Here is a 144,179-nt window from a genome sequence, read left to right as displayed (position 1 = left end):
GCCATAGAGACTTATAAAGTGACTACAATCCGCTTCACATAGAGCAAGATTCCAGTTATGGCCAATTGAAGCACCTGTAAAATATGTTTTTCCTTTAACAAATGAACCACTCTACGTGGTTGATTGGTTGGTTTGTTGTTTAACGCCGCACTCAGCAATATTCCAGCTATATGACGGCGGTCTGTAAATAATCGAGTCTGGACCAGACAACTCAGTTATTAATATCATGAGCATCGATCCACACAATTGGGATCGATGACATGCAACAACCAAGTCAGCGAGCCTGACCACCCGATCTCGTTAGTCGTCTCTTTACAGCAAGCATAGACGCCTTTTGCTGCAAGCATGGGTTACTGAAGACCTACAACGCAGTTGACATGTGCAAGTATACCGCCAGGCCTCTGACATCACTTGGTTATAACATACCGGTACATAACTAACTGTGAGTACGTGCACTTGAGACCCGTAACGAGCCGGGATTGAATTGGTCTTCAGCAACCCATGGTAGTATGATTCATCTATATCGAGTGGTCAGGCTCGCTAATGCATGTCCTCGTATCCAAAGGGCATGGGTCGATGTTCACTGGATTGCCTGGTCCAGACAGACGTCACATAGCTGGCATATTGCTGAGTGCGGCGTTAAACAACAAACAAACCGTGCACTTGCTATTTCTATGTATCTCAGATCCAATATCAATAACAAGGCGTTACATTCATCATCCAAGCATCCATGAAAAATAATATTTACACGTCAACATGGGAACTGCGACACGAGTGAGTGACCGGGTATGGTTTTACGCCGCTTTTAGCAATATTCCAGCAATATCACGGCGGGGGACACCAGAAATGGGCTTCACACATTGTACCCATGTCGGGAATCGAACCCGGGTCTTCGGCGTGACGAGCGAACGCTTTAACCACTAGGCTACCCGACCGCCCCAACTGCGACACGAAACACAACAGATCATATATTGTGTTGCGCCTGGTCACTGTCGTCCGGTGTCGAGCACTGGCTCATTAGTGGGGGAGTTTCGTGAAAATTTGTGCACTTTGTGATAAAAGCATGAAACATGGCACAGTTGTAGGTGATAGCATTCTAAATATTTTCAGATATGGGGCCACACAACATAAATCCAATATGGCCGTCAAATCCAATATGGCCACCATGGAGGAATTGACCCTATATCTGTCACGAAATGGCTCCACTAATTAGGCCGGGACATCGAATATCAGTACGGCGTTAAGGAAAATCACCAGCTGTGGTTGAGTGAACCTAATCAGTCGACTGTCCCATATGGCTTGGAGCCAGACTTCCTCCGCCTTGCCCACTGGAACCATGACAAGCATCTTCTCGGATGTTTGCGTTATTGGTAAAGTTGACCTGGAGAGTTGAAGTCACCCCCTAGTCTCGTGGAAAGATTGTGTCACTCTGAATCTTTATGCATATATATTGATATGAAACGGATGAGGCGGTCTCACAGGTCTCGTTTATTTCTAGTTCAGGTGGGTGGATCAGTGGAAGGGAATTGTCTACTTGGCTTTTATTCAGCGATAACAGATCATCAGTATTCCTGAAGCTTAAGCCAAATTCTCTTGTTTTTATTTTACCAATCCGAGAAGAAATTCTAACTCTTATGCATAAAGACACAGATGAGCCATCTTCCCGAGGCAAGAGAGTTAACTGACTTTGAAAGTCCAGTTACCACCCTAGCCGAACTAGGCTGGAATTACTGTGCTCGATCGTAGCGCCACCAGTGGCTATTACCAGTTATGTCCCTTCAAAGCCTCTCCTATGGACCAATCAGATTCCACCTCGCGTATCACTTGCTTCACACAAAATGGTGATCTGATCTGATCGATAATCAAGATCTATATTGTGATAAAACGGGTCTTACGTCGCGAAATGCATCAAATCATGTGAGCACCTTTATTAAAAACATGAAAAAAATTGGAAAATATCTGCTGACAACGAGTTGGCGGTGCACATGCTTTGCAAATCCTGAAATCGATCGAAATCTGCACGACAGTTTACGAACCGGATTTCGATTTCGGTGCGCAATTTTGTTTGGACTATGCATAGACTCGTTAGTCCAGCCATAATGCAACTCCATAATACCAGATTAGAGTGGAAACTGGATTTTTATAGTCAGTTAATTCTCTTGTCTCGGGAAGATGCAGATGAGCATCAAATATGCATCTGTCCACAAGTTTATCTCTTTAACTGTATGTGAAGTGCGCTTTCAATTTGTGTGTATATTGCCACATGTTTGTATCTAAAGGATGGTCACTTTATTGATCGTTTCATTGTCATATACTAAACATACATTCCTATCAACAATGTCTAGAACATGACATTAGAAGTGAAGCTTTAAAGTAAAATCCAATTACTGAAATTACATGTGATCATTTTCGCGCCAGGCTCTTCTACGAAGAATCCATTATTTAAATGTAACAAATCTTTAATATAGTTCACTTATTAATTAATACTCAATACAAAGTTTGGCCTGTTGGAAAACATTGTGTACTTAAATATCCCCTTATTGTATCATTTTTAATAATGGTTGTCATAAATAATGTACGAACACCACACAAACTTGAATATACAGCTGGATGCCGCTTGGCTCCTGAGAGTTTCTGGGGCTTGCTCCACACTGAAGCACATGTACCACATGTGGCGTCTCCTTGGGTAAGTGACTTTGTTCAAAATGTGCCTCTGTTCACCCAACAGTGATGAGATGAGATGTTAACCTTCCAGCGCATAACAGGCAGCTTGGGTTGTATACTCCTCAGGGAGCTGAGAATGATTATTGAGTGTACACTGATCCAGTGACCGTGGTAAAAATAGCGCTTTGAGCATGCCCGAGTGCTATGGAAATATGCATGCGCAATATGAATAGCCTAGCCTACTATAAATTGCCTACTACAGTATGTCTCAGTCACAAGGCCGTTTATTGTGACAACATTTGTCACGCACTGAACATTTGGCTTTCAGTACAACTCTTTTACAACATTCAACATATTCCGTTACAGAATGATTTGTTTTGAGAGCTTCCCTGCTCTAATGACAAGCAGAACGAAAATACCATTTAGTTGTATTGTCATTTTTTTCAAATCCTTGCTGGCTGTATGTCACCAAATTACCATGTATTTTAAGCATATCTGTGATGTGATATGCGAAAATCTGTACTCCTGTAATCCTGTACTCCCAATCCTTCAACGAAAAACTGCTAACAGATGACCCCCCTTCACTGAAGTACATAGCTTATCATCTGGTATTGTGAACCCAAAATCGTTAAGAGTTCTCCTTCTCCCAAAGGGGCGGTCGGGTAGCCTTGTGGTTAAAGCGTTCGCTCGTCACGCCGAAGACCCGGGTTCGATTCCCGACATGGGTACAATGTGTGAAGCCCATTTCTGGTGTCCCCCGCCGTGATATTGCTGCAATATTGCTAAAAGCGGCGTAAAACCATACTCACTCACTCCTTCTCCCAAACTGTGTTCATTCAACCTGTAAGTTTCACACGAATAAGTTTTGTTTGTAAATGTTGGTGGTGTCATGTTTCATTCCTAGAATTTACACAGCTAATGAGTCTTTCTTTCAAAGACTGCTGAACCCCAAAGCTTGTGTATGGTATGTCATGAATTAAAACATTTTCGTTGCATTTCTTGATTTTTTTAAGAACCCTGTGTGATCTTTGTAGAGTAGGTATTATTTTCAGATACCTTCTGAAGCTGTCACATAAACCGCTTTGTTCGACTCCACATCAGGAGGAACGGTTTCTTTGACCATGTTCTCCTTCATAGATATCTTGATTTGCCTTCCTTCATTTTCCAGAGCTTGTACTGAAGTAGGTTCAAGCTTATATCTGTCCAAAAATGCTAACGGTTGTTTACAGTATCTTAGAATCATGTTTCCTTTTATACTGTTGGGACCTGGACACCTCCCCACAAGGAAAATGCAATGTTAACAATACTGATGATCCAATGTTAACGGGGGCGGTCGGGTAGCCTAGTGGTTAAAGCGTTCGCTCGTCGTGCCGAAGACACGGGTTCGATTCCCGACATGGGCACAATGTGTGAAGCCCATTTCTGGTGTCCCTCGCCGTGATATTGCTGGAATATTGCTTAAAGCGGCATAAAACCATACTCACTCACTCCAATGTTAACGTTACAAATTTTGAAACGGGCTATATTTGTTGTGAATAATTTTGAGAGTTAGAAAAGGGTTTGAGAATAACGTTAGGTTTACCATAGGCATGTCACGATTACCCTGTCTTTGCCTTCGTCAAGCTCCTCACAGCGATATCCGTTTCGCGGAGCTCTCTATACTGTCGCTGCCACCAGGCAAAACCCCCAAGTGTGATAGGTCACCACAACCATGCTTCGAGTTTGAACTCGCAACCAAATGACCAGTGATGACTGGCGTGACGCCAAATACCCCACCTTAATTAGTTTCTTTGTTTGTTAATTTATATTTTCATTTTTCCAACTATCATGTAATTGGTATAGTTTGAATTTAACGGAAAAGTTAAATGATTTTCCGTTAGCCTGCAATCTCGAACTAATGTGATTATACAAACAAAAATAGTAAATTCAGCTGGAAAACATAGTCACTCGTAAACCTTTTCAAAATGAACTATGATGGCATTCCCTCCGCCATAAACAAAAGTATAAACGTCACTACATTTTGGGTACGAGTGCAAATTTCAAGATTCTTGTCATGGCCACGCCCACACTGTTGGCACCGAGATTAAGCGACAAAACCATTTCCATAGCCAACAAAAATCTCTGCATAAAGCAGAGTCGATTTCACGATTCCGACTATATCATGAACATGTGTTTATGAATCACAGCAAATAGTAATGGTGCCAGGTGTTCGCGAAAATGTGAACGTATCCTGCCCCAGTGGTGGCACCCGTCACAAACACATGCAAAGGCAAGTCAACTGTTCACCTAAAAAACACGGGAACATATGGAACAAGTCAAAGTAGGGATTTTTTGTCACTGCCTTGAACGTATATTGTGTGAAGTCCTTCTTTGTTACATTTATCATACCGTAGACTTGTTTGTCAGTTCGGTACTACACCTTATCTGAACTAATATGTTTCCCTCTATCTCTCTCAAGTGTAAGGAACTTGTATACATTTCCTGATACTGTGGCTCCTAAATATCGTATTAAGTGAGTGAGTGAGTGGGTACGGTTTTACGCCGCTTTTAGCAATATTCCAGCAATATCACGACGGGGGACAATAGAAATGGGCTTCACACATTGTACCCATGTCGGGAATGGAACCCGGGTCTTCGGCGTGACGAGCGAACGCTTTAACCACTAGGCTACCCGACCGTCCCTCGTATTAAGTGGCCATGCTACTACATTCTCCATAACGGGTGCTATGGCTAGGTACATAATACAACACGCATTATGGGGGCAGTGTTATTTTCTAAGATGAAAATGGGGATTAGATGTTTTATGAAGACATTATTATTATAACGAATTCGCATGTGCATATTTCCATCACGTACAATCGACTCTGCTTTATGCATATATTTCTATTGGATATGGAAAGGGTTTTGTCCCTCTGTATACCTACAATTGTGATGTTATATAAATCAGAATATACCGACAGATGTGCATGAGTTGGCGTTCTCTATTTGCGATAAAAAATGACAAATGTATATTTATCTTCATGGGAAACATGACAGTTGTTAAACTGGTCAACAAACAGCTTTTTAAATGTCCAAATTGCTTTAATCTTATCAAAATATGACGGTCATGACTTGCTATTTCATGGTGTCAAAAGTTGTAACAGGTCTATCGGGGGTATAGCAAGACGTATTGGCATCTCCAGGTGCCAGACTTAAAAGTTTCAGGCAACAAGTATTTTGGGGGCATTTCTATGTATATAAAAGGAATATAACCCTCAACATATTCATAAGAGTGAGTGAGTGAGTTTAAAACTAGCATACAACCATAATGAGATACCACTACATGGAACAATTTGCTTGTCGTAAGAGACGACTAACGGGATCGGGTGGTCAGGCTCGCTGACTTGGTTGATGCGTGTCATCGATTCCAATGCATTGGTCGATGCTCATGATATCACTCTCTGGATTGTCTGGTCCAGACTCGATTATTTACAGACTACCGTCATGTAGCTGGTATCTTGAGATTGTATCTCAAAAGTTGTGAAATGTAAAGATTAAGGGCTGGAGCAGCTGGACTATTGCTTTACATGAAGGGGAAGTTGACTTTGGGAAGTCGATGTCATCCCTCTTGTCATACAGTCTTGTGGAGAGTGTTTTGTCACTCTGAATCTCTATGCATAGATCTAAATATGAAACAGATTAGGCGGACTCACTGGTCTGAAACTTAAGTTAAACTTCACGGCCAAACTTCTTGAGAAGATATTCAATATTAGTCCAGATTAACTACAAAATTAATGAATATGGCCTTGACCTCCGATCTTGAAAATGTTTATTGACATGTATGAATGACACTGAGTACAGGACAGCATGAACACTCGCAAACAGCCTTGAAGAGCAATATTTAATTAGAGAATTTGCATGGTATAATGCATTTCTGTGTAACCATGGAAACGCCTGAAATGCCATGAATCCTTATATTTACCGTCCTGTATTTATTTTTCAGAAAGTAGATACACATGGTGCAGATCTAATAATATATAAAACTAACTGGTCATTACAGTGCTGTACTAACTTATCCATACATACAGTACTATACGAAATTAATCGCTCAATGCAGTGCTGTACCAAAGTAACCTCTCAATAAAGTGCTGTACGAATTAACCTGACACATATTAAAGGATTCTTTTGCACTGAGGCTTCTTTGTATCGCGTGTAACAACTAAGTACCTTGTGGCTTGACGTATTCCTGTGAATTGTCCCCACGGCCAATTGACATGAGAGGTACATGTATTTTCGCAAGCTCGCGTTTCAGTAGTATCGTATCAAAAGTAGACAACAGCAGAAAATATATCTTCCAGATTATACTTCATTCCCGTTGTTGTATTCACGATTCAAGTAATAATTATATATTTTATATAATAATTATAATATATTATTTAAAATCAACATTCACACACTTATCGCCCTTCAGGTTAATTTTAAAACGTGACGCACCGTCGGTGTAGTCTATCACTCTAAGTGTTGTCATGTAGTTTTGTCTTCAAATTGTCGCGTCCTCTCCGCATACCCTCCCATATCTTCTGTACGGGAGGCCGAGGCCAACATAGCATTGGGCGACGTATTTCTCCGCCACTTTCTGTTTTGTCTTCAAATTGTCGCGTCCTCTCCGCATACCCTCCCACCATATCTTCTGTACGGGAGGCCGAGGCCAACATAGCATTGGGCGACGTATTTCTCCGCCACTTTCTGTTTTGTCTTCAAATTGTCGCGTCCTCTCCGCATACCCTCCCATATCTTCTGTACGGGAGGCTGAGGCCAACATAGCATTGGGCGAGGTATTTCTCCGCCACTTTCTGCCCCAAACACATCATTTGTATCATAATCAATTACGTTGTGATAAAATTTGACCCTCGTCTTCTTAATTCTCCCCTGCCACCTCCCGGATGGTTGTTTCTTCGTGGACTTGTTTGGGTCCGGCCTCCATCAACCCAGGAAGGTTTGACGCGAATCGGTGAACGCTGGCCCCGGCACATCTGCAAGTGTCACCACACTTCTTCAAGTGGCATGTCGCTGACAGCTCTCAAGGTTCTTCTGCTATCTTTAGTAGTGCATCTCCAATAAAACCAGCTATTTTCTCATGCCGCTTCTAGACCGCCTCTGTGGTCTAGTGGAAGAGCGTCCGCCCGGAGAGCGGAAGGTCTGGGGTTCGATCCCCGACCGCGTCATACCAAAAGACGTTAAAAGAAGGTACCTGTTGTTACCCTATCTGGCGCTCGGCATTAAGGGGCTAAAACAAGGACTGGTCGGCTCGGAGTCAGTATACTGTTTCTGAGTGGGGTATTCATGTTAAACTGCGGCATGGTATCTCAGTGAGCTAGCACTTTAAATCGGCATCAGTCCGGACTAGTACAAGCAGCCACACAAACACACACACGTACATGCACGTCGCTATATAAGTGCAATAATCTTGGACGCGACGTTAAACCCCATTTCACCTCACCTCACCTCATGCCGATTCTGTACATGAAACCACCAACTATAGCTTTGTCTTCCTGCAAATACCAAGCACTGAGAAGCCACCCTCATGCAAAGACCCCTTATAAAGAGGCAATCCGCCATCATACAACCTTATCTTTCGTCGGGTTCGTCTGCTTATCTTTTAAAACATATTTTTAAAAACAACAAGACCGTCAAACAGCAACTCCTTGAAGAATGAAATAATGTAAAGGGACCAGAGTTTAGCTTGGAGAAGGAGAAGATGTCATTGGTGGATTGACTCGATGAAACATTGCACCACAAGGTAATGTAATCCAACAATGTACTGTTATCTTTAAAGGGGCACTGATCTAACGCCATTCCCCGGACTGGTTGTTGCCTTTGTTATTGTTTTTTCCCCCGTGAGTACCCGGATGATACGCAACGCAACTGAGCGTGACCAGAGACTGGGCTACCGTCTGCAAGGACAGCTAAATACACTTGGAGGCTGGAGGCAATATTTGTTTTACGCATTTTTGAATAAACACTGATTGGTTAAATGTGATCTATAAAGATTCGACAAAGGGCGCATGTTAATTAATTTCTTCAGCCTAAACAAACAGACAAAAAGAACGGCGGAGCTCATCGGAAGTCGTCATTTGGAAATACCCCAGATGGTTATAGTTTAATACTAAAAAAAAGTATCCATGCAGTGAAAGCATTTTCGGTTTTCGGATTGCGTCGATAATACGATTACTACTCCCTTGTTGTCATCCACGTTTTCTCGTATAACCCTACACTTGTGTATTTGTCGTCATTCACTTGATGCTCAGTTAATGAATTTATTACAGGTACAATTAGTGTTAGCACCACTTAGATTACCTGACAAAGGTTCTCATTTGGCATTTATTGTGTCTGGGGTAATTATTCAATCTAAATGCAGGTTTAAAGTGAGGTGAAATGTGCGTTATGTAATATGCACGTGGCAGCCCAGCAAGAGATGAATGATCAGTTGATTTACTTTTTTTGGTAAATCAACGGATCGTTCCTAGTCATCAAAGGATTAACAGAAAATACGTTGATTGATTAATCACTGTTATCTTGCACAGTGGATATGTCAAAAGTGAGTGTTTACATGTCTAGGTTTACTAAAACAAAGGGAATACACTCATATCATGGCGTGAAGTGCCGATGTAAAAACAACATACTTTGTTCAAAGGGTTAACTGATAATACGTTGATTGGTTGCTCATTGTTATCAAACTCCGTGGATTTTTTAGGAACCGTGGACGTAATGAAAATAGTTGTCACGTGGCCTTTCTCAGCCAACCCTTGAGACTTGACACCTATGTGAAACACCTGAAACAATCCAAGTGATCAGTTGAGAAACGAACACTGGTTATAATATCCCGAAACGATATATATCTTTTAGAATATTTGATAGTTACAGAAACACGTGACATCGAATAAGTTATTTTGTATAGCTGCAGATGAGTGGGATATTATTCCTTTGAGTGGATATTCACGGATACATTACTCGAACAAGGAAGCTGCCTATTTATACACATAAATTTGGTAAGTTGTAATTATGGTATTTGCATTTTGTTTTCCTTCATTTGAACCGATTCGTTCTTGTTTCTCTACGTCTTGGTTGGGAAATTCTTCAATGCGCGATAGACGTTGTTTTCACAGGTCATTTCCTTTGTAAGCGTGTATAGATTACCGTCAATTTGTAAAATGTGATTCTCTCAGGCAATTTATAAAATGTGTAAAATGTAAAATGTCATTTTGACTAAAAAATCTGTCCAGATTGATTAAGACGATCAAAAGGGCCTACAAACATCACAACAGATTATTATGTAGGATTAGAAGCCAAACAACATAGAAATGTACTTTTCAATGTTACATTTTCAGTCTCTCGGTGATGACATTAAACATCAAAATGTTTGGAATTCGTTATCATAATAATACAGATGGAAATGTTGTTCAGTCACTTTGTGAAATAACTGAATATTTAGACGTTTAATAAATATGTTACACATTCTGACAGTAAAAAAATATACACACTATAAAAAAAGCAATGCTCAGATGAAATATTTACTTTGTGTTGCAAGTCAAAATAGTGTAAACGAAAATCGCAAAATTACCAAGCAAGTGACTTATCAAAACTTCGTCACCATTACCGATGCTACCCACAAAGATACCTACATTTCCTTATTATCTCGAAAACTGTATTCCATTTTGCTGATCAATGTGACCATACGCTCTTATTACTACCGGTATCCATAAAAGTGACTAATGCGCTTACGAATGGCGCAACAGAGGTCGCGAGCTAGTCTAGATTTCTGCTCTACATCCGGGGACTCACTGGGAAAAAACAATAACAAAGGCAACAACCAGTCCCGGGGAATTGCGTTAGATCAGTGCCCCTTTAAGGATCGCCGTTGCTACTGTACTGGGCATTTTCACTGAAAGGATTAACAGTGTTAAAGGTTGCCAGGTACAAATACGTCTTGAAACGTCATATTGTGTAAACCAGGGTACCACGGTGAGGCCCCCGGCTTAATTACATAGAGCTTGGGGAACTTTATTATAGCAAATAGCGTCACTGTTTCCACATGTGACTTTGAACCAGTATGCCGAGATGTGTCACCTTTATAATACAAACAGCGGCACACGCATGTATCGCCTTTTGATTTCGTGATTATTGTATGTTAGTAGGTAAAGACGACATACAAAGCAGCATGGCATGAGCAATGTTCGCGTTAATTTTTATTTTTTTGTAAAAATTGTTTGTTGAGTATAAAGTGTCATGTCAACAATATGACAACGTACATCCAGATATGAAGGAATTGATACCACTTTATAAATGTTGAAAAACAAAATTGTCATTTACAAAAAGAAAAGAGTATCATTTTGTCGAAAACCAACATACAGGATAAATAGGGACAAATTCGCGTTAATTTCATTTTTTGTAAAAGTTGTTTGTTGAGTATAAAGTGTCATGTCAACAATGTGACAACGTACATCCAGATATAACGGAATTGATGCAACTCAATAAATGGTCAGGAATATGACAACGTACATCCAGATATGAAGGAATTGATACTACTCAATAAATGGTGAAAAACAATATTGTCATTTATAGAATAAAAAGAATAAAATTTTGTCGAAAACCCGTTCTCTCCAGATTACGACTGGTGATACCTCTTTAACAAAGTCTCAGATCTTGCAGGTCCTAGTGTATTCGTTCGAAAAATGTTTTCCTACCAATATTCAACAGTCAAAATAATAACTGTATTCGAAAGTAGAGGTCGAACATATTTTTTTCGGGTGGTATTCCGATCATGTCCTTCTGAAAATATACCAACTGAACATACATGGTCTGTGTTTGTATTCGAATGATTTCGGCAAATATAGGAAAACGATTGGTGAATTACAGCTCTCGCACCTTCGTTACATAGGTGGTTATGGTCTGAAACAAGGTGACTGCAAGGCACAGATGGAACGTTGTCGTACTACATCATGTCAGACCCGTGAATATCCGGAGTAGAATAGGTCTTCAGCAACCCATGCTTGCCGTTAAAGGCGACTATGCTTGCCTTAAGAGGCGACTAACGGGATCGGTGGGCAGACTCGCTGACTTGGTTGATGCATGTCATCGATCCCAATTGCGTGGATCGATGCTCATGATGTCAATGACTGGAATGTTTGGTCCAGACTCGATTATTTACAGACCGCGGTGACATAGCTGGAATATTGCTGAGTGCGGCGTTAAACAACAAACAAACAAAACAAAAAAACGTCATGTCACGCTTGTGCCACACGCTTGCACCGCTTGTCTCCCGTGTGCTCAAAACCCAGGAAACCTTATATGAAAGCGTTGAGGCATGACGGTGTGTTTATCCTCCCCATGAGGGCCCCTGGAATTTTGCTTGTACGATCTGTGGCAGTGTGATTACCTTGGTATGCTCGTCACAAAGAAGACCCGGGTAAAGGCCCCTACAGCATGCTTATCTGATGATTTTTTACTTGAAGGTATGTTTGGATTTAATACGAAAGAAGTTGAAAATACTTATCTGTATGGGAAATATGACGGTTGTTTATCAACTAGACGTAACAGGCGTTCACTATCGGTACTCCGAAGGTATATATATCTATCCATGTGGGTGTATACACGCCATCAGTCGCAGTTCCAGACTTTAGGTAAGAATAATTCTCTTCGTTACAATGTGTTACTGCCTGGAACCCACTGTGGAATCTATCAATTCCCGTTCACGACCGATTCTTACATATACATTCTTACGTTTATAAGACTTTCCGGTTACTTTGTTTGTTTGTTTTTGACGCCGCACTCCGCAATATTCTAGTTATATGACGGCGGTCTGTAAATAATCGAGTCTGGAACATATAATCCAGTGATTGATATCATGAGCATCGATTTACTCAATTGGGATACGATGAAGTCCCCGGAACATATACATCTCGAAAATCTCTTTTGTCCGGTGAGTCTATTTGAGTTAGAGTTAGCGAGTCAGTGAGTGAGTTGGGTTTTACGCCGCTTTTAACAGTATTCCAGTTATATCATGGCGTGTCAGCTTAATGTGGGAGGAAAGCCCGAGTGATGTAGGTGTCAGACGTTTACCACTTCGGTGAAACCCACGAGCACGGGTATGGCGCTGACAAACCTAGAAACATAATCGGGGCGAACCAGGTTTCGAACACACAATCATAGGTTTCTGGTGTGCCGAAGGGACGCAACTCTGCACAGCAAATCGCGGCGCCTTAGACGACTGGGCCACCCGTGCCCCTTATTTGAGTTAGAAGGCACTGTTGGTTCGATGTTACTCTCAGTTTCAATACATAAGTATGTGACTTGGGTTTCAGTGATCCATTCATATAATTTCGTCACTATTTTTCCTTTAGCACTAATGAAAACTGTTTCGGCAGATAATCGAGTCTGATTGTTCTCTGGTGATGACGTTTAATACATTGTATTTAACATAAGAGAGAAAATGTATGGATGTCAACTTATTTATTTATTTATTTATTTATTTATTTATTTATTTATGAGTGAGTGAGTGAGGTTTTACACCGCTTTTAGCAATATTCCGGGAATATCACGGCCGGGGACACCAGAAATGGGCTTCAAACATTGTATCCATGTGGGAATCGAACCCGGGTCTTCGGCGTGACGAGCGAATGCTTTAACCGCTAGACTATGCTACCGCCCCTTATTTATTATGAGGAACACAATGTTTCGGAGTATATGATGAATGAATGCTAGGAGACAGAGAGGAAACATATGTACATGTAAAACAACAAAAGTCATACAAGATAATAAAGTAGGAACTTAACAAGGGAAGCCAACAGTTAATTTGTTCTGGTCTGTCGTTAGCAATGGACAAATGGAAGTAAGGAGTAAGCATGTACTCCCAAACGTTGCGTTCCCCATCATTAAGATGTTTACACCCATAAACTCTCTCATATGTGAGGACCGCCTTCGTGGTCTAGTGGTAGAGCGTCCGCCCGGAGAGCTGAAGGTCCGGGGTTCGATCCCCGGCCGCGTCATACCAAAAGACGTTAAAAGATGGTACTTGTGGTTACCATGTCTCGCGCTCGGCATTAAGGGGCTGAAACAAGGACTGGTCGGCTCGGAGTCAGTAAACTGTGTCTGAGTGGGGTATTCATGTTAAACTGTTGCAGGGTTTCTGCATGGCATCTGCATGGTTTCATGGTATGGCTAGCACTATAAATCGGCATCAGTCCGGACTAGTACCAGCAGCCACACACACACGTACATGTGCGTCGCTATATAAGTGCAATAATCTTGGACGCGACGTTAAACCCAATTTTCACCTCAACTCTCTTATGTGATCCACTTCTGAAGGTTATTCAAACACTTGATTGTATTTAAAGCCGCTTTTAACAATATTTCAGTTATAACCAGGCGTCTGGGGTTAATCTGGATGTACGCTTTTGGGGAAAGGCCTGTGAAATGATATGTTGCTGACGAGAAATAATCAGTATAGATTTGTATTCGAATCGTAGATCAGCGGCTCCTGGAAACGCTACTCTTGGAAGCATCTACACAAAGTGAATCCCGGCGACTTCGGGTACTCTTCCAGATTGTTTAGGTAAGAGATACGGATATGTGGCCGAAACTATATTTATTATATGCGTATGTGTGAAAGACTGAGTTAAGTAATATTTTCATTGCTTTGAATTATGTTTCTAGGTTTGTCAGCACCATACCCGTGCTCGTGGGTTTCACCGAAGTGGTAAACGTCTGAGACCTGCATCACTTCGGGCTTTCCTCCCACATTAAGCTGACACGCCGCGATATGACTGGAAATACTGTTAAAAGCGACATTAAACCCAACTCACTCACTCACTCATTGCAGTGAACACGAGACTTCATATTTCACTGCTGTGAACATAACGCTTGATATGTCACTGCTGTGAACATAACGCTTGATATGTCACTGCTGTAAACATAACGCTTGATATGTCACTGCTGTGAACATAACGCTAGATATGTCACTGCTGTGAACATAACGCTTGATATGTCACTGCTGTGAACATAACGCTTGATATGTCACTGCTGTGAACATAACGCTAGATATGTCACTGCTGTGAACATAACGCTTGATATGTCACTGCTGTGAACATAACGCTTGATATGTCACTGCTGTGAACATAACGCTAGATATGTCACTGCTGTGAACATAACGCTTGATATGTCACTGCTGTGAACATAACGCTAGATATGTCACTGCTGTGAACATAACGCTTGATATGTCACTGCTGTGAACATAACACGTTGACGGAGCTGTTGTCATACAAGAGTTACCTCTCCTCAAATTGTCTCGGGCGGTCGGGTAACCTAGTGGTTAAAGCGTTCGCTCGTCACGCTCAAGACCCGGGTTCAATTTCCGAAATGGGTACAGTAAGCGAAGACCATTTCTGGTGTCCTCTGCCGTGATATTGCTGGAGTATTGCTACAAACGGCGTAAAACCATACTCACTCACTCACTTACTCAAGTTGTCTCCCTTTATCGTAAATGTGTTGCCCGTACACAAACTGTTAACTTTTTACGTTAATTGCACACTGACAAGGTAAAATAATGACAGATAGTCATTTATGGAGTTAATATCGCGTCATGCCGTTTAATAATATCTTGAAAATGTTTCGTTATGAACTCGTCAATCGAGATTGCTCGTTTCGAAAAGTGCCATTTTTTTCACTTGACCAGCGTGTATTCCTTTGCTTCCAACATCAGTCTCATAGTTTTCAAGAATTTTTGTGTGTTAAAGTTGATTTTGTTTATAATCATATCTATATGTATGAATCAGAACTTTCGTGAACCTAAATATTTTTTGTTACTTTGTTTATATGTTTTAAGATTTTTCAAACACTTTTGGAAAAAAATTGGAAACTATGTTTTTTGTTGCAAATACAAGGGATGGTGAACCGTTCCTGTGCTTTGCGTTAGGTAGAGAGAATTTACGTTTCAAGGTTTTACATTTGCAATGAAATGATTTAACTTTCCGGTAGACAACAACACCAAAGGTATATTATAAATAGGATATTCCATGTGGCTACGTCACTAGCGAAAATATCTCCTCCCCCCCCGTCAAGAGATGAGAGAAAAATGATATTTCACTCGACACATGAAATATCCACTCTATACCAGTTTAGAATTTTTGTCAAAGGAGATTCAAAGTACATGTACACGTAGAAAGAGCTACTCAAAATTATAAATTATTGTACAGTCAAAGTCGGTGAACACGATTTTAAACGTGCATATTTGTTTTACTGTTCAAATTTCCACACGCCGTCTGTTCCAAATGAATCGGGAGATAAAAGACTGTTTTCAATGTAGATCTACGTTACTAGTATAATTGAGGGCTTTATATACAGACTGTTTTCAATGTAGATCAACGTTACCCGTACAATTGAGGGCTTTATATACTGCCTGTTTTGAGTGTAGAGCTACGTTCCTGGTACAATTGAGGGCGTTATATACTGCCTGTTTTCAGTGTAGATCTACGTTACTAGTATAGTTGAGGGCTTTATATACAGACTGTTTTCAATGTAGATCTACGTTACTGGTATAGTTGAGGGCGTTATATACACACTGTTTTCAATGTAGAGCTACGTTACTAGTAGGGATAAGGATAATTACCATACATTCATTTTATTGCCGGAAGTAAATAGAAACGCACATTTCCCCCCCACAGGTATGGAACTGAGAACTCTTCTGTTCCTTCTGTGTTGGTCAACGTTCATCACTGGTAGTCTCTCGAAGAAAACAAAACATGGATTCAAAAGTACGTTGCATGACAACATGAAAGGATATTTCAAGAGTTACACGGTTGGAAATTTCAAAGGAGTCCATGAAAAGCAGTTTGACAGACTAAAGATTAGCAAATGGCTACGGGAAGATGTTTCAAAGCGAGCACAGTCGTTGACACAGGATCGGTTAAATAATGAAAAAACAACAGTACCTCAGGTTCTGGCAAACTTCAAAAACCAGGAAACCGAGCGCCCATTACTGGCTGCAAAGCGAGAACAGGAATTGGCACAGGAATGGTTAAATAATGAAAAACAAGTTACTGTGCCTCAGGTTCTTGCAAACTCTAAATACGAGGAAACCGAACGCCCATTACTGGCAGCGAAGCGAGAAGATGTGTTGCCACAGGAATGGTTAAATAATGAAAAACAAGTTACGGTGCCTCAGGTTCTTGCAAACATTAAATACGAGGAAACCGAGCGCCCATTACTGGCAGCAAAGCGAGAAGAAGTGTTGCCACAGGAATGGTTAAATAATGAAAAACAAGTTACTGTACCTCAGGTTCTTGCAAACTTTAAATACGAGGAAACCGAACGCCCATTACTGGCAGCGAAGCGAGAAGATGTATTGCCACAGGAATGGTTAAATAATGAAAAACAAGTTACGGTGCCTCAGGTTCTTGCAAACTCTAAATACGAGGAAACCGAACGCCCATTACTAGCAGCAAAGCGAGAAGAAGTGTTGCCACAGGAATGGTTAAATAATGAAAAACAAGTTACGGTGCCTCAGGTTCTTGCAAACTTTAAATACAAGGAAACCGAACGCCCATTACTGGCTGCAAAGCGAGAAGATGTGTTGCCACAGGAATGGTTAAATAATGAAAAGCAAGTTACTGTACCTCAGGTTCTTGCAAACTTTAAATACGAGGAAACCGAACGCCCATTACTGGCTGCAAAGCGAGAAGATGTGTTGCCACAGGAATGGTTAAATAATGAAAAACAAGTTACGGTGCCTCAGGTTCTTGCAAACTTTAAATACGAGGAAACCGAACGCCCATTACTGGCTGCAAAGCGTGAAGATGTGTTGCCACAGGAATGGTTAAATAATGAAAAACAAGTTACGGTGCCTCAGGTTCTTGCAAACTTTAAATATGAGGAAACTGAACGCCCATTACTGGCTGCAAAGCGAGAAGATGTGTTGCCACAGGAATGGTTAAATAATGAAAAACAAGTTACAGTGCCTCAGGTTCTTGCAAACTTTAAATACGAGGAAACCGAACGCCCATTACTGGCTGCAAAGCGAGAAGATGTGTTGCCACAGGAATGGTTAAATAATGAAAAACAAGTTACGGTGCCTCAGGTTCTTGCAAACTTTAAATATGAGGAAACCGAACGCCCATTACTGGCTGCAAAGCGAGAAGATGTGTTGCCACAGGAATGGTTAAATAATGAAAAACAAGTTACGGTGCCTCAGGTTCTTGCAAACTTTAAATACGAGGAAACCGAACGCCCATTACTTGCAGCGAAGCGAGAAGAAGTGTTGCCACAGGAATGGTTAAATAATGAAAAACAAGTTACCGTGCCTCAGGTTCTTGCAAACTTTAAATACGAGGAAACCGAACGCCCATTACTTGCAGCGAAGCGAGAAGATGTGTTGCCACAGGAATGGTTAAATAATGAAAAACAAGTTACGGTGCCTCAGGTTCTTGCAAACTTTAAATACGAGGAAACCGAACGCCCATTACTTGCAGCGAAGCGAGAAGATGTGTTGCCACAGGAATGGTTAAATAATGAAAAACAAGTTACGGTGCCTCAGGTTCTTGCAAACTTTAAATACGAGGAAACCGAACGCCCATTACTGGCTGCAAAGCGAGAAGTGGTGTCGGTACAGGAATGGTTAAATAATGAAAAACAAGTGACTGTACCTCAGGTTCTTGCAAACTTTAAATACGAAGACAACGAACGCCCATTACTGGCTGCAAAGCGAGAAGATGTGTTGTCCCAGGAATGGTTAAATAATGAAAAACAAGTTACGGTGCCTCAGGTTCTTGCAAACTTTAAGTACGAGGAAACCGAACGTCCATTACTGGCAGCGAAGCGAGAAGTGGTGTCGGTACAGGAATGGTTAAATAATGAAAAACCAGTTACGGTACCTCATGTTCTTGCAAATTTCAAATACGAGGGAACTGATCGCCCATTACTGGCAGCGAAGCAAGAAGTGGTGTTGCCACATCGCCCATTAGTGGGATCCAGTGCTGGCAAAATTGAAAATCCAAATGACATTCTGGCATGGTTTCATAAAGCTTCAGGTCTTCGAAAAAAGGTCAGTGACGACATTGATTCTTACTTCAACTCGTGGAGCGATGTTTTAAACATCTTACCTGGCAGCTGTGGCGAACTATCCAAGGTACCGATGCCAACTCACGCTTCTTTGATCGGGCTGACCCCCGTTTTCATGAATCTGTTCTGGCCCTTCCGGTTTGATGTGAATATAATGAATCAACGTCTGGCTGCCTATGGTTTGACAAACGAAATTATCACTGGAAACGAAACTTTAAAAGAAGAATTTTTCAAGGAAATTCAAGATTTGCAAGGCACCCCTCTACCTGTAAAAGGGAACCAGATAATGTTTAGCTTTGGAGAGGAAGATGTCATTGACGGACTGAACCGATTAAACATTGTACCAGATTCAAAGTCCTACACGAAAGCAGGCAAACACCTCTTCACTAAGGATGAGCGAGAAAGGATAGTTCTGCTTGCGAACAGCGCACTGGACTTGATCAACACGACTCACGCTGAGCTGTACAGCGCAATAGTTCAAATGGTTTCTTCCATTGCCTTCTTCAAAGACGAATCGGACATGTTTACAAGTGGGACGGTCCAGTCTGCTGTAGGGCTTATATGGCTGGATCCCCGGAAAGACTGGACGGTACCGTTGATGGCAGAACAAATTGTTCATGAGTTCATCCACACCACTTTGTTCTATGCTGAACTCGTCCACGGTGGCTACAAGGATCGTTCCCGTCTACCAGAAGCCCTAGTCGTCTCTGCTATCAGGCAGGAGCCCCGCATCTACGACAGGTCTCTACATGCTGCCTATGTCTCAACTGGTCTCATCACCTTCCACACCCGGGCCGGCTTCCTCGACAGAGCAGCAAAACTTGCCGAGACGTTGCCAGAAGCGGTTCAGGAACTAAACAGGGTCAATGCTGAGACTGACGTCCTCGATGAGGCTGGGAGAGCGATGCTTGATTTCCTCACTAACTATGTCTGTCTCACTCGCATGTAATCCTGTAGAGTACAGAATTTGCATTGCCAATAAATGTCATGATGTTTGTGCCCGTGTGTTTGCCTGATGGATACATCCAAGAAGAGTGGAAGTAGTTTGGATAAAGGTCGCTTAACAGTATTTCAGTATCTTAACGTGTCATCTTATGTTAAAGACAAACAAAGAATCATAATCCGGGTGAGTCGACTGAGAGCCTCAACTTCTGTTACTAAATTCAATGGTGTGTGCATAACATTATGTGATGCAAAAAAAATATATTATGATGGACAACCATATATTACAGTATCGTATACCATTCACTTTGGTTAGTCAGTCTATTCTATTTGACATGTTGGGTAATAACGTAAATGATCTTCTTGATAACATTCACATGAACAAGGTGGATATTTCTTTCATCAAAATATCCATCATTGTTTCTGCATCATATATCACATCAGCTTAGTGGAATCGGGTGTTCAAGGGAAGGGTATTCGACGAGGTAAGTAATGTCTGTAAACAAACGTTTGCCAGAAACCCATAAGCATGGTTCGAATCCCAGATTCGACCTGAGTATGATTCTTGGTTTGTTTGTACCAGTCCCGCATTCGTGTTTCGTTGCATCACCAAAGTGAAAAACGCCCCATGCCTCCATCACTTGGGGTTTCCTCACACACTGACATGGCGGATATAACTGGAAAACTGCGTTAAACCTCGAGTTATTTTAAACCATGGGCATATATTGGGCTTCATACTTTAACAATAATGTATGCTGGTTAATGCACGCGAACAAAAGAGTTGCACAAAAAAACCTTCAAAACCGGTGTGCAGAATGTGCAAACCCGTAAAGAAAATGTGCACATCGAGTTTTATGTTTACACATGCATAAAACAAACGATATCGATGTCCATTCTTATAAGTGCCTAGACTTACTGATCACGGGGTCAAGTGGATAAAGTGGATAATACGTCAGATCAGTGAGTGGAAGGTCGGCGGTTCGAACCCCGGGCGCGTCATACAAAAGTATGTTTAAAGACGTTAAAGGACGACACTTGCTTCTATGCCTAGTGTTCAGCATTAAGGGGCAAAAACAAGGGCTGGGCGGCTCGGGGAAAGTACACTGTGTCTGAGTAGGGTATCCATGTTACACCGCGACATTGTATCTAAGTGGGCTAGCACTGTGTTAGCAACATAATACACGGGAAATGACAGAATGACCTAGAAAGAACCGTTACGAACGAAAGTTGTATGACGTTTTGGACATTGTTCCAGTTATAGCGTGCGAGTAGGGTTCTACGCCGCTTTTTGCAATATTCTTGCAATATCATGACTTGGGACAGTTGAAATTGGCTTCACGAAGTGGCTACCCCACCGCCCCTCCCGTTATATCACGGCGTGTCCGTATTTGAGTTATAACACGGCGTGTCCGTATTTCAGTTATATCACATCGTGTCAGTATTTCAGTTATATCACATCGTGTCAGTATTTCAGTAATATCATGGCGTGTCAGTATTTCAGTTTTATGACGGCTTGTCCTTATTTCAGTTATGTCACGGTGTGCAAGTATTTCAGTTATAGTGTGTCCGTATGTCAGTTATATCATGTCGTGTCCGTATGTCAGTTATATCATGTCGTGTCCGTATTTCAGTTATATCACGGAGTGTCAGTATTTCAGTTATATTATGGCGTGTCAGTATTTCAGTTATATCACTAGGTGTCAGCATTTCAGTTATATCCCGGAGTGTCAGTATTTCTGTAATATTATGTTGCAGAAGTGAGGTCGGAATCGGGAGAAATATCTTCGCGGCTACCGTCAGGAATGTTAGGCTTTAGTCGCCGAAGCTGGTAACGTATATTCTGCTCAGGTATGCATACATCGGCATGGTTTTGTCCTAAAGCTACTTGGTTGTATTTCTGGCCATCTTGCACACACAGGAAGTGTGGACTTTGGTTGGTACGTCCATGGACGGGCTCTGCGCCTCCCCATGGAGCAAGTCCTATCTCCCCCTGGGGCAAGTCCCATCTCCCCCTGGGGCAAGTCCTCCCCCTCCCCCCTCTCTGGGGCAAGTCCCATCTCCACTTTGCTTGGTTTGTATACCGGAAGGATGCTGACTGGGCTGCCGAGTTGGAAGACGATTTTCTTCATTGCGTTCTGTAACCCAGTGTTAACCAGTTTCGGGGGTTAGCCCTAACTGGGTAACGTACGTTTGGTTCAGGGGTTAAATCCTCCCTATCTAGGCTCACCACGGAGAGGCGTACATTATCAGGCGCTGTTATTATTTACAGACTAAAATAAAAAAATTCAGCAAAGAGAGTTTGGGCGATCCTGGCAAAGACAGGCTGGTTAGGCTCATCATCAGCTCAGGGCCCTTGTCCCCTCTACACGCAGCCAAAAAATGGGTCTATTCCAAAGGATTTTGTATTTATCATTTTCCATGACGCCCTCAACATATTCCGGGTCGTACCATGGATGGACCTCTGTGTCAAAATCACAAGCATGGCGAAGACGGTAATAAAATGATCGAGCCACTCCACCATGTTGCTTAAGATACTGTGTCTGTGCCAAAGCTGGGCACCCACTGACAAATTCATTACATAATCTACATTTCATATTATTATTATTATTATTATTATTATTATTATTTATAGAATAGATGGAACATTGCAGCAAAGAGGATTTGGATGATCCTGACAGTCAGGCTGGTTAGGCTCATCATCAGCTCTGGGCCCTTACCCCCTCTACACGCTGTACAGACAGCAAATGGGACTTCTCCCAGGGAGCACAACCAAGTCGAATCCACCGAGAACTTTTCGGAGGATGTGAAGACTCCCCAACACTGCATCCTTCTGCATAAGCAGGTTGTCAGAAAGGCTGTATTCCTGGTGGCAAAACTAGGTACATTCAACATATGTATTACAAAATTAACTAGGTTTACAAATCAACACAAATTACTGCACAGCAATTACAATGACAGTACACAATAGAGGGGTAGTACACTATTCCATGACAGTATATAATATGATGGCGGTGGTCAGTATCAAATACAAAAATCAGTGGTGATAGGAAAAGTCAGTGAAAATAGTATATTCACCAGCGGCGACAGTGGTCAAGCTTCCGAGAAAGGCCTAGACATTGAATCCGGAGTGATGAGTGATCTTCACATGAAAGTTGGTCTTGATGTAATGAAATGACTGAGAGATACGACAGGCACGCTCTTGTCCCCTTATCTACAGTCTAACAAGCTATTCGAAATTTCCACACAGTTCCATCACTACATAGAATATTCTACATGTTTCTATAACACTCTATCACAGTCCACGGTATTCCGGAAGTTTACACATGACACTAGCATCTCAATATAGTAACTTCCTCAAAACTGCTTACATTAAACAGTACTACATTCCTCACAACTAATCGTTGTCCAAACACAATGCAATGAGCTTCTTTCGAATCTCAACAGAAACAATGTAATACAGTTACAATCATTGTTTAACAAGACAATGCAATGCCATGTAACACTATACATCGTTGTTTAAACACACAAAAACAAACTGTTTCATATCTCCACAATCGTGGGTCGTCACGATATGGCTGAAATAATGCCGATGTGACGTTAAATTTAGACTCACTCACTCACCCACAATCTTGGGCAAATGAAACTTGGGCTAGCCGGTTTGAAACAACATTTTATACCCAATTTAGACCATCGTGGTCATCATATGATTTAAGCATGGTGTAAGAAGCATAGGATACCTTTCTGGGTGCATTCGAATTGTTCTACACCAATAGCGCGTACATTCAGTAAAATAGTGCGCACATTGCTATGACCTGCCCATTTCTTCCAGAACAATATTTGGTCTTTCACGAAATAAGCCGTGAGGTAAATATAATTCCTAAATAATTATAATGTAAAGTAACTATTTTCTCCTTTTCATCATAAAACCATTTCTCAACTTTCTTTAATTACCCGTCAATTCGGAAAGCAACAATATTTGACTTGTCCATATTGACTTTCATGCCTCATTTGTCACAAAATGATCTTAGCAGCACATCCAGTTTTATTTGTAAATCTACCCCAAAGTCTGCACCTTTACAACATCATCTGTAAATAATAGAAGCTGAATTGCTACAATAATTTCATATACAAATATTCGCTCAATGTCTGTTTAATTGACTTACGAAGAGAATAAACAGTAACTGGCTTGACATACGACCGACTGAACGCCGCTAGAAGTTGTTTCAACTTGCACACTTACACGAATATTTTCATACTTGTTTTGAAATAAATAAAACATTTTTCCATGAAGGTCTTTTTGTAGCAGGATCTATGAGTTTCTTTTTCTAAGCATACATTGTCAAAACTTGTATAGGGTAACTCTTCATTAATGACTCAAACAACATAAACATTTTTAAATCAGTTCTTTGTCAAAATAAAAGATTCGAATTGTAGTTGGCATAATATATATATATATATATATATATATATATATATATATATATAAAATGTTGAGATTGTGATACAACATTCCTTTAGCTCGGACACGGTAGTGACATAGCTTCGTGGCTACAAAACATATTTTTCACAGTACATTGTGACTAATGTTACGCATGAACCAGATAACGTCAACATGTGCATTACTTGTCACTCGTATACCTGAAACCCCGGGAAACATGTACAATCTTGTGAACATAGCGGCATGACGGAGTGTTTATCTTTGTCACAACGCTATAAAGGCTATATGACCCACACACCATGCCTCTTGCAAGAGCCGTGCCTAGATATGACAGCGTATGCTATTCTCAACATGTAGAGTACAGAGTTTGCACTGACAATAAATGTCAATGTCATGATGATTGTGTTTGTGTGTTTGTCTGATTGATAAATTGAAGAAGTGTGTTTAATGCATTAAGGTTGAATTATCTGTTTTAATGTACTAATGTTTCGAATGAAGTGCCTGTTTTGATACATGAAAGTAGTGACCACTGCGTGCCATCTTATGTTGATCATATTGGTGAAAAGCTCTATCACGTGTGCTGAAAAACAAAGAATCATAATCCGGGCGAGTCTTGGACGATCGATGGCCTCTACTTGATTGTGTTACTAAATACTTGTGTGTGCAGCGATGCAAAAGATACAATTATGATGTGCAATGATCAGGCTATATTACAGTGTCGTATATGATTCATGCTGTGGCCTTAAGTCTGTAATTTTAAGTCTTTGAAAGGAATTTAGAGGTCATAAACACAAGGAAGAGAATTTATGGATGTCAGCTTCTTTATTATAAGGAACACGCCTCTTTTCCTAATGTTAAAGAAGTTGACATCCATAAATTTTCTTCCTTAAGTGTAATTTTAGTAAAATGGGCGGCTAATTTAAGACAGTGGGGTTTAACAAAACGCCCTATTGTAAAGGATGTAAAATGGCTTCAGAACATCCAATGAACAATTTTTTTTTCCAGTTGTGTACATATACAACGGAACATCCGCGATTACATCTCAGTCATGTAATCTTAAATACTCTGGGCCCTCCTTAGATTCGTTAAGGAAGTCACGTTACCTGCTCCATCTCCCTTATCACTAGCCCAGCACCAACTATCTCTCGCTCATGAACTTGTTTATCAACAACCAATCACAATGACAAAAATAGAATGTCCTTGGACATTCTTGAAAATAATAAATAATAATTTGCTTCAGACTGTTGATAAGAGAAAGGAATTGCCTGCCACAAAAACTACATTGTTCCAAGGTGTACAGGTTCATAGTTCTTAATAACTATCTGGTTTTGTAGCTGGAAAATATCTCATCTCGATACAACATCCCCTCTCCCTTCCAGATATAAAGTGTAATTTGATTGGACGCTATTGTTGGTGTGTCACATTCGAACCGGATTCAAAACGAAGCTACGACAGCAAATGGGCCCAGGGTATTTATCATGACAGAATGGAGATGTTGTTTAACTGGATAATCAGCGAACGAAAAATATAGGTGCCCCTACAGATACAACGGTATTAAAGCACCTGTGAAGATCCGGGATAGAGTAGGTCTTCAGGAACCCACCCTTGCCGTAAAAGGCGACTATGCCTGTCGCCAGAGGCGATTAACGGGATCGGGTGATCTGGCTCGCTGTCTTGGTTAATGCATGCCAATTGCGTGGATCGATGCTCACGATGTCAATCACGGGATTGTCTGGTCCAGACTTGATAATTTACAGTCCGCCGTCATATAGCTGGAATATTGCTGAGTGCGGCTTTAAACAACAAACAAACAACAACTAGAGTATTAAAGTAAACTGAATCAAATTGGTTTTACTTCATAAGAAAATGACACAGCTTAAATAAATAGTAAAATATACAAACAAAACCCCAAAACACAAGACACCACTGGAAACAAAAAGCAAACAAAACGTCCATCTTAAGAATACACTTAGCTCTCCAGTAATTAAATAGGAACAAACGGGCTGAGATATATGAATCTTCAGTAAATGATTACAAAAAGTGTACAGAGATATTGTCTCACGTTCATATTGACACTAGTAAAGTACCAGATCTAGACAATCGCTGATATATTGATCTACGCCATAAAATGTAAGACTACAGAGACTTGAATCATTCTTGCACCCGAGTGTGGTGCCCCTTTAAGGTAAAGATACTTTTTTTGCTCTCTATGAGAAATACTTGAGAACAAGACGTCAGAGCGTATCCAGCAAGTAGCAAACTTGACAAGAGGACATAAAATTACTGCATGTAAAGTGTGAATGATACCAGTACACCCATATAGTCCCAAACATGGACTGGTTTGTCTTGGGCCGATATAGATTGCCCCCTCGTTTAGCGATTGCTTTGTTAGTCTTGTGCCGATAAAGGCTTCCACCTCGTTTGTCTTTAAGTTGCCCTTTCGTTCACCACGGTCGATAAAAATGGCAGCGTTATATTTTCCAATAAGTAACATGCAAATATAACATACATGGATGGATGACCGCCAAGGAAACGTCACCACGATGCAAAGTGCCACAGTGTTTAATTTCAAAAGACAATGAACACAAATTAAGAAGTTGGATAAAGAAACTTTACAGTTATGATCACCACATGTCAAAGAATGATGTCAAACGATCTCCAAAACAAAATCATCAGAACAGATAAGAACACGAAACCTCAAAGTCAGTATCTTGTGTGACCACCACGGGCATTGATTACAGCATACATCTTCTGTACATGGCGTGAATTAGTCGGTTGATAAGGCCTTTGGAAGTTGGGCCCCATTCTGAGAAACACCTGACTGATTTCATCCGCAGTTGTCGTCCTTGGTCGCACGTCATTCAGTCTTCTATGAATCTCGTCCCACATGTGGTCAATGGGGTTTTAATCTGGACTGAGTGCAGGCCACTGCATGGGTCGGATGCCATGTTGTTATAGGAAGCCCCTTGTTGCTCGGGCAGTGTTGCACGGGCGTTTTAGTGACGGAAGACATGGTTACCGTGACGTCAAAATGTGGCACGACGTGGGGTCTGATGACTTGACGATGTAGCGGGCAAAATTGACCTGGACCATTATGCTCGAAAACCCCAGGACCAACTTTCTGATTGAAAGCAATAGTACCCCATACCATGATGCTTGGACCACCCCAGGAGTCTCTTTCCATCACACACTCCTCTGAAGAGTGTCCACACGTCTACGCTAAACTATCCTTCTACCATCGGCCGTGGAAACACAGTCTTGGATTTCGCCAGAGAAAAGAAGGCTTCTCCACTGCCGATAACGCCAATTTTAACTGCGTGACCCAACTGTAGTCGGTCATGGCGGTGACGAAGTGTGACAATGGGGCAATGATACGGTGTTTGACAGCAGACATTCCTGCTGGCCAAACGTCGAGGCACTGTTTCAGCACTGGTGCGTCACTATTTGGTACCAGCTGATTGTCGTGCAGTTTCAGAAGCTCCGGTGAAACTTTCCTGCAAGTGCTGACGCACAATCTGTCGATCCTGTCGCGGCGATGTTACCCTCGGTCTGCCACTGCGCGGGCCGTCATTGGGGCTGTTGATGGCCTGGTATCTGTACTGTGACCTGTAGATTCTCACGTGGACATCAAAAGCATTGACAACCATTCGTGCAGCCTGGCCAATATGAAGTCTTCATAAAGCCTAAAGTCTTGGCATGACGCTAGTATCGATACAAGAATGTTGGATATACGTTTTGGGGTGCCTTTTATCAGAAAAGGCAGAAGGAGACGCACGTGCATTTTCACGGAAAGCATACGGGACTTTGAACCATGGCCGTTTGTTAAGCTGCGTTTTGGCGATCCATTCGATCCACATTATTTTTGTTACTTCTTGTCTGAGATTAAACTTGCATACAGACTCTTGTCAAAAACGGGGCGGTCGGGTAGTCTGGTGGTTAAAGCGTTCACTCGTCACGCTGAAAACCCGGGTTCGATTCCCGACATGGGTACAATGTGTGAAGCCCATTTCTGGTGTCCCCCGCCATGATATTACTGGAATATTGCTAAAAGCGGCGTAAAATCAAACTCACTCACTCACTCTTGTCAAAAACGAGAAAATGCATTGCCATATCAATAAGAAACTGTCAAACTTATTTTCATGAAGAGACGTTTCTTTTGCAGTTATATATTATAACTAAATATATAAGTATATATTATAACTAAAATCTAAACCGAAAACACACAAACCTCACGTTATGCCATTATAGTAAATAAATGCGCAGGGTTTCTATGCAAACAGCTATCTCACTCGCTCCGCTTTATGTTCTATGTTTGATGTAATGCTGTTACTTTCTGTAGCTTTGAAACATTCCTGTGGGCGTCACGGGAGCTGAGAATGCAATGTTAATGTAGACGAATCTGTTGCCCAGGGAACTACAGGGACAGACAAGCAGTACAATGTAGATTGAAGAACATCGAGTTTCAAATGCACACATTTTGCATGTCTTGTTTTCAGAAAAAAAGACTCATACAGTTGAATACAAACGGTTAAACGCCGCTTTTAACAGTATTCCGGTTATATCGCGGCGTATCAGATTAATGTCGGAGCAAAGCACGAAGTGATGCAGGTCTCAGACGTTTACCACTTCAGTGAAACCCACGAGCACGGGTATGGTGCTGACAAACCTACAAACATAATAGGGGCGAACCGGGATTCGAACCCACAATCATAGGTTTCTGTTGTGCTTAAGGGACGCAACTCTGCACAGCGAATCGCGGCGCCTAAGACGACTGGGACACCCGTGACCCCTTTGAAGTTAGAAGAAGAGGGAATATCTATGATAAAATAGTTACATCAATCAGTGTATAAGAGAAAATTAACCATGACATAATGCCACGGGAGACTAGCCAATAATGTTAGTAAACTGCATTCCAGGCAATTAAATATCAACTGTCCACATTACACAAGATTAAACACAGATAAAGTCACAGCATGTTCAGATAACGTCGTATCAAGTAGCTTGTTGTGCAAGCCGTTGGGTCCTATGTGCAATTATAAGATCATCGAGTTATGTCCCTTGTTATGTACAGTACAAGATCCTTCCCAGCGCGTGACAACTCCGTTACCCTCCATGTATCATCGCTGTCACTAGTGTGCAAGCGGCCATTACACGCAGGATGAACTTTGCCCTCTTATCCCAAATATAGTGACATGTAGTGAATTTTGAAAATGTTCAGGACTGACTTACTATTTCACAGATGAATTCACGTTTTGATTTTTTAATCAGATTGGTTCGAGATTGCAGAGATGCATCCACTTTTCAAGCTTACATTCTCACTGAAACAATTACATATTGGTTGAAATGAAATAGAAATTAAAATTGACAAAAAAAATAGCTGGAGGAAGAGTATTCAGGGTTACGACAGTCATCACTGAAACATGACGGTCAGTCAGTTGCGCGGTCAACACCATGCATGGCTGTGGCCGCTGGCAAAGTGCGGAGCTCCGCGAAAGGGCTTTCGCTGTGAGGAGCTTGTTTTTCGATGTTTCCGGAAGTAGTTCCCCGGAGGTTGTCATGGCGTCTTGCCTCTACACGGATGTGTTCTTCTTGACCGCCTTCTTGAAAGCTTCTGCCACCTTCTTCAGCTTGGCGGCCTTCAGAGCAGACGTTAATTCTTCCACAGCATCGTCTGTTGTCGTCTGCTTCTTCGTCCATTCTTTCAGGAGTTTGAAGACAGCCGCTCTTTGGCTTTGGCTACTTTCACTGATGGTGTCATAGTTGTCTGACATGCCGAGTTGGGCTGACAGGCTCATGCCATCGTCGGCTTGCTTGATCATCTCCGCCATATTGTAAAGACTGCCTTCATTCAGCGCTGAAATTGATAACAGAAACGCGGTAATCGGGTTGTCCTTATCTCCATAACAAAGCCGCTGTAGCACCACGGCTATATAAATATGAAGAAAATACTTTGTTTATGTTACCATGTAGACCTGTTGATTACGAAAGGACGAAAAAGTGTAATCCAGTTTATCTCGATCCCGTTGGTACGGACACCCCACTAGTATGGACACCCCGCTGGTATGGACACCCTAATTTCCGTATGATTTATGTAACGAACGAATACCGCCAGTGTGGAATATTTCCGTCCTTATCTTCCTGTACCCAAAGTGGGAAACGAACCCGGGCCTTAGGTGTGACGAGCGAACGCTTTTACCACTTGGCTACCCCACGGACCAAGGACAGTACATATTCGGGGCATACCGTCACAAGTGATTTTGTCTAAAGACGTGTTTAGATATTGCCTTACTTCGGAATCAACACGCTCAATGATAGCTCTATCACGATGACGTGTGTATAATCGAATTTGGCCAGGTAAACAAGTGGTTGACAGCAAGAACAACGATCCACGCAACATTCAGTCAGCCATCACCAAGTCCTCATTACTCTTATTCAAATACAGATCTAGTACCATTCACATACCTGGACACAGTGGAGCTTGTGACATCAGAGATGTTGCAGACCCAATGGAGAGACTAGAATTCTGGCGTACCAATTGATGTGGTTGGGTTCCCTGGTAACCGGCGACCCCAGTTGCCATCGACATGGCGTCGTTGTCGATGGACGAGTTGGAAGCATGTCCACTAAAACCAGACATCATCGAGGCTTCATCCCCACCAGAGGCGAGTCTCTTCTGTCTTGGGCCCGATTCATGGTCAGTACGGTAGACTTTATCGAACCCCACCACAGTGTCCATCTGAACAGAGTGCACACACCGTCTGTGTGGTCCCTTGTCGCAGTAGAAGTTGATGATACCGATGCTGGTGTGGATTTCGCCTTTCTTCTCCACCGTAAACATTTTGTGGTTGTCGTCAGCTACATCCAAATAAGTCAGAAGATAGTAGCTCTTAGGAATATCACGAAGGCCCTTCAGATTGCCGACGATGTCAATACGCATGCGATAGCCGTCGAACACCTTAATGTCCTGGGAGCGGCTGTTTTGGAGCTCCACCAGTTTGTCCACCTGGGTGCGTTTCTCTACAACCTTCTCCACGTTGACCTTGTCCACGATCTCCACCCAGAGCTTGGGGAACCCCGTGGGCATGTTTTTCCTCTCACGAAATATCAGAATCTTGGCGATGTAGTTCTTTCCAAACAAGAGTCGAATCTCTGACTCAATGGTTTTGGGGTCATCCAGGGCGTCGTTTCTTACGTAGCTTGCAATATATCTGAAAACACACATGGAGAAATTAATGGAAATCACAGGATAGACTCCATAGCTTGCGAAAGGTTAAATTTAGGGTCATGAAACATTATCAAAATATTCATAAATTACAAACATAATAAATACCAGATAACGTTGAACCAGAGGATCAACATGGCGCCTAGAAATTTTTATAGCATATTGATGCAATTGTCTGTTCTCTCATAGAGCGCACATGTGTAACCCAGAAGGTAAAACAGGTGAGGTGAAATTGGGTTTAAAGTCGCCTCCAAGAATATTGCACTTATATAGCGACGTGCATATGTGTGTGTGGCTGCTTGTGCTAGTCGGGACTGACGCCGATGTACAATGTTTAGTGCTAGCTCACTGAGATACCATGCCGCAGTTTAACATGAATACCTAACTCAGACAGTATACTGACTCCGAGCCGACCAGTCCTTGTTTTAGCCCCTTAATGCCGAGCGCCAGACAGGATAACAACAAGAACAGGCACACCAGTCAATGATTTTGCCAAAATGATACAAACGTGTTAAGTATAATACTTTTCAGTAAGGAATGTTTCAAAAAATATTTTCAGAATTATTTTTGTACTTCGAATGTAAGCATATCATTGTACACATGTGAGACAAAGGTAAAGTTTCTTTTGCAAGTTTGTTTGCATCTTTCCAACTATTATTCATCCCAATGTAACTTTCTCAAACCAAAAACAAATGAAGCACGGCACATTGCGCCGTACAATAATAAATGTGTGTTAATTAAAGACATTACATAGTTCATCATGGGCTATACACTGCGCCCCAAACATCATTGAAATTAATCACGAGTCCGTCAATGCAACTCGTCATCAAATCGATACACATTCCTTACATACTTTTGATGCAGCAATCAACAGCGCTTCACTAAACGTACACTTAAAAAACCCAACAATATTTCAGTTACATCACGGCGTATCAGCTTGATGTGGGAGTATTTAAGTTATATCACGGTGTGCCAGCTCAATGTGGGAGGAACGCCCGAAGTGATGAAGATCTCAGGCGTTTACCACTTAAGTTTAACCTATTAACACGGGTATGGTGTTGACAAACCTGGAGAAATAATCACGGCTAACCTTGATTCCAATCAACGATCATAGGTTTCTGGTACATCAAAGGGGCGCAACTCTACACAGTCTCGATTAACGAGTTAAATTAACAGATTATAACGAAACATGTTATACATGAGAATAACAAACGGCAAGAAGTGATATTAACTCCATAAATGACCATCTGTCATTATGTTGCCATGTCATTTTGGAACTAACGTAAATAGGACGTCAACGGTTGGTGTACGGGTTGGACACTTACGATAAAGGAATACAACTTAAGGGGAGGTAACTCTTGCATGACAATAGTTCCGTCAAAGTGTTATGTTCACTGCAGTAAAATATCAAGTGTTATGTTCATGCAATGGAAATATCCCTTTTCTCAACTTCAGGAACTCAGTCTTCCACACTGAAGTGTATGATAAATAGCTATAAATCAATGCTACACGAGGCGGGTATATCACGTGACTTACCCACTGAACGCCGACACTTGCAGATTACACACGTTCCCCTCATTCATCCCAATCTCCGTACTTCGGTCCATCATGGTAATCTCATTGCCAACCATCCGGAACATGACGAGTGTGACGTCATCATCTACAGGTTTGTTCTCAAACGGGAGTTTGACAGTCACTGGCTTCTTGAAGGTGATGGCCTTGGAGCTCTCCCCATAGATGCACTCGGTGACCCCCACCACAGACTTACACATCGGGTCCTCGCCGGTCAGGTACTTTTCCATCGCAGTCGCGTCAGGGGGGATAATCTGTGAAAAAGAAGTTCCGCTATAGTGTATGTTACAATGAGGTACTACCTACTTATCGTAAACTACCATCAGTGATACTGAACTCCTACCACAACTACCACTACCACCACCGCAACCACTACCAGTACCACTACCACTGCCGCTACTAATACTACTGCTACTGCTACTGCTACTGCTACTACCACTACATGGACAAGAACACATCATGCACAACAACATTATTAGTTTCATCAATTAAGATATATCATGAACGATTTTCATCATTGAAAGGACATTATGAGCTACGTTAAAACGCGTTATGAAGTGTTTACATGACCAAGGAGAGATTATGAACGGTTGTCATCAACAAGGAGATATTATGAACTGTTTTGGTCAACATGTAGACATTGTGACTTGTTTTGTGGACAGGAAGACATTTTGAACTGTTTTGGTCAACAAGTAGACATTATGAACTGTTTTGTGGACAGGAAGACATTTTGAACTGTTTTCATCAATGAGAAGACATTATTGACCGTTTTGGTCAACAGGTAGACATTATGAACTGTTTTGTGGACAGGAAGACATTTTGAACTGTTTTGGTCAACAGGTAGACATTGTGACTTGTTTTGTGGACAGGAAGACATTTTGAACTGTTTTGGTCAACAAGTAGACATTATGAACTGTTTTGTGGACAGGAAGACATTTTGAACTGTTTTCATCAATGAGAAGACATTATTGACCGTTTTGGTCAACAGGTAGACATTATGAACTGTTTTGTGGACAGGAAGACATTTTGAACTGTTTTGGTCAACAGGTAGACATTATGAACTGTTTTGTGGACAGGAAGACATTTTGAACTGTTTTCATCAATGAGAAGACATTATTGACCGTTTTGGTCAACAGGTAGACATTATGAACTGTTTTGTGGACAGGAAGACATTTTGAACTGTTTTGGTCAACAGGTAGACATTATGAACTGTTTTGTGGACAGGAAGACATTTTGAACTTTTTTTGTCAACAGGTAGACATTTTGAACCAACAACGTACCTGGAAATCCAGTTCCTGGTCAGTCTCCACCGCGCCAGCTGGAATTTCCACCGCCATCTTGGAAGTGTCATCGACCTTGACCGTCATGCCCTCAGGAGGGATCTTGACCTTCTTAGTAACAAGGTCGCCCACAATCACGAAATCCTCAACTTGGGTGGTTTTAAATTCGGCACTGTTTTTCTGAAAATAAACCCATAAAAAACCCATCATAAATCATCTCTGTTGAAAGTCACTGTTTTAACTTCGAAAAGATCGTTTGGATAGAATAAAAGAACAATACATAACTATTGACTTATTATTTTCCTTTTTTTGTCCAATGTACAACTCTTGTACCTGTGTCATATATTATATTTGATGCAGTTTCCATATTGTTTAAATATTTTGAGGACCACTCCAATGTTAAACCTTACTTAAGCCTAAGTACACATGCTACCCGTTAATCTGCCCATAAAATACTGCAGCCGTGCAAGAACCCGCTGTACAGCAGTTTTAGTTTCATCTTGGTCCCGCTGATGTCCCTAGTTTGTCAGTGCCGTAGTTCTGATCGTCGTTTCATCAAAATGGTCACCGCACAGGGTTGCATCACTTTGGCCAAGAGTCTACCCGGAAGGTGGGTGGTTCGATTCCGCGACATACATAAAGACGCTAAAGATGCTACTTGTTGTTCTTGAACGCATCGTTAAGCCCAATTTCACTTCACACCCAGGCAATAATTCCCCCAACATCGTGTATACATCTCACTCACTCACACACTCACTCACTCACTCAGGAAGTTTATTTACCAACCTTAAATGAAGCATCCTCATTTTTCCATGACCCATTGGAATGCATCTTGACCTTGACCTTGTGGCGTTTAGAGATATCCTTGCCGAGTTTAACGACAACCGTGACATTCTCAGTCAGAGTCACTTTCGGCCCCGTCACGTGATAAATGTCACTGGCGATAAACTCATTCTTCTCGGTCAGGATCTCCTCTATCTGTTTATTCCTCTCATCCATTGACCATTTTTCGATCTTGCATTCATTTATCGCCAAAGCGTCTTCTTTGTTCTTGAAGGTCAACTTTAGGCCAAGATCTTTGAGCTCACTTTGTTTCCAACTGTTGTCGACCTTGACCTTGACCTTTTTGGGTTTCCTAGTTTCTTCTTCGCTGCTGGAATCCGACTCTTCTTCCTCGGACTCACCCTTCGTGGGTCTGCAAATAGTAGACAATGTTGTGCGAAAACAATTCCCATCAACACACCATACACTGGAGGAAACAAATTCCTCAATACAGAATTAAACAAAAATAAAACCTATTTATCGAACTATTTAAGGCATCTGTGTACAATTACTGTCGAAGGGTGCGATTCACATGCATCATGCGTGCTCAGTAGGGCTACGTGTACGGAGTAGGAGCACACATATATTAGCAATATCTCTATTTCTAGAAACTTTGAGGCAATAGAATAATGTAAGGCGGGATGTTTTATAGTCAGGTGGGAAAGGATGAAAATCTATTAATTAATTTTGTATGGCCTAAAGTAGCGAATATGGAGTCGTGTAAAAACATCGGACAATCTCATTTTAGCCAAATGCTACAAATATCGTCTTTAATGAATATGCTAGCCGTGTATAATATTGCCTCATGGAGAAAATCACTGGCCTGTGATTATGTCTGTAACTGACAGTGCAACCGCGAATAGCTGATGTGGCTATAAGCAATATTTACTCTCTCACTGACAGTGATATTTTGTTTCCAGCTTCCGGACACTTTAATGATTTCACTATCCATGCATATTCATGCACACAATTTCTTTTGTTAAATTATATTGAGCATGTTGAGGGTTTTAACTTAAAATACATAGGAAACTGTACCAATCGGAGAGGACTCTACTCTACTCTACATGGGACTTTGTGTATGTAAATTACATAGCATTTTCAAGCTGAAGTCTTAAGTTTGCTAAATGCTACTTGGAGAATGAAGAGAATGACCACCGGACTACTAACGTGCGCATGCGCCTTGACCTTATGATATTACGCATGCGCACGGACAGCGTCTAAAAAACGAGAACACGAGAACGCGATATCGCGAGAAAATGAAATGTCCCGTTCTCGCGTTGTCGCGATTTCGTGTTTTTGTGGCCTGATCTGACAAGTAGAGATTACGAGATTGCGAGATTTTTTATCATGTCCAAATGTCGCATTCTCGCGTTGTCGACTTTTGACAAAAATGGCTTTGTATCAAAACACGAGAATGCGAGATCGCGAGAACGCGATATTTTGGCCAAATCTCGCTATCTCGCATTCTCGTGTTTTTGGCAAATTTAGCTCGTTTCCAAAGGTCGAAATCGCGAGAATAAGACATCGCGAGAATGTCCCTTACGGTATTCCATATAAAATGGCAGCATGGTATCTCAATGGGCAAGCAATAAGAAACAGGCATTAGTCCAGACTGGTACAAGCAGCACACACGCATGCACACACGCACGCACGCATATGTGTACTTGTTGTTGGTACCTGTTGTTTATATCATCAGGCATTGAGGTATGCATGCACGTCGCTATATACGCGCAATAAGTGCAATAAGCAGAAACCCTATTCACCTCACCTGTCCTCACCGACTTTCCTAGTTTTCATGATGACACACATGCTATTTCCCACTGCACTTATTTCATACCAGGGGGAGCCAGATTAGGCAAATTGTTGATGATCAAGAAGGGGGTCTCATGACCCACAGAGTCCTGGTATAACATAATGTGTGAAAGCACCACTCACGGGAGTGATTAATTTGTATTTCAATGATAGAACTATCGCCAACCATCTCACGCTCAATTAAGTAATATCATTGAAAAAGGCTGGAGTGTACATTCCTGTACATAAAAAATATCTTAGGTAGGCAGCGGAATTCCAGAGTGGAAGAAATAGCCTCGACAATTTCCAAAATCCAAGATCCCGCCTCTCCAGCACCGTTGTCGGAAGTGTGTTGACCTCGGAGAGGATTATGTTATAGAATAATTATCAACCAACTCCATCAACGCAATCTATCCAATTAGGGCATGAACTGTTTGGCCGCCCCTTGTCTCCTCCTACATAGCCTCACAAGTAACAGGACACGTGAAGATCCGGGGTAGGACAGGTCTTCAGCATCCTATGCTTGCCCTAAAAGGCGACTATGTTTGTCGTAAGAGGCGACTAACGGGATCGGGTGGTCAGGCTCGCTGACTTGGTTGATACATATGTCACCGTATCCCAATTGCGTGGATTGATGCTCATGATGTCAATCACTGGATTGTCTGGCCCAGAATCGATTATTTACAGACCGCCGTCATATAGCTGGGATATTGCTCAGTGCGGCGTTAAATATCAAACAAACAAACAAACAAGCAAACAAACACAATTAACAGACTCATTTAATGCTACCTATCACTGTCATTCGCACACATTGAAGTGTAAAACTGACAATCTACTTTTCCCAAATATATCAAACAAACGCATATTGCTATAATTGATTTACATAATTGGGATAACTCTCATCGAAGTGTCTAAATCATGACGCGCATTCTGATTGGCTTGAGCCGTTTAGAAAAGGGGGAGGAGCTTGCTTGTACGTTGCGGAAAGAAGCGAGTGGTGACGAATGGAATGTTTCATTACGGAGGGCACGGCGAGTAATAACGGGTGTGATTCGGGAGTCAAGTGTTACTTCCTATGTTAACTAAGCAAACATCGCCCTACACACAAACATCAGTCGCGTACTTTCAAGCTGTCTTCCCAAGTGTGTTCAATTTAAACTTCTAAGATATATGAGAATATTTTACACGCCAGGGTCTGCCATTGTTTCCTTGCGTGTACCGAACACTGTCAGTGGAAGATATCTATTACACACTCCCTATGTCAATGTACTTGAGAGCACTTGATAATATCAGTGTTCCGAGTTAGTAATCACGGTCTATAAAAAAAACCTCTATGTCGGACTTACTTTGGCTGAATACCAATGAAGCGGTTGAACAATACCAAGAGGGTCTAGCGACATGCCGCGCAGGCCACAAAACATTTGCTACCTATTTCAAAGAGACATGACTATTGAAAAAAATGATGTACCTTTCGCACAATCTCGCTTCACGTTTCTCTACTGTCTTCTTTATATTTTTATACGAAGCGAAATGAGTTCGTGAGTTCGTGAGTGCGTGAGTGAGTTCGTTCGTTCGTTCGTTCGAGTTGTATCATGGTGTGTTCCTTTAGTGTGGGGGGAAAGTCCAAATGGCACATGATGTTACCTTGCATAAAACAACTGCTAAGTTGACTCAATTTATCATACTTATCTCTTTATCGATTGACACATGGACAAGTGTCACACAATGAGCGATAAAGAATTACCGTAAAACATCATCTCGTAAAGTCATCTCGTATATCCACTTGTAAACCAAGTTCTTGTATTCAATTGGGTCCACAAAGGATTTCAGAAGGTCTACCAGCTACCAGATGTCTACACATACCACACTGTCATATTCAGAACGTATGTGTTTTTCAAGTGTTTCAGGGTGTCTATTTACAAGACGAATGAATAGAGTGTCACGAATGAATGAATACACGAATGAATAGAGCCTCATCTAGATCTGAGAAATGGTATTTCAGTGGTTGTCAGTTGGAATGTGTATCATCGTACACATATTTGGGAGTTGTATTTTCAAAGAATTTGTCATGGTCGAAACATACTTACTTACAATGCTTCATTACAGGCTAAACGGGTAATGTTCTCGGTTCTAAAATCCCTTTCATCACTTAAACCTATTCCACTGAAACTATTTTTTAGAATATTCGACACTAAAATTGCTCCAAATATGGGGCTGAAATGTGGAGTTTTGAAAACTGTAAAAAAAATAGAAAGTATCCATGTACTTGCTTGTAAACGTCTGCTAGGTGTTAAAACGTCTACTCCCAATCATGTTGTGCGAGGAGAGTGTGGAGGATACCCACTGTACATTTCTGCGTATTAACGCTGTATAAAATATTGGTGTAAACTTATGTCCCTACCAAATTCACGATATCCTAAGAAAAGTTATGATATGTTATTTCAGCTAGCCACACATGGTAAAACTAATTGGGCTTCAAAAGTCAAAACTCTTTTATACAGCCTTGGATTTGGATATATATGGGAGAACCAATATGTTATTTGCCCCGAATCATTTATTTCCGAATGTAAAGATCGGTTAAACTGTGCTTACGAACAGGATTGGCATTGGTCCTTAGCAAATAGTTCTAAAATGTTCCATTATACACTTTTCAAAAATTCATTTAGTCTAGAGTTGTATTTGTCTGCTATCACTATCAACAAATTTCGTGTTGCACTAGCCCAGTTTCGCTGTAGCTCCCACACTCTCCACATTTAAGACTGGTAGATACGTTAATACTCCACGAGAGCAGAGATTGTGCAATAGTTGCAACCAAAGATATGTCGAGAATGAATATCATTTGTTATTAATTTGTAACGCTTATGATGAACTCCGTCTTCAGTATTTACCACAGAAGTATTTTGTACATCCTACTCTTGCTAAATTCAATATGCTTATGGCGGTAAACAATGAAACTGTTATTAGAAATGTTGCAACTTTTATATACAATGCTATGAATGTTAAACTCCAAACACTAAGCATATAACTGTCAATGATGGACCAAATATTGTACCATGGGCCGCTGGCCTACACATGTACATGAATAAAGAATTGAATAGAGCCTCATGCCCGCAGACAGTGTCTGGTTTTCTACCAGCACAATCCTGGTTACACTACATTGATTCCTGATATCCGTGAGTGCTGTATTGCGTTACTCAGGCTATACTTCCTTTTTGCGGGCCGACCAAAGTAATCCTGTACTTGGATGTTTGTTAGAGACAGGAAAGGAGTCATGCAACTCTATGTTTTTACTACGTATTTTTAAATATATTTCCAGCAGATCCATTGAGTTTGAACTGGTTATCGGCTCGTGTTGATATATTTAATATAAGACTCGGGTGACGTTCTCTATATCCCCATAAATAGTTAATACGGACATGTGTCATCCCTGATGATTCCGAGAAGGCTGTGCCGTACAGACTACTGGAGTTTACAGTAAATACCAGACAAAACCAGCTCGTTTAACGACGCACTCATGATTGATAGCACGCCTGGGGGTTATTGAATGGTGTTCAGATAAGCTGAAAGCAAACACGTACTGTAACAGAAATTATTGTCCCAGTGTTTACATTATAGAGTATTAGTTCAGTGGCACACAACCACACGGAATGAGTTCATGATGGCAATACGAGTCATTAGCCCTGTCGCGCAACCAAACAAACGTTGGAGCTACACGTAAAAACTAAAATAACACGTTCGCAAACGTTTTAGAAATGAATAATTTTATGTTAAAGTAATTTAACACCTTAAATTGAACACCTGTGTGAGAAATTTTACTTAAGCATAAAAAACCCATTAATCGGTCACTGGAGATACTTAAGATTTAATGTCCACAGGGAAATAGAAGGACCTCCTAACGCTGAACTGAATCTACGCAGAAATATCTTGTTGTGTGTATATCAAATGAAAGTCACATGCCACAGTGAGCCACGGATCTAGGCAACGGATATCCAACAAAAACGTCGTGAAACATTACAACAACGATATGTCTTATTCACAAAGAAACAGGGCTCTCAGGGGTACTTCAGCTGGGTTCAAACATCTCAGTAGATAGGCCATATGCCGCAGTTGGTGATGCTAGTGTCAAACGCCAAGAAACAAGATGGCCATGTGAGCCTGGAACAATGCTAGCAACATATACATGGAGAACCAACATTGACACTGGAACAATGCTAGCAACATATACATGGCGAACCAACATTGACACTGGAACAATGCTAGCAACATATACATGGCGAACCAACACTGACACTGGAACAATGCTAGCAACATATACATGGCGAACCAACATTGCCACTGGAACAATGCTAGCAACATATACATGGCGAACCAACACTGACACTGGAACAATGCTAGCAACATATACATGGCGAACCAACACTGACACTGGAACAATGCTAGCAACATATACATGGCGAACCAACATTGACACTGGAACAATGCTAGCAACATATACATGGCGAACCAACACTGACACTGGAACAATGCTAGCAACATATACATGGAGAACCAACACTGACACTGGAACAATGCTAGCAACATATACATGGCGAACCAACATTGACACTGGAACAATGCTAGCAACATATACATGGCGAACCAACACTGACACTGGAACAATGCTAGCAACATATACATGGCGAACCAACACTGACACTGGAACAATGCTAGCAACATATACATGGAGAACCAACACTGACACTGGAACAATGATAGCAACATATACACGGAGAACCAACATTGACACTGGAATAGGACATAAACTTCTTGAATCGGAAAATGTTTTGCCTCTGAAAGTAAAATGCCCTGAAGGGGTGCCCTACCCGCGGCATGGTGGAAACAAGTAACAATAAACATGTATGGATTGTTTTTAACAATGTTCATGTTGAACATGGGCACTTGAATATCAGAGGCGCAGTGTACAGTGTGCCAGTAACTTGAGATCATAGCTAAGAAAATAGGACGACTTAACTGTACAAAAGACCCACTGGTTGGTTGAATCGTAGAATTGAGACATGTTTCGATCATATCGTCCTATGACACCGTGGTGACAATACAAAAATATCCAAGGCGGTACACAGGCGGTACACAGGCTGTACACAGGCGGTACAGGGGCGGTACACAGGCGGTACACAGGCTGTACACAGGCGGTACAGGGGCTGTACACGGGCTGTACACAGGAGGTACAGGGGCGGTACACAGGCGGTACACAGGCTGTACACAGGCGGTACAGGGGCTGTACACGGGCTGTACACAGGAGGTACAGGGGCGGTCCACAGGCGGTACACAGGCTGTACACAGGCGGTACAGGGGCTGTACACGGGCTGTACACAGGCGGTACAGGGGCGGTACAGGGGCGGTACACAGGCTGTACACAGGCTGTACACAGGCGGTACAGGGGCGGTACACAGGCGGTACACAGGCTGTACACAGGCGGTACAGGGGCGGTACACAGGCGGTACACAGGCTGTACACAGGCGGTACACAGGCTGTACACAGGCGGTACACAGGCTGTACACAGGCTGTACACAGGCGGTACAGGGGCTGTACACAGGCGGTACACAGGCTGTACACGGGCGGTACACAGGCTGTACACAGGCGGTACACAGGCTGTACACAGGCGGTACAGGGGCTGTACACGGACTGTACACAGGCGGTATAGGGGCTGTACACGGGCTGTACACAGGTGGTACACAGGCGGTACAGGGGCGGTACAGGGCGGTATAGGGGCTGTACACGGGCTGTACACAGGCGGTACAGAGGCGGTACACAGGCGGTACAGGGGCGGTACAGGGCGGTACAGGGACTGTACACAGGCTGTACACAGGCGGTACACAGGCTGTACACGGGCTGTACACAGGCTGTACACAGGCGGTACACAGGCTGTACACAGGCGGTACACAGGCGGTGCACAGGCTGTACACAGGCGGTACAGGGGCGGTACACAGGCTGTACAGAGGCTGTACACAGGCGGTACAGGGGCTGTACACGGGCTGTACACAGGCTGTACACAGGCTGTACACAGGCGGTACACAGGCTGTACACAGGCTGTACACAGGCTGTACACGGGCTGTACACAGGCGGTACACAGGCGGTACAGGGGCTGTACACAGGCGGTACACAGGCTGTACACAGGCTGTACACAGGCTGTACACAGGCTGTACACAGGCGGTACACAGGCGGTACACAGGCTGTACACAGGCTGTACACAGGCGGTACACAGGCGGTACACAGGCTGTACACAGGCGGTACACAGGCGGTACAGGGGCTGTACACAGGCTGTACACAGGCGGTACACAGGCGGTACACAGGCTGTACACAGGCTGTACACAGGCTGTACACAGGCTGTACACGGGCTGTACACAGGCGGTACAGGGGCTGTACACAGGCGGTACACAGGCGGTACAGGGGCTGTACACAGGCTGTACACAGGCGGTACACAGGCTGTACACAGGCGGTACACAGGCGGTACACAGGCTGTACACAGGCGGTACACAGGCGGTACACAGGCTGTACACAGGCTGTACACAGGCGGTACACAGGAGGTACAGGGGCTGTACACAGGCTGTACACAGGCTGTACACAGGCTGTACACAGGCGGTACACAGGCGGTACAGGGGCGGTACACAGGCTGTACACAGGCGGTACACGGGCGGTACAGGGGCTGTACACAGGCTGTACACAGGCTGTACACGGGCTGTACACAGGCTGTACACAGGCGGTACACAGGCGGTACACAGGCTGTACACGGGCTGTACACAGGCTGTACACAGGCGGTACACAGGCGGTACAGGGGCGGTACACAGGCTGTACACAGGCGGTACACGGGCGGTACAGGGGCTGTACACAGGCTGTACACAGGCTGTACACGGGCTGTACACAGGCTGTACACGGGCTGTACACGGGCTGTACACAGGCTGTACACAGGCGGTACACAGGCTGTACACAGGCTGTACACAGGCTGTACACAGGCTGTACACAGGCGGTACACAGGCGGTACACAGGCTGTACACAGGCTGTACACAGGCTGTACACAGGCTGTACACAGGCGGTACACAGGCGGTACACAGGCTGTACACAGGCGGTACACAGGCGGTACACAGGCTGTACACAGGCTGTACACAGGCTGTACACAGGCTGTACACAGGCTGTACACAGGCTGTACACAGGCTGTACACAGGCTGTACACGGGCTGTACACAGGCGGTACACGGGCTGTACACGGGCTGTACACAGGCTGTACACAGGCGGTACACAGGCGGTACACAGGCTGTACACAGGCTGTACACAGGCGGTACACAGGCTGTACACAGGCTGTACACAGGCTGTACACAGGCTGTACACAGGCTGTACACAGGCTGTACACAGGCGGTACAGGGGCGGTACACAGGCTGTACACAGGCTGTACACAGGCTGTACACAGGCGGTACACAGGCTGTACACAGGCTGTACACAGGCTGTACACAGGCTGTACACAGGCTGTACACAGGCTGTACACAGGCTGTACACAGGCTGTACACAGGCGGTACACAGGCGGTACACAGGCTGTACACAGGCTGTACACAGGCTGTACACGGGCTGTACACAGGCTGTACACAGGCTGTACACAGGCTGTACACAGGCTGTACACAGGCTGTACACAGGCTGTACACGGGCTGTACACAGGCTGTACACAGGCTGTACACAGGCTGTACACAGGCTGTACACAGGCTGTACACAGGCGGTACAGGGGCGGTACACAGGCTGTACACAGGCTGTACACGGGCTGTACACAGGCTGTACACAGGCGGTACAGGGGCGGTACACAGGCTGTACACAGGCTGTACACGGGCTGTACACAGGCGGTACAGGGGCTGTACACAGGCTGTACACAGGCGGTACAGGGGCTGTACACAGGCTGTACACAGGCTGTACACGGGCTGTACACAGGCGGTACACAGGCGGTACACAGGCTGTACACGGGCTGTACACAGGCTGTACACAGGCGGTACAGGGGCGGTACACAGGCTGTACACAGGCTGTACACAGGCGGTACACAGGCTGTACACAGGCTGTACACAGGCTGTACACGGGCTGTACACAGGCTGTACACAGGCGGTACACAGGCGGTACAGGGGCTGTACACAGGCTGTACACAGGCTGTACACAGGCGGTACACAGGCTGTACACGGGCTGTACACAGGCGGTACACAGGCGGTACACACCAACAGACATGAGAGTCATATTCTTTAAATCATCCAAATCAAAGCGACAAAACCCTTTCCATATTTATAAAAAAAAATATCTCCTAAATCAGAGTCAATTGTACGATTCCAGTTTGTAAACAGCAATAACCAGTATCTTGATGTGTAAACATATTCATAAGAATAGCCAACCAGGTTCAATGGCTGAGTGATAACGATGTCATATGACATGTAATTGGTTTGTCATGTAACCAACAACGTCATAATAGTTCGCAATAGTTTTGATTTGTGATGCAATTTCAGTGTAGCCATATATCAATTCTTTCGTTTATATTTCGATCACAAGATTACTGTTCTTTTGTTTACGCTGGAAATGCAACCAAACAAGCACATATTTTACGTTCGTTGAAAAAAGCCAATATATTAAATTGAATATGCCTATGCAACTGCTTGTCTGTTTCGTTGAATAAACATGTCTCAGGAGGACCGACTATTTGGGATGAGGCTTCACAGTAGGACTGTCTCCCCTCAACTGACTTAATACAAATCGGGCGGTCGGGTTGCCATGTGGTTAAAGCGTTCGCTCGTCACGCCTGAGACCCGGGTTCTATTCCCGACATGGGTACTATGTGTGAAGCCCATTTCTGGTGTCCCCCGCCGTGATATTGCTGGAATATTGCTAAAACCGGCGAAAATAAAACTCACTTAATAAAAATAAAAAATCACAGAACTGCAAAGATGCAAGTTGAGAACGTTAACGCCCACCTGAAGACCCGTGTTAGAGAAGAGTCAAATCCAGTACCCACCATCTACGATGAGGAACTTTCAAATACTTCCCCATTCTACATCATATTACATAAAGAGCGTTTGGTACAAATGTGCAATAAATATCTTATATAATTTTGTTTCAGATTCTTGTCCAAACTATACCTTCAGTAAAATCATTTGTACATAAATTGTTTGATGCTACATACCATATATGCTTTTGTTCAACAATAACAAATCTGTTCCTGAATCTTTATTGGTCTACGATCGGATGAAATAACATCCGACTTGGTACCTGATGTTCCAGCACTGAACAAGTGAAGGTCCGTTCAAGAAAGATAAAGTACATGCCTACCTTGCCTATTGTGATAACATTACATGCCGTGATGGAACTACGTAGTTTGTATAGATTCAGAAATTTGTATGAATCACTGAGTACATAAGTTTTTAGATACATTTAATGACATGATATTATTAAAAAGTGAATATACATAAACCTTATCAAATGTTGAATATATTAAGATGCTTGTAATAATGTCTACATGAACTGGTACAAAAATGGATTTGTACCTCATAGAAAGAATGCATACATCATCAGATGCATACCTGTGTATTGGTTACATCTTTGCCAGATGGTGATACGGCCTATAACCCCTTGTGGTTACTATATCTAAAATCAAAAGTTGGCACAGTGCGGGGTAACACCTTGATACATGGTCTACTACACACAAGGGCTTAGGCATTGAACAGGGTCATAGGGCAAAAATAAAGAGATATTACGAACAATTCATTTTGCTAAATTAACATTTTCTCAGTAAAGATACTGCATTGATAAATCACTAATACGGATTTTCATTTTTAGACAATAAAATATCTTTTTGTCGTTTACCTGTTTTGTAAAAAAAAATAACTGGAAGCTGTTTTTCGAGCGCCATGACATAACTCACTTCCGCTGTGATTTCGTCAGCAAACGTTATAACCTTGACCTTTCTCTCAGTTTCTATGGAGACTGAAACGGTTTGTTTTTGTTGATTCCCGGTGGTTATGAATAGACTGTACATATCTCTCCTCTACCAGTAAGAATGCATGTTCCTCAAGAGAGGCTGAAGGAAACATTCGACCATGACCAATCTCAGATACTGGTCATGTTATCTTGTGCCGAGACTTTAACACAGACATTAGCAATCCCCAGAGCTCGAAGCGATCACACTTACTCCAACACAGACATTAACCATCCCAGAGCTCGAAGCGATCACACTTACTCCAACACAGACATTAACCATCCCGAGAGCTCGAAGCAATCACACTTACTTCAACACAGACATTAGCCATCCCCAGAGCTCGAAGCGATCACACTTACTCCAACACAGACATTAGTCATCCCCAGAGCTCGAGGCGATCACACTTACTCCAACACAGAAATTAGCCATCCCCAGAGCTCGAAGCAATCACACTTACTTTAACACAGACATTAGCCATCCCCAGAGCTCGAAGCGATCACACTTACTCCAACACAGACATTAGCCATCTCCAGAGCTCGAAGCGATCACACTTACTTCAACAGAGACATTAACCATCCCCAGAGCTCGAAGCGATCACACTTACTTCAACACAGACATTAGCCATCCCCAGAGCTCGCAGCGATCACACTTACTTCAACAGTACCCCTGTGTGCGGAATATGCTATCTTTCTGAAGCAGTGGCAAAGCAGTCGGGCTTGTCCCGACATGGAGAAAAACATTATGCGATTCAACCCGTCTGTCTGATACCTTTCCTGTCATAGTGACTCTAAATACTTCAATATTTATTGCATGACGCAGCACAGTAGTACTCCTGCCATGTGACGTCAGCCTGTAAACAAACCAGACCATCAACCGCGCATGCTCTCTACTGCACACAAATCGTCAAAAGCTGGTCACCTTGAACTTGGTGTTCCAAGCCGAGGTTCACAGACTGCTAAGTGATGTAATGTCTGACACGAGGAAAAAAGAGCTGTTGTGGTAGAGAGTTACTCTGACTGTATTGCCAGAATACCCATGCTTGCTGTAAAAGGCGACTCTCAGAATAGGTCTTCAGCAACCCATGATTACCGTAAAAAGCGTAACGGGATCGACTAACGGGATCGGGTGGTCAGGTTCTCTGACTTGGTTGGTGCATGACATCGTATCCCAATTGCGTGGATCGATGCTCATGACATCAGTCATTGGATTGTCTGGTCCAGACTCGATTATTTACAGACCGCTGTAGCTGATATATTGCTGAGCGCGGCGTTAATCAACAAACAAACAAAACTAACCGAAAGCACCAGGAAAACAAAGGTGGTCAGCAGAATAAATAAAACTGACGAAAAACTTTCCCTTATCACAAGACATTCCTGCTGTGGTCCTTTGTACCATTCCGACTACGCCATAAGAACGTGTTGATGATTCACTATCAAAAAGTGATGATACGAGGAGTTCGCGAGGTGTACCACACGTTACAAACACATGCAAAGGCAAGTTAATTGTTCACCTGAATAAACACGGGAACGTATGGTACATGTCAAATGAATTGCATCGAGCATCATCTTTGTCACTGGTGCATCAAATTCGGAAATGTCCTCTATATGTTTCTATTGGCTGTAACCCGGATGGAACACTTTGGGGCAAGAGTCATATGACGCTCTTTGAATTTTTAAAGGGAATCACAACAATACATCAAACGTAGAATAATCAGAAACATTAATGTCACTTACTTTTTCTCTACCTCCAAGACAGGGAGCGCCGAATCAATGTTACCCATGGTGCAACTGTCACGTGTGCCGCGCTGAAATGTATATTGAGTATCGGTTGAAATAACAAAATTGTAAATCTAAAAAAGGACCAAGGATAATTGGTCACAATAAAGAAATTGAAAACAACAGAGTGTGAGTTTGATAAACACTGCTCAGATATTAAATGGAAATAGATGATGTTAGGCTAATATTGTTATTTCATAATACACGCCATTGGGTGTATTTTCTGTACATGTCATAGAATTTGTTTCAAATCTTGATAATATCCAAAACTTCATTTTCTGTACATAAAATGCATTTATTTTTAATTCCAACATATCATAGAATTTGTTTCAAATCTTGATAATATCCAAAACTTCATTTTCTGTACATAAAATGCATTTATTTTTAATTCCAACATATCATAGAATTTGTTTCAAATCTTGATAATATCCAAAACTTCATTTTCTGTACATAAAATGCATTTATTTTTAATTCCAACATATCATAGAATTTGTTTCCATTTTACAATACCTATCAGAGGGTTTATTTCCAATAGAAAAAATAATGTCAATAGACATTCTGGTCATATCTACTTTACATATCTTAGGATTTATTTACAATACAAAGATCATATGTTTTATTTACAATTCATGTCATGAAATATATTTTCGATACATATCATGTGGTTTATTTACAATACATATACATTTTTATGCATATCATAGGATTTCATTTTTTGCAATGGATAAAATAGGATTTAGTAACAATACATGTCATAGTGAGTGAGTGAGTGAGTTTATGCTTTACGTCACATCGGCAATATTTCAGTCATATCGTGACTATACATGTCATAAGATATATTTTCTATACATATAGAATTTATAGGACTAATCACAGGACTAATGTACAATGTATATCATAGGACTGGTGTACAATACATATCATAGGACTGGTGTACAATATATATCATAGGACTGGTGTACAATATATATCATAGGACTGGTGTATAATATATGTCATAGGACTAATGTACAGTATATATCATAGGACTGGTTTATAGTATATGTCATAGGACTGGTGTACAATATATATCACTGGACTGGTGTACAATACATATCATAGGACTGGTGTACAATATATGTTATAGGACTGGAGTACAATATATGTCACAGGACTGGTGTACAATATATATCACAGCACTGGTGTACAATATATGTTATAGGACTGGTGTACAATTTATATCATAGGACATATGTACAATATATAACAGCACTGATATACGATATATATCTTAGGACTGGTGTACAACATATATCATAGGACATATGCACAATATTTAATAGCACTGATGTGCGATATATATGTCATGGCTGATACACAATATATATCATTGCACTGGTGCATGATTTATATCATGGGACTGGGTGGGACTGGTTTACTGTACATATTATTGAAAGGTTAAAGTATCGAATACGAGTAAACTCACTTCAAGTTTGAAACTTCAAAGTGTCATGTCGTGACGGTATTTGTAATAACAAATGCCTCATTATATTAATTACGACACACTTCTTTCGTATTACACACAGAAATGTAACATTGATGACTTAAACTACTTACAAGTAACAACACTGGAACAACACAGGAACAACACAGGAACACTCACCAAGTCAGTACACTGTTGCCAATGCGCAATACTTCAGCCGGGCACTAAACACTGTCTCAACAAGCTTGTACGTACACGCACCTGTATGTTAACCGTTAAAACGACATTACTGCAATTTGACGCAGTTGTGTAACGGGTAGGCTCTTCTTGTTAGGTTGGAGGGGGACTACCGAACGTAATCAGTCGTAAATGCCCCCGCGAAGAATACCGATATCGATCTTACCCACAAAACACTGGCGTGCCGCCAGTCACGTTGTCTTAAAGTTAGGTTTATGAAAATGCAAAGAGCATGATTTTGAATTTAAGTGATTCAAATTCAATATTCACGACATAATAAAAGACAGGGAGATGTAATTATGGTATTTATACATTATACATAAATGTATATAAACATGTAGTATTCACACAGACTGACACACACACTCTCACACAGACACACACACACTCTCTCTCTCTCACACACACACAAGCACACACACATGCATACACACACATACACACACACACACACAGACACAGACACACAGACACACACATACAGAGAGAGAGAGCGAGAGAGAGAGAGAGAGAGAGAGAGAGAGAGAGAGAGAGAGAGAGAGAGAGAGAGAGAGAGAGACACACACACACACATATATGAGAATAGTTCATGCTCCGTTCCGTTGCATTAAGCATGCGTCTGACCTTTGAACTCTTATCGTTTCATCAAGTGTGTACCCCAGCAACCGGCACGGAAGTTTTAAGCCAAATATCTGACAGGGGATCAGTGGAGTTAGGGCGCTGTTTACCGTGCTACAAGTATCTCATCATGGATCACTATGTGTTAACTTACAAACCAGGATTATGAAATCTCTGACTTTTATTATGGGAGGGGACGGTTGGCCCAGTCGTTTAAGTCCCGCAACTCTCTGCGCAGAGTTGTCTCCCTTCGGCGTGCCAGACCTATGATGGTGGTTTCGAATCTGATTACGTTTGTTGAACTAAAGTCACTGAACTTAACAGCGAAATCTACAGCCTTAGTAGTTTCTTTCGTGCATTGTCAATTTATGTTTACTTAAACCTGGTCGATGTTTCTGCCGAAGGACTGAAATCCCCGACTTTCATCATTTATCTATGCTGTGTCATAAACAAAAGAAATGTTTGGACCCAATCTCATTAAAATCAGATCTTAGTTCACGTTACCGCTAAACAAAGATCTGAGGACATCCCATTACGGGTCACGTCAGAACGACCTTACATCCAACCAATCAAAGCGTCGCTTACCAGATCATGAAAGTGACAGTCGGAATGTGTTTTCTAATCACGCAATCTCGAAAACGTTAAAACGGGGTATTCCGAACGATACTTACGGCCCGTACGACTGATTCCTTCAAAATTATCGTCTATCTCTCGCTCACGTGGGATAGACATTTGAACGGAAGAGACGTTGCACAGTACGTGGGAAGCACTCCAATAGAATCGCAACCATATATTAGACATTCCGGAATGTTCGTTTGTTCAGTTTTCAAAATTTTAATCGAGAACTGTGTAAACATATTTTTCAAGCATAGTCAAAAAGGAAGTCGTCAGGTTGAAACGAGTACCGTAAAGCTCGAGAAAGCTGCTTTCTAATCGGTTGATGTCGACTTGTTGTTAGTCGGGGCGGTCGGGTAGCCTAGTGGTTAAAGCGTTCGCTCGTCACGCCGAAGACCCGGGTTCGATTCCCGACATGGGTACAATGGTGTCCCCCGCCGTGCTATTGCTGGAATATTACTAAAAGCGGTGTAAAACCATACTCACTCACTCACTCACTCTTGTTAGTCGTTTCAGTGGTCGGTCAAAGTCCGCGAAAGCTCGTTCTGACGTGACCCGTGATGGGATGTCCTCAGATCTTTGTTAGCGGCAGCGAGAACTGATTTTAACGAGATTGGTTTGGACGAAGACACAAAAACTGGCCCCAACCGTGTTGAAAAGCGAATATATTTCGAGAACCGTTTTCATTACTTTCAGCAGCAGAATTTCTGCACTTGTACACAGCAGCCGTAATTCAAAACTAAAGTGTCGTTTTCATTAGTTTCAACAATATCAGTAAATACACCATCGCGTCACTGGATATTCTGGTTCATCGGTCACTTCTTTGTCTGGTTTGTTTATTAGCTGCCCTCGCACGGCAGGAGTAATAATGTGCTGCGTCAGGCATTAAATACGTACTTCTTGATGTAAACTGCGTGAATGGCGGGTGCTACCTGTAGGGCGGGACATGCTTACGCTTTTCGCGAACACTTGGAGTCATCGCTGATTATCAATTCAATTCATATAATTTTCGAATCTATTTTGCGCTTTACGCCATGTGGAATCTGTTTCGGCGGATAATCTAGACTAGTTCTTCGCTTTCATTGTCAATTCATGTTTAATAAAAGCTTACAACAGGTTTTATGGTAGACATGTAGACATTTCCAAATGTGTCGCATTGGTGTCTAAGATGATGTCTGAGACTATTCCCATGTTTGACTTGTATCCAATCCCATCAAAATCAGATCTTAGATCTCGCTACCGCTAAACAAATATCTGAAGCTGTGAGTCCCGGATAGCTTTCACATTTTTTATTCATCTATGGATATATGACTTTCAAAAAATAATACTGAGATTTTGCCACTCCAGGTGGTACCGCTGTATAAACCTTTGGGGTCTGGCTCATGGATTAGAGCGGAAGGTCGGTGTAGCAGCATTATACCAAAAGACGTTTAAAGAAAGTCCTTGTTGTTACGCTGCAAGACGGTAGGCATTAGGAGGATAAAACAAGCACTGACTTTGAGTCAGTAAACAGTGGGGTATCAATGTTAAACTGCAGCTTTGGATCCCAGTTGGCAGGCACTAGTACGCCTACCTAGTACGGGCAGCCACACACGCGCATTTACGTTGCTATATAAGTGCAAAAATAAATTTTGACATGACCTAAAATCTCCTTTTACCTCACCTAAATTTCCCTTTTTTAATGCACCAACTTACCTTTTGAAAAGCTGCTGTGATTGAGTAAGCTGTATAGATGTCGCACGACGCTCATTCGGCGTGACCTGCCGGTACACGAATCGCACTATTAGTTCACTGCTCCAGGTGTCACGTTGCTAGCCGAGTGGACGTGGTGTTCCCCGCTTCTGAAAGATCCCTAAAGGTAAAGGGAGGCTACTCCGTTACAACCACGCCTCCAAATAGACGTTTGTCGAACATCCATGCATTATATGTTTGTTTGTTTGTTTATTTGTTGTTTAACGCCGCAACCATGTTGACATCATGAGCATCGATCCCTGCAATTTGGATACGATGCCATGCATCAACTAAATTAGAGAGCCTGACCAGCCGATCCCGTTAGTCGATGCCGTTACGACAAGCATAGTCACCTTTTACGGTAATCATGGATTGCTGAAGATCTATTCTACCCCGGATGCTCACGGGTCTCCATGCATTATAAAGAAGATTTATCGGTCGTAGTTAAATACTGTTTATCTCATTGAGCAAATGACATTGTTAAAAATATGTTTTCCTAGCAGGTAGGATGACATGGTAGGTTGACTTTTGATCTTCTAGCGCCTTACAGGCAATATGGGATGTCTGCTCCCCATGGAGCTGAGAATAAAGATCGAGCGCGCACTAACCGGGGTAATAATGATGCGGGTTCACGGGGATAGCATGATGCCCAGCACGGAGAAGCATAATACAACTTGCATACGTCAGTGTCAGCACTTTGGGGGAGATCAGGAAATATTCTGATGCAGGACAGGTCGTGGCGTGGCGATGCGGGCTACTACCACTACTACCATAACTACTACTTCCTCCTCCTCCTCCTCCTCCTCCTCCTCCTCCTCCCCCTACTACTACTACTACTACTACTACTACTACCACTACTGCTACCACTACTGCTACTACTACTACTACTACTACTACTACTTTCTGCTATTACTACACTACTACTACTACCACTACTGCTACTACTACTACTACTACTACTACTACTACTACTACTTTCTGCTACTACTACACTACTACTACTACTACTACTACTACTACTGCTACTGCTACTGCTACTGCTACTACTACTACTACTTCTACTACTACTACTACCCATTCTACTACTTCTTCTACTACTACTACTACTACTACTACTACTACTACTACTACTACACTACTACCACCACTACTACCCATACTACTACTACTACTACTACTACTACTTCTACTACTACTACCACTACTTCTGTAACTATCATAACTTCTCATGCATCTTTCTAGTGGAAGTGCTGCAACTACTGCAACGACACCTGCTATCACTACATGTACTACGACTGTATGATGTCCCATATAGTGACATAGTGTAGCAGCTTCCTCTCCAGGTCAGTTTGTGGGACGTCTGTTATTACACAGGGTATATTTCCCGGTAGGCAGTTGACTCGGATTTATAATGCAGAATCCCTCATGAGGCTGTTGAAAGCGAGATTATACATTACGGACAAGAAACAATAATATTATAATCTCCGACCTCTTAAACCACAACCACAACAACTTCTACTACTACTACTACTACTACTACTACTACTACTACTACTACTACCACTACTGCTACTACTACTACTACTTTCTGCTACTACTACACTACTACTACTACTTCTACTACTACTACTACTACTACTACTACTACTACTACTACTACTACTACTACTACTACTGCTACTGCTACTGCTACTGCTACTACTACTTCTACTACTACTACCCATTCTACTACTTCTACTACTACTACTACTACACTACTACCACCACTACTACCCATACTACTACTACTACTACTACTTCTACTACTACTGCCACTACTTATGTAACTATCATAACTTCTCATGCATCTTTCTAGTGGAAGTGCTGCAACTACTGCAACGACACCTGCTATCACTACATGTACTACGACTGTATGATGTCCCATATAGTGACATAGTGTAGCAGCTTCCTCTCCAGATCAGTTTGTGGGACGTCTGTTATTACACAGGGTATATTTCCCGGTAGGCAGTTGACTCGGATTTATAATGCAGAAGCCCTCATGAGTTTGTTGAAAGCGAGATTATACATTACGGACAAGAAACGATAATATTATAATCTCCAGCCTCTTAAGCCACCACCACAACAACAACTACTACTACTACTACTACTACTACTACTACTACAACTACTACTACTACTACTACTACTACTACTACTACTACTACTACAACTACTACTACTACTACTACTACTGCTACTGCTACTACTACTACTACTACTGCTACTACTACTACTACTACTACAACAAATACCACTACATTACTACTACTACACTACTACTACCACAACTACTACCACTACGCTATACTACCACGACTACGACTATCACTACCCATACTGCAACTACTTCTACGACTATCACAACCTATACTGCTACTACTTCTACTACTAATACTACTACCACTACTACTGCTACTACTGCTGCTACTACCACTACCACTACCACTACCACTACGCTACACAACACTACACTACACTACACTACACTACCACAAGTACGACTATCACTACCCATACTGCTACTACTACTACTACTACTACTACTGCTACTGCTACTACTACTACCACCACTACAAACCTCTCCCACTACCACAGCTACCACTACTGATACTTCAACTATGAAGTCAACGCTGATACACTTTAAATAATAATTAGATAATTATTAAAACTGATACAGTATACATATACAACGGAAACACTGCATGAAAACCTTGAAATGCGAAGCCAAAATAAGTTAACATATCAATAAAGTATCTGCTATATGCCTGATAGTCTGATAACCCATTTGTACCTGTTATCAAACACGGCAGGTTTTCTGAACCCTGCCAGGCCCCGGAGTATAACGACCAATGCATGCTGCAGGGTCCCGTCACGGACACGTGACTGCACTGTGATGTCAGCGAGACCAGTGTGCAGTCTCATACTTGAGATAAGTTATTTGCCAATCTACATTTCATGCGTTTGGTCGGCGTGGTGTACATCACCTCTTGATCGTTGATCAACTTGTACAAGTAAGTGTGCGTGGTTGTGTATAATATCTGGGTATGTGTATATTCACTGTCATACAGAAATGTATGTAGTTTCCAGGTATATTGAGGGCGATCATAAAAGATAATGTGACGGGTGTTGCCGGTAGGGCAGGAAATGCGTACTAGTTTCGTGAACACTTGGTGTCATCACTGATTTTCACTTATCCATTCCTATAATTTTCATAACTATTTTGTCTTTTCCGCCCAATGGAATCTGTTTCGGTGGATGAGCTGGATTGGGTATTGACGTTTTATGTTATCTTGCAGATCGTCCTCCTCTTTTACGATAATTGTTGAGGGGATTGAATATTTATCCCATACACCCCATTCTAGTGTGAATCGGTTAGGCAGTATGGCTTCTTGTGTCATATGCTGGGTTAATGTAATATATCGCCCGAACCACATTCAAGTGTAGATTGGTTGGACACCATGGCTACTGACATCAGTGTTGAATAAGATCATGTGCAAATGGGTCTTTTTGGGCATCAGCTTTTCATTCGAAGGGGCGGGGTGTTGTTAGTGGTGGTGGGGTGTGGGGTGTGGGGTGTGGGTGGGTGTGGAGTGTGTGGGGTGTGGGGGTGTGGGTGGACGGGGGGTGGGGTGTGGGGGGGGGGGGGGGGTGGGGTTGCCGTCGGTAACATGGTGTGTCTGTTCTCTGCAACGTCTGACTACTCCCAGAGGGTGAAAACACTCCTGCATACACTTCTATATTTCACAACACACCAGGACACCAGACATTACGGATGCATATCAAAACTGTATAGCTGATATATTCTACTCGAATGATTGTACGTGAGTACTTGCAGCTTCCATGGACCCATAGTAGGACTCCCGAACAAATAGGTTGGAAGAGAGTTTTCAGACTCTCACTTTTGTATTCTGGTAGTGAAGCCATCGTGGCATTATTAAGGTTCGGGGAATCGTTGATAAACAAAACATGTCGAAAGACCGCCACCACATTCATCGCTGCGTCTGCTAAGGACCTTGAACCTCGCGTTCTAAATGATCAGCGCCCCTTGGACCACGAGGCTTTCGCTGGTAAGATACGTTTTGAAATGCACTCGTAATCAACGGTACCTCACTCTCGTTATTTCTAAATCGACCCATGAAGATCCGGGGTAGAATAGGTCTTCAGCAATCAATCACTGGAAAAAAATATCATCCATTCCAAAAAATCCAAAACTTGGAAATACCACCATTCCAATTGGAAATATGACCATTCCATTATTTGGCAAGGTCATATTTCCAAGCTTGGATTTGTTTGGATTTGTTTGGAAATGTTTGGATTTGTTTGGACATGTTTGGAAATGTTTGGATACAACATGTCATAATCATATCTGTTAAAAGTTGTACAACTTTTGACCTTATGTGAGATTAGTAATGACATGAAAGTAAATAATTAAGAGTATTTTGGCACTATGTACCACGAAAAGACCAAATCATGAGCAAATTTTACTAAAAGAATTTCTGTCATTTAAAGTGGCTACTCTTTATATTTAATTTCTTATCTTCCTTGTCTATAATCATATGACACTGACTTTGAACTTTGAACAATTAAACAAATATTTTGTTTTCCCATACCGACTTACGGTTGTCGTAGAACAAAGACCGTTTCGAAAATATAGAGGGCCTCATTATTATAATTTGAACTAATATACATATGTACATAATAGTACTAGGTATAAAAAAAAATTTGATAAGTGTTCGTACAAGAATATGAACTTCGAATTATCTCGGAATTATGCGCAACACATAGGGCTGGAAATTTTATAATTGTTCTGGAGCTATCTGACGGTAATTCAAAACAAGTAACAAGATTTCGTCAAATGAATCATTGCGCCAGGAATGCAATGATTTAAATGCTGACAAAATGAATAAACATATCTGGAACAGAGTAGACTGTTCATGCAGACAATTATATGCTACGTCTATTGCCAATGAAGTTTATCACCCCATGTTATAGCATTTGTTTCATATAAAAGATAGAAGCCAAATAAATGGGACAATTAGTTGTTATGAATTAGCTTTACCTCTGTGACATATCACGCAACTAAATGCGAATATGTTTATCAAATAATCAATTACAGTAATTAACCTAGTGTCCTTATTTATACACAATATAATTACGTATTGGGGTACAATATATAATACAAATATACTCGGAATGATTTCGTATTTTGTCATTTTAATAATAACCCAAATCAAACAAATCAAAATGTGAAAGTAGTGACTAACTTAATGATCAAGGGTATAAATACTCAATTGTATCTATTAATCCTAATCGTATAACAATAAACCCTGTGTAATATACTGAGCATATTTAGATACATCCGGATCTACGACCGCAGCCATATGATCAATCAAGGAAAGTATATTAGATTGAATTACAAATGTGCTATCACTTAAACAAAATTTTCCGTTATCCACGTAAGCCTAAAGCTGGGAGAAATAAAGTTCTGTTCTGTTCTGAAGACGCCGTCATGATTAGTTGGCGCCAGTCTAGACTGTCCAATCAACTGAATATACAAACCGTGATGTTACTTGACCAGTTGATGACACCTGTCAAACTCAAAGTGCCCCTGGTCCTCCACCCACCATGTGTAATACTTTAGCGTACTTGATTGTTTAATTTGCAGTTATGTCACTGTTAGGCTGAGTGATGAGAGAATATATTTTGTTGTTTTTGTTAACGATCGTTTCTATTTTCAACGTGGTAACCTTATAAGTGACTAACTTTTTTATCATGATGAAATGAAACATATTAATTAAAATAATCAGAGGGACTGACGATCGCATTTTTTCGCATAAATGTCATGCTCGCATCAATTTCATGATTTACTGAAGATAGATGTGAACATTTCTGAGCAACGATCATGATTGGGTAAGGGAAGAAATCTTGTCGCCGCTTGCAATTGGATTCAGTTCAGAGATTGCAGCTTGACTGTTCGGTACGGCCGAAAGGCTCCGCTGATCACGGGGCCTCATTTGTCTGTATTCTGCTCATGAACTGGGATGCGCATGAAACACGGGTGTCAAAACGAATATATTCACCAATTATACGTACGGGTCAATTAGCCAGTCCAAGAGACAATACCCTGGTTCTACCACCTTTAGGTGTAATTACGTCGCACGCCCCTGGTTCACGGTTCGTCTGATCTCCCGTCATAAAACCACGATGTTTATTTACCTGGAGCCTCCGACAGCGCCGACTTCCTGTGTACATGTATGTACATGGCAATAAATGGTTTGACAGTTGTTTTAGGGAATCAATCAATAATTATTGACACGGTGATATAATTAAAATTTGTCACTATTCACAACTCCTATTTTTATTTTTCTATTGTTCAGCTGTATTTTCGATCAGTTTTATAGGTATAAAAATCTTCTCTTGTATTAATAAACCAAACCTAAAAACATTATATAAGAACAATTGTGTTTTTAAACCGTAAGTTTTCTATTAAAACAACCATGCAAGTAAGATTTCAGCCGTAATATTACTTTAGTCACTCCACAGATTACACATCTTATATGCTGCAAACGCAGCGAATGTAATGCTACTACGTCACAGCTGCCTCGGTAATTAAGGGCTGGAATTTTTGTGTGAAGGCAGTTAGAGCAGACGAATTTTCCCCCTCGCTGTATAATGACGGTCGCTTACCATATATGTGTATTTTTCGTGTTTTGGGCTTGATTTGATTGTCCTTGGGTGAAAACAAATGTTCAATTGTGATAGCAAACCCTTTTCCCCTGAACGTTAAAAGACAGCTGACTTTGTTTTTGTCTGAAATATCAACGTTGGAGTCGTTTATATATTCGGAAATCCATATTATGGTTAATATTTATAATATAATATGGACAATGGTAAAATTCATTATCACAGTTTAAGTGCTATTCACAAATGTGTGTAAATCTACTTAGTGATGAATGAAGCATGGCAATAAATGTATGCATCTGATTCTTCATTTGTTCTGTATTCTTTGACGAGGATGAGTTTCGTTAATGATGATCACTCTCACAGATTTTTTAATAAGAGGATAGGACTTTAACTGGAGAATAGTTATAAAAAAATATATATAAGTATAGGCGGTCTGTGCACATGTGGTAAAACTGATACATCATTGATTTGCTAATCGGGACTTGGAAATCATAGTCTGTCATTTAATTGATTTTAAAATATATGGTTTTGACTGTAGTACGTCCTGACATCATAATATTATGTTGTAAACAACTTATCTTATCTTATGTTAAGTAAAACAATTATTGATAACTTCCTGAATTCCAATTGTTCAATGAACAGAATTATTCACAGCTCTGGCGTGAGACAACAATAAATTAGATGTTACCAAAGATTGTCCATTTTATGATCTTAGGCACATGTCGGCGCACTTACATGTGAGCCGTCTAGACGACTGTCTGTTTTGTAATTAAATGGCAGCTGCCATCCAGCCGAATACTTAATCTTGAGACCTATTAGTTGTCTCAGCACTACACAATCAGCAATCTAAAAAACAACAAAAAAAATCCTCATCCTAACCGACTCCCTTAGTGGACTACAAGCCCTCAAAAATATAAACACTAATAAATCAAATACTCAATAGCTCAAACAACTTAACTAGGGCAGGTAAACAAATACAGTTCATTTGGACCCCCGCCCACTTAGGAATCTTTGGAAATGAAAAGGCAGTTAAAGCAGCAAAATTATCCCTTAAACTCCCAGAAATAAGCATAAACTTACCCAGCTCAAAATCAGAAATCAAAAGTCTCACTAAACCAAAAATCAACCAAAAATGGCAAAATATATACCAAAACTTAAATAGCCAAATCAGGAAAGTACTAAAAAAAACCTTAAATAAACCCAAAATACTACAAATTCAAAGCCTTAGGTTTATACCTAATTAAAACAGGACTAATTAGTCGCATTTAAACCCCAAATAAAATAATAAAACCAAAACTACCTTATCTAACAACCACCCAACACACACAGCTCCCATTTCAAAATTGCTATATAAGCAACCCCTAGTATTGCTGAGTGCGGCTTTAAACAAACAAAGAAAGCAAACAAAAATATTTCTGAGATACTGTTAATAAAACCCGACCTGTTTTACAGAGCTTCTCTTGAAGATTTGGACAAGAAATGGCAGACGCAGAGGAAGCCCCGTTACTTCAGAAAAAGTCAAACAGGAAATCTCCAACATATGCAAACGTCACTACCTCCCTAGTCGAAAAGAAGACTGACCATCAACTGACCGGATCTTCGGAGGTCAGGGAAAATGACATATACATCCCCTACGATGGAAAAGGTTCCGACTTGAGGACGAGCTACAGTGACGGCATTGAGTCCGTATGTCTGTCGTGGGAGAACATCAACGTCCACGTGAAGATAGACAACAAGAAGTGCTGTGGGCGTAGAAGTCAAGAGGTGGAGCTAAAGCACATTCTCAAAGATGGTGAGAAGGACCCTGTGTTGATGTGTGTTAGGGTGTGTGGTGAGAACACCCTATGTTGATGTGTGCTAGGGTGTGGAGTGAGAATGACCCCGTGTTGATGTGTGTTAGGGTGTGTGGTGAGAAGGACCCTGTGTTGATGTGTGTTAGGGTGTGTTGTGGGAAGGACCCCGTGTTGGTGTGTGTTAGGGTGTGTGGTGAGAAGGACCCAATGTTGATGTGTGTTAGAGGGTGTAGTGAGAAGGACCCTGTGTTGGTGTGTGTTAGGGTGTGGAGTGAGAATGACCCTGTGTTGGTGTGTGTTAGGGTGTGTGGTGAGAAGGACCCTGTGTTGATGTGTGTTAGAGGGTGTAGTGAGAAGGACCCTGTGTTGATGTGTGTTAGGGTGTGTAGTGAGAAGGACCCTGTGTTGATGTGTGTTAGGGTGTGTGGTGAGAATGACGCCATGTTGGTGTGTGTTAGGGTGTGGAGTGAGAATGACCCCGTGTTGATGTGTGTTAGGGTGTGTGGTGAGAAGGACCCTGTGTTGATGTGTGTTAGGGTGTGTGGTGAGAAGGACCCTATGTTGATTTGTGTTAGGGTGTGTGGTGAGAATGACCCTATGTTGATTTGTGTTAGGGTGTGGAGTGAGAATGACCCCGTGTTGATGTGTGCTAGGGTGTGTGGTGAGAAGGACCCTGTGTTGATGTGTGTTAGGGTGTGTGGTGAGAAGGACCCTGTGTTGATGTGTGTTAGGGTGTGTGGTGAGAAGGACCCTGTGTTGGTGTGTGTTAGGATGTGTGGTGAGAAGGACCCTGTGTTGATGTGTGTTAGGGTGTGGAGTGAGAATGACCCTGTGTTGATGTGTGTTAGGGTGTGTGGTGAGAAGGACCCTGTGTTGATGTGTGTTAGGGTGTGGAGTGAGAATGACCCTGTGTTGGTGTGTGTTAGGATGTGTAGTGAGAAGGACCCTGTGTTGATGTGTGTTAGGGTGTGGAGTGAGAATGACCCCGTGTTGGTGTGTGTTAGGGTGTGTGGTGAGAAGGACCCTGTGTTGATGTGTGTTAGGGTGTGGAGTGAGAATGACCCCGTGTTGGTGTGTGTTAGGGTGTGTGGTGAGAAGGACCCTGTGTTGATGTGTGTTAGGGTGTGGAGTGAGAAGGACCCTGTGTTGGTGTGTGTTAGGGTGTGTGGTGAGAAGGACCCTGTGTTGATGTGTGTTAGGGTGTGGAGTGAGAATGACCCTGTGTTGGTGTGTGTTAGGGTGTGTGGTGAGAAGGACCCTGTGTTGGTGTGTGTTAGGGTGTGGAGTGAGAAGGACCCTGTGTTGATGTGTGTTAGGGTGTGTGGTGAGAATGACCCTGTGTTGGTGTGTGTTAGGGTGTGTGGTGAGAAGGACCCTGTGTTGGTGTGTGTTAGGGTGTGGAGTGAGAAGGACCCTGTGTTGATGTGTGTTAGGGTGTGTGGTGAGAATGACCCTGTGTTGGTGTGTGTTAGGGTGTGTGGTGAGAAGGACCCTGTGTTGGTGTGTGTTAGGGTGTGTGGAGAGAAGGACCCTTTGTTGGTGTGTGTTAGGGTGTGTGGAGAGAAGGACCCTGTGTTGGTGTGTGTTAGGGTGTGTGGTGAGAAGGACCCTTTGTTGGTGTGTGTTAGGGTGTGTGGAGAGAATGACCCTGTGTTGGTGTGTGTTAGGGTGTGTGGAGAGAAGGACCCTGTGTTGGTGTGTGTTAGGGTGTGTGGTGAGAATGACCCTGTGTTGGTGTGTGCTAGGGTGAATGGTAACAAACACTCTGCGTTGGTGTGTGTTAGGGTGCTAAGAGGGATGTTTGGTATGGTTTAGAGTGAGTGGCAGTATGGTGTTTTACCTTCCAGTGACATTTCTGTGCTCTATGTTCCAGTGACATTTCTGTGCTCTATGTTCCAGTGACTGGTCTGTTGAAACCTGGATCTTTGCTGGCCATTATTGGAGCAAGGTGAGTGAGTGAGTGCGTGAGTGAGTGGTTGGGTGAGTGAGTGAGTGAGTGAGTGAGTGAGTGAGTGAGTGGGTGGGTGGCTGGGTGTGTGAGTGAGTGAGTGAGTGAGTGAGTGAGTGAGTGAGTGAGTGAGTGATATTATACGCGATATTCCAGACATATCAGATCGGGGACACCAGAGAACTGGTTTCCCCATTGTCCCCAAGCGAACTTCCACGTTGTCTTAACATCGGGTAATAATCGACTATTTGCATGTTTTAATGGGGTGGTTATCAGTACAGATGGTTGTACTGGATTTTGTTTCGAGTCGGTTTTCCTGACGTTGATGCCTTTCAGAAATAAATCTATAGCTGTAGTTGTTATTTCCCAGTGGCGCCGGCAAGTCGACTCTGATGAACGCACTGGCGTGTAGGAACATCGCCCAGTACACCATGGAAGGAACTGTCAAGGTCAATGGCGTACAGGTCGACAAGGGCATCAAGAACATCTCAGCCTATGTTCAACAAGATGAGATGTTCATCGGGACCCTCACGGTCAGGGAACATCTCAAGTTCAGGGTAAGTGTGAATTGGGTTTTAACGCCGCTTTGAGCAACTTATCGCTGATAGTAAGGTATTCAAGGTTGGTGTGTTTGCGTGTGCGTGAGCGTGCGTGCTTGTGTATGCGTCTATTCGTGTGTGTGTGTGTGTGTGCGTGCATGTGTGAGTGTTTTTGCGCCTGTTCGTGTGCGTACGTGCTTGAGTGTGCGTGCTTGTGTATGCATCTGTTCGTGTGCGCGCGTGTGTGTGTGCGTGTCTGTGTGCGCCCTCAGCAGATCAAGACGAAGTAGCCTCTGTCCAACTGTATAATTGTCCATAAAAGCTAGGCTAAAATCGTTGCTTTTATAGACCCCTTTCGACACCCAGTAATGTGTCATGAAAACAATATTTAGTATCGCTTCACTAATCTCGAGTGCCTCATCGATCCTCAGGGTTAGTTGTGTTAGCGTTAGGGTAGGTTACCGCCAAGGCATCTGTGCTCAGCATATATAAATATCGACGAAGATTCTAGGTGAGGTGAGGTGAAATTGGGTTTAACGTCGCGTCCAAGATTATTGCACTTATATAGCGACGTGCATGTACGTGTGTGTGTGTGTGTGGCTGCTTGTACTAGTCCGGACTAATGCCGATTTATAGTGCTAGCACACTGAGATACCATGCCGCAGTTTAACATGAATACCCCACTCAGACACAGTATACTGACTCCGAGCCGACCAGTCCTTGTTTTAGCCCCTTAATGCCGACGCCAGACAGGGTAACAACAAGTACCATCTTTTAACGTCTTTTGGTATGACGCGGCCGGGGATCGAACCCCGGACCTTCCGCTCTCCGGGCGGATGCTCTACCACTAGACCACGGAGGCGGCACGAAGGTTCTAGACAAATATTGCATTTCAATGATTACCATCTCTCATAAAAACAACAACAACGAAAAAACTCCATTGGACTGGTGAGGCATAGTCTTCGCGCGTTCGAGTTAAAAATCAAGTTAGCTGCGTCAAATCTACATGTATTTTTATCTTTACGTTTATCTAAATGGAGGTTTCTGTTCCAGGCGCTGTTGAGGATGGACAGGCGACTGTCGAGGACGGCCCGCCTACAGAGGGTGGATGAGGTGATCGTCGAGGTATTGTTCTTACAGTTAACCACCTCTACAGACAACCGGCACTGGTTACAAAGCATCCTTTCAATGGTTTAACGTTAGGAAAAACGACAAGAATTTCGTCGGTGCAAGTTGTAGGTGTAGCAAGACAATGAGAGCGGGTTCCCGTGTAATGTGTGCCATCCATTTGTAGGAGGGACCGACGTACATCTGTGTTCTGTGATCAGATGGATGACCGGCTTGATTTAGATTGTAACGATCTGACAGATGGGTATCACTGTGGGCAAGATGGGTCTGGCCTAGATGGTTGTGATCGTTGTGATGGCAGATTGGTCTGACTTAGATTTTTGTAATTTGGCAGATTGGTCTGACCTAGATTGTTGTGATTTAGCATACGGGTCTGACTTAGATTATTGTGATTTAGCAGAAGGGTCTGACCTAGAGTGTTGTGATTTAGCTGAAGGGTCTGACCTTGAGTGTTGTGATTTAGCAGAAGGGTCTGACCTTGAGTGTTGTGATTTGGCAGATGGGTCTGACTAAGTGCGCTGAGACTAAGATTGGGACACCAGGTCTGACAAAGGGAATCTCTGGAGGCGAGATGAAGCGGCTGTCCTTTGCTTCAGAGGTAAAACCAAGATTGTCAATGAATAGATGACGTAGGTCCTGTACCTACATATGCAAGGAAGTATTCCAACTCATTGACATTCGTTGTACCTGCATGTTCAATAGAGAGCGATATTAATAGAGAGATTATGCAATTTACTGGATTCGACTATTTACCATCGGCATCGGATCCTGGCACTGGAAAGTACCGCAACTCTGCAAAATAATTTGCACTCAATCAAGCGCCGTTAATCAATCTGTGACTCGTCACTCTGGAGGCCCGTGTTCTATTCGCCACACAGTTACAATGTGCGAAGCCCATCCTTGGTCCACTGCCCTGATAGGTTGCTATATAAGTACAATAATCTTGAACGCGGCGTTAACGCGGCCATCTCACTATCTCACTCTACCATTGTCTCTCGTCCTGCTTCTTTCTGTCGTGAAGGCACACTTGGTCCACTGTCATGATAGGTCGTTATATAAGTTCAATAATCTTGAACGCGGCTTTAAATGTCACTATCTCACGCTACCATAAGTGTCGCCGAGTTTACGTGTCTCTAATTCCTGCCTCTTTCTGCCGTGAAGGTGCTGACCAATCCGCCCCTGATGTTCTGTGACGAGCCGACGTCGGGGCTGGACTCCTTCATGGCACAGAACATTGTGAAGACCTTGCAGAGCATGGCGGCCAAGGGCAGAACCATCATGTGTACTATCCATCAGCCATCGTCGGAGGTCTTCGCCATGTTCAGCCAGTGAGTTAACCTGGAAACACTACTGGGAACATCTACCCAGCCTCGCTTCCTTGTATCCCTGCCAGGGCCTAGAGCAAAACCACTCGGTTCAGAATATGTCCCTAGCACCCCATGCTTGTGTCCCTTTGGGGTCTCGGTTGAGAACAGGTCCCTAGCACCCCATGCTTGTGTCGCTTTGGGATTCGGTTCAGAATAATTCGCTTTCAACCATGCTTGTGTTCCTTTGGGGCCCGATTCAGAACAGGTCCCCAGTCAGCCATGATCATGTCCCTTTGGGGCGCGATTCAGAACAGGTCCCTAGTAAGCCATGATCATGTCCCTTTGGGGATCGATTCAGAACAGGTCCCTAGTAAGCCATGATCGTGTCCCTTTGGGGATCGGTTCAGAACAGGCCCCTAGTAAGCCATGATCGTGTCCCTTTGGGGATCGGTTCAGAACAGGCCCCTAGTAAGCCATGATCGTGTCCCTTTGGGGATCGGTTCAGAACAGGCCCCTAGTAAGCCATGATCGTGTCCCTTTGGGGATCGGTTCAGAACAGGCCCCTAGTAAGCCATGATCGTGTCCCTTTGGGGATCGGTGCAGAACAGGCCCCTAGTAAGCCATGATCGTGTCCCTTTGGGGATCGGTTCAGAACAGGTCCCTAGTAAGCCATGATCGTGTCCCTTTGGGGATCGGTTCAGAACAGGTCCCTAGTAAGCCATGATCGTGTCCCTTTGGGGATCGGTTCAGAACAGGCCCCTAGTAAGCCATGATCGTGTCCCTTTGGGGGCTCAGTTGAGGACAGGTCCCTAGTAAGCCATGATCATGTACCTTTGGGGATCGGTTCAGAACAGGCCCCCAATAAGCCATGATCGTGTCCCTTTGGGATTCGGTTCAGAATAATTCGCTTTCAACCATGCTTGTGTTCCTTTGGGGGCTCAATTCAGAACAGGTCCCTAGTAAGCCATGATCATGTACCTTTAGGATTCGGTTCAGAATAGGTTCCTAGTAAGCCATGCTTGTGCCGCAGTTGGGGCTCGGGTCAGAATACAATGTGTGAAGCCCATTTCCGGTGTCCCCCGTCGTGGTATTACTGGAATATTGCTAAAAGCGGCGTAAAACCGCACCTACTCACTCACGCACCCGCTCACTGCTCGAGTGAGTATGGTTTTACGCCGCTTATCACGGCAATATCACGGCGGGGGACACCAGAAATGGGCTTCACACTTCTTCGGCGTGACGAGCGAACGCTATAACCACTAGGCTACCCGGCCGCCCCTCTCACTGCTCGAGTACTAGGGACGTGTTGTATATTCATGGTGTTTGATGTTTCAACAACGTCACCCAATGTTCAGTGTTTACATATGTACATTTATATGTTTGACTGAAATTGAAATCGTGAAATGTGAGTTTACTTTCCAGACTGATCCAGGTTATGAAATCATCTTGACCTTGACCTGAACTTGACCTGAACTTGACCTGAACTTCGTGGCTTGTTGACCCCCACTAGTTGTACGACTGCAACTTTATTTAAATAAAAACCTTTCAATAATGGAGTCCGTGACTTATTCTTTTCGGGTTTCTGTACCAGTTACACAGTATTATCCCCTTTGTTGTCAGAGGGGTATCAAAGTAAATGATCTAGACCACCAGTTGTCAGTCCAATTTTGTTGAAGCCTCGGTGGCTGATTCGGTGAGATCGCTGTCTTACAGTATTAGCGATTAGGTGCCTCACTCTGGCAGTGTGGGTTCGAATCCCGTACGGGACTCAACCCCAAAAGGTATGAGAATCTGTACTCTACAAAGAGTGTTATCCCAAATATAACATTTGTTACTCTTTGTTTTAGGGTTCTACTTTTGGCCGAGGGCAGGACAGCATTCCTAGGGGCATCACAAGATGCTTTTGAGCTGTTTGCCAGGTAACAGGCCGACACATCTCATGTTTATGTACACTCACTGTATCCATGTTATAATGTCAATGAGAAGTTAAACTTGTATTCTACCATGAATTTAGAATTTACTCGATTCTGATTGGTCAATCAGAGGCTATTAAATCACAATAAACACCCTCTGATTGAAACAGCTGGTTTGACGGCCGCTTCACCGCGGAAGCTTAATATTCATAGAATATGAACGCTGTGCGTTCGGTTCCAAATTCAATTTTGCGCGGTTAAATCTACAGGTAACCTTGCTCGACATTGAAAACACAGTATCTCCTAATTAACATAACCATTGTTTCCATATTCAATCTGTATCCATATTTCTGTATTTTTTGGTATGTCCTTGTGATGAGTTGTCCCTTGGACACGCCAGAAACCTATGATCGTGGGTTCGAATCCTGGGTCGCCCCTATTATGTTTCTAGGTTTGTCAGCACCATACCCGTGTTCCTGGGTTTCGCCAAAAGGGTGAGACCTGCATCTGTTCGTGTTTTCCGCCCACATTAACCTGACGCACCGTGATATATCTGGAATACTGTTTAAAGCGGTATTAAACAACTCACTCAAAATCTCACTCCTTGTTGCTGCTCTTGTTTCTCCTTCTCTATATCCTTCTCCGAAAAACGTGTCACTCACTCACTCACTCACTCACTCACTCACTCACTGGTTTATTCTCATCCTGTAGCCAAGGTTTCCCCTGTCCAAGGAACTTCAACCCTGCAGACTTCTATGTGCTGACTCTTGCTATTGTCCCCGGAAAGGAGCAGGAAAGTTTCGACAAAGTCCAGGTAACACAACAGTTCAGTTTGTGTTAATGGTGTCAGGCATACATGTGAAGTAAAAACTGCCGATTGTGGGCCGGTTTAGGGTTAGGGTTAGGGTAAGAGTTGGGGTTAGGGTTAGGGTTAGGGTTAGGGTTAGGGTAAGAGTTGGGCTTAGGGTTAGGGTTAGGGTTAGGGTAAGAGTTGGGGTTAGGGTTAGGGTTGGGGTTGGGGTTGGGGTTGGGGTTAGGGTAAGAGTTAGGGTTAGTGTTAGGGTTGGGGTTAGGGTTAGCGTTAAGTTTAGGGTTAGGGTTAGTCTCCATATTTTCATCATTTGCCATGTCTATGCCAAAGGTTGCCTCAGTTGAGAGGGTTTGATTTTCTTGAAGCACACTCAAATGCCAGGGCAGATGTTTTCGATCTTTATTGGGTGTAAGCATTTGTCTTTTGTTCAGGGCAATATGATCTAATCAGATTATTGTATTTTCAAGTAAAGCCAGTGTTGTAGTATGCTTTCGGAATAGTATACGCATGCTCGTTCGGTTAACCAAAGTTTACATTTTGTCACATTTTATATAGCTATGATATAAAGGAAATACAACAGCGTTAAACACTCACTCACCCTCGGACTTGGTTGGTGATCATATAAAGTTATGATAACTAGAATGATCATTAAGTGTTGCTTGTCAAGATCCGGGGTAGAATAGGTCTGCAGCAAACCATGCTTGCCGTAAAAGGCAACCAAGCTTGTCGTAAGAGGCGACTAACGGGTCCGGTGGTCAGGCATGTCATCGTATCCTAATTGCGTGGATCGATGCTGAAGATGTCAATCACTGGATTGTTTACTCGATTATTTACATACCTCCGCTGGAATATTGCTGAGTGCGGAGTTAAACAACATGAAACTGTAACTGAAAGATTATTTGACAATCAAACCGTCACAGCTGAAGGTGAGGTGAGGTGAAATGGGGTTTTACGTCGCGTCCAAGATTATTGCACTTATATAGCGACGTGCATGTACGTGTGCGTGTGTGTGTGGCTGCTTGTAGTAGTCCGGACTGGTGCCGATTTATAGTGCTAGCTCACTGAGATACCATGCAGTTTAACAGGAATACTTCACTCAGACACAGTATACTGACTCCGAGCCGACCAGCCCTTGTTTTAGCCCCTTAATGCCGAGCGCCAGACAGGGTAACAACAAGTACCATCTTTTAACGTCTTTTGGTAAGACGCGGTCGGGGATCGAACCCCGGACCTTCCGCTTTCCGGGCGGATGCTCTACCACTAGGCCACGGAGGCGGTCCCACAGCTGAAGCTAACATAGAGTGAGTGATTCAACACCACTTTAAACAGTTTTCCATTTATATCATGGCGTGCCAGCTGGGATGTGGGGACAAATCCTGGAGTGATTCATGTTCATGGGGACAAACGCGTCACGCTGCTAACAAATCAAGGAACACTGGGGACGAATCCACAACTATTGGGACGCCAAAGGGACGCAACTCTGCACCGCAGTACCTTAGTTATTGTTTATGTCCTTCAGAGTATGTGTGACGCTTTCCGAGACAGTGAACTGACCCGCATTATGTCCACGGACATCATGGAGACTTCACAGAAACTGCGACGAGCGTCATCTGTCGTGGTAAGTGAGTGAGTGAGTGAGTTTGATTTTACGCAGCTTTTAGCAATATTCCAGCAAAATCACGGCGGGGGACACCAGAAATGGGCTTCACACATGTCGGAAATCGAACCCGGGTCTTCAGCGTGACGAGCGAACGCTTTAACCACCAGGCTACCCGACCGCCCCCGTGGTAAGTGAGACTGTATGTTGTGAAAATAATTTGAAGAAAAATTAAAACATGACATAAAATTGAAGAAAACATGTAAGCCACAATATTAGATAAGGATGTTCAAATATATAAATATTAATATTTCACGAATATATTTTTGAATTAATAATTGAACGAAACTATTGAATAAATAAACTTGAACAATAGGAACCAACATTCTTGAAAACGGAACAGCCAGTCATTGCACTCAGAACCTCCAGTGTTTGTCTCATCAGTAGTCATGATGACAATGTGATGACGTAGTGTCAGTAAAGACATGTCAATCTGAAACATCAAAGTTTTTGTTGTTCACACTGTCGACCACTGGTCTACGTCACATTTTACAGTCACAATCCCTTATTTCAGTACGGAGTAAAGCATGTCGGAGCGGACGGATTGATACATGGATGGTTGGTTTGTGTAGAGAGAGATAGTTAAAAGAGACAAACTGTATTCCAGTTTCTTGAGATAAATATGATGCCGTTTATGAACCTGGCATAAACATGATGAAATATTTCTTGGTTACAGTTTGAGGAGGCGTTCGACAACGAAGACAGGTAAGAGCATCACGCCATATACGCCATTTGGAAACTGTTTCTGTAGTTAATCGATACTGGTGATTCTCTGACGTTGACGTAAGATGCAAGAGCAGAGGCCCCCGGTGACGCAGTTGACAAGAGAAACGCTCATGAATGTACGGAGTCCCTTGGTTGTGTGCCCTCGTGGGATTCCGTGTGAGACTAGGTCCTCAGCTTCCTGTGCTTCTTGTAGGAGGCTCATAACTTGTGATGCTCGCTGACTGCATCGTCGTACGTTGATCATGGCAAGCACTGGATCACACGATGTCATTATTTACCGTTATTACAGAATAATGCCTTAAACAACAAACATTGTGGTCAAAGAAACGCAAGAATGAACGTATTCATATACACACAAGTGTACACTCATGTGCCTGTGACTTGCAACCTCATCAGAGGAGTACACAAAATACATGATCTAGATTTCCATTTAGTGGAAGCCTCGGTGGCTGAGTGGGCCAGATTGCCCACTTTGTGTGCTTGCGACTGGGTGCCTCACTTTAAGATTGTGGGTTCGAATCCTTGATGGGACTCAAACCCAAAATACTAGAATTTGTACTTTACTAAGAAAGTGTTATCTGTTTCGGCGGATAGTCTTGACTGATTATTTTCTTGCTTCGACATAAACACACTACACAACTAAGCAAAAGTGCACATATCGTATTTCAGATATGACACATCTTGGTTCAATCAGTTCTCTGTTGTGCTGTGGCGAAGCTGGATCAGTCTATTCAGGGATGTGGTCTTGTTCCGAGTCCGGGTGATGCAGACTGTGGTAAGTATCAGACAGGCCACTGTCTACCTGACACATGGATGTTGGCATATAAAAAAATAACAAAAAACAAAAACAATATAAAAACAAAAACCTTTCGATATCCAATAGCAATCCCTGCATAAAGCAGGGTCGATTGTACGATTCAGATTACATCATGAGCATGTGTTTATGAATAACTATGACATAGTGATGATATCAGGTGTTCGCGGAAAGGTGAGCGTATCCTACACCACCATGGGCACTCGTCATAAATACATACAAAGGCAAGTCAATCCTTCACCTGAAAAAAGGTTAAGCTTTACGCTAAAAGCATTATAGGAAACATGATTTACTGATTCTTATGGTGATTGCTGCGTATAGCTATTCAACTACCTATTTAACACCATGACGTCAGAAACAATATATTTTGGATGGTATAACACCGTACAAAACAAGTGTCAGAGAAAATGAAAAATCACGGTGCGTTACATGTATGTATTCTATTCCATTATTCATAATCCCCGACAGTTAACGACAAATGTATGTATTGACTTCATGTTTTGTTTGTGTTTTTTAGAATGACACAATACTTTAACTTAATCTTGACACAAGAAAAATCCGCGTTCGACACATCCTGACAGTTTTGCAACATAATTTAAACAGTAGGTGACTTTGGTTAGTTATACCTCGCAGTTACCACACTATGAACCAAAGAAGGATTTTGTCCCAATATCCATAAATAGACCTTATTCCTCAGGAAATTAAACAAGATAAGGCCATTCTTGATTTCTATTCTTGTTTTCTTGATTTCTTTGCCTTTAAATTATATTCACGTTGAAATACAATTTAGTACAAATATTGTCAAGGATGTAAATTGAAGAAAAAAAAGTTAATAACAAAAACATGCTATTTTGGAAACATGCAACATAAGGCTACGGTTTTATTCAAATGAAAATGAAATAAAAGTTAAAACAAAAAAAACAACAACTTTTAAAAAACCTGATGTTTACACATGCACAAAAGTTAAGCGCCACCATATTCATAGTCTCTTGATTTCACGTGTGGGAATCAGAAATACGAAATATGAAGATGTATGACTGAATTAGGCTTCCATAGTTTCATGAACCCAAAGTTGTCCAGATACCACAAGCGTGCTTTACGTGTTGCTGCAGTTCCCCTACCCTATAAATAGTGAAATTCAAGTTTCAGACACGTGGTTGCATTTTGCTCCTGTGTGAGATTCCCCTTCCAATAGAGGTTGAAAATCAGCCATGGTGAGGAGAAAGTTAACGAACGCTGAAAGATCGCAAGTGATAGGCATGAAAAATGCTGGCATGTCATGCAGGGCCATTGCAAGACAAATGGGTCGTCATCACAGTGTTATCACTCGTTTGATTGTCAAACATGGTCAAACCAATGATGTTAATGACAGGCATAGGTCTGGTAGGCCAAGAAAGACCTCTAACAGAGAGGATAGACGTCTTTTCAGGATAGTCAGACGAAATCCATTTGCCACTTCAACAGATTTAAGATTGCAGTGGATTACCCATCAGAGACTCTCGACGATGACCGTAAGGCGTCGCCTCAGAGCGGCTGGTTATAACGCAAGAAAACCAGTAAAACGTCCTCAACTGACTGAGAGGCACATGCGGAATCGTCTGATATGGTGTCGTGCCCGTAGTCGATGGAACTTGACCAACTGGAGAAGGATCCATTGGATCTGACGAGTGTCGAATGCTGCTACGAACTGTTGATGGTCGAATACGTGTTTGGAGGCAACTTAACATTCGTTTTGCACCAAGGAACATCCAGATGACCTTAGCAAGTGGCGGGGGGTCTGTCATGATATGAGGTTGTGTTTCCTTCGGCTGTAAACTTCCACTGGTGACAATTCGTGGAAACCTGAATGGCCAACAATACCAAGATGCCGTTCTTCGTCCAGTGGTAGTCCCTCATTTTGACAACCATCCTCTTCTGGCAAGACCTGTTTACATGGACGACAATGAGAGACCACACACATTTCGGGCAGTTTTGGCTTAATCGCGTCAAGAAGCTATTGCCACTCTTCCTTGGCCGGCCTGTAGTCCGGATCTTAATCCGATTGGGCATCTCTGGGACATTCTTGGCCGGAAAATCAGACATCGTGATCCCCCAGTTCACAATTTCGCTGGACTTAAAGCCGCACTTCATGTAGAATGGATCCGTTTGCCTCAGAGAAGCATTCAATGACTTGTAATGAGTATGAGGCGTAGGGTTGAAGCTGTGGTCAATGTCCGTGGATCGTACACACGATACTGACGTTTCTGTCTTGCAATAGACAGAAACTCCCTAGGGTGTCTATGTGACACCTGATATGGTTTGCTGATATCATGACAGTTACATGACAAAAAAAGTTTTTCAATGTTTTCTAATCCTTCAATTTCTGGTCTTCGGTAAAATTCATTTCTGCTCATATTCTTTTGGAACACAAGATAAACTTGCTTTGGGACAACTTTTTGCATCACATGAGGTTTACATATATGGCTTATAACAATCGTACATCTCGTTATAATAGTCATCATTAAGTGCCAAAAGTAACAGCTCACAAATATGGTGGGTGGCGCTTAACTTTTGTGCATGTGTATATATAAAAACATAAATAGGGTAGAAATATTTCAGAACATTTGATGTAAATAAACCCAATTTAGCCGTTCCAGTTGGCAGAGACCGACAGATTGGCCGATACTGTTGCTGTGGACTTTGTGTCAGTTGACTGGGGCTGGCCTTAGCGGTTTGTTGTGGACTCATTACAAGTCATTGAATGCTTCTCTGAGGCAAACGGATCCATTCTACTATGAGCGACCTAAGCGGTTGCTACTTACTTTGTGTCCATTGACTGAGACGGGCCTAAGCTGTTGCTATGGACTTTGTTTCAGGTAATATCCGTCATTCTTGGCCTCGTATACTTGGATCAGGAATACAACCAAGAGGGCGTCATGAACATCAACGGGGCGCTCTTCATCCTCATTACAAACGCCTCCTTCACCAACATGTTTTCAGTAGTTAATGTGAGTAGGGTATCCTAGAGTAGATAAAGGTGAGGGTATCCCAGAGTAGAGAGAGGTGAGGGTATCCTTGAGTAGAGAGAGGTGAGGGTATCCTAGAGTAGAGAGAGGTGAGGGTATCCTAGAGTAGAGAGAAGTGAGGGTCTCCTTGAGTAAAAAGAGGTGAGGGTATCCTTGAGTAGAGAGAGGTGAGGGTATCCTAGAGTAGAGAGAGGTGAGGGTATCCTAGAGTAGAGAGAGGTCGGGGTATCATTGAGTAGAGAGAGGTGAGGGTATCCTAGAGTAGAGACAGGTAGGGGTATCCTAGAGTAGAGAGAGGTCGGGGTATCCTAGAGTAGAGAGAGGTCGGGGTATCATTGAGTAGAGACAGGTAGGGGTATCCTTGAGTAGAGACAGGTAGGGGTATCCTAGAGTAGAGAGACGTGGGGTATCCTAGAGTCGAGAGAGGTGAGGGTATCTTAGAGTAGAGAGAGGTCGGGGTATCATTGAGTAGAGAGACGTGGGGTATCCTAGAGTCGAGAGAGGTCGGGGTATCATTGAGTATAGAGAGGTAGGGGTATCCTTGAGTAGAGACAGGTAGGGGTATCCTTGAGTCGAGAGAGGTGAGGGTATCTTAGAGTAGAGAGAGGTCGGGGTATCATTGAGTAGAGAGACGTGGGGTATCCTAGAGTAGAGAGAGGTTGGGTATCCTTGAGAAGAGAGAGGATGTTTATCTTTGTGTGTAGAGAGGTGAGGGCATCCCAGAGTGGAGAGAGGTGGGGGTATCCTAGAGTAGTGAGAGGTGAGAGTAATTTATATCTGTAGTATACTTATTGAAGCCTGTGTACTTTTGTTCTGTTTCAGTCGTTTCCGATAGAGATGTCAATTTTCTTGCGAGAATACGGCAGCGGACTTTACAGGGTGGATGTGTACTTCCTCGCGAAAAACATAGCCGAGGTACGTGCAATAGGACGAGTAAAGTGGCACTTAGTACAACACAGGGGAGGTACATGCACTGGTACTTACCCAAATGTTAACCAGTACAAGAAGTGACGGGGCACGACTGATGTAGCGGTAAAAGCGCTTTGTAACGGGGCACGACTGATGTAGCGGTAAAAGCGCTTTGTAACGGGGCACGACTGATGTAGCAGTAAGATCGCTTTGTAACGGAGCATGGAAGACATAGCAGTAAGATCGCTTTGTAACGGGGCACGACTGATGTAGCGGTAAAAGCGTTTTGTAACGGGGCACGACTGATGTAGCGGTAAAATCGCTTTGTAACGGGGCACGACTGATGTAGCAGTAAAAGCGCTTTGTAACGGGGCACGACTGATGTAACAGTAAGACCGCTTTGTAACGGAGCACGACTGATGTAGCGGTAAGATCGCTTTGTACAGAGCATGGAAGACGTAGCAGTATGTCGCTTTGTAACGGGGCACGGCTGATGTAGCAGTAAGATCGCTTTTTAACGGAGCATGGAAGACGTAGCAGTAAGATCGCTTTGTAACGGGGCACGACTGATGTAGCGGTAAGATCGCTTTGTAACGGGGCATGACAAATGTAGCAGTAAGATCACATATAAAGTTTAAGGGCTTTACCGTTTTTTTCTGCTTTTGTTATCACGTTAATTCGGAATGTACAATAATAAGGTCTTCAACACACAACTCAACTCCATTTTTCACTGCAGCTTCCAACATTCTTCTTTCTGCCATGGCTGTCTGTCCTTGTGCTGTACTGGATGATTGGTAGGTTCCGTGTATGGAGTGTGTGTGTAAGGTGATATTTAACACTGCTTTGAAAAATATTTAAGTTAAACACAACGTAACAATGTTAGAAAAAAGCCAAATGCAGCGCAGGCCGTTCACGTTCACCACTTGGTGAAGTCCATGGCTATGTGCTGACAACACAAGGGTCATTACCAGTGTAAACCTTCGGGTCGAACTCACTACCATCAGATTCTGGCACGACAAAGGGACGCAACCCTGCTCGGGAAAGGGAGTAGCCGTAAAACACTGAACCACCCTCAGCTACAAAACCTGTAAGACATTGCTGCGGACCTGTTAACCTCCATTACTGCATGACAACACGGAACACAATGCCACACAGTCGGTTTTGGTCCACACAATTATTATACTCGAATACTTCAGACTGTGACCACCTGAGTACAAATTTTAGCTTCTCATATTTAAGAACTTCCTTCCTCATTTGCAGGTTTATACAACGATGCAGTGACGTTTTTGATATGTTGTGGAGTCATCATTCTCGTAGCCAACGTTGCTATCTCCTTCGGTGAGTTGAAACAATGTAACTGGCAGTGTACAACTGCCACTTGTAGTTGCTGTAATTGCTGTGAGGTCGGGTACCAAGGCACCCCTCGCTGTGTAGTACTGCCATTTGTAGTTGTTGTGCTAAAAGGTACCATGGCAACCACTGGATGTGCAGTACTGTCACTTATAGTTGCTGTTGTAACGCGTACCATGACAACCATTGGATGTGTAGTACTATCACTTGTAGTTGCTGTGGTAACGGGTAGCATGGCAACCTCTGGTTGTGTAGACCTGCCACTTGTAGTTGCTGTGGTAACGGGTACCATGGCAATCACTGGATGTGTAGTACTATCACTTATAGTTGCTGTGGTAACAGGTACTGGATGTGTGGCACTGCCACTTGTAGTTGTTGTGGTAACGGGTACCATGGCAACCACTAAATGTGTAGTGCTGCCACTTGTAGATGCTGTGGTAACGTGTAACATGGCAACCACTGGATGTATAGTGCTGCCACTTGTAGATGCTGTGGTAACGGGTACCATGGCAACAACTTGATGTGTCGTGCTGCCACTTGTAGATGCTGTGGTAACGGGTACCATGGCAAGCACTGGATGTGTAGTGCTGTCACTTGTAGATACTGTGGTAACGGGTACCATGGCAAGTACTGGATGTGTAGTGCTGCCACTTGTAGATACTGTGGTAACGGGTACCATGGCAAGCACTGGATGTGTAGTGCTGCCATGTGTAGATGCTGTGGTAACGGGTACCATGACAACCACTGGATGTGTAGTGCTGCCATGTGTAGATGCTGTGGTAACGGGTACCATGACAACCACTGGATGTGTAGTGCTGCCATGTGTAGATGCTGTGGTAACGGGTACCATGACAACCTCTGGATGTGTAGTGCTGCCATGTGTAGTTGCTGTGGTAACGGGTACCATGACAACCACTGGATGTGTAGACCTGCCATGTGTAGATGATGTGGTAACGGGTACCATGTCAAGCACTGGATGTGTAGTGCTGCCATGTGTAGATGATGTGGTAACGGGTACCATGACAACCACTGGATGTGTAGTGCTGCTTTGTATCTGTCACTAAGGTCTTTCAGTTCTCATGCAATTATGGGGGGCACGGGTGGCCCAGTCGTCTAAGGCGCTGCGATTCGCTGCGCAGAGTTGCGTCCCTTGAGCACGCCAGAAACCTATGATTGTGGGTTCGAATCCCAGTTCGCCCCGATTATGTTTCTAGGTTTGTCAGCACCATACCCGTGCTCTTGGGTCTCACCGAAGTGGTAAACGTCTGTGACCTGCATCACTTCGGGCTTTCCTCCCACATTAAGCTGACGCGCCTTGATATAACTGGAATACTGTTAAAAACGGCGTTAAACCCAACTCACTCACTCACTCACTCATACAATTATGAGCAAAACAATGTGTAAGTTTCCCTGGATACTAGTATAAGGACACAATACATATTGTGTCTGGTACTAAGGTACAATGCAAATATTTCTGATGTAAAGACACACTATATAGTTTTTCCTGGTATAGATGCACTCATGTACTGGAGTCGATTGTACGATCCCGACTATATCATGAGCATGTGTTTATAAATCACTACCAAATACTGATGATACAGCTGTTTGCAAAAAAATGAGCGTATCCTGGCCCACCGGTGGCACCAGTCACAAACACATGCAAAGGCAGTTTAAATGTTCGCCTAAAAAACCCGAGGAACTTACAGCAGAAAAAGGTTGTCTGTATTCCAGGCTACCTGATATCGACAGCGTGTGGGTCAGTGGACGTCGCCATGGCTGTTACCCCTCCTCTCCTCATCCCCTTCATGTTGTTTGGTGGACTCTTCCTCAACAATGGGTAAGTTCTAACCATACCTTTGTGCCAACAATTGGTAAGATCGAACAGTGGCTTAGCGCCAACAAAGTTCTAACAGTGGCTTCGCACAAACAATGGGTAAGTCCTATCAATAACTTAGTGCCAACAATTGCTTGGTACCAACAAAGGTTAAGTTTTACAATGGCCTACTGCAAACACTGATTTAGTGCCAAGAATGGGCAAGTCCTAACAATGACACAGTACCAACAACGGGTAAAAAATGACTATAGGTAACTGTTAAGTGGCTTCGATCAACAGGTAAGTTTTAACATTGTTGAAGTTATAAAAATAGAAGTATTCCAACAATGGCAAACTTAAACAATGGGTAGGCTCAAAGTACAACATTGTTAAAATAAACAAAATGCTTTATTATCATTACATGTATCAATTATTACATCAAAGTACAAATTACCACTATAAATATCCATATCTTTCAAGAACACACTTTTCACTTTCTTCTGATAAATCTTTATAAACAGTTCATTGTGTAAAAGCTCAACCATTTTCAATCCATTTCAGATCCGTCCCTGTGTATTTTATCTGGCTGAAATACATCTCATGGTTTCAATATGCAAATGAGATCCTGTCTGTCAACCAATGGCAGTACGTCCATAACATAGGTACTTAACTAATCAGCAATTTTCGGTATCAAAATGCTTACCTTGCAAACTAGCAGAAGGTAATTATTTTAATTCGAGGTGCAATAATGTTTTGTTGCAGAAGGTTTAGGCGTTCGGGTTGTTTACATGTGATCACTGCAGTTATTCTGTTTTTTCAACCCGCAGGAGGTTCCGAGTCAAAACAGGTACCATGCAATCTATGGTGGTCGTATGAAGCGGCCAAATAGTTCCATAAAGCCTTCGTAGTGTTAGGATCTATCATAACTCTAAAGTTTATCACAGGCTTACGAAAGTCGTAGCGCTGCGTACGTTTTGTGGTTCGTACATCCACGGCTCACAAGATCGATGACTGGATTGTCTGGTCCAGGCTCGTTATTTACAGGCCGAGGTCATATAGCTGGAATATTGCTGTGTAACGTCAAACAAACACACAATATATATTTTGTTATTTGGTCACAGACTGTCCCGCTGGCAATGCCACCATGAACAACATTGCCCCCACTGAGGATTGTTACAAGGATGGTGAAGACGTGCTTGAATATCTCAGTTTCACGGAGGTAAGGACGTGCTTGAATATCTCAGTTTCACGGAGGTAAGGACGTACTTCACTATCTCAGCTTCACGGAGGTAAGGACGTACTTGAATATCACAGCTTCACGGTGGTAAGGACGTACTTCACTATCCCAGCTTGGCGGAGGTAAGGACGTACCTGACTATCTCAACGTCACGGAGGTAAGGACGTGCTTGACTATCTCAGCTTCACGGAGGTAAGGACGTACTTGACTATCTCGGCTTCACGGAGGTAAGGACGTGCTTGACTATCACAGCGTCACGGAGGTAAGGACGTGATTGAATATCACAGCTTCACGGAGGTTAGGACGTACTTGATAATCTCAGCTTCACGGAGGTAAGGGCGTGCTTGAATATCTCAGCTTCACGGAGGTAAGGACGTACTTGAATATCACAGCTTCACGGAGGTAAGGACGTACCTCACTATCTCGGCTTCACGGAGGTAAGGACGTGCTTGAATATCTCAGCTTGACGGAGGTAAAGACGTACTTGAATATCACAGCTTCACGGAGGTAAGGACGTACTTGAATATCTCGGCTTCTCGGAGGTAAGGCCTGCTTGAAAATCTCAGCTTCACGGAGGTAAGGGCGTGCTTGAATATCTCAGCTTCACGGAGGTAAGGACGTGCTTGACTATCTCAGCTTCACGAAGGTAAGGACGTGCTTGACTATCTCAGCGTCACGGAGGTAGGGACGTGCTTTAATATCACAGCTTCACGGAGGTAAGGACGTACTTCACTATCTCAGCTTCACGGAGGTAAGGACGTACCTGACTATCTCAACGTCACGGAGGTAGGGACGTGCTTGAATATCACAGCTTCACAGAGGTAAGGGCGTGCTTGAATATCTCAGCTTCACGGAGGTAAGGACGTACTTGAATATCACAGCTTCACGGAGGTAAAGACGTACCTCACTATCTCAGCTTCACGGAGGTAAGGACGTGCTTGAATATCTCAGCTTGACGGAGGTAAAGACGTACTTGAATATCACAGCTTCACGGAGGTAAAGACGTACTTGAATATCTCAGCTTCACGGAGGTAAGGACGTACTCCACTATCTCAGCTTCACGGAGGTAAGGACGTGCTTGACTATCTCAGCTTCACGAAGGTAAGGACGTGCTTGACTATCTCAGCTTCATGGAGGAAAGGACGTGCTTGAATATCTCAGCTTCACGGAGGTAAGGACGTGCTTGAATATCTCAGCTTCACGGAGGTAAGGATGTGCTTGAATATCTCAACTTCAGCAAGGTGAAGACGTATATCAATACCTCGAGGTTAAAATGTGTTTGACTGTATCAATTTCGGCAAGGTAAAGGGGTACTTGAATACCTACACCACGGTAAAGACACGTGAAACAACTTCATTGCAAAGTATGACACATTCCATAATATTAAATTAAGACTATTATTGAGACAAGCATATCTATTTTCAAACTTCTGAAATGTTTCAGTTGACACCAATCACTGCCTCTACACATATTACACAGTGACCGTTGTATGTAACAATCTGGCATATGTCTCATTGTACAACCGGCTGCGGCACTCTGCTCAGACTGTGAACCACTGGATTGACAGGGGAAGATTTGAGGTTTAAAGGTCAACATGATGTTGTTGGAATAACGTTGAATGTTGCGTATAACTCACTCACCCACTCATTCATTCACCCACTCACTCAGTCGCTCACACGGGTTAGAACTGTGTTTTGGGGGCACGGGTGGCCCAGTCGTCTAAAGCGCCGCGATTCGCTGTGCAGAGTTGCGTCCCTTGGGCACGCCTGAAACCTATGATTGTGGGTTCGAATCCCAGTTCGCCCCGATTATGTTTCTAGGTTTGTCAGCAGCATACCCGTGCTCGTGGGTTTCACCGAAGTGATAAACGTCTGTGACCTACATCACCGGGCTTTCCTCCCACATCAAGCTGACACGCCGTGATATAACTGGAATACTGTTAAAAACGGCGTTAAACCCAACTCACTCACTCACTCACTCACTAGAATTGTGTTTCCACAACCTATATATGCTTGTCGTAAGGGAGATCGGGTGGTCAGGATGGATGACTTGGTCGATAAATGTCATCGTATCCCACTTGCGTGGATCGATGCTCATAATGTCAATCACTGGATTGTCTGGTCCAAACTCAATTATTAAGTCCGCCGCCATATACCTGAAACATTGCTGATGCAGTGTTTAACGGCAAACAAACAAAAACAAACTCACAATTTGTCTCCCATATTGCAGGACAACGTGTTCTTCGACGTGGGCATGTTGTGTGTCCTTCTCGTCATCTACAGAGTCATGGCATTCATCGTCCTACTCGTCAAGGCCCGGAGATCCAAATCTTAATTCTACCAGTGACCGCAGGTGACCAATGCGTGCCATGGTCCCCTGAACGAGTTTATGAACACTACTCAATATTCCAACACATACACGGCGGTTGACATTAAGAGTACGCCTTACATATTGCTCCCATGTGGGAAAGCCTTAGGTTTTCGTCTTAATCCACAAGGCCACCCAACCGCCCTGCTGATCGTGGGGTCGTGTCCCAGATTGACCTTGCGATTCCTGGGTAGAATAGGTCTTCAGCAACTCATGCTTGCCGTAAAAGGTGACTATGCTTGACGTAAAAGGCGACTAACGGGATCGGGTGGTCAGGCTCGCTGACTTGGTTGATGCATGTCATCGATCCCAATTGCGTGGATCGATGCTCATGATATTAATCAATGGATTGTCTGGTCCAGACTCGATTATTTACAGACCGCCGTCATATAGCTGGAATATTGCTGAGTGCGGCGTTAAACAACAAACCAACCAACCAACCTTGATTGTAATCGTAGAATTGTCAGCACTATACAGGTGCGCGTTTGTTCCATCAAAGTGGTAAACGTCCATCACTTGCACCTCTTTGGGTTTCCCTCCCATGTACAGTAACACGCCATGATATAACTGAAGCACGGTTCAATGAGGCGTGAATTAAAATATACGTGTTTATGTATGTTTTATCCACCAAATATATCTACAGAAAAAATGCGGAAACGCTGCAAACTGGGGCAAACATGTAAATAAAAAGTTGTTTGTGTTAAATCCATTTTATTCTCTTCCCACAAATTTGCCTCTCATAGTGGACCAGTGTCATCCACTTTACACTTCGCTGACATTTTCCATTACTAAATTTTTATCAAAATACAAAATGTCAGTACAAGAGAAAAACCGTTATGAACGTACCAATGTCGTCGCATCAAAAAGAAACTCTTTCGGATGTACCTTGATGTTCGTGTAACCATTTGATGTTCGTGTAACCCTTTGATGTTCGTGTAACCCTTTGATGTTCGTGTTATCCGTTGATGTTCGTGTTATCCGTTGATGTTCGTGTTATCTGTTGATGTTCGTGTTATCCGTTGATGTTTGTGATATCCGTGGATGTTCGTGTTATCAGTTGATGTTTGTGTTATCCGTTGATGTTCGTGTTATCTGTTGATGTTCGTGTTATCTGTGGATGTTCGTGTTATCCGTGGATGTTCGTGTTATCTGTTGTTGTTCGTGTTATCCGTTAATGTTCGTGTTATCCGTTGATGTTCATATAATCCGATTATGTTCGTGTTATCTGTCGATATTCGTGCAACCCCTTGATATTCGTGCAACCCGTTGATGTTCGTGTTATCCGTTGATATTTGTGTAATCCCTTGATGTTCGTTCAACCCGTTGATGTTCGTGTTATACGATAATGTTCGGGTAACCCCTTGATGTTTGTGTTATCCGTTTTGATATTCTTACGATTGTGTTGCATCTTGCCATACATTTAAGTTTTTCAAAGTTTACACTCTGGAACAATTCGCTGTCTGTTCAGGTTTAATTGTCTGTCTGTTAAGGATCAATTGTGAAACAAAGGTCACGTGGATTTGAAGGTTCAAAAGACAACTTTGCCCACATATACCAGTATGCCGGTCAAAACAACCCTACAAGAAGTCCGGGCATAATGTTTTCAACTGATATGTATGAAATGTTTGAAAGACAAATATGGAAAGTTCAGAACGTGTGTTGAAGACAGACTATCTTGCAGTATCGTTTATTCATTAATCATTCATCATTAATGAATTCTACATTTTGTCATGGAAGTATAAATATTTATCATGCATTTGCGTTATATATCTCTGACTATGTAATATATCTTCGATTCAATGGCAAAATGAAAATGGAGTATTTTAAAGTCAGACCTTCCTGCTCTTAAATGACGACTGAAAGGCTTCATTTGATTCATTTTAAACACATAAGCGGAGCCAGTTGATCGAACTGCCTTATTTTCAATATTCATTTTCAAGTAATGAGGTACCAGGTAGACCAATTTTATTTATAATATTGTCATTGTTGAACACAAGAACACTAGACCACATGCAACGCGTGTAAAAGGAAGGTTCCCACTGAATCACATTGTTCACTTTGTTCACGCCCTGACGTGCATAGCCCAGTTTGAACACCATCGCACACCAATGGATCGCCGAGTATAATACAGTCTATTTGTCTGCTGGTGGTCATTTTGACACCTAGAGTGAGTGACTATGGTCGTTTTAGCAATATTCCAGCAATATCTGGGCGAGGGACACCAGAAATGGGCTTTACATGTCGGGAATCGAACCCGGGTCTTCGGCGTGAAAAGCGAACGCTTTAACCATTTGGCTACCCCCTCGACCCTTTAACCTGTAGACATATCACCAATGTAGTAGCATTTACTATAAATGTTGACAAAGAAGACACTGTTTCGGCGAAGACAGTAAAACTTCCTTCAGAATATTAGGATCTCGACCTTTGTGCAAAATGAAGCCACTTCTCTTTACAAAAAGAAGACCCATTTGATAAAATCATCAAAAATAGCCAGGAAAGTTGGATTGCGGTTTTCTCCAGGATACATATCCGTGAAGTATTTCGTCATGTGGCGCAGGAAATTGCAAAACTTGTCATATTGTGTTAATTGATCCTGAATATACATCTAACTTTTTAAAACCGCTTAAAACCTTTTGAATACCTCTCATGTTAAACTGAAAACGTCATCTATCGCATTGAATGTATCATTTGTGGACTGGAGAGACAACATAAATTATCAAAACGAGTTGGCATAGATCCGACATAAATAGAAATGTTTGCATTTGTATTTATTTTATATCTTAAAGTCAGTCCATCCTTTGCATGAGTTAGGATATCAGAAAAAAATACCAACTACATAATGGCCTTAAATAAACGCGACAAAATCCTTTCATGTGCCTAAATCTCTGCCTAAAGTAGAGTCGATTGTACAATTCCGACAATATCATGAAAAGCAGTCGACCTAATATAATGTCCATAGAAAAAAATGGATTGCATACCGCTAGCGTACAGCAATGCCGTGTGGATGTAATAACAAAAAGGTATGTGTATTGAGTATGTTTCCAGCATCCCATGATGTATCTATTAAGACCCCACAACATCGACTGGAGAGTATAAGAAAGCACGAACAGAAAAAAGAGGAAACAGAATGGGAACAGACCCATTCTGTTCCGGCCATGTGTCATCCAAAGTCTGGCTGCTTAACATGAAAAGTTTGTAGTTGCTCGCATTGACAAATAATATGACCATCATATGTAAGCGTCTCTACATTAATTGTTTGATCAAGTAACTTTTTACCAGTGATGAATAACGCCACGAAATAGGCCGGTATTGTAACTGAGAAAGAAACCTGCCCAAACCATGTCCATTCCCCTTGGGTACGGGATACCAAAGCTGTTACAAATCTGTACAATGAGATATGTATTGCTGGGTCCAACAAATGAAACAGCAAATCCTAGTCTGAAAGATTAACCATGATCATGAATTATTGTATCATCGATTTTATGTTTTTTTTGCTCTTGTCTCTGTTAACAACTACACAGTGCAGTAAACCTATTTGCGATTGGTGGATGTTTTTTACAGCGTTGTCAGTGAATATTGTAACAACCTATGTGTGCAATCTTATAATAGATACGCGTCAAATTAGAAATTTGATGACATATCATCAGTGCTACACGTTTCATTGAGTGTGCCAGTGCGTGTCTAGTCTCTCGAGAACGAGATGCAATTAACCAGTTATGAACTGGGTAAATGAATTACTTGTATGTTGTAACATCACTTTTAATCATACACAGGTGTTTTTATAGCCCGGGTACCGAATGAATGGAGTATCACTACATAGCTTAAATCATTCATGCCGTTAGATTTACTTGAGTGAAGGTGTAGGTTGCTTTTAGAAATATTACAGAAATATTACCGTGGTGGACACAAGGCACATGGGGAATCGAGCCCGGGACCTGAGCGACGAGCGAAAGCTTTAACCACTAGGATGCAACACCACCCCTCTATTATTACAAAACAAATACAACCTCATTTATCCAACTGATCCCATTGCTTTAGAAATAAGATTAACACATGTCTGGATTAACGAATATGTACATAGTAACATCCCACTGGTAAACAGTGGTCGTATGAAGGTCACGGTCTATATCAACGGGCCTAGGATTTCACTGTATCGGTCAGTGTTCATGTTGTTTCACTTTTTGAATATATCCATGATGTGAGGCTTGAGGGTAGGTCTATTTGCCTTATTCGCCATGTACTCCTCCCTGTATCCGGCCTCCGCTGGACCCCAGTCCTCGTCAGGACTCATGGCAAGATGGACACTCTGCAGATGGAACAAAATGACACTCACATCATGACTGCATGCAAGAGTACACCCACGCCTCGGATGTCAGATTCGTTCTCAATTTTAGGTAGGAGTTATAGTTATGAACAGATTGATCACCTTCTGATATGTGGAATTGAGCGTCTACTTATAGGTAGTAGATCCTCCAATGATCCTTTGTTTCCTATGACATTAGATCTCATCATATTGATTTAAGTCGGAATGTCCTCAAGGATTAAATTGTTTGATAGGCATTACTTAGAAGTTGACGGATGACAAGGTAGACACAATTTTATGGATAACAACTTCTTTAATACTGTAAAAAGCGACGTTTCGGTTTAGTTCCTTATACCGTTGTCAAGCAAGACTTTCTTGCTTGACAACGGTATAAGGATCTATACCGAAACGTCGCTTTTTACAGTATTAAAGAAGTTGTTATCCATAAAATTGTGTCTACCTTTCTTAGGGGTTTCCAGTTTTTGTGCATTCGTCGAAATGGGTATTTTTTTTGTATTCTCCAGAATCCATGGAATTTGTATGTTGTAGATGGATAAGCAAACCGAATTGAGGCAAAAGTTCGTGTTCTTCCGCCTGGTGGAATATATGGGTTATTAACTTCCGTGCAAATACAAATCCATGTGATCTATGAACGTGGCTGTGAAACAGGGGGTTGATATAGATATCGGCTAAATTTTTAAAAAAGAGTATCAGAAGAGACGACACTTGTTACCTTCTTCAGGGAATTGGTCGCCATGTGCTTCCTGACGGCAGTGACCATATAGACAGGTATGGGCAGGAGGGGCAGCGCTGCAAGGAACCAGCCGATTGTACTGGCGTAGCTGGGAAACTCGTACTTGCCGTAGGTCGGTGGTTGGTAGCGGAGGAGGATGAAGATGAAAGCAACCTGACACAACATCGAGGACACATTTCTTTTGACAAAGGTGTAATTGTGACATTGTTCAGAATACAACCTTAAAATGTAGTTGATGTTTTCATATTGAAATGTAATATTTGTTAATACTGTAGAGTATAAACCCAACATCATCATAACTTTGCATGTTGCAGATTTCACCAATTATAATTTGTAAATGGAACACAGAGATATTCTTACAATTTTCTTGGAACAAAATTAGGGGAGAACGATAACTTCTTACACACCCTTGGATGAAAACCCATTTGAGATAACTTGTATCAAACATATATGTGAGATCGAATTCTAGGCCCATGATTGGCTACTCCATGATGGTCAGATTATGACATCCTTATTTCCTGAGGTGTTTCAGTCGATTTCACCTACGTCTGTGTCAAAACGTTATGGTTTTGTAGTGTATTAAATGTTTATTTGATCTTCATAGCCCTGATACTGGTAAGCAGAAGTTGGATGACGTCACTCAGGGTGGTTGTTATGTATTAATGAGCCACTGCGAACATGAAAGTAGACAAAATAAGCATCTATTCGATGCCAAAAAATGGTGCGGTTTTGTGTGTGTAAGAAACAGATTTCAAAATCGTGTTTGTCATATATCATATATCTTACAACTCGCTTCAAAACATATATTTCAGGTAGGTAGTATCTGCCATACTGTAGTAATGTCTATGCATGGCATTATAGATATCAGTCTCACCTGACATCAATACAAAGATGAATCATGACTCATACAAACTGTATTACTTACCATCAAGGCTGCTGGCGTCACAAATACCAAGAGGATCTTTACTGGTGGCGATAGTGCTTTTCCAGTCATCATCTCTACGTCCCTACTCATTTGTTTGATACCTGATACATACAAGATACCTTCAAGTTGTCATATATGGCTATACAATCTCAGGTGAAGGAGGTGGTTTTGTTCGTCTGAAGATCAAGGTTACAACATTCAAGGCCTCAGTAAAGCTTTAAAAAAGTTTTATGGTAACCACGTGGACATTTCCAAACTTGACGCATCTGTGACAAAAAATGATATCCGATGTAATTCCCTATTTTATTACTTGCCCGTGAAGAGATCACCCGTTTAATAAACATACAGCTTTATTACACATTGTGTAATACCAAAACGCGTGCTTATGTACTCTCGGAACACGTTTCACGAACAAATATTGAAAGCTCTCAACATCCCTTGGCTTATTCAACGACATTGCGTGTGGAGTTGATAGATCACTGAGAGGAGCTTATGCACACTCGATGACCCCAGCAACCTTGTTGCTAGGCTGACGTCACATGGCATTGTTTCGCCGATGGATCTTGCATCAAAATTCCACAAATTACGTCATCGGGTATTGTGATGTTATTGAAAACTTTGAGGTGCAAGGCCCGTTCCACAAGGCGATCGTATTGTAGCGCAACGACAGTCGTTGGTCTAAGTTAAAGTATGTGGGATGCGAAAGTCTTAGCCCTACGATAACTTTGTGAATTCTAAAGGTAGACCCGTTGTATGGTATGAAATTCATACGTTTCAACTTTTGACGTGTTTGAAGTATTATTCTGTTAAACTCATGTCGTGGATCATGTAGGTGTCAGCCTATTCGTAGTCAACAGTATAATTCAAAAAACGTTATAAATTGCAAGTAATAAATAAAATACTAAACTCGCTCCCGTGTAAAACCAATTTTTTCGCTCGTCAGATACCACAACTATTCACTCGTTTCAAAAAAATTGGTATTACACGGGAGCTCGTTTAGTATTCTATATTTGATGTTCCCGTGTTTTTTTCAGGTGAACAATTGACTTGCCTTTGCATGTATTTGTGACGGGTGCCATTGGTGGATCTCCATCACAGTAAGCTGGCCGTGAAGCGACCAAATCTATCGATGGTTAGGTTCCAGGACTTAGCTGAGTGTGTGCCATCGTACCGCGAGGGCGTTAACGTTCTCAATCACTGGATTGTCAGGTTCAGATTCGACGCTTTACAGGTCGTCAGCTTTAATAATCCAGGGGCGACGTAAAAAACAAACTAACAGAAAATGGATCATTACGTGACACACAATGGTCGTATTTTTAGTGCCATCTGTATACACACCATATATCCAGCCCACGGCAACACACTCCAGTAAGCAGAACACCATGGGAGCCAGGGACCCTGAATACCAGTCTAACAGCTGGAACATGTACGGCCCTCCCTGCAACAACGTCAGACCAGTGATAACATGACATCCGTTGCATCTCCTCCTACGTTGTGGCACTACTACTACTACCACTACTACTACTACTACTACTACTACTACTACTACTACTACTTCTACCACTACCATTACTACTACTATGGCTACTACCACTGCTGCTTTACTAGTACTGCTACCACTACTACTACTACTACTACTACTACTACTACAACAACCACTGTTCTATTATTACTATTACTACTACTACTGCTACTATTACTACTATCTCTACCACACCACTACCACTACTACTGCTACTAGTACTACTACTACAACCACTGCTACTACTACTACTACTTCTTCTACTACTACCACCACTACAACAACTACTACTACCACTACCACTGCTGCTACTACTACTACTACTGCTACTATTACTACTACTACTACTACTACTACTACTACTACTACTACTACTGCTACTGCTACTACTACCACTACTACTACTACTACTACTTCTTCTACTACTACCACCACTACAACAACTACTACTACCACTACCACTGCTGCTACTACTACTACTACTGCTACTATTACTACTACTACTACTACTACTACTACTACCACTACTACCGTTACTACTACTATTGTTATTGTTTGAATCTTTGAATTTCATAGGTTAATCCACATCAAGTGACGTTTCTGATACGTACGTCATATTGTCGACTATTGACCTCTCATGTTCAATACTGACTTTGTCTGCTAGTAATGATAGTGGCCACTATTGACCTCTCATGTTCAATACTGACTTTGTCTGCTAGTAATGATAGTGGCCACTATTTACCTTTCATGTTCAATACTGACTTTGTCTGCTAGTAATGATAGTGCCCTCTGCAAGTGACAATGCAGGGTTCGACAATAAACTACAAATAATTATGCACTTTATATGAATTTCGTCATAACAAAACCATTGGTTGCTAATGACGAGATTACAATGTGAACATAAATACCCTTAGCCTCTCTCCCGTCAGACAACCACAGGGGTAGGATCTTCGGGACTCTGTTTTCGCATCAGATGAGGTGAGGTGAAATGGGGTTTAACGTCGCGTCCAAGAGTATTGCACTTATATAGCGACGTGCATGCACGTGTATGTTTGTGTGTGTGGCTAGTGTGTACTAGTCCGGACTGATGCCGATTTATAGTGCTAGCACACTGAGATGCCATGCCGCAGGTTAACATGAATACCCCACTCAGACACAGTATACTGACTCCGAGCCGACCAGTCCTTGTTTTAGCCCCTTACTGCCGAGCGCCTGACAGGGTAACAACAAGTTCCATCTTTTACCGTCTTTTGGTATGACGCAGTCGGGGATCGAACCCCGGACCTTCCGCTCTCCGGGCGGACGCTCTACCATTAGACCACGGAGGCGGCCGTATTTGCATCCTGACCTCATGAAGAGTAATTATTTGTATAATGATCAATACCAACATTCGCACTACACTGATCAGATAAAAGTCTCGCAATATTCCCCATGTTATGTATCCGTACATTGTCGCACCAATTGCATAAATCTTACTGTAAAATCACCTGTGTGCAGAAAACGATTCCAAGAAGAAAAGCTATCAGGCAACACACTCCTGTTACAAGCCACCTCCGTTTTCCCAGCTGTCGCGGATACTCATCAACCAGAGCAGTGACGACTACCTCCATTCCCAGGAACTAGAAGAAAGGGGAGAGATGTGACTTATGAGGTACGAGTTCAGTGGTGACTGTATGCCCTTTAGATATTTTGTACGATCCTTTCTACATCATCATCAGTGGAATATGAATACATAATCTCAGTTGACTATAGATGTCATACCATATTAATACATTCGACCTATTTGGAAAAGTGAAGCAGGCGCTTCACTGACATTTCGTCAGAGGAATTAACATCCCAAAATAAACAAACTAAAAGCAAGAAAGAACAACGCCTCAAGCAAGTAGAGCACGGAACTTTCACTTATGATAGAATGACACTATAAATGGCCTGTTGGTTGGTTGGTTTGTTGTTTAACGCCGCACTCAGCAATATTCCAGCTATATGACGGCGGTCTGTAAATAATCGAGTCTGGACCAGACAATCCAGTGATTAACTAGCATGAGCATCGATCCACGCAATTGGGATCGATGACATGCATCAACCAAGTAAATGGCCTGTAAATGGCCTCTGAAAACTCATGACAGATCAAAAGCTGAATACGAAAGTTACATGAACATCTGACTGAACAATGTGTTCAGGTACCTGTGAATCCAAGCCAACCATCAACAACATGAGAAAGAAGACGAATGACCACAGCTGAGGAAGTGGAAGTTGAGCCAGAGCTTCAGGATAAGTTACAAATCCCAAACCCGGACCTTCAACAGAAACATCTAACATATTCATCCATATAATACATGTCTTATCAATGTTTTTTCTGTCTAGTGGTAAATGATTACTCGTTAAGACGTTATGCAAGTGATTGCAACATCTAGGCTTAAGCAATATTCCTGCAGATCCAGACAGAGCTTTCAAAAGATAGTATGGTGCCATGCCGTTGCATGTGTTTTTGACGGGAACCACCGGAGGGGCAGGATACGCACACCTTTTAGCGAACACCTGCTGTCATCACTATGTGATGGTGGTCCATTAACACATGCTCGTGATATAGCCGGAATCGTACAGTCGTGAATATGGAAAGGGTTTTGTCGCTTTTATTTACATACCCGTCGAAACCACGTTTGCAATGGGAACACCCACTTTATGTGACATCACACCGAGAATGGAAAATGTCACCATGCCAGAAACGACACTGCTTCCCTCAGACACTAGGGCCAGAATGAGGCAATCTCTGTGAATGTAAAGTATCCATGGAGTACCTCCACTCACCTACATATTTGTCATTTCAAATTTGAACGCGACTAACAATGTGGCCTTCAGCTTTACCAACGATACTTATGTCCACAAATTTACAGCTAAATCTCGTAAAACAGGTTGTCCTCATAACAAATATTCGGGTTAAGAAATTAATGGTACCTTTTGAGACGTTCTAATTAGTAATATGTGGATTCCATACAAACGCAGTTTCAATGTTTTATACGTTCACATATACACATTTTAGTTCACTCACTCAATGAAGCTACAAGCGCTACTGACCCGTGAAGATCTGGATTAGAGTTGGTCTTCAGCAACCCATGCTTGTTATCAGAGGCGACCAAACAGAATCAGGTGTTCAGGCTCGCTATCTTTGTTGGAGCATGTCATCGTATCCCAATTGGGTAGGTCATTGCTCATGATGTCATCACTGGATAGTGGGGTCCAGACACAATTATTTACAGACCAACGTCATGTAGCTGGAAAATTGCTGAGTACGGCGTTAAACAACAAACCAACCAAACCAATCATTGTGAAAGGTTTGGTATGGGTTGATGACTGGGAAGTAATATACGTTGAGTGAATGAAGGAAAGTCACATTCTGAGGTTTCTGATGGTGGTCGCAAATGGCACAGGTGTCTATATCACTATCACAGAGACATTAATTGACAACAAACAAAACCTACTTGCTGCTCACCTGAGACATGGTTGATGGAACTTTTTGTAGCTCGCAGCGGTGCTAATCATCCCCCAGCCAGGCCCCAGGGAGTAAAACACCTGTAGAGACGCTTCCAGCCACACCTGAATTGTATGTAAATAAAATGAATGGTAATATTCTGAGTCGCATAGTTTTTTGTTTTTTGTTGTTGACATTTTTTATTCCTTTCAAAGGATTGTACATCAGGTTCCACGGTTTTACAGTAGGTTTAATCAATTGTAGTGATCATACGTTACATGGATGTACATTTCTTGTGATATAAATATAGCATGCATAACCGAAATACATATATATGTATATATATATACATATACACACATTTACATACATATACACACATATATACATATATACACATATATGCACATACATGTATATACACATACACACATATATACATACATACATACATACATACATACATACATACATACATACATACATACATACATACATACATCAAAACTGCATAGTTTTAGCAATTCATAATGAGTGAGCTGAATTTTATGTGAGATGTTATTAAGTCACAAAGAAAGGTTGAATTGCTTTTCTTATAAACCTACTACCACTTTTGCCTTTTGTATTGTGGGTATTTCATTGTAACTGTTGTGTTATACCATTTGCTGGATGATGAAAGTACTGTATCTAGAGAGATTTTGTTTGTTGTTTACCACCGCACTCAGCAAGATTCCAACTATACGACGGTGGTATTAAATAGGCGAGTCTGGACCAGAAAATCTAGTGACTGACATCATGAACATATTTCCCGTTAGGCGCCTCTTACAACAAGCATAGTCGTCTCTTAAACAGGCATAGGTTGCTGGAGATCAGTTCTAACCTACACCTTCACGGTATCTAGTCATATTCACAGGCACAAAGACAAGGTAAGCATCGCCACCAATGTGTGTTTGTTTGTTGTTTGTTGTGAGGGTGGTCTGTAAATAATCGAGTCTGGACCAGAAAAATCAAGTGATTGACATCATGAACATCGATCCACGCAATTGGGATACGATGACATGCATCAAACAAGTCAGCGAGCCTGACCACCAGATCCCGTTAGTCGCCCCTTACGACAAGCACAGTCACCTTTCACAACAGGAATGGGTTGCTGAAGACCTATTCTACCTCGGATCTTCACGGGTCCAGTCACCAATGGGTTGAGAGTGATGTTGTGGTCATCAACACACAGTTTACCATTCACATGGGAACGCAGGGAAGGAGATGCACAGGCAAGTTAGAACTTAATGATTATTTCAAGTTTAAGAAAGAAATGTCACCTTTGGAAGTTACGAGACCCATTGTGGTTCAAGTGTAAGCTAGGTCTTTCAGTTCAAGGGGAAAAGCTTAAACATTTCAAATTGGACGTTAGCAATTCGAAAAAGAAGCTTCGGCTCACTTTCCTTTGCATGAACAAATCTAAGTGTCCCCACTTGCAACACACCTGTATTTGAAGCAGTTTGGGGAAATCCGGTACGACGTAGTATAGTAGGCCGTCTGTAGCTCCTGGCTGTAGCAGTGTCCTGATGAAGATGGCGACGAGAAGGATGTACGGCAGCAATGCCGTCACATACACAACCTGAAGTCAAGAAGCTGGCATCATTTAGTCTTCCTTGTTTTACAGAACGTATATGACAACATAAGGAATACAATGTATTTTTCCATTTGTCATTTAGGTCGAACCCCGTATTGTCTCAAACACGGATCTGTCGAAACTCACAGTCTGGTCCGGGCAAACGCTTACAATGTTATCATTACTAAACCTGGATGTCTCGAACTAAATGTGTCAATTCCCGGTTTTCTCGAACTCAATTAATCGTCTCAGGAGTTACAAATAACTTCAAATTTACCCTGTTGAATTAATTTAAAAAATATGACTTATTATCACATCATATCATGGTATTCCAGTGATATGCATAACATGCATTCAGATCAAACATATAGAGGTGACGAATGCTTCAGTTTATATTGCTTATTACATCCTCGTGTTATGGGTGTTTGAGCCCCGAAGAAGTATTTCTGATTACGGGTCTAATACCAATCCCAATACACTTATATTAACCTTTGAGAACACTTATTTCAGATAAAACTTGGTCAGTCACATTACAGACAGGAAGTTTACAAACAACAGCCGATAAATCGTCGGTGAATACGATTGCTCTGTATTTTACGCCGCTCTAAGCAATATTGCGACAATATCGCGGAGGCGGACACCAGAAATGGGATTCATACATTGTACCCATGTGCGGATTCGACCCCGGGTCCTCGTCGTGACGAGCAAACGCTTTAACCACTAGGCCACCCGACCGCCCCTGTGTGCGTAAGTGAAAAAAGAGGTATGTTTTCATAGCTTTTTGAATATCTTACCCTGGGCAGCTTAATTCATAACACAACTTCAGGGGCAAGTGGCGAACACGTTGATGTCTTCAGTGGACTTTGAAGCGTCTACCTTGATTACGTCATTAAAAGCGTGATCACGTATTGTTTAGGGGCTCGAAAAGACGTGAGGCTCGAAAACAGGTGACATGGGGATATTATATGTCCTCTGATTGCAATAACGTCGAATCCGATGTGTCAAACCCTGTATATGTCAAACTATTTTTCATGTAATGAGGAGTTCGAAACAATGGGGATCGACCGTATTCAGGTTAGATATACCTTGCCAGCAGACTTGACTCCACGGATAAGACAAACAAATATGACAAGAAATGCAGCAAACAGACATCCGACAATGTGCCACTGTACAGACCCAACGTCCTCCAAGCCGGTGGAGATGTTTAGAACGTTGTACCTGCAAGGCAAACAATACCATTCACAGAAAGGCTGTCAAAGGAATATTTATAGACAATTCACGTATGATATATCCTGGTGTAGACAGCATCTGAGGTTCAGAAGACAAGACTAGGACAGTACACTGGTCACAGATGAGTCCAGGTTTCATCTGAACATATCTCATGGCCATGCAGGGGTCTACAGGCGTCCAGCAGAACATCTTCCCGAGGCAAGGGAGTTAACTGACTTTAAAAGTCCAGTTTCGACCCTTGCCGAACTAGGCTGGAATTACTGGGCTCGATCGTAGCGCCACCAGTGTCTATTACCAGTTACGCCCCTTTTAAACCTCTCTTATGGACCAATCAGATTCCATCACTTGCGTTTGCTTCACACAAAGTGGTGGCGCCCCGTCAGGACGATCTGATCCATAATCAAGATCTATATTGTGATAAAACATGTCTTACATCGCGAAATGTATCAATTCACGTAAGCACCTTGATTAAAAACATGAAAAGATTTGGTGACAACGAGTTGGCGGTGTACATGCTTTGGAAATCCTGCAATCGATCGAAACCTGCACGACAGTTTACGAACCGGATTTCGATTTCGGTGCGCGATTTTGATTGGACTCGTTAGTCAAGCCAAAATCCAACTCCATAATATCAGCCTAGTTCGGCAAGGATGGAAACTGGACTTTTATAGTCAGTTAACTCCCTTGCCTCGGGAAGATGCCAGGAGAACGTTTCAGCGTTTGCTGGTGGACATGAAAAGGTGTGGAGTAGCATCGCAACTCATGGGAGAACACAACTCACGATTGTTAATGGCAATTTGAATGGCACAAGCTACCGGGATGAAATCGTTCGAGATCATGTCCTACCCTTTGTGCAAAAACATTGATGTAACATCACGTTACAGCAGGATAATGCCCGCCCGCAAGTTGCACGTGTAAAAGATTTTTTGAGGCAGCGTAACATTGCTGTACTGTACCATGGCATGCTGTTGTTCCAGATTTCTGCCCCACAGAACATGTCTGGGATGAGATGGACCAACGCCTCTGACAGGACCAGAACCAGCCAGTAACGCTAGCTCAGTTGGGCCAATCTTTAGTTGACATTCGGAACAGCAAATCTCATTAATGTGCTGCTGCTGTCTCGCCTGTATTAACGCAAATGGTGGCCACACCCGATATTGACATTGTTAACGGAGTTGTTACACCGGTTCTCGTTTAGGGCGTGTCGCTCTGTCTCCCTGTTACCACGTTTTGTCATCACATTTCTTGTGAGTGAGTGGGTGAGTTTGGTTTAACGCCGCTTTTAACAGTATTCCAGTTATATCACGGCGTGTCGGCTTAATGTGGGAGGACAGCCCGAAGTGATGAAGGTCACAGACGTTTACCACTTCGGTGAAACCCACGAGCACGTGTATGGTGCTGACAAACCTAGAAACATAATCGGGGCGAAACGGGATTCGAACCCACAATCATAGGTTTCAGGCGTGACCAAGGGACGCAACCCTGCGCAGCGAATCGCGGCGCCTTAGACGACTGGGCCACCCGTGCCCCCACATTTCTTATGATACAACATTGATAAGACGAATAACCAAAACTAATGTTGTTATTTTCAATAACATAACCGTTACACCCATCTATATGAAGCACAGTTATTGTTTTCATTAGTATATATAAGTGGAAATCTTACTGCCAAAATTCCTCGGCAGGTGTGTGAGCCAGAGTCACATTTTCCCACAGCTCGACTGCAATGATTGTATTTGTTGTATTCCCTGCCAGGGCTGTCATGTTACTGTTGAAGGTAGAATTGACACCTTCCACACACAGGTCGGTGTTCCAACTGTTGCCACATGTTGTCCAGGGCAGGACGCTGGACCAGGACCTCACCATGTAGTAGATGGGCCAGGCCACGAAGACCGTGTAAAAGGTCGTATAGAGGAATGTAATCAATAAACTTCCAATGCCAATTCCTGTTGATAGCAAGAAAACGTTAATGTTTTAGAGACAATCAACACATTTATATTGTTTACTCGTTATTAATGACGTCACATGGTAGTGAGGGTTAATAATGATAATGATCACAATGGACACTGCAAACCTGCCACCATGAGCTAGGGGTCATGTTATAGATGGTGTTCTCGAGATGAGATTGGTCACCATTCCGAATCTTAGGATATTCCCAAATTCACAGAGCCTACATAACATTTTTTTGCCGTCAATATTTGCCTTTGGAGGTGAGGTGAAATGGAGTTCAACGTATATATTGACGTGTGTATGTGGCTACTTGTACTAATGCATGTCCAGTGAGAGGGCATATCGCAGGTTATTCTGAGTGAGTGCGTGAGAAAGTTTTATGCTGGGCTTGGCAATATTCCAGCCATACCACGGCTTGGTACACCAGAAATGGTCTTCACACATAGTGCCTACAGTTTATACTGACTGTTCGTGTGAATCACTCACTTCATCATATAAAGTTTACCAATCTGACAAACTTGGTATGACGACCTCATACCGATGCAGGTGGTGAGGTGAGGCGAAATTGTGTCAAAGTCGCACATGGCATACTCAGATACAGTATACTGACTTCCATGTCGACTTGTTTTAATCTGTTCATGCCGAGCACCGGGCAGGGTAACAATATACACTATTTTGATGTGTTTTGATATGACGCGACAGGGCGTCAAACAACTCACCATGCAGACGTTCTATTTACTACACCACATAGGCATTGAATATTCAAATGAGATCACCTGGAAGGAACTACTTTTTATACTTTTTAGCTCCATACATTGACGCAATTTGTGATATTCCCAATACGTTTAGATAGGTGTTTCCGTATATGTGTGCGTCTCTGTAGACAAACATGGCTGTAAATCATTTGGCACCATATGGCAAAATGGGGCGGTTCACTGAAACTTTTATTTATATGCGGTTTCATTGAAGTTTGTTTAACGCCGCAATCATCAATATTCCAGCTATAAATAATTCGATCCACGCAAGTGGAAAGCGATGATATGCATCAAACCAAGTAAGCGACCCTTAACACCCGATCCCGTTAGTCGCCTTTTACGACAAGCATAGTCGCCTTTTACGACAAGCATGGGTTGCTGAAGACCTATTCTACTCCGGATCTTCATGGGTCTTTGAAGTAAAAATAGATGTTATTCATTAATTAATTCAAGAATGTCACCATGTGATATAAAGAGAATTACCCTCGTGGGTCTCCGTGTTGTAGATATCATGTATTAACCAAAAAAATATTATTCACACCACAGGCTCACATTATACAAGTTGTATTCGTGACATATGATATTTAAGATATGGAAAGACACTCGGCCAATAATCTCTATTTGTCAGTAAGTGTAACCTTATTATCATTTTTGTAACTTGCTTGTAAGTTTAATGCAGTTTTAGCCATAAAAAGCTACATATTTAAAACATCACATTAATAAGAAAGAATAGTACTATTTCTACATTGTTGGTGTCTAATATACCAGTCATTGTAGATTTAGCAACCGTCTGTTAGATGCCGTCATTTGTTTGGATGATGTCATGTAGATTTGATGTCATGTTTTGAGGACAAATCACAATATGAATGATGGCATCACCCTGTATCTGGAGGAGAAATATTGCCATTTCCAAAAATAGAGTTTAAAAAAACAAGGGAAGTATTGACAAGTTCCACGAATGGAAGTCGTTCTACACTGAAAGCAGCAAAGACAGCTATATAACTTTACCAGACCATGACATAATCGTTTGACTAATAGTATGTTTACTGCTCACATACTGTTTCAGTTCGGAAAACAATACCAATACTATATACATAAAACAAATTAAACCTATTCTTATTTTATTCTAAAAAACTTATGGTGTGTATGTGACACGATGTCATTTTAACAAATTATTTCACAATCTTCCCAGGACGCTGCTGCCCTGTTTGTTGAGGTGCAGTATCACAGATGGGGGATGAGTCCGAGATGTAGGAATCGGGCCCAAATATCTACGTGACATCATGCAACAATTGATTTCTAAATCTGTCATGAATCTATGTGTCACACATTATGCAGGCACTGACCTTTGAACATGGGACTGAAACTCCACACATGCTTGACAGCCTTTCCCGAAAACTGGGACATTGAGGACTCGAGGAACAACATCGGAAACCCAGTAACGAGAAGAAAAAGGATGAACGGGATCAAAAAAGCTCCTGAAAGAAAAAGTAGATGTATTCAGTAGGAACAAAATTCTAAAGTTTCGAAAGTATGGTTTCATGTACGCACAAAACACATTGTCGAAACATGTAACATTCTACAAAGATTTGGAGCAAGGGTGGTCTAAAGAACCTCATGATCTGCACTTCAAGACTCGCCCTGTAAATAATCTTTGTTTAGCAATACTATACCAGATGTTGAGGGTCTGGGGAAATTGATAATTTCTTGCATCACGTTGAGCTATCCTTTCACATTAGGCTGACAAACAATGATATCATTGAAACACTGCTCGAGGCAGTGCAAAATCCAATTCTCTCCCTCACACCTTCATTTGGAAAAAGAAGGTTAATTAATTTCAGCTCAAGTGAGCAATTCTTTATTACCACTTGAAGAAACACCTATCAAGAAGTATTAAATTAAACTGAATTAAAGCTAAAGTGTAGAGAAAACATTACGAAGTTTGTTGTGTTGACCTCCATACATGTCTTAATATCACAGGTTTCAGGTGCCACCGGTGGGGCAGGACACGCTCACCTTTTCGCCAACACCTAATGTCTTCACTATTTGATAGCTATTCATTAACACATGCTCATGATCTAGTCGTAATCGTACAATCGACTCTGCTTTTGGCAGAGATTTTGTTTATAAACGTGAAAGGGTTTTGTTGCTTTTATCTACCTCCACCGTTCCTGTTGCAGAGGTATGGGAACCTGAGCAGGTTCCCAAACCCAACGCTGTACCCCACCATGGTCAGCATGTAGTCCAGATGGCTGCTCCAGGACCCTCGGTGTTGTGGAGTGTCACTTCTATCACTTCCTCGCGGCTGAAACTCTGTCATAGGAATCCCTGCATCAGTGACGTCTTCCGCATTGTTCGCCATGGTTTAGTTGGGTTTAATCTGAAAAGGTACAAGATAACTCTGAGAGATAAGTGCATAGATAGTATCCAATTCTAGGTTCTAAAACTCTTTTGTTATACATATAAAGTGAACATTATATGCCAAGCTTAAAACTGAAACCCAGATGTCAATACGATTTCCTTGTAGTTAATTGAATTTATGTACACAATTAAGTGATTTCCCGAAAACTGAAGATTCTGGTGGATGGTGTGGTGAAAAATACTGTCACATGTCAAGGCCAATGAGATATCTTAACACATGCTCATGATACAGTCAGAATCGCACTATTGACTCTATTTTGACATCGGAATTTACTGGGAGAGGACGATATCATCAAGTTCCTCCCTTTCTTGATTGACATTGTCATTCAAGCAACAGCGTCTACCGGTATTTCTACTTCTCAGATTTCATTGGTCAGTTCTCGCGTGTTAGATTACAGGCCCGAGTTTGACGCTGTACTCGAAGCGCTTAGCGGAAGTACTGAAATCTATCGTTCTGCGCATGCGGATTGGTTAATGCCTTGTATATAATATAGTGTTTTTAAAATTGGCAGAATAAATGTGATAACCGAGATTGTTAGTGGCTGTATCCTCGAACGGGGTTGAAGTGGTAATATTATTGTCCCCCTGAGAGGATATGTAAGACCACGTCTTTCAAAGTATATTACCAAACAAACGTTAAACAACAAACCAACCAACCAACCAACCAAACATCCACTTTTAATCGAAATTCTTGAATTATATAATGAACATGCCACTGGCCAATATGACATTGTTTTTGCCTGATTACCAAACCATCTTGGCATCATAGGTAACACAATGGCCGATGCTGCTGCTAAAGCAGCACTCAACAAATCTGTGACCCCACTTCTTGTTCCATACACTGATTACAGACCTGTGATTGGATCATATATACGAGATCTGATGCAAAAGAAGTGGGACACCCAGGTAGGCATTAATAAATTACATGACATTAAACCAAATATCGGTTACCTCTACTTGGGTTGTCAGTCCAGATTGGAAGAGGTCATTTTACGACGATGTCGTATTGGCCATTCGCGTTACACCAATGAATATTTATTGAAAGATGAGGATCCTCCGTTCTGCATCCCTTGTGATGAAAGAATCACCGTCAAGCATGTCCTGCTTGACTGTGTTGATTTTTCCATCACAAGGGATAAATATTTCAAGGTTATATCTATGAAAGATCTTTTTAACACTATTAGTTCTCATTTAATTATTGGCTTTTTAAAAGAAATTGAATTGTCCCTTAATTTTTTATTAATATGGTGTGTATATAATATAGTGTTTTTATAATTGGCAGAATAAATGTGATAAGTGAGATTGTTAGTGGCTGTATCCTCGAAGGGGGTTGAAGTAGTGTAAAATTATTGTCCCCCTGAGAGTGTATGTCAGACCACGTCTTTCAAAGTATATTTATTTCGGCCACATTTTGAATAGTAGTATATATGTTCGTTTAACTCTGGCTAAATGTGTCATAATCGCCAATAGCTGAAGGGATGATGTCAATCCGGCTGGGGTCCATGCAGGTAGCAAAAGTACTGTAAGTCCCCATGGACCCTAGCATTGTGATCTACCTTCAGATGCTGGCGATCTATAGTCCTTTTTTTATATTGTACTGTTTCATTTAGTGATATATTTTTATGATTGTATGCTAGTTTTAAATGTTAATCTGTGATAAATCTTGTCATTTTACTGTCCTTCGACGACAGGTTATACAGTCTAAATATATCTATTTTTGAATATAATACTTTTTCTCGGCACGAAATGGCTGAAGTATTGCCGATGTGACGTTAAATATTAACTCACTCACTTTTTTCACAAACGTTTGTCAGTAGACTCAGTACCTAATAGTGCACGTGTCTTTCACAAACGTTTGTCAGTAGACTCAGTACCTAACTGCACACGTGTCAAACTTTTGTCTTCAGCCTCAGAACCTAACCGTGTACGTGTCTTTCACAAACCTTTCCACCAGTCTCAGCACCATACTGTGAACGTGGCCTCCACAAACGTATGTCAGTAGACTCAGCACCTAACCGAACATGTGTCTTTCACAAACGTTTGTCAGTGGACTCAAACCGGAAACTGGCTCAATTAGAGAAGATGTTTTAACATGACTGTGTTTGTTATCTTTGTGTTTTACAAAGTGAGGAAGCACTGCGTAGAGATCCGAACTCAGGCTCTCATTTTCATCTGACACAGTACCAATCAAATAACAATGTAGATAGTAAACAGTGAGAGGTTTTGCAGTGTCTCTCTGTACTCAATTGTCACTTCGTTCATTATAAAACACAATGACATGAATGAGTCCTACCTTAAATTACCGTGTTTCACTTGCGTGTACCTCTGGTGTTACTTTCCGACTGATTGATGAACCCACTCATATGTCAGAGCAATGACCAAATCACAGGTCAACAGCCCGCTATTAAATTATTCTCCCAATGTCCGACACGTATGAATCTCTTCGTTTGTGTGAATATAAATAGGTTTTGCACAAACTGTATTTGCTATGGAGCCAGGGACCTTGACATACATGTAGCTGTCAATAGTCAAACGCCCAAGGAGAGCACGAGTTGTCCTGTCTAAGGCACATCAATTTGTTGTCCAGAGTTGCCCTATATGCTTTGATGGTTTGTTTGAGTTCCAGGTTTGTCAGCTCAAAACCTGATAACGTTGGTTTCACTGAAGGTGGTAAATGTCCAAGACATGCATTACTTTCCTCCGTGGTCTTTCCTGACACATGAAGCTGACACGCCATATAAATGAGGCGTTAGACCAACTCCCCCACATTCGAATATTGTCAGCAATATGGTGTAGTCGGAATCGTACTATAAACTCTGCTTTTACCGGAATAGGATGGACTTTTATCGAAAAAAATAAATTGGCAAAGAAGATTCTTGAAATAAATGGTAAAGCTTCAGACTGTTGGAAATAAGTGACTGCCACAGCCACAAATTTGTCACAGTTGCATGTCCTGAATGTATCTCTTGTATTGTTCTTGAATCTAGGAAACAGTTTTGGAAGCAGGTGTTAAGTAAATAAAGGCAGTAAGCCTTTCCCTAAGCATGAGACATCTCTACAAACAGCTAAAACACTTTTATGGCCTTATATTGGGTATGAAAGTGAATATAATACACAAGCTTTGCAAACATTATTCGTTTATATTTTCTTTCTTAATTCTGGCCACCTTGACTTTTCACCAACGGCAACAAAACTGTATTACCCGAAATGGTGTGTTGGACCCCAAAACTACAATTTACTAGCAGATGACGTATTCACTCTATAGTCTCTGTTAACTGGAGTTTTTAAACAGAGGTTTCTACTGAACCAACTTTTTTGTACTTTTATTAGCTTTCCATGTTACAAAATATATTCACTGGATATTAATGCTTTTCACCTGGATAATAAGGTTTAATCATTTCATGATGAGGATCATCTTTTTTAAAATTGTCCCAACTGTATGCATACCTGAGAAGGACGACATGGGCTACCATTATGATACGATGTCTTACATTTTTCTCAGGAGGAATACCATTATTTTTTCTTTTGTTTCTATTTTTTTCTGACTTGTTGGATGGCATAAATGCACATACATTCACAAGATGCAAAATTCTACAAGCTTTTAAACTTCTATATAATATTAATGCATACACAAGCCTTATTGGTACAAATGTACTCTTGATATTTTCCACTTGAAAATTCATTAGTTTTAGAGGTGCCAGAATTTCAATATGTTTATACCTTTCTTGACAAATCTCCAGTGGTGTCACTTGGAAGTTGCATCATGATAAATAGTTAGTAAGAGACTAGTATTCCAAGTGAGTTCCAAGAAAATAACAGTTGAAACACATGATTTAGCCATGACTGAGCATAAAAATGCAATAGCCAAGGTATAGTCCAAAAGTAATCGTCCACCACAACAGTAAAAGTAGTATACTGCTACAGCAGACGATAGGTTTGAGTCAATCATTTTACTGTTAGAGGTCACGTGACTAAAATCTTGACTACTTCCGGTGCTGTGAAGGGTTACTTTCCCTAATTAAAACTAACAAACCAATACATATTTGAGATTTAAGTTCTGATTTATTTAAGCCCAAATGTCTTTTCAGTGTGATAACACTGACCAACTATGTCCAGACAGCTTCAGACAGAAAGAACCAAATGTCAAACACCACAACCTGTACACCATCAGTTTAGACCCCTGACACACAAATTAGTCCCTCAATGACATATCAGTCAACTCAAATCTAAACAAACGGTGTAAAACTGCCCTAAAGTAACATATCTGTCACTAGAATGTGATGCTATCAGTAAGGTGCCAGATTTATTTATGTTTCTGGCCGCTCTGTGTGGGACTTCTTGGTCACCTCGAGGGGGAAACAGGGGACTGTCTTTTATCCAATTAAAAACATGTTTACAGTTGTAGCTCCTCCTATTTTAAGTTGGATATAGTAAGCTTAGTGATCAGTGATTGCAGGAAACATAGGGATTGGCCCCTCCTCCCCTTAAGATAGATGGAACCCATATTTTTGTGAATGACTTCTACCCTGTGAGAGAGTATTTTGAGGTCACGTGACTTCAATAAACATGTTCTCACAGCCTCTACAGTGCATGGATGGGTTATATTTAGGTATTATTTTGATAAATTGACATATGTGGAAATGGGAAATATATGAAAACATTACATGTACATATAGGATTTGTAATGAAAGGTTTATATGAGGTAGGTGTAGAGCCCAGGATTTTTCACTTCCTCTGACAGGGGCTGTGACGTCACTATGGGGCCTTTAGCATTGAATCTATTTATAACCTGTGTGAAAGCGAGGCTTGGTTTTCATCTATAAGCGGTAACATAGGCTGAGCTCGCACACTGTAAGTGAGTGAGGGAGTTACATTGCATCGGCAATATTGCAGCCATATCGCGATGAGAACAAAATAATCATTTCTTAATTCCTGTCAACAGTAAAACGGTATGGTGAATATCACAATTAAAGCAACTAAATCAACTTGATCAGATTAAAAACATCACTATTCTATGTACGTAGTGATATCAATTAAAAATAGGCTATGAACCACCAGCAACAAAAGTTAGACCATCTCTCTGGGGATCATGGGGACTGTACTTCTGCTTCCGGCATGATTCCCCAGCGTAGATGTAGTTGTGTATGAAAATGCATCAGACAGTGGAAAATGGTAGGGATGACAGGCAATACACCCGCTCAAGGGTTTGTGGTACTCTCTTTTTAGTGTACATTTTATGGAGCAAATTCACATCTTTTAAAAAAAGTTTGCCTATAATCCCCATCATTGCTTTGTTTTCTGATGTGATAAAGATATGAACGCTGTCCTTTGGATTTAGGTGTTGCAAGAGTCTTTTCAACAGTGCCCACGCGATGATGTCACTATCAGCATATAAAGGCGCAATCTCATTGCAATATTCTGTGGCACCTAAACATCCATATCCTACGACAACCCCGGTATGTGATCGAGCAATAAGAGTATGTTTTGCATGGCTGATGATCCAGTTTTGGAGGAAGTAATCCCTCTCGCTTTCACATATTTTGTCGTCGTACGCCTTCAACTCAGTAAACATGGAGCCTTCGAAAGGGACTATGTTGATATCTGGACTCGCTTCTGCATCAGGAATTGCCCCCAGTAGGACTTCGACTGGTCCACGTTTTTGGAGAACGTCATAGTAGAAAGTGAAGCCATGGGTGTCGTAAAGGCTGACCGAGCCCGCGGAGAGGGTGATGTTGGCCTCCCCGACTGCAGTGAGACCAACACGGTTCACCTCCCGTCCGATTCCTTTGCCTCTGAGGTCTTTCCTTACGATATACAGGCCACCTTCTGCTGTCTCCTCGTTAAAATACGCCAAGACTCGGCAACCTAATGAAAAAACAGAATATAGATATATGTATAAACATTGGGGGAATAATCAACCTAATCCTAACAAACCTTTTCATAATTAAATGAGCCAAGTATAAGATATACAGCAGATGACGCCATGTGATAAATGGATTAAAAGGAGCCAAAGTCTCATAACAGCGAATAATGCTCACAACACTGTACATGAAAACACGTAACACACTTCGATTACACAGTAGCAAGTCAATATACGTATGACAAATATACACAACTTAATCAGGACCATAATGCACTATCATCATACACAATTAACTTTCAACTTAGAGACACAGCCTATACAATAAATGTTAAGAACCACCCTTCAACACGTATCTCTAGTTATCCACTTTAGTTGTTCATATCTCATAAATAATCTGCATACTTTTGACATATCTAATCGCCTCATTATTCCGACGCTTCCTTGTGTAAACCTGATGATCTATACATAATGGTATCTACCAAAAACGTCCAGGCACGTAGATGAACTTGTGTTCTGGGATGGTTTCGAAACATGATAATTCTGTCTTTTGTTTTACCCAAACACATACTTATCCAAATATGTTGCACGTTGGATCTGAAGTATAACTGTTTAATCCAGTACAATTTCATCAGGTCTCGTGACATTTATAATCTGAACAAACATTTATTGAGATTTGTGTTTTTCTTCCTCGATGAGCTCTCTAACTAGCGTTGCCGTCATGACCAAATATTTCCTAGAAGTGAAGCAGTATTAGCCTGTGTTATATTTTGCAAGTCCGTCGTATTCATAGCCATGAACCTGCCCCTATATGATGACTAGTTAGTAGGCGGTCTACGTCCGGATTAGCAGCATTCGATCGTGTTGAATATTATGCATTTCATTTAGGTGCGGGAACCTGAATCATCCTCACACATATACGGCCGACCAGATATGGTTGGACCTGTTGCCAAAGCCAAATGTTCTTACCACTTTCCGAAATTAAGAGACCCGTGAAGATTCCAGGGTAGAATGGGTCTTCAGCAACCAATGCTTGCCGTAAAAGGTGACTATGCTTGTCGTTAAAGGCGACTAACGCGATCAGGTGGTCAGGCGTGGATCGATGCTCATGGTATTAGTCACAGGATTGTCTGGTCCAGACTCGATTATGTACAGACCACAGTCATATAGCTGGACACTATTGCTGAGTGTGGCGATAAAAAAACGAACCAACCAACCAACCGAAATTCAGAAACAACTTGAAGCAGCGTTTCAGAAATTATTTACATCCGCACAATAATTTCAACTTGAGTTAAGTGGCTTGACCATTGATCGCGTTGTGCACTTAGGAGTAACTGCTGAATATGTTCCTTTGATTGGCAACAATTTTACCCCTCTCCCCAAATACATTGACGATAAAAACAGGCTGTTCTGAATTTGCAAAGCACAGCTAAAAATGTTTTATCTCGTCAACACTTGCTGCTCCGCAAACATACAAAAAGAGAAAATAAATACCAACCACATGAGTCTAAATTGAATCTAAGTGGAATTGACATGCCTATTTCACTATGTCAAGTTTCCAAAAATGAAAACCAGAACATTTCCGTGCAGTGGGCGGTGATATTGCTGCGCTTGTTTGTGTGTTTGTACAGCTACCCATGCTACATCGTGGGAAACTTTGACAAAGGCAACGCTTCCGGCAGATTCCTGCAGATGACATATCTTTAACAATTGGACCTGACAAGAGTCATATAATTTCTTTCGTTTGAGGGACAAATTAGAACGAAATTATGTTCTCCTAACGTCGGAAAGCACAACAATGGGAGGTAACCTGGTTTCGTAAGGTGTATATAAGTAAAGGAGGGAAGTTGAACCTTCATTCTCAGGTGCGCTGCTGTCGGGGCTGGCTATATTAAACATCGGCGCTGACAAGCCCATATCGGAGAGTTAGACGCAATTCTTCGTCATTTGGAAAGATCAAAAGCCGAAATAGCGCAATCAGTTGAAGATCGTTAACTTGGTTTTAGTGAAGAATTTGAGAAAACGACCAAAGAGATATCAAAGTTGAAAGCTGATAAAAGAATTTGTGTGGAAACGAGAATGTTGTAGAATACAACACTCATTCAATTCTGAGACTTTCGGACAATTTAGATAAGTTTAAGTTTGCGTTAGAATTTAAGAAATACGACTACGAGGCGGGGCTTGTTGAGCGGAAAAAAACTCGGATTGAGCAGAGAAAGAAGCTTATTAAGATTGTCCATACGTCGGAGGGTGGATGGGAGGCTTTAAAAAAATATGTTGCACGAGATGTGCCCATTAATAAGAAACTGACTCACAAGTAAAGTATGACGTAGGTCATAGTGATAATCATATGAAACTGGTTGATGATTATTTTAAATATGAACAGGGCCATGCAGAAATCATTGTGAAGGATAAGCTTAAACAAAACATTGCTTTTTGGTGTCGAATCGGAAGTTGAGACTACGTCACTGATATCATAGACAATGGATACAAAATTCCAATACGGTCTTAGGAAACAAACAAGTCTGCTAGATTGCACCAATATTTTGTATCAGAGGCTGTGTCTCAATTATTAAAAAAAGGTTTAAAGATGCAGTGGGCTATAAAGCCTACATTTGTTAATCCTTTGTCAGTGTCAATCCAATCTTCAGGAAAGAAGAGACTGATTTAGACTTGTCATGGGTCAACAAGCATGTCTGGAAACAATCGGTGAAATATGAAGATTGGAGGACAGCCATGATGTACATAAACAAAAATGATTGGTTAGTAAAGTTTGATATTGACTTGGCTTATCACCATATTGACATATTTCCTCTTCATATCCAATACTAAGGTTTCTCATGGGAGACTGGTCAAGAAAAAACATATAACAAGTTTCTTGTTTTGCCATTCGGGCTTACATCGGCGCCTTATGTTTTCAACAAGGTGACCTGTCAGTTGGTAAAGTATTGGCGTTACAAAGGCTATAGAATTGTTACTTTTCTTGCTGATGGTATTTTTTATAATTGACACGAGGTGTATGAAATTATCAATTCCTCGTAGGATTTGGTTTGTTGTTTTACGCCGCACTCAGCAATAATTCAGCTATATGACGGCGGTCTGTAAATAATCGACTCTGCACCAGACAATCCATTGATCTACATCATGAACATCGCCTTTTACTACACGCATAGTCGCTTTTTATGGCAAGCATGGGTTGCTGAAGACCTATTCTACCCCGGATCTTCACGGGTCTCCTCGTAGGAAGGTGGATAAGTTACATCAGAGTATTATCCAGTTATTCAAAGGTAGCGGGTTTGTCCCGGTTAGAAAAGTGGCTTCAGTCGTGGGGCAGGTGATAAGCATGAGTTTGGTTGTAGGATCTGTCGCTCAGCTCATGACAAGGGCGTTGTCTATGCAAACGGTGAGGATAACATCATGGAATGAGTTTGTTGACACAGAACAGCAAACATCAACTCGAGTTTAGGTTACATGAAATAAATAAATATACAGAGAGAACATGGTGTGATCAGTCCATAGTAACAAGAGTGGTATACAGTGATGCCAGTAGTGTCGGCTGCAGAGGGTATTGTGTACAGTTTGGTGAGGAGCAGTCTCATGGGCAGTGGTCGGTGGAGTTCTGCACACAGGGATTTAAAGGCAGTGTATATGGTTCTGCAGAGTTTTCTCCCTTTGCTGAAGTCACACAGAATCAAATGGTTTTCTAAAAATAAAAATGTTGACTCGTTCGTAGCTAAAAGAGCTATGAAATCTGGGCTGCAAAGCATTGCAATGGACATTTTTAATCTTTGTCTCCAAGGTCAGGTTCAGTTGGAAATGCAGTGGATACCGCGGACAGAAAATGAGAGATCAGATTATCCTAGCAAGCTTGTGGACATAGACGATTGGGGGAATCGGTGAATTTGTATTTCAGCACTTACAACGTATATGGGGTCCATATTATATAGATGTATTTGCCTCATATTATAACAACAAGGTTGCTAGGTATTATTCCAGATATTGAATCATGGATCTAGTCAGTGGATGCATTTACCATGAGTTGGTCGGAAGGCAACAATCGGATAGTGCCACCTGTTTATTTGGTATCTAGGTCATTACGGCATTTGAGCACGTGTAATGGCAGGGCTACGTTGATAGTTCCTGTTTGGTATTCAGCCACTTGTGGCCATTGTTGTGTCCTAGGGGAGAGTTTGTTTCACAGGTGAAGGAAGTAGTTTATCCGCCTACTACAAAAATGATGCATATGTCACAAGCAGACAAGGCAATGGTCTGTTTGGTGTTTCTGATTTAAATTTTAACATGATGGTGATTCGGGTTTAGTTTTGAATTTCCTGTTACAGGTGTTTTTGATCATGTGTTTGGTGACGAGATAGCAGATCTACCGCCGAGTGTGACGGAATTAGCCAAAGCAATACCGAGACTGCTTTATCATGCCAGAGCGACTTCCACCTGCAGAAAGCACAAGTATGGTTTCCGTGCTTGGAGAAAGCGGGTTATTTCTAACGGTATGCCTGTAGGATTATCGTTATCTCCCTTACATTGTGCGCTTTATTTGCTGTCAGTCACACAACGGTCGGGTTCTTTCTCGCCCGTGCAGTCAGCGTTTTATAGTATTCGACTCTTTCATGTAATTGTTGATTGACCCACTCCCATGGACAACACATTGGTGATAAATTTGGTGAAAAATGCAAAAACAAAATGTATATAATTTGAGAACTGTGTCTATGTGTTTGCTTGCACACACAGGGTTTATGCGGTCTGCTGGATTGCTTGATATTTAGCATGGTTATTTTTTTATTTTTTTTATTCTTATATGACTGTATTTTTAGAAAGGTCCATAAACGAGGTATACAGAGATGGAGCTTGGTTAATCATTGGTAGATGTGTCCTGTGAAGCGTATGGAATGATTCTTGGAAAAATCTGGATTAAAGGAAGAAACTATTTCTGAAACATATCTTTTCAGAATTCTGTTCAAGACCGGTGATGGCTATATTTTTAGAGCCCAAAACAAACTGATGTCTTATACTCGGTTGAGGGAATTATTTATTGAAGCCTTATGTGCCTGATATAAAATGCTATGGTCTGCATAGTTTGAGGTCAGGCGGCGCCACAGTGGCAGCCAACAGAGGCACCCCTGATAGAATGTTTAAACGACATGGTCGCTGGAGGAGCGAGAGTGCCAAAGATGGCTATGTTAAGGACAGCATTGAAAATAGATTGAAAGTTTCTCTTTCTTTGGGGCTTCGAATTTCCCGTTCTTTGTTTCCTCAGTCAGTGCATCGTATAGTATCTCAATAGGTTATAGTTGTGTATTGTGTTGTGTTAAAGGGGGGAATGCCCATGCTCAATGCCTTGACAGGATGCGATACTGTCGCCAGTATCGCTGGTAGGGGAAGGGAAACAGTGTGGAATACCTGGAATATGTACCAAAAGGTCACTGCAGAGCTTGCTTCACTAATGAACCAGTCATAATTGACAGGTGTCGAAACGTCTATGACCACACTGGTGAGATTCTATGTTCTGATATATCACAAGCTTGAGTAATGTGAAGGAAGCAAGAGTATCTGTGGACACAAAGAAAGAGATATGGATAACATTCCGCCAAGACAATCTGCCCTCCTACAGCATGTGAGAAGAGCAGCCTAACAGGCTTGTTATGGTTGGTGCCAGGCTCTTAGATCAGAGGTTACATGCATCGACCAGAAGGATGGGATTGGACAAGAACCGATCGAGCAACATTGGAAGCCATATGAAGCAGGCTCCCACAGACCAGAGAACTACTGCAATGTGGCTGCATAAAGGGTTGTCGGGAAAAGTGCAAGTGCGTGAAAGCAGCAATAAGCTGTAATGCATTGTGCAAGAATGATGGATGTTGCTAGTACACGTCCGTGTAACCGATACATAGAGAATCTCACCCGAGTGTCTTTCGATATCAAATGTATCAACATGAGTTGATAAAAGTGGGAAAACTCCGAGGCTTGCCGATATCAAAAGACATGAGGGTGAGATTTTATTCATCATCCAACATCATTCTTCCAACTTTTTTTGTTTGTAGACAGTAAATTTAAAAAGCAGTGTCTCCAGAAGTGTAAAATGTACTGGTAACAACTTCAGTAGCAGAACCATTAGTGATGTCATTTGATTGTGACGTCATGGTAAAACTGACGTCACAATGGTCAGCAAAGCATTGTGATGCAATTTCATTCAGCGATATCTCCTGTGGGATCCAGTTTTTGAAGATAAATTGCAATAGAAAACTATTTTTCTTGAAATATACACAAATAAAAACCCGCACACGTAGAATGAAGTTCATTGAACCTGACTACACAAAAAATCCGGTATATAATTGGATATATGTCATTCGAAAATGATGGTATCCTGATATTCGACAAACGGTGCGTCAAAACGCAGCCATTGTGGATTTGCAATGTCTTAAACGGAATTGTTTTCACACTTGTTCAAAAATGTCATTGACAAAAACAGTAAACCGAAATACACGTGGAAGTTATATCATTCGTAACTCGTGGTAGTGGCTATAAAAAGGCAAGCATAAGCAAATAATATGTCATTCAAGTGTCAACATTTTTCAAGTTCGAAAATGCCGACACTCAGCGCTGCCGATCGGAACATCGCCATAGGACGTATCCAAAGCAGGGAATCACAGTCTTCTGTTGCACGCCACTTCAACGTCAACCACAGCACTATTTGCCGCCTTTGTGACCGATACACACAGTTCAATTCCACTTCAGACCATCTGAGAACCGGCTGACCAAGAGTTACCACCCCTGCACAGGATCGCTACATTCGTTCCACCTACATCATCACAATATTAATGCCACAGCTGCGGAGACTGAAGGACAATATCCCTGGTTTGAGGAGGATAACAGACCAGACTGTCAGGAACCATCTTACCGAGGCTGGAATCCGACACTGAAGACCAGTTATCGCCCCTGTTTTGCAACAGATCCATCGACAGCGACGCTTGCGTTAGCGCCATACCTTACAGTCTTGGAATTTGAGAAACTGGAGACGAGTGTGGTTTAGCGATGAATCACGATTTCTTCCTCACAGGTGAGATTGAAGACAACGTGTTTATCGTCGTTGAAGTGAGCGTTTTGCCCTACATTGTGTACGTGAATTCGACAATTTCTGGTGGCGGTAGTGTCATGGTGTGGGTGTTGGGTGGTTCAGGGAAATTTGACAGCAAGTCGCTACATGAATCAACTCACCTTCTTCCAATCATTGACCACCAGAGGGAGCTGTTTTAACAGGACAACGCTCCAACGCACACAGCTCGTGTCATGGTAGACTACCTCATAATGCCAACATCAACGCCTTGCCCTGGCCGTCGAGATCTCCAGATCTCAACCCAATCAAACACCTGTGATGAACTCGATCGACGTGTACGTCAACGTCAGAACACGCTGCATAAACTCCAACAACTTGCCAACGCGTCACAAGCCGAATTCGCGCATTTATCCAGTCAGTGTCGAGGAGCCATGTTTGTCCCCAGGGCAGTCAAATGAGGTACTGAGTTCAGCGCAACCTTGTGGCCTTATGTGACATGACAATGAACAGTTTTCAATGCCTGTGTACCACGACATGTGACTATCGAGCTCCAAATTTCATATTTGTATCTATGATATCAATTTAGATATATCGACTTTATTAGGTACAATTAATGTACTAAAAATCTACCTGTGCATTTCTTTTTTTGAAGAGTGTATGTGTTGTGATGTTGAGAATCGTCCTTCAAGACTCAAATGGAATGAAAGTGGGAGTGAAATGAAAAGTTGATAATTGTTCACAAATGATGTATACATTGTGCTGTTCCAATAAATAGTAATCATTTGTTTTGGTCGGTATTTCATCTTAGAAACGTAATTTAATCAGTTACATCAGCACCCGAATACATAATCGACTCATGCTTACCCTAGCAATCATGGCCTTGACTTACTTCTCATCCCCTATACGAGTTGTGTCCATCATTACACAGATCACTGAAGTCAGTTGGAATTTGTCACTTACCGATTATTTCGCCAGTTTCCGATTCTGCAACAAACCAAGCCCTTGAATCCATATCAAACACGCAATACATTAAGCCAATTGGAATTTCCCACTCTTCAGCATCAGTCAAGGTTTTAATTGCTCCTATATCAGCTCGAGTTGCCTTTCTCACAGTGTACTTCGGAACAGCAGCCATGTCAGTGTTGAAGGGAGATCGGGAGGGAACAGAGAGCACAGTGAGTTCTTCACAGCCGAGTCCGTACGGGTCAACGTCTGAGTGTCACAGGGTCGTGTTATCTACTTTTATAATAAGGCCATCGGACTCAGGGGTCACTGATATGACCAGCTAGTGGTGTGAGAGTGTACGTGTGACGTATCTCATGGTTTTCAAAGGTCATGACGCATTATTTGAATGTCGGGGATGGTTAGTAAGAAGTTCAATAAGCATGGATTAATATGCTGTACAAACACTACATTCGTTTTCTTCTTGGTTCAGAAACAAATCGTTAGTATTATTTAGAGATTAAAATATAAAATGCAGCAAAGAGGGTTTGGGTGATCCTGGCACAGCCAGGCTGGTTAGGCTCATCATCAGCTCAGGGCCCTTGTCCACTCTACACACAGCCCAGACAGCAAATGGGACTTCTCCCAGGAAGCGCTTCCTTGTAAAACACACCCAGATCTTTGCGGATTCCCCAACACTGCAGCTTTCTGCATTATCCAGAGTGCCACAAGGGCTGTATTCCTGGTATCAAACCCGGGTACTCTCCCAATGTCAGTCAACTGAGTGAGAGGTACCAAATCTAAGGCACTGAGAACAATGGAAAGTTGGACAACTTGGTACTTGGCCCGGGATGCAAGCGTGACATTTTGAAAGCGAGGTGCGCATATTTGCCATGTTTTTCCTCAATCTTGTCAATCACATTAGTGTCAAAAGGGACAGAAATTTCAATAATATAAATGATTTTATTGGATTTATCAAAAAGGACAAGATCAAGTTTGTTGGCCTGGATACGTCTGAGGCTGTATACGGGTCGTACCATGGATTGACCTCTGTGTCAAAATCACAAGCATTGTGAAGACGGTAATAAAATGATCGAGCCACTCCATCATGTCGCTTAAGATACTGTGCCAAAGCCAAAGCTGGGCATCCACTGACAATGTGTTGGACAGCCTCATTAAATTCATTACATAATCTACATTTCATATTTACATTTTGATGCAAAAGAACACATTGACGGTTTCGAGTGGGAAGTGACTAGCCCTGGTCAGCTAAACCTCCAGTTTCACTTTTCATGCCGACTTTCTCCAAGCGAAGGACTCTGCAGGGTTGCTGACCCTCTGAACACACTGCACATAAGCTCGATGCAGTGGTCGTTCAGATAGCCTCTCCTAAAGAAACCTGAGTCTGGGCCACTTCACTTGGTTGACACTCATTTCTGTACCGTCCAGCAGTGCAGAACCATCAACATAATCAACACTGACATTGAGATTATGTCCCACATCCTTGGCTCGTTTTAGAAAACTGGGGAATGCCTTGTTTTCATCATGAGTCTTGATATGCTTCACAGAAGGATCATCAGTGAGTGGGTTAAGATTTTAAGTCACATCGGCCATATCGTGACTTTCAAAGTCATAATATACATAATAAATACATGTTAATTATAAAAAACCTGTCGACGAGGGAAGTAAAATCACTAGACGTATCACAGATTATGATTTAAAACTAGCATGTAACCATAAAAATACATCGCTAGAAATACATTGTGCAATACATAATAAAAAAAGGCTATAAATTGCCAGCAACTGAAGGTAGATCACATTACTGTTGACCATGGGGACTTACAGTACTTTAGCTTCCTACATGGACCCCAGCGGGATTTACATCATCCCTTCAGGTGTTGGCGATTATTGCCAAATTTAGCCAAATTAAAAGAACACATATTCTACGGTTAAAACTGTAGTTGGAATAACATACTTTGAATGATATGGACTTACGATACCCTCTCAGGGGGACTATAATTTTACACTACTTTAACCCCCTTTGAGGATACAGCCACGATCAATCATACATATTGATTTATTCCACAAATGCTAAAATGTCATTTATTTTATACAAAGCAAATTAACCAAATTTATTAAACAACTCTATTTCTTTAAAAAAGCCAATAATTAAATGAGAACTAATAGTGTTAAAAAGATCCTTCATAGATTTAACCTTGAAATATTTATCCCTTGTGATGGACAAGTCAACACAGTCAAGCAGGACATGCTTGACCGTGATTCTTTCATCACAAGGGATGCAGAACAGATGATCCTCACCTTTCAATAAATATTCATTGGTGTAACGCGAATGGCCAATACGACATCGTCGCATATGACCTCTTCGAATCTTCGGACTGACAACCCAAATAGGTGTAAGTGATATTTGGTTTAATGTCATGTAATTTATTGATACCTACATGTACTTGGGTGTCCCACTTCTTTTGCATCAGATCTCGTATATATGATCGAATCACAGGCCTGTAATCAGTGTATGGAATAAGAAGTGGTGTCACAGATTTGTTGAGTGCTGCTTTAGCAGCAGCATCGGCCATTGTGTTACCTATGATGCCAACATAAGCTGGTAACCAGGAAAAAACGATGTCGTATTGGCCAGTAACAAATTCATTATATACTGAACAACAAACGTTCCTGTGACATTGAATAAGATTTAATGCAAAGTTATGTTTTTTACCAAATCTGAAACAATTTCGGTTTGCAACAGATAGAAGACTTTTGTAAGTGTTCAAATGGTTTAATTTGCCATACTGACTTCAGAAAATGCGTCATTTCATAAAAATACATGAACATGCCAAAATGTCAATTTACAAATCAATAGCGTGTGTGTCCAACTCTGGTTGCCATGCAAGCAACACATCTTCGTCTCATGGAATGGACCAGGCGTCGCACAAAGTCCTGTGGGATATCTGTCCATATCTTCTGGAGCATGTTTTCAAGTTGTCTGTGGAACACTTGGTTGACGTCGAAGGCGCCAATCCATCTCATCCCACATGTGCTCGATTGGTGAGAGATCAGGGGAGCGAGCCGGCCAGGGGATGACATTCACGTTGTTTTGTTGAAGAGATTCCTGAACAAGTCGAGCAATATGAGGCCGGGCGTTGTCATGTTGAAAGGTAAAGCCTGGGCCATGACGACGCAAAAACGGTAGAACAAGAGGGCCGGTGATCTCGTCGCGGCAGCGCTGTCCATTGAGATTTCCCTCTACCACTATCAAACGGATCCTCTATCTTGCTGTAATCCCACCCCATACCATAACGCTGCCGCCCCCGAACCGATCTTCTTCCATGAAACAATGATTGACGTAACGTTCACCTCGACGTCGGTACACTCAAATCCATCCATCCCTGTGGCTGAGGTGAAAACGAGACTCGTCAGTGAATAGAACTTGTCCCCACTGCATGGCCGTCCAGCGTAGACGCTGTCTGCACCACTGTAGACGTGCTTGACGGTGGTTTCCTGTCAAAATGGGACGTCTGGCGGGTCTTCTGGCGACAATCCCTGCACCTGAGGTGACGACGTACGGTTTGTGAAGATATTCGTCAAATGCCAGGGATGCTACTTGCAGTGACTGTTGCTGACTGGAATCGATTTCGTAGGTGTGTTGTTCGAGCCAGTTGTCTTGACGATTATTGGTTTTCGTAGGTGTGTTGTTCGAGCCAGTTGTTTTGACGATTATTGGTTACGCGTGGCCTGCCACTCCGAGGATGGTCTCTGAGTGCATACGTCTGTTGCCAACGTTGCCATAAACACCAAATGGTGGTTCTGTGGATGTTAAATTGTCTTGCAACATCACGTTGCCTCGATCCTGCTTCAAGCATATCAATGGCTCGAAGACGCTCATTTTCGGACAGGCGTTGCAGTTCGTAATGTTGAATAATTGCGTAATTTTGTTGTTTTTCTGAGTGGTTGTTGTCAGCACGATGCTAAACAATGCATATGGAATCCCGTTAACGCACATGTTTTATACCCATTCTTGGGTAGTGAAATGCATGCGGTTTGCATAAAAGTCAACTTTTGCATGGAATGCATGCTTTTCTGTAGCAGTTGCGTTTTTGTGACTTGATTAAATACATGTACTACAATATTGAAAACCAAACTTTACTTGTGTCATAGGAACTTTTATTGTTGTAGTAAACGTTTCCTGTATCATAACGACACGCATATAATGTATGTTGTTATTCCCCTTTTACACCACTGCAGATTAAGTGAATGGTTATTTATTTTCCATATGACGTGGTGGGCTGTTCTCAATGTTATTCAATGTCGTGCCGTCCTTATGCTCATGGCCGCATCACACAATGACATTCATTGTGTGAATAACATCGTTCCTAGCTTTCACAGAGATGATGCCACAAAGAGATTTGTCTTTGCCTACTGTCGTCTACTGGCATTACCTAAACGTGTCAATGTCATACATCAATACTCTATCTACTTGCTGGTCATGGTTGAGGATGTATGTACCCAAATCCATAAGCGGTAGGGGGCGGTCGGGTAGCCTAGTGGTTAAAGCGTTCACTCGTCACGTCGAAGATCCGGGTTCGATTCCCGACATGGGTACAATGGGTACAATGTGTGAAGCCGTGATATTGCTGGAATATTGCTAAAAGCGGCGTAAAACCATACTCACTCACTCAATCATAAGTGTCAGAGATATTTTTTCACTGTCTGCTGATCCACGCTGTTATACTCCTGTGCCGTATCCAACCTTTGGTGTGTCAAGCCGCCAGGCTACTCCACCGCACCACAGAAAATGTATATCTCTTGACAGTTCACACACTGATTCGAACACACTCTTGGAGTGTATGGTGCCGCCTCCGTGGTCTTGTGGTAGAGCGTCCGCCCGGAGAGCGGAAGGTCCGGGGTTCCATCCCCGGCCGCGTCATACCAAAAAAACGTTAAAATATGGTACTTGTTGTTACCCTGTCTGGCGCTCGACATTAAGGGGCTTAAACAAGGACTGGTCGGCTCGGAGTCAGTATACTGTGTCTGAGTGGGGTATTCATGTTAAACTGCGGCATGATATCTCAGTGAGCTAGCACTATAAATCGGCATAAGTCCGGACTAGTACAAGCAGCCACACACACACATACACGTGCATGCACGTCGCTATATAAGTGCAATAATCTTGGACGCTACGTTAAACCCAATTTCACCTCACCTCACCTTGGAGTGTATGACTTTAACGTCCTTCGTCACTGTACCATCAAAATGAATTCTGTTATTCGACAGTGAAGTTTCTACAGACATCACCTTTCATGTTGCCGCCTCTCACATCAGCATTTAGCAAACTTTATTTTATGTAACCGAGGATATTGTCATCATATTCGATCAGGACAAGTGACACATGAACGTTTGTGAATGGTAGTGATATATATTTGCAATGTCATTTAAAATCCGGTACACTACCGACAAAAAAACATGGAAACTGGTGAAATGATAGCAAAGGTGTAATGATAATTTATTTCGGTCGTGTAGATCAGTATCTGGTGTGTCGATCATGTTGCATGACGCCTCGGTGGCCAACTGTTGATTTACTTGCGTGAGGTTGCCCTTGGTGTTGTCCGCCATTCGGCCTAAAGAGGGCTACCTTAAATGGACCACGTTGGCGGGTTCTGGCATAGCCTCTTGATTGTGAGTTCCCTCTTCGGCGATAACTTTGACTTCTGTGTGCATGTGCATCACGTGCTGTACATGTATTATGTGATTTTGCGTTCAGATACAACGCCACCGCTTTGTAAATGTACACCTCAACGATACCTTGATTCAGATCATTAGTACCCTTATTTTTTGTCGATAGTATACATTCATTATCCTGTGTGATTATGTACTTTATTATATATTTTCATTAACTGTGATTATTCGTTTGTTTTCGTCATTGTCGTTGGGATTCTAGTATTATTTGCATAATTGTCTTTGTCTAAAAGTATCAATGTGTTTCACTCAAACTAATAACCATATCCCATATTGGATAATAGATCCTGCTTCCCTTCCTTCATGCAATTATCATTAAACCGCCCGTTATTAGAAATGAGCGGGCCACTGTAAATTGATAATGCCCTCATATTGCTTGACGACTGGCCATTATTACGCCTGTTGTTAGGTAACTTCATGTTGATTAGTGACGGCATCTGGTTTGTTCTGTGACGTTTCCATGTTTGTAAAAGTGGGTCAGTGACATTCGTGTTGATTGCAGTACATGTTTTAAAACCGATGTTGTTTCTTTTTATTTGATAACAAATTCCATCGTTATTACCTATAATAACGGCTCCTTCGTCGGGCTCTTAATGGAAGATCTGGGGCTTCTGCAAATGATAATTTCCTGTAAAATACCGTTACCCTTATAACACACCATGCGTAGTCCCGTGATGGGTTTCGAACTATGGGCCTTCTGGTCCGAGGCCGGACGTCTTATACACATCACCAAAGAGGTTAACCCTTGCAGCAATCTGTGGGATGAGTCCACGCATTGCTACATAGTGTTCAATTCATTCCGACCTGGAATCTTAAGGTACATGATAACTTTGACGTTGAATTTGACGTTGAATAGGCAAGACAGGACACCTTAGAAATAACTCCTCGTGTACAGACTCCTATGGGCTGCAGATGGAATTGGCTCCTGTTCTCCTTCTTCAAGCCCTGTCCTCCCTTGGGCACGCCAGAAACCTATGATTGTGGGTTCGAATCCCGGTTCGCCCCGATTATGTTTCTAGGTTTGTCAGCACCATACCCGTGCTCGTGGGTTTCACCGAAGTGGTAAACGTCTGAGACCTGCATCACTTCGGGCTTTCCTCCCACATTAAGCTGACAGGCCGCGATATAACTGGAATACTGTTAAAAGCGGCGTCAAACCAAACTCACTCACTCACTCAAGCCTTGTCCAGGTAGTTGTGTATTCGGCAGGTAGAAGGTATAAACGTACACGCTATATGATTCCCTTCAAACATACAGATGGAGTAGATAAATGTCTCCAAGACTTTCTGGAGCATCAGGAATCAGTAACATTATTCCTTTAACAAGAAGGTGGTCCAGTATTAACAACAAAAGAAGTGAAGAGTTTTTTAAGTCAATATAGCTAGTGTCTTTGTGAAAAATTGTTTAAAAACTGACTTTTCATATCATTCTTTTTATTCATCTTTGAAATTTACATTTACAGATAATATGCAACTGATTAATGATCCCTTGACATTGAATTGCCATTGGCATGTGTGAGTACCACGCCATAAATAGATAAATAGATAATCTTTATTTCCTCTAACTGAATAAAGATTACAATATGCAGAGATAATTAAGTTACATGCTTAACATGGATTTGGGGTATATTTAAGCATGTTCATAAACATACAAGTTGTCTTAAGTTATTGTACATGTCTTACTGGTGTCAAAATCTGTAGCACTCTTAATCAAACAATCTCCAAAAGGAGGAAGTAAAGATGATGAACAGCCAATCCTTCTAACAATTTTGAGTAACAGCGGTACCAATCAAGTTGACACAGAAGTAAGACACAATTCAAAATTGCTCAAGAACAATCTTTGAGACAGATTACACCAGATTGTTGTTGTTTCATGCGTAAATCTGATGATGTATGAATAATAAAAGTATTGCAGCTACCAAGAGCGTCCAGGTACGTAGATGTAGTTGAGTATGAAAATGCATCAGACAGTGGAAAATGGTAGGGCTGACAGGGAATACACCCGCTCAAGGGTTTGTGGTACTCTCTTTTTAGTGTACATTTTATGGAGCAAATTCACATCTTTTAAAGAAAGTTTGCCTATAATCCCCATCATTGCTTTGTTTTCTGATGTGATAAAGATATGAACGCTGTCCTTTGGATTTAGGTGTTGTAAGAGTCTTTTCAACAGTGCCCACGCGATGATGTCACTATCAGCATATAAAGGCGCAATCTCATTGCAATATTCTGTGGCACCTAAACATCCATATCCTACGACAACCCCGGTATGTGATCGAGCAATAAGAGTATGTTTTGCATGGCTGATGATCCAGTTTTGGAGGAAGTCATCCCTCTCGCTTTCACATATTTTGTCGTCGTACGCCTTCAACTCAGTAAACATGGAACCTTCGAAGGGGACTATGTTGATATCCGGACTCGCTTCTGCATCAGGAATTGCCCCCAGTAGGACTTCCGCTGGCCCACGTTTTTGGAGAACGTCGTAGTAGAAAGTGAAGCCATGGGTGTCGTAAAGGCTGACCGAGACCGCGGAGAGGGTGATGTTAGCCTCCCCGACTGCACTGAGACCAACACGGTTCACCTCCCGTCCGATTCCTTTGCCTCTGAGGTCTTTCCTTACGATATCGAGGGGTTAGTGCCAGAACACATTATCTTGTAAAATATTAAAATTGACTTTATGACTTTCAAAACATTGTATGACCATATATAATCCTACGCCAAAATATCTATGTGCTACTTGTATATTTCAAAAGATATTCAACAAGACATAAACAACTTATCACTTAACTCTGTTCTCGTGTTGCGCCAGGATGTTCTATACTAAAATACTACATGCTGGTATACACAACATTAAAGTTTTCACTCAATTCTATTAAGCCAGAAAAACGTATCGAGAATTGACACATTCTAGCACTCTGATATAGGCTTCAGACTCCTTTAATTGGAGAGCCGTAACAACTGATAAGCATTTGAGATGTGCTGGCTTTTTGTGTTTACGATTAGAGATAGCGCTCCCCCGCACCAGATGATGTTAACTGGTGCTAGCCTTCTATGGCCCAGGATGTTTATATCTGATCCCTGGGCCAAATTCCAGTCAACTTATACTAATGGTCATTACTTGGTCCTGGCGTCGAAGATAAACCCCACTACACAAACGTCTTACAACGGAAATATCATAGTCCAAATTATTTTCATCAACATAAATACGTTTAAGGTGAGTAAAACTGTAAATTTAATTAAATTATCTGTTATTTTACTAATTTTTGAAAATTGATCTCTTATATTGTTATAAAGTTACGACGCAACAACACGTCTGATGATTTATATAACGGATTTTTATGTTTAAGTCATTATCAAATGAGTGTTCGTTAACTTTTAGTGTGTTCTTGGATGTTTTCAGATAATCGCAGAGAATGTTTTGTTAATTTTGCTATAAAATAGTATGTAAATGACATGGGTGAGACTTGTGTTTTTAACATAAACATCTTTCATAAACACAAGTAAAGTTTACATAAGAGTAAATATATGATACATGAAGTTAGATTGTAAATTGAGAAATAATGTCACATACACAAATATTTCAAGACCAGTGCTATGTATTGTTTTCTTATGTTTTTTGTTTTCTTTCTATAGGCACTGGAAAATGAGTGAGTTTGATTCTGACTTCGAAGATCAAGACATTTTGGAAGCTTGCAATATTATTGAGAACAATCAGATATTACACCATATTGTGCCACAACCACCCACCAACATGGAACCGAATCCGCTACCAACCACTGACAACCCAGTTCCATTGACGGCAACCAACATTGATGCTTATCAGCTTCAAACCACTGACAACCCAGATCCATTGACGGCAACCAACATGGATGTTAATCAGCTACCAACCATTCACAACGCAGATCCTTTGTCAGCAACCAGCGTGTATGCTAATCAGCTACCAACCACTGACAACCCAGTTCCATTGACGGCAACCAACATGGATGCTAATCAGCTACCAACCACTGACAACCCAGTTCCATTGACGGCAACCAACATGGAACCGAATCCGCTACCAACCACTGACAACCCAGTTCCATTGACGGCAACCAACATGGAACCGAATCCGCTACCAACCACTGACAACCAAATTCCATTGACGGCAACCAACATGGATGCTAATCAGCTACCAACCACTGACAACCCAGTTCCATTGACGGCAACCAACATGGATGCTAATCAGCTACCAACCACTGACAACCCAGTTCCATTGACGGCAACCAACATGGATGCTAATCAGCTACCAACCAATGACAACGCAGATCCATTGACGGCAACCAACATGGATGCTAATCAGCTACCAACCACTGACAACCCAGATCCATTGACGGCAACCAACATGGAACCGAATCCGCTACCAACCACTGACAACCCATATCCATTGACGGCAACGAGCATGGATGCTCATCAGCTACCAACAACTGACAACCCAGTTCCATTGACGGCAACGAGCATGGAACCAAATCCACAACCAACCACTGACAACCCAGATCCATTGGCGGCAACCAACATGGAAGCTAATCAGTTACCAAACACTGACAACCCAGATCCATTGACGGCAACCAGCATGGAAGCTAATCAATTACCAACCACTGACAACGCAGATCCATTGGCGGCAACCAGCATGGAAGCTAATCAATTACCAACCACTGACAACGCAGATCCATTGACGGCAACCAACATGGAAACTGATCAGCTACCAACCACTGACAGCGCAGATCCATTGACGGCAACCAACATGGATGCTAATCAGGTACAAACTACTGACAACACAGATCCTTTGTCGGCAACGCATACGAAAGCCCCGCAAGACTACATAGAGCCACGTTCCAGTAATACCAGTGAGGGAGGAAATGAAAATGAATTTGACAGCTCTGATGACGAACCTTTAATTTATTTGGGGAAATATAGACATACACATGTTGAAAGTAGCATCGAAACATCATCAGAAGAGTACCTTCCGAATGAAGAAGATTTATGCTCGTCTGACACCACTGAATCGGAAACAGAATTGACAATACCAAATCAGAAGAATATTGTTCATAGCAAATTTCATGAAAGGTCAAGTGGGGAATTGGAGGAAACTGTTGTTCTGAAGACATTACATGAAAGTCATACCAACTACATGTATGAATCTCAAATGAAAAAGTTTCACACGGAGAGATTATATAGAACAGCTTCTGCATTGTAATGGATACAAGTTACTGAAGGTACCGGCTGATGGAAATTGCTTTTTTAAGGCTTCTGCACTTCAACTTAATGTGAGTGAATGTGAACTGAGGAAACAACTGTGTGATCATCTTGATGATAATATCATCACTTATTCTGATTTCTATGCTGAAGTGGAGGAAAACAACCTGGAAACATGGCAAAGTTATTCACTGGAAGTGGAACATCTTCGCAGGAATGGATATTTCACCAATAAGGTTGCTGATTTCCTGCCATTAGCACTTGCTAACTGGTCAGGTCGTGGTGTCCGTATTTTCTCCAGCAAGGCATCAACTCCTGTAATTGATGTCCAACCTACAATTCGTCAACAATGCACTGAGAGAAGAATAATCCTCGCATTTACATCCATAAAAGGTATTGAAGATCATTATGATGCATGCACACCACTGGCTAACCATTTGTCAAACACAATGATAGAAAATAACATCACAAAATCTTCTCAGTACTCAAGTACTCAACATGAAACAACAGAAGCATGTGCTTCTAGAGCTACCTGTCCTGGAACGTCCAAATCAGCTGCAAGTTGTCTCCAGTCGATCAGCATCTCTGATGTTTCTTGTCCTGCTGTAAATGAACGCAACCATGTAATGCCAGAAGGTCCTGTGATCAGTTCAAATACTTCAAGTCCAGTTCCAGTATCTTCACAGCATGGTGACGACACAGTGTCATCAGGTAATACAGCATCAACCCCAAACAAACAGAACCCAACTCGATCTGCAACTCCAAGAAAGTCGGCAGCCTTCCATACACCTCCTAGAAAGGTGCTGTTTAGAAAGAGACGTGCGACGCCCGAGACATGGTTAAAAAATCAAAGGAAACACCTGAGATTAGGTGGAATGGAATATGTGAACCAGCAAGGGAAGACCATGAAAGGAAAATCGGTTAAAGCAGTCGACTGCTCAAAATGTAGATATAAGTGCACCCAGAAGATCCCCGAAGAAGCTCGACACAGTATATTTAAAGCATTTAGAAGCTTGGCATCATATGAAAGGCAAAAGGATTTTGTTTGTTCCAACACTGATGAAAAGAAAACCCGTACATACCTGGATGACAGTGAAAAAAAGGTGGAAAAGAAACGCCAAGTCTATCGGGCATTTAATCTACAGTGGGAAGGAACAAGACATCTTGTTTGCAAGAAGTTTTTCATGAAGACACTTGACATTGGGGAGTCATATATCAGCCATGCCTTACAGCACAAGAGCCAGGGAACCTTTGGGAGCACAGAACGTCGCGGTAGACATATGCCACACAATAAAACTGCTAGTGATCGCTTGACAAAAGTAAGGGAACACATCGAGTCATTTCCTAAGATGGATGCCCACTACACAAGAAAAGATACAAACAGGCAATTTTTAGGACCAGAATTGAATATTAAAAAGATGTATGATCTTTATAAGGAAAGGTGTGTTGCAGACAACAAAGAACCAGTGTCCTCATCACTCTACAGAAACGTCTTCAATAAAGAATATAATTTTTCTTTCCATGTACCAAAGAAGGACCAGTGTTCGCTTTGTCAGCAATATTACAGAGAAAGAGACACTGGTTGCCTGACAGAACAATTAACAAAGGATTTCAATGAACACCAAGCCAGAAAAATCAGAGCTCGAGAGGCAAAGATTAAGGACAAAGCACTTGCCTTGACAGAATCCTCTGTCTTTGTTGGAACATTTGACCTTGAGGCAGTATTGTACACGCCATGTTCGCTAGTTAGCGAAATTTTCTATATGAGAAAACTGAATTGTTATAATTTCACAGTGCATGATGCTGTTCACAAGAGCGGTACATGTTTTCTGTGGTCAGAGGTTGATGCCCAGAGAGGTTCATGCGAAATTGCATCATGTTTACAAATACAGTTGAAAGCAATGCCTCCTAACATCAACCATGTTATCCTGTATTCAGATACATGCACAGGGCAGAATAGGAACCAATATGTTGCTGCTTCCCTACTTCATGCTGTCACTACCACTGACCACATTGATGTCATTGACCATAAATTCTTGGAGCCAGGACACACCCAAATGGAGTGCGATGCAATTCACTCCAGTATTGAATTCGCCAAAAAGAAGACAAGTATTTTTGTTCCCAGCCAGTGGGATACTGTTATCAGAATGGCAAGAAGGAAGGACCCCTATCTCGTTATTCCAATCAAACACACGGATGTAATGGACTTCAAGAAATTGGCACATCAAAGACTGAAAAATACTAAAGTGGACACGGATGGTGGTAGAGTTAACTGGCTAAATGTTCGCTGGCTGCGGTTTATGAAGACTAGCCCTGACAGCGTTTACTTCAAAACTGAACACAATGATGAGCAGTTCAGAGAAATCAAGGTTACAACAGGCAGTAGACGAGGAAGACCTCTGAACACAACCAACTCCCTTACTTGTAGATACACTGGGAAGCAAGAAATATCACATGCGAAGAAGAAAGACTTGTTATCTCTTTGTAGATCTGGCATTATTCCAAGCGAATATCATGAGTACTACAAAGCTCTCCCAACTGGTAACAGACCTGATTGTCTACCGGTACCAGATGCTATGGAGGAAGACTATGACACAGACATTGCATAATATAATGTGTGAGTGTGGTGCTGTGTTCATTATCGCACTAATATAGCTATGTGTGAGTACGTGCGTGCGTGCGTGTGATTGCACTAGTCCGGACTAATGCCAATATTATTGTGCCAGCCCGCTGAGATACTATGCCGCAGTTAAACATGAATACCCGACTCAGATTTGTGGAAGTCTGACATTTCTGAAATGCTGATCCTGGCTATATTATATCTGACAAGTTCCTGCATTACTTCCTTATTAATTTCCTTTTTAGTGAGCCACAACAAGCGCGTGAATGTTCAAGCTAAGAATTCCATTTACTGTTAGGAACGTAAAATGATTGTAACCACATTAAAATGTCTTATGACAGCTAGGTTGGATATCCGAATACAATCTGAGATAACTGATCTTAAGAATTGCAGTATTTGTATGTTCATAAATTGACTTTGAATGAAGCTCAGCTGGAAAAAGTATTATATTTTTTTGTGAATACTGCGAGTTATGGCACCATTTTGAAAATTGAACGTTGGGTACAGATCTGTCTATCTATTTATCTATCACTCTTTACATATTATATACTGGTATATAGATAATAAACTAAATATGTACCCACTGTTTCATAAAAGAATATATATTAACATAAACAAATAATTGCTCAAAGGTTTTAAAAGGATCTTCTATTCATCTATAATTTATAGAATAACGTTTCTCCGTTAACTTTGTGTGACACATTTACACTCATTAGCATTACAGCCTGACATAAACTTAATTTTGCATACTAATTAGCTTTTTAGTTTTGAAACAAACAATGCAATGTAAATGTAAATGTACAGCATTTAATAAAATGAACAATGTTTGGTAAAGGCAACACTGACATTACTTTAGTTATTTTAGGCAATGCCAGATAATCGTTAAAGCTGGTAAGTGATTATAACCACGTGTTTGTAGCAAGCGATGCTTTAGAGTGTCAGCTTACACCAGGATAATGGTATCAGCCTGTGTGTCACGCAGACTCTGAGGTTGAGCCATTACCAGCTGTCGGGAGATAAGCTGTTATTGCTATTAATTGGCTTGCTCACTGAGAAAGTTTCTGAAGCATAAACGTATGTCCTGTGTTTGGGGTAATTTGACGCAAGCAGAAATGTTATCATTTATCAGGGCCACAATGTATCACTTCTGTTTACAAGGATCTGGGCCTCACATTTCCCCTTTCCTGTATAATGTTTATGCTGCCAGATGGAGTTGCCTTTATTTACTTTGCTTTGGCTGAAAGTCTAGCTGAATTTCTTTGGGAAAGAGATATGCCAGAACATCGTATATATTTCAGGTTATCTTTATTACATGTTAATATCAATGTTATGTTGAAAAAACAAGATATACTGTTTGGCACACTTAATGACAATGGCTAGAGACAATATTGCTAATAAAACTTCAAGTGGTGCTTTTTAGCGCCATTTCAAACTTTTGAAGTGGGATTTCTCACATCTAGGGAAAATGGAGATAAGTGGTTCTGGCACTAACCCCTCGATATACAGGCCACCTTCTGCTGTCTCCTCGTTAAAATATGCGAAGACTCGGCAACCTAATGAAAAAACAGAATATAGATATATGTATAAACATTGGGGGAATAATCAACCTAATCCTAACAAACCTTTTCATAATTAAATGAGCCAAGTATAAGATATACAGCAGATGAAGCCATGTGATAAATGGATTAAAAGGAGCCAAAGTCTCATAACAGCGAATAATGCTCAAAACATTGTACATGAAAACACGTAACACACTTCGATTACACAGTAGCAAGTCAATATACGTATGACAAATATACACAACTTGATCAGGACCATAATGCACTATCATCATACACAATTAATTTTCAACTTAGAGACACAGCCTATACAATAAATGTTAAGAACCACCCTTCAACACGTATCTCTAGTTATCCACTTTAGTTGTTCATCTCACATAAATAATCTGCATACTTTTGACATATCTAATCGCCTCATTATTCCGACGCTTCCTTGTGTAAACCTGATGATCTATACATAATGGTATCTACCAAAAACGTCCAGGTACGTAGATGAAGTTGTGTCTGGAATGGTTTCGAAACATGATAATTCTGTCTTTTGTTTTACCCAAACGCATACTTATCCAAATATGTTGCACGTTGGATCTGAAGTATCACTGTTTAATCCAGTACAATTTCATCAGGTCTCGTGACATTTATAATCTGAACAAACATTTATTGAGATTTGTGTTTTCTTCCTCGATGAGCTCACTAACTAGCGTTGCCGTCATGACCAAATATTTCCTAGAAGTGAAGCAGTATTAGCCTGTGTTATAATTTGCAAGTACGTCGTATTCATAGCCATGAACCTGCCTCTATATGATGACTAGTTAGTAGGCGGTCTACGTCCGGATAAGCAGCATTCGATCGTGTTGAATATAATGTATTACATTTAGGTGCGGGAACCTGAATCATCCTCACACATATACGGCCGAACAGATATGGTTGCACCTGTTGCCAAAGCCAAATGTTCCTTTGATTGGCAGCAATTTTATCCCTCTCCCCAAACACATTGACGATAAAAATAGGTTGTTCTGAATGTGCAAAGCACAGCTAAAAATGTTTTATCTGGTCAACACTTGCTGTTTCGCAAACATACAAATAGAGAAAATAAAAACCAACCAGATGAGTCTCAATTGAATCTATGATCTATGTGGAATTGACATGCCTATTTCACTATGTCAAATTTCCAAAAATGAAAACCAGAACATTTCCGTGCAGTGGACGGTGATATTGCTGCGCTTGTTGTACGCGTGTTTGCACAGCTACCCATGCTACATCGTGGGAGACTTTGGCAAAGGCAACGCTCCCGGCTGATTCCTGCAGATGACATATCTTTAACAATTGGACCAAACAAGAGTCATATAATTTCTTTTGTTTGAGGGACGAATTAGAACGAAATTATGTTCTCCTAACGTCGGAAAGCACAACAATGGGAGGTAACCTGGCGTAACCTGGCGTATATAAGTAAAGGAGGGAAGTCGAACCTTCATTCTCAGCTCTTAAAAAAACCTGCACACGTAGAATGAAGTTCATTGAACCTGACTACACACAAAATCCCGTATATAACTGGATATATGTCATTCGAAAATGATGGTATCCTGATATTCGACAAACGGTGCGTCAAAACGCAGCCATTGTCGATTTGCAATGTCTTAAACGGAATTGTTTTCACACTTGTTCAAAAATGTCATGGACGAAAACAGTAAACCAAAATACACGTGGAAGTTATGACATTCGTAACTCGTGGTAGTGGCTATAAAAAGGCAAGCATAAGCCAATAATTTGTCATTCAATTGTCAATATTTTTCAAGTTCGAGAGTGCCGATCAGAACATCGCCATAGGACGTATCCAAAGCAGGGAATCACAGTCTTCTGTTGCACGCCACTTCAACGTCGACCAAAGCACCATTTGTCGCCTTTGTGACCGATACACACAGTTCAATTCCACTTCAGACCGTCTGGGAAGCGGCTGACCAAAAGTTACCACCCCTGCACAGGATCGCTACATTCGACTGTTCCACTTACGTCATCGCAATGCCACAGCTGCGGAGACTGCAGGACAATATCCCTGGTTTGAGGAGGATATCAGACCAGACTGTCAGGAACCATCTTACCGAGGCTGGAATTCGACCCTGAAGACCAGTTATCACCCCTGTTTTGCAACAGATCCATCGACAGCGACGCTTGCGTTAGCGCCATACCTTACAGGCTTGGAATTTGAGAAACTGGAGACGAGTGTGGTTTAGCGATGAATCACGATTTCTTCTTCACAGGTGAGATGGAAGACAACGTGTTTATCGTCGTTGAAATGAGAGTTTTGCCCTACATTGTGTACGTGAATTCGGCAATTTCGTTGGCGGTAGTGTCATGGTGTGGGTGTTGGGTGGTTCAGGGAAATTTGACAGCAAGTCGCTACATGAATCAACATCACCTTCTTCCAATCATTGACCGCCAGAGGGAGCTGTTTCAACAGGACAACGCTTCACCGCACACAGCTCGTGTCATGGTAGACTACCTCATAATGCCAACATCAACGCCTTGCCCTGGCCGTCGAACGCCTGTGATGAACTCGATCGACGTGTACGTCAACGTCAGAACACCCTGCAGACACTCCCGCAGCTGGCCAACGCGTCACAAGCAGAATTCGCGCACTTATCCAGTCAGTGTCGAGGAGCCGTGATTATTGCCCGGGTGGTCAAATGAGAGTTCAGCGCAACCTTTTGGCCTTATGTGACATGACAATATACAGTTTTCAATGCCTGTGTACCACGACATGTGACTATCGAGCTCCAAATTTCATATTAGTATCTATGATATCAATCTAAATATATCGACTTTATTAGGTACAATAAATGTACTAATAATCTACCTGTGCATTTCTTTTTTTGAAGAGTGTATGTGTTGTGATGTTGAGAATCGTCCTTCAAGACTCAAGTGTAATGAAAGTGGGAGTGAAATGGAAGAGCTGATAATTGTTTACAAATGATGCATACATTGTGCTGTTCCAATAAATAGTCATCATTTGTTATGGTCGGTATTTCATCTTAGAAACGTAATTTTATCAGTTAAATCAGCACCCGAATACACAATCGACTCATGCTTACCCTAGCAATTCTGACCTTGACCGCCGACTTACTTCTCATATCCTATACGAGTTGTGTGCATCATTACACAGATCACTGAAGTCAGTTGAAATTTGTCACTTACCGATTATTTCGCCAGTTTCCGATTCTGCAACAAACCAAGCCCTTGTATCCATATCAAACACGCAATACATTGAGCCAATTGGAATTTCCCACTCTTCAGCATCAGTCAAGGTTTTAATTGCTCCTATATCAGCTCGAGTTGCCTTTCTCACAGTGTACTTCGGAACAGCAGCCATGTCAGTGTTGAAGGGAGATCGGGAGGGAACAGAGAGCACAGTGAATTCTTCACAACTGAGGGCGATCGGGAAGCAATGAGTCCGTACGGGTCAACGTCTGAGTGTCACAGGGTCGTGTTATCTACTTTAATAATAAGGCCATCGGACTCAGGGGTCACTGATATGACCAGCTAGTGGTGTGAGAGTGTACGTGTAACGTATCTCATGGTTTTCAAAGGTCATGACGCATTATTTGAATGTCGGGGATGGTTAGCAAGAAGTTCAATAAGCATGGATTAATATGCTGCACAAACACTACATTCGTTTTCTTCTTTGTTCATAAAACAAATCGTTAGTATTATTTAGAGATTAAAATATAAAATGCAGCAAAGAGTGTTTGGGTGATCCTGGCACAGCCAGGCTGGTTAGTCTCATCATCAGCTCATGGCCCTTGTCCCCTCTACACACAGCCCAGACAGCGAATGGGACTTCTCCCAGGAAGCGCTTCCTTGTAAAACACACCCAGATCTTTGCGGAGAATATGAAGATTCTGCATTATCCAGAGTGCCACAAGGGCTGTATTCCTGGTATCAAACCCGGGTACTCTCCCAGTGTCAGTCAACTGAGTGAGAGGTACCAAATCTAAGGCACCGAGAACAATGAAAAGATGGACAACTTGGTACTTGGCCTGGGATGCAAGCGTGACATTTTGAAAGCGAGGTGCGCATATTTGCCATGTTTTTCCTCAATCTTGTCAATCACATTAGTGTCAAAAGGGACAGAAATTTCAATAATATAAATGATTTTATTGGATTTATCAAAAAGGACAAGATCAAGTTTGTTGGCCTGGATACGTCTGAGGCTGTATACGGGTCGTACCATGGATGGACCTCTGTGTCAAAATCACAAGCATTGTGAAGACGGTAATAAAATGATCGAGCCACTCCATCATGTCGCTTAAGATACTGTGCCAAAGCCAAAGCTGGGCATCCACTGACAATGTGTTGGACAGCCTCATTAAATTCATTACATAATCTACATTTCATATTTACATTTTGATGCAAAAGCACACATTGACGGTTTCGAGTTGGAAGTGACTAGCCCTGGTCAGCTAAACCTCCTGTTTCACTTTTCATGCCGACTTTCTCCAAGCGAAGGACTCTGCAGGGTTGCTGACCGTCTGAACACACTGCACATAAGCTCGATGCAGTGGTCGTTCAGATAGCCTCTCCTAAAGAAACCTGAGTCTGGGCCACTTCACTTGGTTGACACTCATTTCTGTACCGCCCAGCAGTGCAGAACCATCAACATAATCAACACTGACATTGAGAGTATGTCCCACATCCTTAGCTCGTTTTAGAAAACTGGGGAATGCCTTGTTTTCATCATGAGTCTTGATATGCTTCACAGAAGGATCATCAGTGAGTGGGTTAAGATTTTAAGTCACATCGGCCATATCGTGACTTTCAAAGTCATAATATACATAATAAATACATGTTAATTATAAAAACCTGTCGACAAGGGAAGTAAAATCACTAGACGTATCACAGATTATGATTTAAAACTAGCATGTAACCATAAAAATACATCGCTAGACAGTGCAATACATATTAAAAAAGGGCTATAGATCGCCAGCAACTGAAGGTAGATCACATTACTGTTGACCATGGGGACTTACAGTACTTTAGCTTCCTGCATGGACCCCAGCGGGATTTACATCATCCCTTCAGGTGTTGGCGATTATTGCCAAATTTAGCCAAATTAAAAGAACACATATTCTACGGTTGAAACTGTAGTTGGAATAACATACTTTGAATGATATGGACTTACGATACCCTCTCAGGGGGACTATGATTTTACACTACTTTAACTCCCTTTGAGGATACAGCCACGATCAATCATACATATTGATTTATTCCACAAATGCTAAAATGTCATTTATTTTATACAAAGCAAATTAACCAAATTTATTAAACAACTCTATTTCTTTTAAAAAGCCAATAATTAAATGAATACTAATAGTGTTAAAAAGATCCTTCATAGATTTAACCTTGAAATATGTGTCCCTTGTGATGGACAAGTCAACACAGTAAAGCAGGACATGCTTGACCGTGATTCTTTCATCACAAGGGATGCAGAACAGATGATCCTCACCTTTCAATAAATATTCATTGGTGTAACGCGAATGGCCAATACGACATCGTCGCATATGACCTCTTCGAATCTTCGGACTGACAACCCAAATAGGTGTAAGTGATATTTGGTTTAATGTCATGTAATTTATTGATACCTACATGTACTTGGGTGTCCCACTTCTTTTGCATCAGATCTCGTATATATGATCGAATCACAGGCCTGTAATCAGTGTATGGAATAAGAAGTGGTGTCACAGATTTGTTGAGTGCTGCTTTAGCAGCAGCATCGGCCATTGTGTTACCTATGATGCCAACATAACCTGGTAACCAGGAAAAAACGATGTCGTATTGGCCAGTAACAAGTTCATTATATACTGAACAACAAAAGTTCCTGTGACATTGAATAAGATTCAATGCAAAGTTATGTTTTTTACCAAATCTGAAACAATTTCGGTTTGCAACAGATTGAAGACTTTTGTAAGTGTTCAAATGGTTTAATTTGCCATACTGACTTCAGAAAATGCGTCATTTCATAAAAATACATGAACATGCCAAAATGTCAATTTACAAATCAATAGCGTGTGTGTCCAACTCTGGTTGCCATGCAAGCAACACATCTTCGTCACATGGAATGGACCAGGCGTCGCACAAAGTCCTGTGGGATATCTGTCCATATCTGCTGGAGCATGTTTTCAAGTTGTCTGTGGAACACGTGGTTGACGTCGAAGGCGCCGATCCATCTCATCCCACATGTGCTCGATTGGTGAGAGATCAGGGGAGCGAACCGGCCAGGGGATGACATTCACGTTGTTTTGTTGAAGAGATTCCTGAACAAGTCGAGCAATATGAGGCCGGGCGTTGTCATGTTGAAAGGTAAAGCCTGGGCCATGACGACGCAAAAACGGTAGAACAAGAGGGCCGGTGATCTCGTCGCGGCAGCGCTGTCCATTGAGATTTCCCTCTACCACTATCAAACGGATCCTCTATCTTGCTGTAATCCCACCCCATACCATAACGCTGCCGCCCCCGAACCGATCTTCTTCCATGAAACAATGATTGACGTAACGTTCACCTCGACGTCGGTACACTCAAATCCATCCATCCCTGTGGCTGAGGTGAGAACGAGACTCGTCAGTGAATAGAACTTGTCCCCACTGCATGGCCGTCCAGCGTAGACGCTGTCTGCACCACTGTAGACGTGCTTGACGGTGGTTTCCTGTCAAAATGGGACGTCTAGCGGGTCTTCTGGCGACAATCCCTGCACCTGAGGCGACGACGTACGGTTTGTGAAGATATTCGTCAAATGCCAGGGGTGCTACTAGCAGTCACTGCTGCTGGCTGGAATCGATTTCGTAGGTGTGTTGTTCGAGCCAGTTGTCTCGACGATTATTGGTTACGCGTGGCCTGCCACTCCGAGGATGGTCTCTGAGTGCATTCGTCTGTTGCCAACGTTGCCATTAACACCAAATGGTGTTTCTGTGGATGTTAAATTGTCTTGCAACATCACGTTGCCTAGATCCTGCTTCAAGCATACCAATGGCTCGAAGACGCTCATTTTAGGACAGGCGTTGCAGTTCGTAATGTTGAATAATTGCATAATTTTGTTGTTTTTCTGAGTGGTTGTTGTCAGCACGATGCTAAACAATGCATATGGAATCCCGTTAACGCACATGTTTTATACCCATTCTTGGGTAGTGAAATGCATGGGGTTTGCATAAAAGTCAACTTTTGCATGGAATGCATGCTTTTCTGTAGCAGTTGCGTTTTTGTGACTTGATTAAATACATGTACTACAATATTGAAAACCAAACTTTACTTGTGTCATAGGAACTTTTATTGTTGTAGTAAACGTTTCCTGTATCATAACGACACGCATATACTGTATGTTGTTATTTCCCTTTTACACCACTGCAGATTAAGTGAATGGTTATTTATTTTCCATATGACGTGGTGGGCTGTTCTCAATGTTATTCAATGTCTCCTCTTTTCCTACAGGTGTTAGGAATCGGCATGCCACAACTGTCGTGCCGTCCTTATGCTCATGGCCGCATCACACAATGACATTCATTGTGTGAATAACATCGTTCCTAGCTTTCACAGAGATGATGCCACAAAGAGATTTGTCTTTGCCTACTGTCGTCTACTGGCATTACCTAAACGTGTCAATGTCATACATCAATACTCTATCTACTTGCTGGTCATGGTTGAGGATGTATGTACCCAAATCCATAAGCGGTAGGGGGCGGTCGGGTAGCCTAGTGGTTAAAGCGTTCGCTCGTCACGCCGAAGATCCGGGTTCGATTCCCGACATGGGTACAATGGGTACAATGTGTGAAGCCGTGCTATTGCTGGAATATTACTAAAAGCGGCGTAAAACCATACGCACTCACTCAATCATAAGCGTCAGAGTTATTTTTTCACTGTCTGCTGATCCACGCTGTTATACTCCTGTGCCGTATCCAACCTTTGGTGTGTCAAGCCGCTAGGCTACTCCACCGCACCACAGAAAATGTATATCTCTTGACAGTTCACACACTGATTCGAACACACTCTTGGAGTGTATGGTGCCGCCTCCGTGGTCTTGTGGTAGAGCGTCCGCCCGGAGAGCGGAAGGTCCGGGGTTCGATCCCCGGCCGCGTCATACCAAAAAACGTTAAAATATGGTACTTGTGGTTACCCTGTCTGGCGAGCGTCCGCCCGGAGAGCGGAAGGTCCGGGGTTCGATCCCCGGCCGCGTCATACCAAAAAACGTTAAAATATGGTACTTGTGGTTACCCTGTCTGGCGCTCGACATTAAGGGGCTAAAACAAGGACTGGTCGGCTCGGAGTCAGTATACTGTGTCTGAGTGGTATTCATGTTAAACTGCGGCATGGTATCTCAGTGAGCTAGCACTATAAATCGGCATAAGTCCGGACTAGTACAAGCAGCCACACACACACACACACGCTATATAAGTGCAATAATCTTGGACGCGACGTTAAAACCAATTTCACCTCACCTCACCTTGGAGCGTATGACTTTAACGTCCTTCGTCGCTGTACCATCAAAATAAATTCTCTGTGATTCGACAGTGAAGTTTCTACAGACATCACCTTTCATGTTGCCGCCTCTCACATCAGCATTTAGCAAACTTTATTTTATGTAACCGAGGATATTGTCATCATATTCGATCAGGACAAGTGACACATGAACGTTTGTGAATGGTAGTGATATATATTTGCAATGTCATTTAAAATCCGGTACACTACCGACAAAAAAACATGGAAACTGGTGAAATGATAGCAAAGGTGTAATGATAATTTATTTCGGTCGTGTAGATCAGTATCTGGTGTGTCGATCATGTTGCATGACGCCTCGGTGGCCAACTGTTGATTTACTTGCGTGAGGTTGCCCTTGGTGTTGTCCGCCATTCGGCCTAAAGAGGGCTACCTTAAATGGACCACGTTGGCGGGTTCTGGCATAGCCTCTTGATTGTGAGTTCCCTCTTCGGCGATAACTTTGACTTCTGTGTGCATGTGCATCACGTGCTGTACATGTATTATGTGATTTTGCGTTCAGATACAACGCCACCGCTTTGTAAATGTACACCTCAACGATACCTTGATTCAGATCATTAGTACCCTTATTTTTTGTCGATAGTATACATTCATTATCCTGTGTGATTATGTACTTTATTATATATTTTCATTAACTGTGATTATTCGTTTGTTTTCGTCATTGTCGTTGGGATTCTAGTATTATTTGCATAATTGTCTTTGTCTAAAAGTATCAATGTGTTTCACTCAAACTAATAACCATATCCCATATTGGATAATAGATCCTGCTTCCCTTCCTTCATGCAATTATCATTAAACCGCCCGTTATTAGAAATGAGCGGGCCACTGTAAATTGATAATGCCCTCATATTGCTTGACGACTGACCATTATTACGCCTGTTGTTAGGTAACTTCATGTTGATTAGTGACGGCATCTGGTTTGTTCTGTGACGTTTCCATGTTTGTAAAAGTGGGTCAGTGACATTCGTGTTGATTGCAGTACATGTTTTAAAACCGATGTTGTTTCTTTTTATTTGATAACAAATTCCATCGTTATTACCTATAATAACGGCTCCTTCGTCGGGCTCTTAATGGAAGATCTGGGGCTTCTGCAAATGATAATTTCCTGTAAAATACCGTTACCCTTATAACACACCATGCGTAGTCCCGTGATGGGTTTCGAACTATGGGCCTTCTGGTCCGAGGCCGGACGTCTTATACACATCACCAAAGAGGTTAACCCTTGCAGCAATCTGTGGGATGAGTCCACGCATTGCTACATAGTGTTCAATTCATTCCGACCTGGAATCTTAAGGTACATGATAACTTTGACGTTGAATTTGACGTTGAATAGGCAAGACAGGACACCTTAGAAATAACTCCTCGTGTACAGACTCCTATGGGCTGCAGATGGAATTGGCTCCTGTTCTCCTTCTTCAAGCCCTGTCCTCCCTTGGGCACGCCAGAAACCTATGATTGTGGGTTCGAATCCCGGTTCGCCCCGATTATGTTTCTAGGTTTGTCAGCACCATACCCGTGCTCGTGGGTTTCACCGAAGTGGTAAACGTCTGAGACCTGCATCACTTCGGGCTTTCCTCCCACATTAAGCTGACAGGCCGCGATATAACTGGAATACTGTTAAAAGCGGCGTCAAACCAAACTCACTCACTCACTCAAGCCTTGTCCAGGTAGTTGTGTATTCGGCAGGTAGAAGGTATAAACGTACACGCTATATGATTCCCTTCAAACATACAGATGGAGTAGATAAATGTCTCCAAGACTTTCTGGAGCATCAGGAATCAGTAACATTATTCCTTTAACAAGAAGGTGGTCCAGTATTAACAACAAAAGAAGTGAAGAGTTTTTTAAGTCAATATAGCTAGTGTCTTTGTGAAAAATTGTTTAAAAACTGACTTTTCATATCATTCTTTTTATTCATCTTTGAAATTTACATTTACAGATAATATGCAACTGATTAATGATCCCTTGACATTGAATTGCCATTGGCATGTGTGAGTACCACGCCATAAATAGATAAATTGATAATCTTTATTTCCTCTAACTGAATAAAGATCACAATATGCAGAGATAATTAAGTTACATGCTTAACATGGATTTGGGGTATATTTAAGCATGTTCATAAACATACAAGTTGTCTTAAGTTATTGTACATGTCTTACTGGTGTCAAAATCTGTAGCACTCTTAATCAAACAATCTCCAAAAGGAGGAAGTAAAGATGATGAACAGCCAATCCTTCTAATAATTTTGAGTAACAGCGGTACCAATCAAGTTCACACAGAAGTAAGACACAATTCAAAATTGCTAAAGAACAATCTTTGGGACAGATTACACCAGATTGTTGTTGTTTCCTGTATGTTTGAAATGTGTAATTGCCTCTGTCATCCCAAGGTTTCATGCGTAAATCTGATGATGTATGAATAATAAAAGTATTGCAGCTACCAAGAGCGTCCAGGTACGTAGATGTAGTTGAGTATGAAAATGCATCAGACAGTGGAAAATGGTAGGGCTGACAGGGAATACACCCGCTCAAGGGTTTGGGGTACTCTCTTTTTAGTGTACATTTTATGGATCAAATTCACATCTTTTAAAGAAAGTTTGCCTATAATCCCCATCATTGCTTTGTTTTCTGATGTGATAAAGATATGAACGCTGTCCTTTGGATTTAGGTGTTGCAAGAGTCTTTTCAACAGTGCCCACGCGATGATGTCACTATCAGCATATAAAGGCGCAATCTCATTGCAATATTCTGTGGCACCTAAACATCCATATCCTACGACAACCCCGGTATGTGATCGAGCAATAAGAGTATGTTTTGCATGGCTGATGATCCAGTTTTGGAGGAAGTAATCCCTCTCGCTTTCACATATTTTGCCGTCGTACGCCTTCAACTCAGTAAACATGGAACCTTCGAAGGGGACTATGTTGATATCCGGACTCGCTTCTGCATCAGGAATTGCCCCCAGTAGGACTTCCGCTAGCCCACGTTTTTGGAGAACGTCGTAGTAGAAAGTGAAGCCATGGGTGTCGTAAAGGCTGACCGAGACCGCGGAGAGGGTGATGTTAGCCTCCCCGACTGCACTGAGACCAACACGGTTCACCTCCCGTCCGATTCCTTTGCCTCTGAGGTCTTTCCTTACGATATACAGGCCACCTTCTGCTGTCTCCTCGTTAAAATATGCGAAGACTCGGCAACCTAATGAAAAAACAGAATATAGATATATGTATAAACATTGGGGGAATAATCAACCTAATCCTAACAAACCTTTTCATAATTAAATGAGCCAAGTATAAGATATACAGCAGATGAAGCCATGTGATAAATGGATTAAAAGGAGCCAAAGTCTCATAACAGCGAATAATGCTCAAAACATTGTACATGAAAACACGTAACACACTTCGATTACACAGTAGCAAGTCAATATACGTATGACAAATATACACAACTTGATCAGGACCATAATGCACTATCATCATACACAATTAATTTTCAACTTAGAGACACAGCCTATACAATAAATGTTAAGAACCACCCTTCAACACGTATCTCTAGTTATCCACTTTAGTTGTTCATCTCACATAAATAATCTGCATACTTTTGACATATCTAATCGCCTCATTATTCCGACGCTTCCTTGTGTAAACCTGATGATCTATACATAATGGTATCTACCAAAAACGTCCAGGTACGTAGATGAAGTTGTGTCTGGAATGGTTTCGAAACATGATAATTCTGTCTTTTGTTTTACCCAAACGCATTCTTATCCAAATATGTTGCACGTTGGATCTGAAGTATCACTGTTTAATCCAGTACAATTTCATCAGGTCTCGTGACATTTATAATCTGAACAAACATTTATTGAGATTTGTGTTTTCTTCCTCGATGAGCTCACTAACTAGCGTTGCCGTCATGACCAAATATTTCCTAGAAGTGAAGCAGTATTAGCCTGTGTTATATTTTGCAAGTCTGTGGTATTCATAGCCATGAACCTGCCCCTATATGATGACTAGTTAGTAGGCGGTCTACGTCCGGATAAGCAGCATTCGATCGTGTTGAATATAATGTATTACATTTAGGTGCGGGAACCTGAATCATCCTCACACATATACGGCCGAACAGATATGGTTGCACCTGTTGCCAAAGCCAAATGTTCCTTTGATTGGCAGCAATTTTATCCCTCTCCCCAAACACATTGACGATAAAAATAGGTTGTTCTGAATGTGCAAAGCACAGCTAAAAATGTTTTATCTGGTCAACACTTGCTGTTTCGCAAACATACAAATAGAGAAAATAAAAACCAACCAGATGAGTCTCAATTGAATCTATGATCTATGTGGAATTGACATGCCTATTTCACTATGTCAAATTTCCAAAAATGAAAACCAGAACATTT

The 144,179-nt window shown here is 42.0% G+C and overlaps 7 protein-coding genes and 1 pseudogene across 7 annotated transcripts in view; 3 read left to right on the top strand and 5 right to left on the bottom strand.

Annotated features, from left to right (window-relative positions):
• The first annotated feature begins 14,155 nt into the window (after window positions 1-14,155).
• LOC139470230 (titin-like) lies at window positions 14,156-19,752 on the top strand. Its single transcript, XM_071252552.1, has 2 exons — window positions 14,156-14,254; window positions 16,362-19,752. The coding sequence occupies exon 2, from the start codon at window positions 16,364-16,366 to the stop codon at window positions 19,700-19,702; it is 3,339 nt and encodes a 1,112-aa protein (XP_071108653.1). The 5' UTR covers window positions 14,156-14,254; window positions 16,362-16,363; the 3' UTR covers window positions 19,703-19,752.
• Window positions 19,753-29,414: 9,662 nt separating this feature from the next.
• LOC139470289 (uncharacterized) lies at window positions 29,415-48,601 on the bottom strand. The gene is made up of 6 exons (XM_071252649.1): window positions 48,541-48,601; window positions 34,994-35,402; window positions 34,208-34,387; window positions 32,892-33,181; window positions 30,596-31,341; window positions 29,415-29,987 (listed from the first exon to the last, which is right to left on the bottom strand). The coding sequence occupies exons 1-6, from the start codon at window positions 48,585-48,587 to the stop codon at window positions 29,704-29,706; spliced, it is 1,956 nt and encodes a 651-aa protein (XP_071108750.1). The 5' UTR covers window positions 48,588-48,601; the 3' UTR covers window positions 29,415-29,703.
• Window positions 48,602-56,226: 7,625 nt separating this feature from the next.
• LOC139470229 (protein white-like) lies at window positions 56,227-86,810 on the top strand. Its single transcript, XM_071252550.1, has 20 exons — window positions 56,227-56,295; window positions 61,421-61,760; window positions 63,661-63,709; window positions 64,080-64,266; window positions 65,302-65,373; window positions 65,876-65,974; window positions 66,538-66,704; window positions 68,531-68,602; window positions 69,308-69,410; window positions 70,927-71,025; window positions 71,741-71,769; window positions 72,460-72,565; window positions 75,460-75,591; window positions 76,432-76,524; window positions 77,255-77,312; window positions 77,779-77,856; window positions 79,600-79,705; window positions 80,243-80,343; window positions 80,803-80,900; window positions 83,148-86,810. Exons 2-20 carry the CDS (start codon window positions 61,448-61,450, stop codon window positions 83,250-83,252), a joined length of 2,067 nt encoding a protein of 688 aa, XP_071108651.1. The 5' UTR covers window positions 56,227-56,295; window positions 61,421-61,447; the 3' UTR covers window positions 83,253-86,810.
• A 649-nt stretch (window positions 86,811-87,459) lies between these two features.
• Window positions 87,460-102,167, bottom strand: LOC139470241 (sodium-dependent proline transporter-like). The gene is made up of 13 exons (XM_071252567.1): window positions 101,966-102,167; window positions 101,152-101,283; window positions 98,767-99,046; window positions 96,956-97,088; window positions 95,742-95,876; window positions 94,280-94,383; window positions 93,435-93,559; window positions 92,974-93,086; window positions 92,277-92,408; window positions 90,606-90,705; window positions 89,268-89,368; window positions 88,322-88,495; window positions 87,460-87,591 (listed from the first exon to the last, which is right to left on the bottom strand). Exons 1-13 carry the CDS (start codon window positions 102,165-102,167, stop codon window positions 87,460-87,462), a joined length of 1,863 nt encoding a protein of 620 aa, XP_071108668.1.
• Window positions 102,168-107,381: 5,214 nt separating this feature from the next.
• LOC139470018 (uncharacterized N-acetyltransferase YitH-like) lies at window positions 107,382-116,290 on the bottom strand. Its single transcript, XM_071252310.1, has 2 exons — window positions 116,116-116,290; window positions 107,382-108,091 (listed from the first exon to the last, which is right to left on the bottom strand). The coding sequence occupies exons 1-2, from the start codon at window positions 116,288-116,290 to the stop codon at window positions 107,382-107,384; spliced, it is 885 nt and encodes a 294-aa protein (XP_071108411.1).
• Window positions 109,885-112,406, top strand: LOC139470397 (uncharacterized; annotated as a pseudogene).
• Window positions 116,291-123,810: 7,520 nt separating the features above from the next.
• On the bottom strand, window positions 123,811-134,616 carry LOC139470227 (uncharacterized). Its single transcript, XM_071252548.1, has 3 exons — window positions 134,442-134,616; window positions 131,186-131,246; window positions 123,811-124,459 (listed from the first exon to the last, which is right to left on the bottom strand). Exons 1-3 carry the CDS (start codon window positions 134,614-134,616, stop codon window positions 123,811-123,813), a joined length of 885 nt encoding a protein of 294 aa, XP_071108649.1.
• Window positions 134,617-142,271: 7,655 nt separating this feature from the next.
• The window catches only part of LOC139470017 (uncharacterized), a 4,080-nt gene continuing 2,172 nt past the window's right edge, over window positions 142,272-144,179 (bottom strand). The window contains exon 2 of the mRNA XM_071252309.1: window positions 142,272-142,981. Within this exon, the coding sequence (XP_071108410.1) occupies window positions 142,272-142,981 (710 nt within the window). The remainder of the gene's footprint in view (window positions 142,982-144,179) is intronic.

The sequence above is a fragment of the Haliotis cracherodii genome, unplaced genomic scaffold, assembly GCF_022045235.1.
Source record: "Haliotis cracherodii isolate W230 unplaced genomic scaffold, xgHalCrac1.p SCAF_20, whole genome shotgun sequence".
NCBI classification, from domain to species: domain Eukaryota; kingdom Metazoa; phylum Mollusca; class Gastropoda; order Lepetellida; family Haliotidae; genus Haliotis; species Haliotis cracherodii.
Note: the sequence above shows the minus strand (reverse complement) of the source record. Positions and strands in the feature narration are given on the sequence as shown.

Bases quoted from the DNA above. Each gene is read 5' to 3' on its own strand.
- LOC139470230 (XM_071252552.1), top strand. From the start codon at position 16,364: ATGGAACTGAGAACTCTTCTGTTCCTTCTGTGTTGGTCAACGTTCATC.
- LOC139470289 (XM_071252649.1), bottom strand. From the start codon at position 48,587: ATGGGTAACATTGATTCGGCGCTCCCTGTCTTGGAGGTAGAGAAAAA. The intron at 34,388-34,993 runs GTTGGTAAATAA...GTTTATTTTCAG, and splicing joins ATGAGGATGCTTCATTTAAG to AAAAACAGTGCCGAATTTAA. The intron at 31,342-32,891 runs GTAAGTCACGTG...GTGTGTTTTCAG, and splicing joins CAAGTGTCGGCGTTCAGTGG to ATATATTGCAAGCTACGTAA.
- LOC139470229 (XM_071252550.1), top strand. From the start codon at position 61,448: ATGGCAGACGCAGAGGAAGCCCCGTTACTTCAGAAAAAGTCAAACAGG. The intron at 76,525-77,254 runs GTACGTGCAATA...TTTTCACTGCAG, and splicing joins TCGCGAAAAACATAGCCGAG to CTTCCAACATTCTTCTTTCT. The intron at 79,706-80,242 runs GTAAGTTCTAAC...AATCCATTTCAG, and splicing joins GGACTCTTCCTCAACAATGG to ATCCGTCCCTGTGTATTTTA.
- LOC139470241 (XM_071252567.1), bottom strand. From the start codon at position 102,167: ATGGCGAACAATGCGGAAGACGTCACTGATGCAGGGATTCCTATGACA. The intron at 97,089-98,766 runs GTAAGATTTCCA...TTTGCCTTGCAG, and splicing joins CCTGCCGAGGAATTTTGGCA to GTACAACGTTCTAAACATCT. The intron at 95,877-96,955 runs GTATATCTAACC...TCTTGACTTCAG, and splicing joins GAGTCAAGTCTGCTGGCAAG to GTTGTGTATGTGACGGCATT.
- LOC139470018 (XM_071252310.1), bottom strand. From the start codon at position 116,290: ATGGCTGCTGTTCCGAAGTACACTGTGAGAAAGGCAACTCGAGCTGAT. The intron at 108,092-116,115 runs GTAAGTGACAAA...TTTTTTCATTAG, and splicing joins GGAAACTGGCGAAATAATCG to GTTGCCGAGTCTTGGCGTAT.
- LOC139470227 (XM_071252548.1), bottom strand. From the start codon at position 134,616: ATGGCTGCTGTTCCGAAGTACACTGTGAGAAAGGCAACTCGAGCTGAT. The intron at 131,247-134,441 runs GTAAGTGACAAA...TTTTTTCATTAG, and splicing joins GGAAACTGGCGAAATAATCG to GTTGCCGAGTCTTCGCATAT. The intron at 124,460-131,185 runs GTTAGTGCCAGA...CGATATCGTAAG, and splicing joins GGTGGCCTGTATATCGAGGG to GAAAGACCTCAGAGGCAAAG.